Below are 144,179 nucleotides of genomic sequence, written 5' to 3'. Positions count from 1 at the left end.
GATCGAATCTCGGCCACGGCGGCCGCATTCGGATGGGCGCTAAATCCAAAAAAACATTCTTGTACTAAGATTTAGGTGCACGTTGAAGAACCTCAGGAGGTACATATGTCAGGAGCCGCTTAAGCCGAATTTATCCAGAAGATTAATAGGTATTGCAGAGGTACTCAACGGGAGTTACAGAGAGAAACGCGTATTAAAACGTAATCTGCGCATAGTGTCTGGGTCATACAATCACATGGAGTGTAGATATATGTTTCTGTTAAGAGGGTTATGTAAAACTATGAAGCCATTTGTACTCGGGCAATAAAACTAACATCTGTTCAACCTGTGCCGATAATGATGTCGGCTCAACGTCGCAGTTTGTGCAAAGCGTGAGCTGCAATGACGAAATTACTGAGGAACGTGCACCGATCTCGGAGAAATGCAAACTCAAGGCGCCAGAACACCTCAGCTTTCAAGAGTCAAGAAGTCGAGAAACTGACACGTGACGCACGCGCGGTACGTTTCAAAGATCTGGGCGGGTTTTCAGCTGTAAAAGTAGCCTTCCGATGACGGTTGATTTCCAAGAAAAAAAAATGGTCTAATGGCGAGAGCCCCAGGCTGCTGTGCCCGACGGTAGAGGTGCGATTGCGAAGACGACGCCGGATAAGAACAGATGTTACCTGCCTACCTACAGACATACCTTCCCATGACAATTTGGTTTTGGTCAGCCGCAACCAAATAATAGAAGGTTATATGAACGCTGTCCAACTCGTAGAAATTTTATGGACTCACCATCAAATTATGTTTGCTTCTTTCCGTGACGGGAAATGGCACTGCAAGTTCAAAACAACTCTTCCTAGATAGGTATCGGCGCCACTCTAGGTACAATGAATCCTGGTCTTTCTGTAAAATTTGATGCGTGATCCTTACATCAGGGCTTAGCCAAAGGCAATAGTTTAGCTTTTAGCAGCGAGCATTTGTTCTTCAATTAGCTTTACATTTTCGTAAGCAGTACGATACTTTGACAATACTGTGAAGCTGATGTACTGGAGAGTGCATGCCAGCGTTAAAATTAATGACGGCTTGCGACACATTGCATAATAGAGGTGACGAACTGAAGCACATATAAAACGCAGATTCCAGCCGAATATAACCTGTGCCACTTCATGTGACAAAGGTTAGCGAGATAATGTCAGACTTTGTTGATCGTTAAGTCATGGGCTCAAAATATTAGCGATCGTTTCATGCAGAGGAACTCATAAATTTTGAGTAAAATTTGAAGCAGCGCCAGGAAGACGATGACAACAATAAGAAACACACACAACTGGACAGCGCTTGCCATGTTGTGTGTGTTTTCGATTGTTGCCCTCATCTTCTGCGCGCTGCTTCAAGGTTCTCAAGATGAACCAACTCGTCCGAATCAAGTTGTTCAGGTATATTGCTCCACTTGGTCAGGCGTGCTAAAATGTCCTTTTACAATTTTCAACTTCTTCATTTATATATACAGGCAAATTTTCTTTCTCTGTCGGTGAAATAAAATGCTGGTGGTGTAGGCCTTCCTGCGCCTCTTCTTGGACCACATTTAGTACTTGTAACATATAGAAGAAACAGATACCAAAGTGCCGGCAAAATATATTAGGATTTTTTCACTTGAATGACGCGAAATGAGCAATGTGAAGAGTTTTGGTTTAGTTGGAGATTTCTGACTCAGTAACAACGGCATCAAAGAGATGAGGAGAAATGGCATGCCTGGCTTGAAAAGTACATCTCCTATCACACGTCGTCTTCATGCGTGTATGTTCTCTGTTCCATTCAATAATTATGGCTATTTTCCAGCATATCTTACGTGCAGCCTAAGCCAAGGACAAGCGCAGTCTCCCTTAATGCATGAATTGATACACTTCAACAGCCCCCAAAAAAGCATCACTACTAATGGAACAAATTATAAAGAGCCCTACTGCTGATTATGTTCCCTCCGACGTCGACACGAAACCTTTAACAGCACAGGGGGACTACCTGCTTCGCAGTTCTGACTAACGCCTCTCGCATAGTCACAAAGTGCCTTCCGGAGGATGTGCCATCCTACCTCTTTTACCTCGCCCACCTACTTGGATGCAAATAAGAATTTTTTACACCAGTTAAGTGAGCGTTAAAAATTTCTCACGGATAATCTTCCAACAATCATCGTGACTTGTACAGAAGCGTACATTCGTGAATAGCTGTATTGACGCAACAATTAGGCTGTCTGTTAAGCTGTCCATTAATTAAGCTGATGCAGTGCCACCCGACCTTCGGTCGGGTGGCACGGCGTGTTCAATTGGCCAGCACTGGTGCTTTCAGGAATTGTAGAACACGAGACTGATATACACGGAAACACTAAGGCATGAAGTGCTTAAGTGGTAGAAGAAATATTGTTGCTAAAGTGCACGCTTCAACATGGGGAAGCAATTCACGAGGACAAGTCCCTTTGTGGAAACATTTCCCTCTAGAATCCTTCAGGCACACAGGCATGTTGCTGTGTGCAATATACTGCGAGCTATGAAATTAAAATGAGAAACATGCCGCCAATGGAAACTGACCCTTGAAACATTTAAAACCCAAGCCCTCTCGAGTGAGGCTAGCTGAGCAGAACTCTGATAAATTATCAGACATTGTTTGGGATATTATCGGCCTTAGTGAGCTTAGAAAAAAACAAGGTGAGGCTTACACATTGCAAAATTACGGCCATGTCCTCTGCTATAGAGGTATCCCTGATAAGAAGCAATACGGGGTAGGATTGCTAATCCATAGCGGCATAGCGGGCAACATTAAAAAATTCTACAGCATTAACGAGAGGGTGGAATAGCAGTCGATTTAATCAAAGATGGAGGATACATAATGCTTGGAAAAGTGGTGGCTCTCTATACGAAGTGTCTATCGATTGCAAGGGTCCCAGAAAACTGAAAGAATGCAAATATTATACTAATCCACAAAAAGGGAGACGTTAAAGAACTAAAATTTATAGGCCCATTAGGTTACTGCCAGTATTATATAAAGTATTTACCCAAATAATCTCCCATAAGGATAACACAGGACTTTAGTAAACCAAGGGGGCAAGGGATACTCTACAATCGATTACATTCATGCCATTATTCAGGTTATCGAGAAATCCGCTGTGTACAGCAAGCCTCTCTATACGGCTTTCATAGATTACGAAATAGCATTTGATTCAGTAGAGATACCAGCACTCATAGAAGCATTGCGTTATCAAGGAATACAGACCGCTTACGTAAATAGCCTGGAAAATATCTACGGAGATTCAACAGCCACCTTAATTCTACTGAAAGAGAAGTACGAATATACCTATAAAGAAAGGTGTCAGACAAGGAGACGCAATTTCTCCAATGCTATTCACTGCGTGCTTGGAAGTTTTCAAGCTATTAAACAGGGAAGGTTTAGAAGTAAGGATCGACGGCGAATAGCTCAGCAACCTTCGGTTTGCCGATGATATTGTTCTATTCAGCAACACTACGGACGAGTTACAACAAATGATTGAGAACCATTACAGGCAGAGTGCAAGAGTGGGGTTGAAGATTATTATGTAGAAGACAAAGATAATGATAAATAACAGGGCAAGGGAACAAGAGTTCGAGATGGCAAGTCAGCCTCTAGAGCCTGTCAAGGAGTACGTTTAACTAGGTCAATTTCTCACAGGGAACCCTGACCGTGACAAGAAAATTCACACAAGAATAAAAATGGGTTGAATCACAATTGGCTGCCATTGCGAGCTCCTTACTGGGAGCTTACCATTATTAATGAAAAGGAAAGTATAGAATCTGTGCATTTTACCAGTGTTGACATATGGGGCAGAGACTTCCAGGCTGACAAAGAAGCTTGAGAACAAGTTAAGGACCACGTAAGAACGATTGGATGAAAAATGCTAGGCTTTACTTTAACAGACAGAAGTAGAGCGGTTTGGATCATAGAGGAAACGGGTATAGACGACATTCTCATAGGCATCAAGAGAAAAAAATTGCGCTGGGCAGGTCATGCAGTGTGCAGATTAGATAACAATAAGACCAACAGGGTGACAGAGTGGGTGCCAAGAGAAGGGAAGCGTAGCAGAGGACGGCAGAAGAATAGGTGATGCGACGAAATTCGGAAATTGGCAGGTGCCAGTTGGAAGCGGTTGGCGCAAGACAGGGACAATCGGTGATCGCAGCGAGAGACCTTCGTACTGCAGTGGACATGAATAGCCTGATGATGATGATAATAATGACAATGATGATGATGACGCCGAAAGTTGAAGCTATTACATCTCAACTATAATATTAGAACAACTAACGAATGTGAGGCTCGCAGAATCAAAGAGAATGTATATTCCAATAATGACTCGCTTATTAACTACACGCCTGAAGTACATATACGGAAGAATTTTTGAGAGATCTATTCGAAATATAACACATTTCAGAGCGTCCTGTAATACATAAATTGTTTGCACTTGGGTGCAGCGTAGAGAATCGTTGCATTGTCTTTATTGCTTAATTAAGTTTGTAGTTTTGACACGAGTTTCTGAATGCTTTCTTAAAGGCATATGACTTAGTTTCAAAATGCTTTGGCCACCTCGACAAGCTTAGTCGTTTCCATTAGCAGCAATTGTACGTGTTCACAACGTCTTCCGCACTTCGAAGTACATATACTGCTCTGACAATGGAGGTGGACAATGGAGGCATATAATGCATAATCAACGAATTCATGGCGACATCTGCATGATCAGACAAATCTATGTACTTCTAATCATTCCCGTGGTGGCTAAACGATTGCAGCGCCCGAGTACTCTCAAGCATATTGTAAGAAACCTTATGCTTTTTCATCTGTCTGTTTCGAGTCGCTCTGTTGCAACCATGAATAAACGCCAGTTCCGCCTGCCAAATGCTCAAAGACATCAGAGCTGCCCCTCCCCCTGAACATTCTGCAGGCATAGTTGCACCACGGTAAGCATTCCCTGTAGTCTACGAGTTGTTTTACGATGAAACCTTTCTTAATGTGGGCTTACCTGGCGTCGTATTTTAAACTTGCTGATGCTTCCATCATGCCAGCGCAGCTTGTGCTGCGGAGTCTGTGATCGGTGCTGCTGGTGGACCCCTGGTGCGGGTAAGTAGTGCTACGACTGCACAAGGCATCTGTATGGCATGAAAGTACATAACAGGCGTTTATTCGCAGCTGTTAAGGGCCAATTGATAAGAAAGGAACATTTCTTTTTCTATAGTTCAGGCAAGAAGCTTTTAGTGGTAGACGAACCCTATTTCAGTGCATGCGTACGTGGTGCTTTTTTCTGTGTGAAACTTTTTTGAATGCATGCAAGAACTTCGAGACGATCAGCAAGCTGACCACTCTAAAGATTGTGCAATGTTGGCTTCTTCAGAAGCTTATTACGCTCCACCTCAAACCGCGGACAGTACACGCTAATATTCCAAGCTAAAATGAACATGTGGGTTTCTTGAGCGCGCAACACTTGACAATATATTTGATGAATCATCCAGTATTAGGCGCAATAAATGTTTCACGAAGTCGCTTTTTGTTCATCTATCCCGAGCAGCAGACATTACCGGAGTAGACGAGGACAAAGAAAATGTGAGGGTACACGTTTCAGACTAGGTATTATGAATTCTTAGCAGCATGCCCTGAAATAACTGACATGCTATGATACATGGAGGGTCCATTGTGAAAGTAATGCGCGTGATATTACGACGCGACTATCTATAGCAGTGCGGCAAAGCCAGTTGTGAAATGGGGCGTGGATTCTGCCCTGCCAAAGAACATTTTCGGTATATGGGATATAGAAAGAGAATCTGCAAACGTGCGAGGTCTGCACCAAGCTTGTGCCGAATAAGATGGTGGAAGATCAGAAAGAACTTCGAGTTTTGATCTGTCAAAAATTGTTCCATCTCATTCAAAATTAGCCGGACTTTCTTAACTATGTCGTATCCGGAGACGAATCCTGTATGTTCGAGTACGACCCAGAATTGAAAAGGCAGAGCAGCGAGTAGCACTTAATCATCCCCCCCCCCCGACCCAAGAAAGCGCGTATGAGGAAGTCTCGCATCAAAACGATACTCACTGTCTTCTTTGCTGCCCGAGGAATCGTCCATTTGGTGTTTGTACCGCAGGGAGAAACTGAATTCAGCATTTCACCTGGAGGGGCTGAAGAGATTGAAACATCGCGTCGCGCGCGTGACGGCTGACATCAATGACACGGGCATGCTCCACCATGAAACTGCCCCCCGCCACACGTCCTTCATAGTTACCAACTTACTGGCCCGGAGCTACACCCACGTAGTCCCCCGTCCCCTTACACTCCCCACTTGGCTCTGTGGAACTTTTTTTGTTTCCTCGACTGAAGAGAAAGCTAAAAGGAAAGCATTTGGAGACCGTGGAAAACAACCAAAAGCATGTTGCAGCGTTCCTGAGAGACATTGCCGTCGAGGTCAATCAAGGTGCCTACGAGGCGTGGCCGATGGCGCCAGCCGATGACGTATTCGCATTTAAATAACGGGTTATCCGAATCCCATTTCATGACTCCTTCAGGTGATGTTTTTAAGGAAACACAGCATGTTTAAGGCCCATCATGGAAGGAAAATAATGCTGATTCTATAGTAGATGCAAGCTTGAAATAGGTACCAGAAAAGAAGCATGGTTGAAGTAATTATGATGCTGACTCACAACCATCATGGAACTCACAACCTTGCGCAATTTGCCGGACGTCCCGGTCCGGTCACGCAGCGTTGCGCAACCTTTCGAAGGAGACGGCGCAAAATCCGCGCCGCGTAACTCACGGACCGCTGGCCTTGAAAAGAGCACAGGCAAGCCTATCTCAGCCCTGAAAATCACAATCAAGTGTATGGTGCACTGTATTTGCCTTTTCAGCGCCGCTATTAGAAATGACAAATTAAACTTCAGCGTACAAGAAATTACAGTTTGAGTGACGTTGCGAGCAAGTAATAGTAAGAAATAGGAGTCAGAATAAGCACTCTAGCGAGCCACCCCACCCCAGCCTAGGTGACGACCTCAAGTCCTTGGACACGGGCGGCTTCCTCGGCCTGCCAAGCACAACACAGTTGATCGGTCAGGTGGCGGCTGAGAAGGGCCCCCTCTAATCACGCCTCCGGTTCGAGACTGACATGCATACCCCGTTCGTTGGGGACTCCTGCTGATTTTTTTAACTTCCTTAGACAGTAACTAGCCTACGTAGTGCGGTGCTGTACAAGGAGTTGCAGGCCGGAGACTGCATTGTCTCACGTTTTGACTGGTTGCCCGGATGATCTAGTTTTGCTCTCGCAACAATGCCCATCTGTTGTCATTTTGTTCTCGCCCCATTCACGTCCCATTCTCCTCTTGAATTCCAGGATAACGGCTCTGTAGTTAGGCTCAGATTCTCTTGAAGGTTGCCGACAACGTGAGCTACATGTATTTCATGCTCCAAATGGCTGTCATCCCCTACATCTCTGTATAGGCCATCGATAGGCCATTAGACATAAAAAGCCGGCAGAGCCAACACCCTGTGGGAATCGACGTTATGCGAAGCAGTGTGCGCCGAGCCTATCAAGGATATGCGTGTCATGACCTACATGACACGCATATAATGACAATCATGTCATGACCTATCATTTATGTTCTTCATATACTGCAATTGCACGGGCTGATCCCGCTGGTTGCAAAGATCCGCGCCTAAAACGAAACCTAATTATCAGATTTGCATTATTGTTTTGGTCTTTAATAGTTCAGTCTTAGAGGATTTAACAATAGAAGCATAGGCTTACGGTGTTTTTTTCGTGGTATTTCTTTGTGGGCTGTCATTCTCGAAGTTCCGGAGAACACCTTTGTAAAGAATGTAAGACAACGTTTGAGCATCTTTAGCGATTGGATGGTGGGGTAATATAACCTGCATATACCGCATATGATATAGCAAGGCGGCAAATACACAGGTACCTATATGATAAAATACATAATTTTTGCCGCAAGGTAACACGCACGAAGAAATAAGACACAGAGAAGAAAACACGGCTGGCATGCGTTTGTGTCTAGGTGGATCTATGTATTTTACTTTTCTGCGTGTTTTAACTTGCGGCAAAAAGACATGTATTTTGGCAAGCACCAACGATGCTGACAAGCAGTTCTGTTGCAACACAAAGGTGCCTATATATGAACGGGAATTTCGGCTCAAAGACAATGCCGACGTAAACAGCGGATTTTCTCCCACACGTGGCCCTAAGCTATCGCGTTAATATTTGAGACTATATTGTAGCACTGTTGCGAAGTACTAGTTAAGCACAGGAAGCGCAGCATTCTTCAATTCATCATGCAGCTGAACACTTAAATCAACAATAAGCAGCCCAAAGAAAGAAACGTTGCTTCTAATGGCAAATCTTTAGGAGCCTTGCTGCTGTTCTTTAGCGGCGTCAACAGGTTAGTAGACTGCGAATCCCTGCTACGCAGTAGTAACTAACACCCCTCGCATAGCCAGAAAATTTCTCCTGGGGCTTGTTGCATCGCGCCTCTTTTTGCTCCGTCGTCTACCTGACCGCACGAGTTAGTTTCGGACCCCTCCTAATTCTACGTCAGAGATTGCTCAGGGATAATCCTCGAACTGTCTTCAGCAGGAGCACAGGACGGTACGTGAGCGAGTAGCGTTACCGCCGCAGCGATTCACCCGTCAGAGTATCTCAACCACGAGCATAAGTTCATGACACAACAGTTACATTTCATGTATGTTAATCTATGCAGAATGTAGAGTGCAGATTGAAAGGTGCGGAACCGTGCAGCCGTGAGCCAGCGGCGATGCTCTATAAATGTGTCGTATACGATTGCAGACAGATTGCTCAGTCGCCTGCAAGGTGAGGCGTGGTATACCAGCGGCGGAAAATCGTCCCACACCTACCGTAGACTGTAGTTGTGCCACTAGCCTCGTAGTACTGCGTAGTCCATGGCTCAGCGCCGGTGGCGTCAGGAATTCTAAAATGCAAGAAAGATATGCACATGAACACTGCGACCTCCGGTGGTAAACAAAGGTAGCTGAACATTGTAGCTGAAGTCAACATTTCGACAAGGGGACGGAACTCACGAGGATTAGTCCCCTTTCAAAGAGAGACGTTTGCCTGCAGGATCCTTTAGGCGCACATACGTGTTGCTCGGAACAGGTACACGCGCGTGCAGCGTATGCATTCTTTACTGCCTGTTTCTCTTTCGAAATATCTGTTCTAAGCAGTAGGTGAACATTGTTCACTATTGCGTGGGTAATATGTTATTTGTATCCTATATTTATTGTTGTTATCTTTGTTCACATGGGTAATGCAACCTTATGGTGCGGCTCAACTCATGTGGTTTACATCGTACGTCTATCCCAAATATGCAGCTTGGCCGGTATCTAGACTGGATTATGTCCCTAATAAGTTAGAACTTCGTGGGAAAATTATTAAAATATAAATAAAATGAAGATGTAAACAATCAATGAAATCTTGGGAAAGTGAAGAACTGGCCACAACAGCCGCAGTAGCGTTTTAATAGAACCCCTCAAAGCAAAGTAACGAAGTTCTTTATTTCCTTCCGTATGAAATTAATTGAAAATTATTGCATTTGATTGGCACAGTTAGCTTCCAAGAATTGTGTAAATCTGAATTTTGGTTTTGGTTTTCAACTTGAAAAAATTCTGAAATCGCCAATCGTAAATAGACGGGTAAAATAGTTATTTCATCAAGGATTTCCAGAGTATCTACTTATAAAATAGATTATTTTAGAGCGCTGTGTAAAACATCAATTTCCGGAACTTTATATGTGACATTAGGCGCAGTTTGGATAATCGTGACATGTTTTTTATAGCTCAATTAGGTTATAACTTTCATACCTGAGTTTCTCAATTATTCTTAAGAAATCGAAAATGTAATCCCTTTTAATTCAATATTATGACATCTTTTTTTAAAACACCACAAGGTTTGCCAACGTTGTTGCGGTCGTTGCAGAGCAAGACTGTTTCTTCTCTCGTATTTACGACCTAGGTAGCATATCCCCAGCTAAAGCTTCCTGTTAAAGGCGGCGCCGTATTTTGAGAACAGCTGATACTTGGAGCTTCAGGCATCAGAGCTTCCATCCCTCGCACAAGTCCGTCAGTACAAGCATAACAGCCGTAGACCGCGTTTAGTGTCATGTCAATTAGTTTCTCTATAGAACTGAATTCCTGTAGAAGTTTGGTTCACCTAGCATCGGTTTCCGCAAGGCCCGATGCTTCCTCCGCGCCCGCGTGGCTTGTAATGGCCACTGCATCGCTGCCGCCACCACCGCCGCCGCTGCTGCTGCAGACAGGAAGTATATACAGGAAGCGTGTATACCCTGAAGTCAGAGGCGCTGTATCCACACTGTGTCACATACAATGCTAGGAAAGTGAGGGGAGCAATAAGTTTTCGTAGAGTCTCGATGCTAATAAATCACAACAGCACTGCATCCATCTGGAGTGCTTCTCTGAATGCAAGCAAGAAAACCCGGAAGGCACAACGTGACGCTACGAAAACGCAAGTACACGTAATGGGAGTTCATTGCTTTATTCCTTGGTTTCTGATGCCCAGAATAGAGAATGGATGATCTCACAATGCCTCATCTTGGTTTGCGTGCTTCTGGTGTTTGGATAAAGCATTATCTCCACGATAGGCTACTAGGCGTCCACCATCGCTTTGGCTTGTCTCACAACAAGATTGAACATGCAGGTATGCACCATTGGCTACATACTACTGTTCTGCTGTTATTGAAAAGTTTAACGATGGGAAAACCGCATGGTTCTATAGTAATTTATTGGACTCGTATTGACTGCTCATTCTCCGTTTTTCTCACTAAATGGGAAAGTTTTACGGAAGAGCAAAGGCTGTGGCTTAGGCAGACGCGAACTTAAAGTATGCTCTCCATCTTTTGCCTTCCAAACCCCTCGCACAAGATCCGCCTTATAACATACGTGTTTACCTCGAAAGGCAGGGACAAATTCGTGAAAGAGAGAATTGTCATCCGCCAGGCCAACAAATATTTGTCCTCATCCGACATTCTGTTATAAAAACCTTTTTATAAACTGCTAACCTTTCGTTCTCAGAAACGCGCATAGATTTTCCCTGTGCATCTATGGTATACGCAGGTGCAGGACCATTCTTCCTTCAAGAAATTCTGCTTAGCTTCGGACACCTGCTCATGTCGAGGAGCGATACAGGGTAGCCTCCCGTTTTTAAGGCCTTTTTTTATCTGCAGAATAAATTGTCGAAATACCACGCACTGCACGAACTCATGCAACCTGACCACCCGGCAGTGCTTAGAGTTGCGCGAAACCTTATGTGTTGGCGTAAATCGAGTAGTTGAGTGTTTGACAAAAGCGTCAAGACTACCACATTGAAGGCGATAGTACGATGGCAACCGCATGAATACTGCAGCTATTTGACACGAATTTCTACACGGGAGTTATTGCGTTCTGCTGAGTGGGCGTTACCGAAGGGATCGCATACTGTGGCCTAATCTCCGCCTAAATGTTAGGGTTATAAAATAATGCACAGTTGTCTTCGTCCTCGTCTGCTGTTTCTACATCCCATCCAAATATTACGACTACTTTTTGACCCTCTCTTGTAACAACTAGATGCGTTGCAGAGTTCAGCTCATCATGCAAGTGTGCACTCTAATAAACAGCTATGAAAACAAGCATTGCTACTAATGCAAGGCTTCAAGAGTGTTACCACTACTTGCATTCGTGTAGATAGTCAGATCAGTTCGTGTACAAAGGAAAAGGCGACAGGACAACGGCAAAAACTGTATTATAGCTTGAAGAATACCCAGAAAAACCTTGTCTTGATGGGATAGATGGAAGCTTGGACGGATAGTGGACTATACCCTCGGAGCCTGACTATTCGATGCGTATATTTACATACGTCTGTAGCTGAAGTTCCTAAGAATGCGTTTGCAGTTAGCAGTGCATGTTTAGCATCTAATAATAAACAGAGAATTGCTGTGATCGTCTGCACGTCTTCGACACATACCACACTGATTAAAATAGGCTGCCCAATGCGCATATGTGAGGATGGTGTTGCCGGCATCTGACAAGAAAGGAGTGCAGAATTACAAGCTCCAAAGGCAGTATCATTGAATAATGTACGACCAACAATCCCGCCACGTTGCGTTCAATAGAATGACGGCATTTTTTACAGAATACTAATAAGGCGTGGCTGGTTTTCCGTAAGGTAGACGGAGAGTCGTCTTAAAGGTCCCCTCACCACTTTTGGCTGTGGTAAGCACAGAAGCGCGGCTCGTAAATTAAGTGGTGTCTACCACATCTCCAACGTATACTCGGGTGCGTGGCAGGAAACAGTTGCAATTACCAACAGTAGGCCACGTGCCCTTCCTCCGGAAGGAGCCGCACTTTGGGAGAGCTGGTCATGGTCCCACGAACAAATGCATCTGCGCAATGCGAACTGCTTGCAACGATACCGACCACAGCACTGGAATTTTGTGGCTGTTCCAATGACGGAATGTGCACAAACAGATGTGCCCTACGACGAAAACGTATCTAAATAAAGAATGCAGGCGGGGCTCGTCACTTTGACATGACGTAGGGTCTTTGATCAGGTAGGGGAGAAGGCTAGCAAGGAACGCCGCTTGAGGACGGCATTCGAGGCAGAAGGGGAGAGTGTCTGTAGAAACTGACACTCGCCTGCGTATGGCACCGTAGCAAGACAGCTCGACGTCATCTATCCTCTCCCATAACGAATGCACTTTAAAAATTGTATTACCAAACACTACCTTGACGGCGCCTTGGCAATTCCCAGTGTACAAATGCAATTTGCATTGGCGCCTGACAAAAGGCCCTTTAATGGCAGGATACTCTGGCAAGCATTTAACGTGAAAAAATGAAACATGCAGTGGGCTTGCTACGCATTGCAAATCTTGTTACTCTGACTCGATTCCAACTCGAAATCCAAGACAAATTGAGAAGCGTCGATTGCCTTTACGAATGAATTCATCGCGTTGTAAATGAATTCGTCATCACGAACCGCCATCATGATCGATTCAAATGCTGCCTCCTCTGTGTGTTGTCAAGCATCGCGTTGGTGGTATCGATGGTTAAAGGCCATGCCGTACATACCATTGACGTCAGTGTCATCGGTCGGCCTGTGCAACGCCTTCCACGCGTCATTGATGTATCTGTCACAAATTCTAGGATCAGGCATAAGTATAGGCTGTCGACTTTGTGCTTCCAGGAAGAGCAGAAGACATCTGAAGAAGGTTTTTGGAAAACAGAATTTCGAACAAGAAAAGTGCTCTTTTGGTAATCAAAGTATTACTTGTAAAGAATCATTTTATCAAAATTATCATTTGCTGGCTGGCATAGGGAGGACGGCACACTATCAAATTGCGCAATTTTTAAAATACCGACATCAAGCAAGAAATATGTGACCGCAACAAATGATGCTAGAGCCAAGGTAAGGAAGTGCGAATTTGCAAGATTACGAGATAATTCTTTACTGCCATTCCCACCGAGGCGCCCATTTTAGACTACGTGCGTATAGCCCTACGACGTCATGCGAGTCAACTCGAAAGCGCTGGTCACACAGGTTGTGACAGGGTGGCCGCGCCTAGAGCGGCGTGCGTGAACAGCACGCGAGAGCTTGAAATTACGCTTTAGGTGAGGCAAGGTTAAGTTAGGGTTAGCTAGGCTACGTAGATTAGCTCTCGTACAGGGGCCTTGCCAGTCGGCCATATCGGTAGCCCAACCAAGTCCGCAACAGCTATGCTAGACTGCGACCACGCTTCATAAAATTTGCGGTCGGCAACGGTTCTCGCCAATTCACGATTACGTTCGCACGCGCTGACAACGCGGCTGTTCGCAGTTGCGGCATATTGACGTGGCCATCGTGGCGCCCAGGTGATACCTTCCGATTGATACAAACATGCCGTGAAAATAAACACAGCGTTCATTTGAAAACCTTATGGTGTTTTTCTTCAGTCGCTCCTTTCGTATTTCCCGAAGAAGACGTACCGAGAAAAATTGCAAAGGAAATGTGCTCACTTGGTCACACATTTTTTTTGCGTTTTGAGCAAATTGTACTATTTCTGCGCTGTTTCGTGAGCCTCCTGAAGTACGCTCACTCGAGCGCTAAAGGAAAGGCGACGTACTGTTCTTTTTATTTATATCCGTGTGTTTCATATTCCAGAACCCCGATCTAGCTATGGAAGCGTCTTGGAGGGTTCACGGAAATAAATTTAACCGCCTGGGTTTCTGTAATTGTCACGTAAACGAAATTATCAGTGCGTTCGTGCATTTCACAATCACTGGTGAAAGACCATCGCTCCTGGAACATTACCGGTGTTATTCAGCTAAGCAGCGCAACATCCCAGACAATGGGCTACTGCTACAATTGTGCGATGCGGTGATCAAACGCAATCTCAACATATACGCATACACTTTCTTAAAAACATTTGCCTCCTGTGGAGACATTGCGTTTTACCACGACCATAAGGAGCCGCTGCTACGCTGCCTGTAAGTTGTCCTCGAAAACGCCCAGTTCGACGTGGGAAAAAATGTATAGCTTTTAAAGTATGTATTCCTGGTAGTTTCGGTGGCTGACAATATCCAACGAGAACTTCACAAGCGGGAATACTCACGCAGTGTAATCGTCGAAAGTGCCTGAAGCACCCTCGCCGCCTTCATGGCTTGTACCCGGGGTTGCTTCGTCGATGAAGGCAAGCGCGCGAGGCCTCTGTCCACTGTTTCTTTGTTCCGTCATGCCTGATGCTGACGCTCTCGAGTACAAGCGTCTTTCTGAGACAGAACGCCGTTGAATGATAGCGCATGCGCAGTCTGTGACAAGGATTAAAGGGAACCACTAAAGCACTGGGTATGCTGGGTATTTGGGAAACTCGAATGAAATCCAAGTGCATCTGAAAAATACATCTGGTAAAGTGCATCTGGCAAATACAGACGATAGAGTGCTCCACTATGCCGACGCTGAAGAGCGAATATTCGAACACTAGAAGAGGTGCCCCAGTGACGCGTGCTGTACTGACTTCAAACAATCAAAACAAATTTAAGTAAAGCGCTCGCCCAGCCAAAAACCGTAGACACGAACATGTGTTTATTACGGTTCCTTTGTTTCAACGGAAGTGCTAAGGCTTGCCCGGGAGATAGTGGCAGTGGGGGCGCATTTACTGAATACATAAAATGAACAGAAGCAGACCCACCGTTTATACGAGAGCGAATTAGAGTCTTTTCCTGTATTTTTTTTGTCAAAATATGCCTGTAAATATGAAGTCAACATATCAATACCCACCAGTGGATTGTTTTTGCACCGGCCCATTATTAATATGGCGGCAGCTCCGCGGCACGGCGCTGTTGTCAGTTGTTGAAGGTGGCGGTTGTGCTTCACGCTTTCATGGCGTACAAGCAACAAAGCATGGTTCCTTTTCTGTGAAGCAAAGGAGGAACGCCTTCCTAAATACACAGTGAAATGAAGCCCACGTATGTGGTAAGGTGGCTCGCTTTGAGGAGTGTGAGGTGGTGGCGTTGCGAGTTCGCAAAAGGGCGTGAAGACCTGCATGATAAGGAGCATTCGGGGAGGCCGCGTGCGTCATTTCCTGACCACAGAGTCGTCCCAAATTTAGTGCGGCGATGAGACAAATGTTGGAACTGGTGTGGGGACTATATGGAAAAATATTGTAAGGTGCGTACAATGCTACGTATATTTGTAATTACCTGTAGGTACATTTTTTTTGGCAAAAAATAATAGTGTCCAGGACGTTCTGATTCCCCCTCATACATACATATTCAGTTCCGGAGCTTCTCCGAAACCGGGAGCGGCTTGTTACAGATCTTTGAAGGGTAGTTGCAGTTGAGGGCAGCATGATCGGGCGGTGGCGATGTTGCTGCGTCCTTTCCGTCATTTCTTTGGCAGTGCGCATGTTTTTCATCGGTTGTTATTTTTTTTTGTTGAGACTGCGAACAAGTGACCACCATTGACTGTTAAGTGCATTAAGTTCGTCGAACACTACTGGCCTGTGGACCAAAGCATCTTTCTTGTGGAAGGATGCCAACTGCCTTCGCGCCAGGTTCCTTCCTTCGGCTCAAATACCAAGCCAGAAAAGCATCACTTTTTCTTCGCTATCATCCTATCCGCAACTTCCCGGATAATTGGTTAGAGCAATGAGTAATAAGCTGTGACCGGGTGTGTTGTGGAGTATCTGTGCGCTGAAACTACGTGTGCATAGGCATTTCCTGTTTCCGTGAACGATGTCGGGCCTACTGCATTACTCTACAGCTATTGCTCGCCCAGATATACGGCTCGGCAACACATGTACAAATGTGCGACGTGTATTTTGTGCAAGATGACTTTGTGAAGACGTACAAGCATGTCCTTGGTGTTGCGATTGTTGAGCTGACTCTTAAAGTTCCGACAATAAAGCCTGTTGCAGTTTAGTGTCAAAATATTAGAGGTAGTTGCCGCAAAAGTGCAGTAGACGGCAATCACAAAAGAAAAGTGCTCCTAATTTTTCTGCTGTACAGCTCTTTAGCTCCAAGAAATTATTGAAGCGTACTGCACCCAACTCGTATGCGAGAGCTAGGGGGTTGAAATCACGATGCAACCGCAAACCCGCCGATATTTCTAAAGGGTATAGATGTTCCCTGGCGGGATTCTGGGCTGACTGCATGTGTCCGTCTGGAAGTTGTTTGTATTAGAAATCAGGCGCCTGTTTTCTCACCATATTCTGTAAGGGAAGAAGTCATTCTTGAAAGAGTTGACATTTTCCGGAGGTGTTGCGCAATTAGGAAACCTGTGATGTGCGGTCCGTGGGTTTCAAAGCGAAATTTCGTTTGTTTCTTAGAATTTTACACTGTGCTCCTGTCGCTGTCTTGGCAAGCGGCGTCGGGAGCTGGTTCAGAGCGCGCATGTATATGACAGGAGCATGTTGGAGAGTAAAGGCGACGAGAGAAACTTGTTTGCGTAGCACGAGTTGCGTAAGTGTCATAGCCTGATGGCTTCCTCCTGGTTTTAATGCACTGCGCGTTGTTGTGCTCCGATTATGGTTATGTACATGTGGTATAAAGGGCAACAAGGTTGCGAAAATATACAGCCAAAACTAGCCAATGTTTGTTTTTATGTATTTTTATGCAGTGTAGCACAGTTTTGCTGCCAGCAGTAGGACCATTTTCGCCAAGCAGATGGGGTTGTCAAGCGCCCAGGTAGTGCCTGAGGTGCCGGTGAAAGATCGCGGAATCACTAAACGCTTGAAAGATCCCCTCTAGACATCCACTCTCGATTGACAGTTTTCTTCCACAGGGGCAGATTGTTGACAATGGCGTTAGCCCTGGGGGTGTAGCTATCCAAGCAACGATTGACGTTAGACATCCAAGGCACGTATACGTGACGTCAGTGCTCTCTTTAAACACAGGCTCGCTGCTGCTCATTTCAGTGTTCTTTTAAGTTGTGCATTGAGCCTTCACGTAGTCCTACAGGACTGTTTCTTGCCAAAACCCCTCACCCCAATATATTTTCCACCCCACCGAGTTCGAGGAAAAATAGCGTAAGCATCCCGAGGCCGCTTGTAATCCTCATGTGGCTCAGACACCACAGACCTGTGTTGCCGTACTTTAATTAATAACATTTATCATTTAAGATAAATAACATTTTGCATCTTCTTCTATCGTCGGCGACCGATAGGGTTAACACTATCACTTTTGCGGATGGGTTAAGTGACCACCGGTTATTACAATTCACAGTTCATACACCTTCATGCTCACGTCAATTGAAAACTAAACAATTATCTGATTACAAAAGAGGAAAACTCAGCGCTATTAAGAATGGTTGTGAAAGCTTCACGCCGTTATTCTTAGCAACTTTTTCTGAGTGGACAGTGAATGAAAATTCGGGCTTCTACAAAGAAAAGGTAACAGAATTAGCACATGCGCATATACCAAATGTTTCATATCGCGTTAACTCATTGAAACCATGGTTCAATAAAACTCTTAGTACTCTGAAAAATAAGAGGCGTATTTACAGGATTGCCAAATGTGTGGACACGCATGTGTCTTGGTGCAAACATAAGTCTTGTGACGTAGCAGACTGTAATGCCCTGCGTCAAGCCGGGCTAAAGTATTTCTCTTGCGATCTACAATCACTGCTTCAGAGCAACCCAAACAATTTTTGGAAAGTGATCCCTCCCGTTAATGATTCCGACATTTCACAAGTACTTGATAGCCCTGGCTTGCCGATTGCACGAGAGCTTTCAGCATCTATCGTTAACAATTACTTCACCGCCGTATTTACAAAGGAAGATCCCTCGAAAATACAATCACCCATCGAACTTGATTATCTATACATGGCCCCCATCAATATAACAACCACTGGGGTTGCTGAGCTGATCAACAATCTCAAGATGTCAACTTCTTCCGGCATGGACGGTATAAACTCAAAAAATCTTAAAATATACAGCAATACCCTCTAGGAAAGTCCTTTCTTGCTTGTTGCAAGAGTCCCTCTCAACAGGGGAAGTTCCGTATGACTGGAAGGTTGGTAAAGTTATACCTTCCTTTATGTCTGGCGATAAAAGCGCTAATAACAATTACAGCCGAATATCACTAACGAACGTTCCTGGTAAGTTACTACAACACATATTCTTTTCAATCGTGGCAAATGACTTGGAAACTAACAAGTTCTTTAAACATCAGCCTGGTTTTAGAAAAGGAATATCACGTGAAACGGAACTATCCGAATTGACTAGGGATATCTTAACAAACATGGATAAGAGGACACATATTCCATTTTCATAGATTTCGCTAAGGCTTTCGATTGCGCTGCTCCTTGCCGTCTCACAGCTAAACTTCCATGATTAAATATTCATTCCCTAGCAGTATCTTGGATAACACGTTTCTTGTCATTCGTAAGCAATTCACCATCGTGGATAACTTTATTTCCAGTATAAGCGATGTAACATCTGGTGTACCACAAGGAAGCGTACTCGGACCATTACATTTTCTGATCCATAATAATCACTTGCCATCCGAAATAACGTCATCCATTCGCTTGTTCTCAGACGATTGTGTGATCTATCGTGAGATCTGCTCACCTTCTGATCACGTCGCTCTGCAACGAGATCTTGACTTGATCTTCTGACTTGACTTGGTGATCGTCTAGGCAAATCACTATAAACACTGATAAATGCAAACTAAGAACATTCACGCACAAAAAGACTTTTCCCGCTTTCGATTACTCACTAGATAAGAACCCCGTCACACGCACCAACTCATACAAGTACCTCGGCATTCTCCTTACACCTAACCTGTCATGGTCTGCGCCCATCGAAAAAATAAGTGCTACAGCCTCACGTACGGCCGGTTATCTTATACGTAACCTACGCGATGCTCCTGCCCTCACCAGACGAATCATCTATCAGACTTTCGCAAGGCCACAAATTGAATTCGCAGCCCCTATCTTGTCACCTCATCAAGCTTACCTAACCACGACTTTCGAATCAGTCCAAAACCGCGCCGCCTGCTTCATTGTCAAAGATTATCACCGTGACTCTAGCGTGACTAGCATTAAGTCATCTTAATCCCTCTCATCTTTTGAATCACGAAGAACCATAGCATTGGTTTATCTATTTCACTATATAGTCCATAGCACACGCCCATCCACTTTGCTGCTCAATCGTCCATCTCGTACGTCTCTGCGTCTGCACAATCATCTCAGTTTCCATCGTATCTTTGTCCGAAGCAATGCTTTCAATTCATCCGCGTTACCACGTGCTAATCAGCATTGGAATAACCTACCAAACGACATAGTTTGCATCCTGACCCTGGATCCTTCAGAGCACGCTTATGCATATTATTTCCATAGTTCATCACAAGTAAACCATACTGCGCACCTAAGTAAATACTTGTAGCGAAGTTGTATAGACATTTTTTGCTTGTTTTGTATTAATGTTTCTTTTGTATTGCTTTAACATTGTTAGAGTCTTGTTCTTTCATCTTCACCAGCTACTATTTGTATAATTTCTTGGTACTACTTTTTTTGCTACTTCACACAGTCTTTTTGTTTCATTTATCGCATTATTTATATTCTTAGATATTGGTTCTTTCATGTTTACTCGCTAACAATCTAAAATTTCTTTTTACTGCTTTTTTTTTTGCTAATTCTCTGTACCCTCCCCTCATGTAATACTCCTTCGGGAGCCTGTGAAGAAAACGAAAAACATAAATGAATAAATAAATAAATTACCGAACGTAAACGATAGATGGCCCCAACAAGCTCCCACCCCTCTCCTAAGGGACGTTGCTTCAGTATAACACTGCATCTACAACAACCACCGTGAAGTTGGTGACATGCGACCAGCTGGCACCACGTTAGAGCGCTCACCATTTCGCTCCAGAATGTGTTATGTAATTTGGGTTGTGGCTGACACAATTTTTTTTCTAGTACGACAGGCCCCACCGTCAATATACATCGTGATCCATGAGGTACTGCTGCGTTACTTGGAAACATCCTGTGCCAGGAGTGGCCGTTTCCCACGTGTCTGCGTCACCACATTTTCTACGAGACAATCAATCTCTCAATATCGTCAGAGGGACAATCTTGAAAGGAATCGCAAAATTTTGACGTCTAAACAATGCACGCAGGACCACGTTTCTGAATGGTATCTTGTGGTACCGTAGTTGGGAGGTCGCCCAGAGCCCGAGCCTGCTCGGCTAGTATAGCAAGGTGCCCTATTTTCATGTTTATTCATCGTAAGAAAGTAGAAACAACGAAGTACACCTGCAGTAAACGTTCTCCTTCTACTAAACTTCGTTGTTACTGGCTCAATACCGCCTTTTACCTCCTTGTCAAATGATGGGCCTTTCCAGGAAGAGGTTACCTTTCAGACAAAGCATGCGTTCTCTGAAGTATGTGAACGCAAGGTAAGTTTTCCTTTTTTTCATTATTGTGTGCCTCAAATAGGGCCTTTTATTTAGATAGATGTTCTGCCACTAAATTTTCTATATCCAAAATTTAAGCATAATCCTTCCGCACAGCTGTCAATCAAAAGTTGAAAGTTTCTGGCGCCGCGCACTTGCGTACGTGGCGATGCCAATAAAAGTTATCGTCGCGAAAGATTTGTTTTTTAGTGGTAGCAAAACTTCATCGGAAGCAGTCTACAATGCTGTGCCTGCTTGCGGTTAAAGATAAGTAGAGTAAAAGAAAATTATGCCCATCCAGTACACATGTTGGCACTGTGTAAGTACAGGTGTGTACAGGGTGAAGTTAAGACATCAATGACAGGTGTAAGGTTGACTTCTTTTTTCTTGGTTCATCCTTGTGCTTGTGGCGTAATGGAAACAGCACAGCACATGCGTGCGAAGCGACGTGAAGCAGGCACCTATTCGGTAACAAAGCAGCAGCCACAATCAACAACAAAGTCCGGAATGGTTCGCCTAAAAAGCTTCAGTTTAAGAACAAAATACAACAATTGCATAGGCTCACCTTGAAATGTCTTTCGATGTGGCTTAGGCTTCGTGAATGCCTACTTTGCCTGTGCTAGGAGTTATCCTACTAGTCCTGGACACGTGAGACGCCTTTGTCATGTTTTTGTGTTTATTCATGTCCTACGCACCGGATGAAGAACACGTGCCAAGCCGTGGACACTGACTCAAGGTTGCTATCCTTGGGAGTGATGACGCCATAGACGTAAGTTATGTTTCACACTCAGCACCAGTGAATTGAGGTTATGCATAAAATGATGAAACAAGGAAACAATCTTTGACACGCTGCGCGGCGAATACCCAAAGGATCAAATCTGGCTAGTTCGGCTGGCCGACGCCGCCGCCAAGACTCAAGGTCCGGCCGCCAGCTGAGGAAGGGAGACGCCCGTGGGGCTAGCCTCCCGGCCAAAAGCCAGGACATTGAATGAAGTTTTCTCTCTGTCTATCAGCGTGATTCAATTGTAAAGGGGACGAATGGTTTAATAAAGGCCTTAGTTATTTAATGCACAAGTAAGCCACTTGAAAACACGGCGAAATGAACGTGCTGGAGGCAGCACACGTTGTCTTCGAAGATTAGAGAAGCTGTAATAGATCTTAACGAAAAGATAGAGATGGTTCAATTTTCGGCATAGAGCTACACACATGCTCGAACTGTTCACCAAGAGTATATTTGTGGTCAACGCTCCCTCCTAGGTCACTCACCAGTGTCTACGGATGAGTTTCCCGTCATTGTAAGCTTATTAGCGCATACCACACTTGCATCTCTTGTGCGCAGGACCTTATGTCAGAGGGAAACAGCCCCAGTTTTTTCTCCAGCGTGCCCTTGCGTCGGCCTTGCCTTTGACTTACCTTCTTCAATTCGATAAAATTTTACGCGTTTGGGTATCGACGAAGTGTGCCCCATGCTTTGATTTGCTTTTCTCGCCTCTTCGCAATCCTCATTTCCTAACTCTTGCATGTATTTTATGGCGTCAATAATAAAAGTGGTAAATTATGCTATTGCATTGTCTACGCTAAGTTCGTTTATCTAATAATGAATTAGACATGTTGATTTCTTCAAATACGAACAACTGGCCGAAGCTAGCATCAGTATAGGAATATGCCGAGGACAGGCGTGTTGCTTCATTAAAGTAGACGCTCCTGTGAAGTGGTCATTGCCTAAAAAGATCACATAACATTCATTTCCAAACAGGGAAGAAGCCCAGACGGGCCAATCGCTAAATCAAAAGAACAATATCAATTGTGTGATACATTACAATAGGTGGTCTCCTCTTTATTCACCACTCACCGGAGGTTACAAGTACTTTTTCCAAGGGCTTACCCATGGCAACGCACCGAGAGTCTCGCTACAAATTGTTGAGCATTCCACACCAGTATTCAACTGACCAGCCATATGATGGAATTTTTATTAGTACGCCATTAGATTGAACGTGAAGAGAAATAATTGTAACCAACCTATCAGTTAGAATTTCTTGTACAGACACTGTCTCGAGGGCCGTTTTAAGTTGTGGATTATAAATGACAATCTCGTCTGCACAGTTATTGCCATACCAGGAAATAAGGAAATGCCGTCGTCACAGTAACTTCAGATGGCCGATCAGCGGAAGTTTGATTGGTCAGAGTTTAAATGCCTCTCCTTTACTCAAAAATACCTCAGGATTTATTCAAGGAATAGTTCAGAAAAGTCATCAAGGTTTTAATTAGCCCTGTCGCATTGCAATGCATTATACGGAACGCCACATTTGTACTACTAAAAGTGTTCCACGTACCTGGGTAGAATTCATGTTTATGTTCCGGGCCCTTTGTCTTGACCAATAATTCTTTGTTTTTTTTTGTTTTTGAGTGATCAAGTGAACTATGCCAGTTATTCTGCGCCAACGGTTCGAAAGTTGCTTCTCTTGTCTTCAGGGAGGCGCCGAGCGCCCGCGCTTGCAGGCTGTTCGTGCATGTTTTGGCGTCGCGTGGTGCTGGGTGGCGATGTAGCCCGACGGTCCCGGAGTCGCCCAGCTCTGTCGTAGTGAGTGCGGATTTAACTATTGCCGCAGATGGCTAGCTGCGCTGTGGCCGGGCTGATAAAGTTGGCCTGTGCGTCCTTCCCCCCTGCCCTCCACCCCCGCTTACGATTCCTATCAGCAAAAGCTGTGTAGTGAAAAACTGAGCACCTTTTATGGGCTTACTCAAGCGAGGTATCTTTTTTGACATTTAGAATGACGACCTTTTTCCTTTCTTTTATTTTCATCTTGAACGTGATCCTGGCTATGCTGCGTGGTCATCATTACAGATCAGTTCTTGCAATGGGGTGTGTCTGCACACTGGCCCGAGGGGTGGCTTTGGGAACCACGTTTTGCACAGGTGAGCTGGCCGCTGCAGCAATATTTATCCGTGCGATCTTTTTATGCATCAGTGTGGTATGCTGGTGATCGGAATATCTCCAAGTTTCACAAGAGTAATTAGCATCTCCTACTATTGTTTGTCACGAAACAGGAGCACAAGATCTCCGGTGACCATTTTTAACACGTTTCTGCCCGCACCTAGGGTGTAAGTCAAAGAATTGCCAGCAACAAAAGGAGAAAGTATTCTTGCTTGGTTTTGAGTTTTATAGCAGTTTGCGGCATAGAAACGGCGGAAATTCTTTCAGTCTAGTGAAAGAGTTGGTAAGCCTCAATCGGTGCGTGAAGTTATTGGGAGAGATACGGTAGTCACGAAAAGGGTGGGGTTCTCACAGCCTTGTATTTTGTTTAGATTGCAATGAATATGAGACGTTGCAGGACTTAACATGTAAGAATGCATACGTGAGCTGTACAAAGAAATAGGAAGGTAGGTGTTGTGAGTAAAAGGAAGCACATCAGAAAAAAAAACGCACTTGATGAAGGGGAGAGCAAAATGCGAAAACCGAATTTTCCCGCATGGGTCACTCGAGGTCTACGCAAAATCCAAAACAATAACGTGCGGGGCCTTGACTGAAGGGCCTTAAAAGGCCCTGGCACTTCCCTAATTGTCTTAAGTCTTCTAACTATCCTAATCATCTTTCCTTCGAACACGGTTAAGCAGCGCGCGATGAGGAAACGAAAGGTCCTACCCCCATCTGCTGGATGTTTTGTTGTCAGGGCACACCGAACACCTGCCGACAAATGAGCAGCTGGGGAGCGAACTGCAGGGAAACTGCAGGGTCTTGTAAACACAACGGAATGGACATTGAATTGTAATAGGAATACTCTTTGTAGTTCTTAAATACTATCGAGATGTGACGACTGCATGGCCTTTGGCTCTTGATATTTCCAGCTTTGTAAGACATCTTCAGGCATTGTTCCCGTTCGCGGTCGCTCTATATGATTCGCTGAAGAAAATATATGCATAGCATTTTTTTTACACTGCGAGGTATTTCGAGGTACAACTAAATCGCGCGTTTGCAGTTAGGCGATTTGCACAGTCTGAGCGCGAGCTTGCTTCATTTATATTTAGCGCTCGATTTGGCCTCTAGATCGGTAGAACTTGAACACTGGAGCTTTGGTGGGCTATGATGTTAAACTTGAAAACACGAACTATGGCCGGTGGAGTGAAAAGTAATGCAGAAGCCTTGTTTTATTACATCACGTACAGTTTAAATTCAACCGGTGCAGGCGAGTAGAGCTATCTGGAAGCGATGGTTATTTATTAAGCTTACATAGGCTAAAGAATCGAAACTACTCGTGCGTCTTAAACTCGTTAACGAAGAGTATTTAGGCAAAGGTCCAGAAATTTGCCCTCAGAAGTACGACGTTTGGCACTGAAGCAGACCATAATGCCCGAGCTAAAACATGTTTGCTTCTTGTAGAGCCCCTTCTACGTGAGGAGGACTAACATAATTTGAAATGCTTCATAGGCGTACTGTTCACGTTATCTCTGACAAATACATGGGAGGGGGGTTTACTCCTCGTCGGACGTATGTCAAAAATCAATAACACATATCGAATACATGTGGAATAATATGAAATACCATAGAGTTTTCACTCACAATCGATAAAATCTGCCGCCGAGGAAGTTTCTTTTTAAATCCTATCATGCAAATATACAAGACAATCATGGCCGCTCGATGCAAAAGCACCTTGATTTTTCATCGAGCGGCCGTGGTACAACGCTCATTGCAATGTTAGTCAATGTAACATAAAACGCCTGTATTTCTTTCTCTTTATTTCTTGGCCATGAGATCCTTGTACGGTAACTGATGAAGTTTGCATGCGTGAAGTTTCGCAATTGTTCCGGTGGAGTTTCGTGGAGTTTCGGAGTTTCGCCGTTTAGGGCAGAAATGAAAAAAAAAACGGACAGAATAGGAGAATGCACAAGTGCCTAGTTTGTGCGTTCTCTCCGGGCTGTTTTTTTTTTCTTTAAATTTCTGTCTTATATGCGCCAGATGAACATTATTCGCAATATTGCTGTTACTATGCAATTTATTTGTGTACCTGCATGTAATGCTGTTAGTTTTGTTAACGTTATTCATGCAATGTTATGGTGTGCTAAAGCTCATGTGGTGTAACGTTGTACCTTTTTTTTTTTCTAATCATGCCCGCATGGCCCGTATCCAGACCAGATTACGTACATAATTTCTACGTTGTAAAATTTATTACATAAATAAATACATATATAAATACAGGAGTAGGGAATAACTGGCCACACAAGCGGCAGCAGCGTTTTCAGAGAATCGGTCAAGGTTGTCGAAAAGAGTTCTTTATTGATTTCCACATGATTTCAAACATATTTGATGGCATTTGATTGAAACATTTAACTTCTAGCAACTGCATCATCCACAATTTCGATCTAGGTTGCCAACTTTGAGAAATTTTGAAGTCGCTAAGTTACAAGAAAAAAAAAGAAAAAAAAGTTTATAATGTAAACAACAGCAAAAAAATATAGAGCGCAGTTATATTAGCTGCATCTCTTAGAGAATCCTAAGTGAACAACTTTCTTTGTATCTATTTCAAATATGCGTGATGATTGCGTTTAGCGGCATTTCCAAAGGATCTGCTCATAAAATAGTGTATTCAGAGCTCTGCATATTACATCAATTTTGTGCCCTTTAGATGTAATATTGGCGGCAGGAGCTATCAGATATTGCTTGGGATATCAATGGCCTTAGCGACATTAGAAAAAATTGGTGAGGCATATACAGGGCTGACTAACGGCCATGTCCTCTGCTGTCCTCCAGGATAAGAAGCAATACGGGTAGGTTTCCTAATCCATATGGGCATAGCGGGCAACATTGACGAATTCTATAGCATTAATGAGAGAGTAGCAGGACTCTTAGTCAAACTCTTAGTAAGAGGTGTAGATTAAAAGTAATACAAGCCTACACCTCGAAACAGTCCCGATGATGATAAACTAGATCAGTTTTATGAAAATGCTGAATTTACGATGAGAAAATGGCAAACTCGGTATACTGTAGTATTTGGCGACTTCAATGCAAAAGTGGGGAAAAAGCAGGCTGGTGAACAAGCACTTGGAAAGTACGTTGTCCATTCTAGGAACGCTAGAGGAGAGATGCTGGTACAATTCTCATAAAGGAACAAACTGAGAATAATGAACACCTTTTCCAGGAAGCGTAGCAACAGAATGTGGACCTAGAAAAGCACTAATGGTGAAACAAAAAGTGAAATTGATTTCATACTTTGTGCCGACCCAGCATAGTGCGGGATGGGGAAGTGGTAGGTAGGGTAAAGTGCAGTGATAATAGGCTAGTGAGGGCAGGAATTCACGTCAACTTGAAGAGAGAAAGGGCAAAATTGGTCAAGAAGAAACAGGTCAGCCCACAGGCAGTAAAGGTAAAAGCAAACAATTTCCGGCTGGTGCTTGTAAACAAATATGCAGCATTAGAACGGAGAGATGAAGGTGACGTACAACCGTAACTAGGCTGGCTTCATAGGCAGCAATTGAAGGGAGAGGCAAGGCACCAAGGCAACCAGTACGCAAAATCTCCCAAGTAACAAATGACCTAATAAAATGTTCATAATAAAGAATGAAAATGTCCAACTCAAGAGATAAGCTAGAATTTGCGGAATTATCAAAACTAATCAACAAAGCGAAAATAAGTTATATTCGATATTGCAACGAGAAAGACTGAAGAAGCCGTAAAGAATGGGCGCAGCTTAAAATCACTGGGAAGCAAACTTCGCACAGGACGAACCAAGATGTACGCACTGAATGATAAGCATGGTAATATCATCAGCAATTTCGAAGGTATAGCAAAAGCAGCAAAAGCAGTGGAAGAACTCTATAATGACCTGTACAACACCCAGATGGCTCAAGATAACTCCATGCGAAACACTAATGAAGAGCACACTGAAACGCATTCTATAGCAAGCGATGAAGTCAGAAGCACCTTGCAAATCATGAAACGGGTAAGATCGGTAGGAAAAGATCAAGTAACAGTCAATTTAATTTAAGATGGAGGAGACATAATGCTTTGAAAATTGGAGGCTCTCTATACGAAGTATTTATCGACTGCAAGGGTCCCAGAAAACTGGAAGAATGCGAACAATATGCTTATCCACAAAAAAGGAGACGTTAACAAATTGAAAAATATATAGATCCATTTACTCACTTCCAGTATTTTATAAAATATTCACCAAGGTATTCTCTAATAGAATAAGGGCTTCAAGAAGGGATACTCTACAATCTCCATCTCATTAATCCATCTCCATCCATCTCATTAATCAAGTAATCGAGAACTCTGAAGATTTCATTCAGCCTCTCTATATGGCTTCCATAGATGACGAAAAGGCTATTTGATTAAATAGAGATACCAGTACAAACCCTGACGTAAATACCTTGCAAAATATCTACAGAGGTTCTACAGCTACTTTAATTCTACACAAGCACGAATATACCTCTAAAGAAAGTGGTCGGACAAGGAGACACAATCTCTCCAATGCTATTCACTGCGTGCTTGGAAGAAGTATTCAAACGATTACACTGGGAAGGCTTATGAGTAAGGATGGACGCCGAATACCTCAGCAACCTTCGGTTTGTCGATGACATAATTCTATTGAGCAACAATGCGGACGAGTTACCACAAATGGCTGAGGACCTTAACAAAGAGTGCAAGAGTGGGGTTGAAGATTATTATTGTTACGTACGAAGGCGCCGACGAAAAGCTATATACAAGAATATTTACAAGGCAATACGCAGCGCTTGGCCAAGAGGCAACAGCCCGCGCTAGCCTGTAATCATCGCCGTCGTCTACACCCTGCTCGCCTCTTTGTGACCGCAAATACTAAATAAATTAAATGATGCTGTTTTACGTGCCAAAATCACTTTCTGATTATCAGGCACGCCGTAGTGGAGGACTCCGGAAATTTCAACCACCTGGTGTACTTTAACGTGCACCTAAATCTAAGTACACGGGTGTTTTCGCATTTCGCCCCCATCGAAATTCGGCCGCCGTGGCCAGGATTCGATCCCGCGACTTCGTGTTCAGCAGCCTAACACCATAGCCACTGAGCAACCATGGCGGGTCTCGCAAATACCGTCCCGTAGCACTACCCCCGGCGGCAAAAGCGCCGTCCCGGAGCGACTTAACGCCGGGCTCGGAAGCACTGTAGTAGGCCTTGAGCCTACTGACGTGCACAACATGGTATCAATCGTCACTTACAGCGCATACATAGAAGGGGGACAGAAAAGGATGACGTAGACAGCGCTTGTCTACGTCGTCCTTTTTTGTCCCCCGTCTATGTATGCGCTGTAAGTGACGATTGATACCATGGAATACTAACTAGCCCGTACTCAAACCTTGCTTCAGTGCGCAACATACCTAGATACCAGAGTACAGGACGAGATTGAACGCACAGGAGCAATTTCGTAGGTCACAGGCGCCACCTGGCGAAGCAGCGGTAGGGCCCTCTATGTCGCGAAAGCAGCTTCTCTGAAAGTCCGTCGCGACGAGAGGGCGACCACAGGAGCACGAGCGCACCAGGCGAAAACTGTATGTCATGGTGGCGGGTGTTGTACTGACGCTGCTGAGTGGTTTGCGAGACCGTCAGTCGAGTACGGGCAAGCTGGCGTGCATGGCCCGCGAGGGCGATGGCGTCGCGCGCAAACTCGCTTGTTGAGATCGCAGCAGGAGGAAGTGCCGTGTCTAGGGGCAAGGTCGGTTCGCGACCGTACAAAGGATAAAACGTACAAAATCCAGCGGTGTCGTGCCTGGAAGAACTGTACGCAAATGGGACGTAAGGAAGGGCAATGTCTAGTTTTCCGACAGGGAGCGGCGTCCGAAGGGAGTCGGAGCAGCGGGACTGGGGGGAGCGAGATTGTAGTCGTTGGCGCAAAGGGGAACGAGAATAGGGGCGGTTCGGCGAAGGAGAATTTGTGGCGGCGTTATCGGAGCGGGCAGCATAATTACGAGAAGGGCCACCTGGAGGGCGAGAGTAGGTAGTATAAGTAGACTGGTTCGGGGAACTGCAGCGACTGCGACAGTGCAGGGAAATGTGCCCGATTCGATGGCAGTGAAAACATATGGGCTTCTCATCTGCAGTGCGCCATACAGACGGGTTGCGGAAACGTGGTGGGTAAGAAGATGCGGGACGGAGCGGAGTCGAAGAAGCCGGGTGGGTATCAGGGCGATGGGGCGAGCAGATGGTGCGAAGACCCATGTTTGCGAACTCCTGGCGGACAACTGCCTGGATCAGGGAAACCGTGACTGCAGGTGCATTGGAGGGGCTGGAGTCGAAGGCAGCCACATAGGTGGCCTCGATCTCACGCCGGACGATTCTGGTAACATTGCCAGTGTTGTAGGGACGAGGAGCGTCGGCACAGGAAGATGTCGCTAGGGTGTTAGGCAGACGGGCAAACTGCTGGTCTATACGTCTGCTTTTAGGGAGTTATAGGCGACGGCACTCTTTTATAACTGCATCCATCGTCGCCACGTCGATAAAATCGAGTAAGTTGAAGGCATCATCGGCAATGCCTTTGAGGGGTTGGGAGACGTTGTAGGACTCAGTCATGTGTGCGTTAACATTGCGACACAGAGCCAAGACGTCCTGAATGCACGTGACCAAGGGCTCTCTTGACATCTGCACACGGCCGGAAAGCGCCTTCTGCGTGGCAAGTTGGTAACCGTAGGGGTTGCCGAACAAGTCTCGGTGCTTTTGCTTAAGCGAATCCCAACTTGTGAGCTCATCTTTGCGCGTCCGAAACCAAACTCGAGGTGCGCCACCGAGGTAAAAGACTACGTTGGCGAGCATGATCGCCAACGCAATAGCCGTTGTCCCACCGGTTATTGCGGCTGGCGTGTTTCTACAGGCAGATCCAATACTCGACGTCTTCCCCATCTTTGCCCGAGAATACGCCAGGATCACGGGAGCGGGGAGAGTGATGTAGGTCGTCGAAGTAGCAGCAGGTGTCGGAGATGGCGGAGTTGGCGTCGGCGGGAGCCATGAAGGAAGGCTCGACGTACCGTCCACTGCGAAGCTGCGTGACGAGGTACAGGGAACGTACACCTCCACCCGATATGTTACGTAGGAAGACGCTGACGATAAGCTATATACAAGTATACTTACAAGGCAATGGGCCGCACTTGGCCAAGAGGCAACAGCCCACGCTAGCCTCTAATCGTCGTCGTCGTCTTCACCCTGCTCGCCTCTTTGTCATCGCAAATGCTGTTCCGTAGCCATGTGCACAAGACAAAGATAATGATGAATAACCGGGCAAGGGAACAAGATTTCAGGATCGCCAGTCAGCCGAGTGACTCTTTGAAGGAGTACGTTTGCCTACGCCAATTATTCGCATGGGGCACGGATAAATGAAAGGAAATATATAGAATAACATTGCGTTGAAGCGTATTCGGCAGACATTGTCAGATTCTGACTGGAAGCTTACCATTATCACCAAAAATAAAGGTGTACCGTCAACGCATTATACCGGTGCTGACATATGGGGCAGAAACTTGGAGACTGACAAAGAAGCTCGAAAAGAAGTTAAGGACCGCGCAAAGAACGATGAAACGAAGAATTTTAGCGTAACGTTAAAAGACAGCAAGATATCGGTGTCGATTATAGAGCAAACGGGGATAGCCGATATTTAAATTGACATTAAGGGAAAGAAATGGAGCTGGGCAGGTCATGTAATGCGTAGGTTAGATAACTCTTGCACCATTGGAGTTACACATTGGGTGCCAGGTGATGTAGCACTGATGAAGCACTGTAGAGGACGGCGGAAGACTAGGTGGTGCGACGAAATTAGGAAATACGCACGCGCTAGCTGGAATTGGTTAAAGCAGGACAAGGGTTATTGAAGATCGCAGGTAGTCGCAAGGATTTCGTTCTGCATTGGACATAAAATAGGCTGATGATGATCATAATTAGCTGCACTTTAAAGAATCGTGGCGTTCGCTTTACTGCAAAATTGTTTCTGAATTTTTGTAGGCACGTCATAAATGGAAAAGGCGATTTCTTACAATATTATTGCACTTCTTTTGTCAAATAGCAGAAACTTCAATATTGGTGCAGTCTGCTGCCGAGCAATTTAATTTCTCATTTTCAATGTACTTATGTTCTGAACTAAACCTTCCTGTTTGCATCACCACATTTTGTTAGACCTAGAGACGACACTTGGGATTTCAGAGAACAACACTTCCATCTGTCGGACAAGATGGTATGTGCAAGTATAATTGAACCATAGACAGCGTTCCGTGTCGTTTCCGTGAGTTCCTCCATCGAAAGGAATTCATACAAACGCATGGCTTACCAAGCGTCGTTCCCAAAAGTGTCCAATGGTTCCTTCGTGAACGCGTAGCTTGTACAGACCACTGCGTTGCCCACACCACCGGTGCTGCTGTAGACCGGAAGTGTGAGACCAGTGCCTCCGGTTTCTGTGTTGTGTACGTACTCATTTGGCAAACTTGCAAGAGTGCTGAGCATGACAAGCATGTTAGCACCACCTCCACCATACCGCGTGTTTAGAATAACGATTCATATTGTGCGCGTTTCACACATCACAGTTCTCCTCCGTAGGAAAAGTTCGACAGTGGAGGCATAGTTGCACCACAGGCAGCATTACGCATCGTATGTGATTTGCTTTAGGCAAGGAAATTTTTCGAAACGTTGGCTAATCTAGCAGTGTTTTCCGGAATGGTCGATGCTGTCTCAATGCCAGCGCGCCTTGTACTGGGCTGTGCGTGATTGATGCTGCTGCTGGACGCCAAAGGTGGGGAACTGGCGATTCCGCTTTCAGTGACGTGAGTATGGCCTGGGAGAGTAACAGAGGTTTTAGCTCATCACTGTGCAAGTGTCATTGAACGTGCGTCAGCATTGCGCGATGAAAAAAAAAACACGAAGATTTAGTTGAGGTTTAGTGATAGGCTAACCTGACTTCAGTGCTTCCTTATGCGGTGCTCTTTCTGGCAATATGGCTTCAATACATATGACGAAAGAGATGTGCATGATCGAAATTATGCAACGTTGGATTTCCCCCAATATATTTGCTGTATTTAGTACACCAGAATAGAACACGAGTGTTCCATGCCGAAGATGAGATAAGGCACTTTTACCGCGATAGCACTGCGGGCCTCATGTCGCAGATGATCCAGTGTCTGCATCCGGCACCGGCATTGATCGTCTTGTGGACAAAAAATCATTCCGAATCAAGCAGGCCTTCGGTGTAGAGCAAATTTGTTACAGAACTAAATGAATTTAAGGAAAATACGCCAGAACCATAGTAAAGTACGACTTACACAAGACCTACAGACATGATAGCGTCAGATTCTTATCTGAATATACGAGGAAACATTCTTTTACGCGGGAACTGAAGCACAAACCAATTTTCCAGCGTTTCTACCACTCTTGTACCACGGGCAGTGGCGCACCCATTTTCGTGCAAAACCATCCAGATGGCGCTTGCCTCCGTGCATATGCGGCCTACGCAAGAAGCCGCGTTTCAACCAGAAAGCTCGCTTTCGTGCATAGCGTTTGCGGCCAGCGTTTCCCGGTAAACATTACGGTTACATAGGATGCAGTTACCGGGAAGCGCGAGAAGCAACCAGGGATCGTTGAATGGTATCGCGTTCCACTCTTAAATCGAAGCTAAAGCGTCCTGCAAATTTCGTTGTGTCTGTAATCAGAGTCGCGACTTTGCTCTACATTCCCAGCAATAAGCATATTTCAGGCTTTACTAATGTGCCGATGGAAAATATGCAAAATACCGTGAGTTAGCTTTTGCACAAACCTAACTTGCCGTAACCCTAAAGGCCACGTTCTCCTCATAGTAAAGCTCATTAGTAGCGCAGAAAACTAAAGTTTAGCTGGGGAAATGCTGTATAAATACTATCTTAGCTAGGCATTCCAATGAAAATAACAGAATTATCATAGAAGCAGCAGCGATTGCCGATGGCGACTCGGTTAGTAAGCCATCAATCGCACTAACAGCCAAAGAACTGGTTTTCCTGAGGTCGCACATGCGCTCTCGTTCATCTTAGGTAACAAATTCTGAATGCCTCATGTCGGGTTGCTGCTTGTAGAGGGCGCTTTTGTCTTGGTGTTTAGGGTATATACGTTTGTTTCTGAAAATAAAAATCTGTTGGAAGTCAGCGCTTGTCTACGTCGTCCTTTTTTGTCCTCCGTCTATGTATGCGCTGTAAGTGACGATTGATACCATGCAAGTCAAGTTTAGTTTACTTTAGTGTAGAACTTTGGTTTTTGTTCACTTAAAACTGTTCTGATTAGGGCTTTAAAGTTGGCTCAATGTTTTCGGTTTTAAAATTTCCGTAACGTCATCAACTCGTGGAGGAGAATCCCAATGATAATTTGCGAGTAGGCTCACCTGAAAATTTTCACTAGCTGTTCTATAAATTAAGGTGAAGCTCAAAAGAAGAGGCTGCGTGAACTTCTTGCATGCTTTGATTGAAAGCAGAGCTGTAATAAAAAGAGATGGCCTTTCCACGCTGGATTGGATTCGCAATAGCCGTGGTGGTATTCGGATTTTCTCGGGAATTTCAATCAATTACGAATCATGGATCCATGCCACGACGAATTTATCTTATAAATAATTAAAATTACGAGGAACATGGCTTACACTGATTAATAGTGAACCAACAGTTGCCTCTTAGTGAAGACTCAATTTGAACACTTGAGAAGAGAAGGACTCGATCAGTTCAAGTTAAGCATATGTGACAAAAATGCGTTGCGAGTTTGCTTCACATATAACACGTATGACGCGCTCCTGCGAAGTCCCGCCTTTGAGCACGAAATCCTGGCCGTCCAGCGTGCCCGCGATCGGGCCGGCAGACTAGATTTGTCAGTCATGTCTGGGGATTAGCCGGATGCGCGTTTTATCGCGCTTTGCTGGACCCAAAAAAAGTTTATTCACTCACTCACTCACGTAGGACACATGCAGCTGCCTTTCCTAAAAATTAATTTGTGTTACAGGGGCATGAACAAGGCGCAATGGCAGACATAAGCCTCAGATAAAAAAAACGTATATGAAGGAACGTGCACCTGCACTTGTACACCTCAAATCAAACTTGCGACTTCATTACCGTGGCAGCAAAAAAAGTTGTCGAAGGTTTACTCTTTAAAACCTGCTTTAGAAGTTAAATATACTTAGAAGTCTCACGTCAGCTACAATAGGAAGAGACATCATGAAGGTGCCATCCGAGCGGTGAGCATGCGTTCACGCCAAATATTTTTCCTTTCCTGATTATACTGGTATCTATGTATTTTCCACATCCGGATGGAAAATAAATATTTTTGGGAGGTATATATATTTGCTGCCAATAAAGTGTTATGCGACCTATGCCTATTGAGGTGAATGACTGAAGTATGCGAGTCGAACATCTTTCAATGCGGGCGTTTGCCAGGAACTCTTTATAAAAGGACGGAGTTTTAACAGGCTCGCGCCGGGCGATTTTGTAGCTGGAAGTTGTACTGAATTCTAAAGTAGGATAGGTGCGAAAACACTGGAAAGTTTAGAATAAAAAAAGGATGTGTTTTCTGTAGAATAGATAATAAAGGGAAAGAAATTGTCAACGGCGCGTATGTAGCACGAAGTTCCAATAAAAACCCATGCGGGTTTCCCCTATGGGTTTCCTTTGTAACTTCGTGCTATATCAGGATGGATTATATCTTTTCCCTTTTGTGAAAATTCCACTTTGTGGTTCCGCAGAACCGATCTGCCATATTCTGTGTTGCTGTGCTTCGAATTTTTGTTTTATTGGACCTCGTCGAGCTGTCTGCTAGCCTCCTGGTTAACTCAGGTAGTAGAGCGGTTGCCACGTAAAAGCATTGGTCCCGAGTTCGAATCCCGAACCAGGAGGAATGTTTTCTCAACTGCAAAGCATTCTTTCTGAGAATCCCACATGTGTTTCCTTTGTAGCTACGTGTCACATTCGGCTTGACAACTTTTCGCTTTAATGGTCCTTCCTCGTCTTAACGGGATTCCAAAGAACTGATTTGCCAAAATAGTTGATATTCGGGTTTGGTTTTTTTTAAATAGTTTCCAAACATTTTAAGAAGTCAACTGTGCGCACTCCAGCATTAAATTGCTGCAAAAGTTGCGGTTACATGGACTCAGATGAGTGCTGGATCTTCTCTCAGACGGGATCAGCAATTAAGGTTATTTGAGACTGCGTCGCAGACGATATCTAACGGAGTTCTACGCGTACAATGGTTCTTATGATCTCCGAGAGCTCGTTGGAGCCTTGTTGCGGGATTTTCCACTTAGGCTAAGGCAATAGGCGTCTATGTTGCCGAGTGCGCATTTCTAACATCTTATCCAGGCGCATGGGTTCCGGGAGAAATTTCGCGACGGCCTTCGCCGGCTTCGGATTTAAATCCGACGTAAAGCTCTTGCTTCAAAACATGCATGAGGAAACACGTTTTCTTCTCAGGCATGTCCCGGTCAACCTTGGTGAAAAGACAGCTCATCGTTTCCGTAAACATCGCGATATTCTCTTTCGTTGGCTGCACACGGGTTTCAGTGAGAACTTCGGCCCGCTCCTTGCACACGGCACCGAGGAATGTTTGCAGGAAGATACTGCAAAACTGCTTCCGCCTGCTTAGCTGGACTCGATTTTCGAACCATGTCCTGGTGGTGTGTTCAAATAAGAAATAGTCATGCCATAGCTTATCTTCACAGTTTCAATTGTTAAACCTGGTGGTTGCTGCGTAAGTTTCTAGCCAGCTTTCTGCATCTTCAAATAATGATCCGTGGAAGATCGGTGGGTCGCTTGGTTTTTGCAGAATCGGCGTTGCCGGCCACATGGGGGCTTTCAATGCGACTGCTCACTGCGCCATGTTATTCCTAGTCGTGTCGGGCACACGTTCGTACTCTATCGGTAGCCGGATGTTTCAGATAACTCACTGGCCCATGGCAACATATACACTGTTTTCAGGGCTTTCAGGGTGTATCCTGTAATGAATAAGCTCCTCTACGGGATGTCGCGTTGTAGTGACGGCGAACAACACGATAACAAGAAGCATGGGGCACAAATCAGTCTTTATTGGGCGAACGTGATCCCACAAAAGAAATTACAGTCGGGCAGAAAGATAGTTCCGGGCGCATGCGTCGATCAATCAAGAAGTGATTTGCGGCTAACGAACGTCGCATGATTCATCGAAGATTCCAGCGTAACCATTTCTGTCTGCATGCATTCCAGAATGCACAACTGTATTCGCGTTGCGCGTGGAATTTGATTACACAAGTTTCGACTATATCGCAGAAAAAATACATAATCGGCAAGAATGAACGAATGTTCTTATACACGCTGGCGCCTCATGCGCTGAGCGGTAACTTAACATTTGTCAGCTGCTGAAACGCATTCACAGGAAAAGGATATCGAAGTATGCGTGCCAATCTGCCTAAAAACTGGATCACATTTATTTTTCTTTCCTTGCTCGCACAGAAGCGTTTGTCACATCTGGCTGAAAATATTCTGAAGCTGTAATTACATAATAGTGCAAGTCATAACAGACTGCTTCCAAGTGGATAAAAGACTGCCCTTTAAATCTATAAGCCCCTCCACCGCAATCAAACAACTAAAAAATTGCGTATTGGGAGAACATAGGATATAGTGACGCTCAATATCATTTAAACCTAATGAAGTCTCACTACTGTCATCAGCTTAGTTTATGGTACATAACAGATTTTCGGTGTTAATACACTGAAGAAGTTTGCACCGTTTGGGGTTTGTCCTCAAACAATAATCGTCATAAGCCTTGCTTTTGCATGGTTTTTGGAAACTCAGCGCTCGCTACTTTATTGTAGATAATGCTGTTTCAAGCTGATAACGTGCACGCCGTTCGTGTCTAGGAAGTACCGGGCTCACAGCGTTAAAACAACGAAATGCGGGCAAGACAGATGACGATTATTGTTCCGGGAGAAAATGCAACCCAAACGGTGTAAACTTTTTTAGAGTTTACAAGAGCCAAAGAGAACCTAAAGAGTAAATTTATTCAACCTATTTTAAGGAAATAAATTTTCCCATGCGTACAATGTGTCTATATATTGTCGTAAAAGCTGTCTCTCGAAGGCAACAGGGCGTAAGGACCTTAATTAATGGTAGAGATTACTTGTAAGTTGACAAGAAAACAGTGCCTCTTTATTAAATTCTTTTCAATCAGACATGTTCCCTTCTATCCCCAATGGAAGATCATTAGGCATAGGGTCCATTAGGGCTTGTTTACATGCTCACTCTGAAAACGCCTGCATAAAATTTCTCTAACGAAACGGGGAGTCAAGGACCTTGTGCAGGCATTTTGACCTACTTTCACAAAACAAACTTGCACCCCATGAGGGTTTGTCTTGAAATAAATTTTCTAAAGCTGCGTTCACGAGCAATCACATGTAGTTGTGCAAACTGTAAGTGCTGGCCAGGATCTGCAATATGATTGGATATTGAAGCACTCCAAATACTTCTTTCGACGACGTCTTCTGTCGTAATTTCGAGAAACCCCAGGGCATCGTCCAAATCATGCATTTTACGAAGTCGTTTTGAATGTCAAGCCTAGCCGGCCTCTACACACGATGTGTTTAGTTTGTTGCTAACTAATGTGAAAGAATGTCAGCTTGGTTTCTCGGCAAGGCTTCATTCTTGCGTTATGCAAAAGCGGCGGCAGCCGATTTACTTGCGCACTAGTCAGCATGTTACGGCTGCCCACAGCTATGCTTCCAGAGGTGCGTAATCAGTTGAACCGGGTCTTCAAATAATGCTCCACATAAGTCGCACATATGATTCCGACGCAGATGTTCGTCGAGGGCTTCTTTCTCGGCGAAATCAAATCCACAGTGAGTACACTCATGCGGCATTTCATACCCGTGAAAAATTTGGTGATGACGAACCAGATCTGAGCTGTCCACAAAGGATAGATGACATATTGTGCAATCGAAATCTCCGCCCCCACAATACCACTTGAGATGACGTTGGAGAGAACTTTTGCATTCGAAGGGTTTAGTACATTTATGGCATACATGGGGTTTCTCGGTCGCATGAGTTTGCTGGGGTGCGCGGAGATGTGATACCTGTGTGAATGATTTACCACAGGTTTCGCAAGTGTAGGGTTTGTCGCCTGTATGTGTGTGTTTATGGTCGTCCATATGTTTACACGACTGGAACGATTTATTACAACTATGGCATTGGTAGGGACTGTGGTGTTCATGGGTGCGGTCATGTGCGGCTAGGGGATGAGCCAGGTGGAACGATGTACCAGAGGTTTCGCATTTGTGGTTTCCGTCGGTGCTTTTCTTGGAATGTTTTATGAACATCGAATTACTCACAGAGGTTAGATCACATGATTTGCAAATTTGGTTTGTGTCGCCCGTGTGTTCGTTGGCGTGCCCGTGTAAAGCATCCCGACTGCTGCAAACAATGGAACATGCAGCGGAGAACTCTTGCTGCTCCCCAGCATCGCCTCCAGTAGCATTCCTGCAAGTAGACGGACAAAGCAGCTCAACACAGCCGACTCTTGTAATGGGACGACGTAGACACATTTTGGCCAATTGAGAGGCTGGCAAACTAAATCCCTCGTTTACGGCAAGGCGACTTGTTCAATCTGAGGGCTAAGTTGCTACATTTATATTTACCCTCCGATTCCGCCTCTAGACCGGCAGAACTCGAACAATGTTGGTTTTGGTCGTCTAAGGCGTTAAACTCAAAACACAAACTATGGTCGGTGGAGTGGCAAGTTATGCAGAAGTCTTGTTTTATTTATCACATCGTCTGTAGCCTAAATGTAACCGGTGGAGGCGAGTATGGCTATTTGAAGACGGTGGTTAGTTATTAAACTCACATGTTCTAAAGGTAAAAGAATACTCGTGCAATTCCGTCACGCTAACAAGGAGTGTTCAGGCAAGGGCCCAGAAATGTGCGCTCGGTAGTGGGACATTTGGTATTAAAACAGGCTGTATTGCCTGAGCTTAAAGAGGTCTGCGTTTTATAGGACTCCATGCACATGAGGAAGAGTGATATATTTTAAATGCTTCAAAGGCGTACTATACAATTAACGTTAGATCTGACAAATACAGCCGGACGGAGCCCTCGTCAGACATCGCATGCAATCACTCAATCCCTACATACAGAATAATATGAAATAATTCAGGATTTTTACGCAGAATCGTTAAAATGTGCTGCCGAGGAAGTTTTTTTTAAAATCCTATGGTAGCAATACAGTACAACGCTCATGGAAAAGTTCGACAATTTAACACAAACAGCCATATTTCTCTTTCATTTTATCCCTTGTCCATGAGATTTTTTGCGTTATTTGGTGAACTTTACATGCGTGGAGTTTCGGCATTGTTGGCATAACATCGTTCCTACAGTTTAGGGGAGGAATGAAAAAAAGATTATACGGACAGAATAGGACACACACACACGTGTGTGGTCTATGTGTTCTCTCCTGCCTTTTTTTCTTAATGTTCTGCCCTATGAACTAGATGAACATTGTTAGCCGTGTTGTTGTTAATGTGCAATTTAGTTGTTTATCTATACTTATTCTAGTCATTGTTGACACGACTCATGCTATGTTATGGTGTGCTTCAACTCATGTGGTATAAGCTTTTACGCTTTTCCTAGTCGTGCCCATTTGGCACGTATCTAGACGAAATCATGTACATAGTAAAATTTGACAATGCATTAATTTATTTAGCAAATAAATAAATAAATTATAAATTATAGGCATAGGGAATACCTGGCCACATAAGCCGCAGCAGCGTTTTCAGAGAACTGGTCTAGGCGGAACAAAAGGACTATTTATTGACCTCCGTATGAATTCAAATATACTGGATTGCATTTGCTTGAAACAGATAAGTTCCAGCAACTGCATCAATCACAATTTTCATATCGCTTGGAAACTTTGAAAAATATTAAAATCGCTAACCTACGAGAAAAAGGAAACTAGTTCACTAATTTACCTACACAAAAAATATACCGCAGTTATGTTAGCTGCATGTCTTAGAAAATCTTAAGTGAACATCTTCTTTCGTATCCATTTCCAGCTTGCATAAAGTTTGCGTTTGCCAAGATTTCCAAAGGATCTGTTCATAAACTACTATACTTCAGAGCGCTGTGTAATACATAAATTTTCAGTTCTTTAGATGTGTTTTTAGACGCAGTTTAGAGAATGGCGGTTTTGTCTTTCATGCTGAATTGCTTCTGAATTTTTTATATGTACGACAAATCGCATCTTTTTTTCACATACCAGAAACTAATGTTGGTGCAGTGCGTTTCTGAGGAAACTGATTTCTCATTTTCAATGAACTTAGCTCCTGAGCTAATGCTTCCTGTTTGCCCCTTATAGTCGGAACTGCAGATCAGATTTGGCATTTGAGGCAACAACAGCTCCCTCTGTCGCAGAAGTTGATCAGTGAAAATACAATTCAGCCACAGACAGCGTTCCGTCTCATTTCAGTGAGTTGCTCCAAGGAAAGGAATTCATACAAAAGTTTAGCTCACCAAGTGTCGTTTTCAAGCATGTCCGATGGTTGTTCCATTGGCGCGTAGCTTGTACTGGCCGCTGTATTGTCCACACCACCGCTGCTGCTGCTGTATGCCTGAAGCGTGAAACCAGCGCTCCCGGTTTCTGTGTTGTGTGTATGCCCTGAAACTGAGGTGCCGATTTCCCATTGTGCGACAACGAGGCTAGAGCATTCTGTGATAGGAACGCACAGGAAGCAAGCAGAAACCCTGGCAGCACAGCGGCCGTCTGAATTGAGTTTATAAATTCAAGGAACAAAAGTGGGAAGCCACAACGTGATGTTACAAAAAGGACGCGCATGTGTTTCGGAAGTTGTTCATTGCTTTATTCCTTCGTCTTTTCTGTCGAGACCGGAGCTTCGTTGACCTTGCAATAGCTGATTTTGGTTCTCACGCTTGTTGTCGCGCTTTGATAATGGTTGTGCTCTCCGATAAGCTCATTCTGCTCTCATAGGACAAAATCTGACGTGGTAATACACGTACGGAACAATGACTGCATGCTAATTTGCTGCTGTTATTCAAGAATAAAATGGATTAAACTTTCAATCTTTTACCTTTAATATCGCTAGAACAAAATCGGGCTTATGTAAACACCAGTTAACCTTGAAAAGCGATGAATCTGGAATCGTATGTTATGATGGAACCTGGACATCTTGGCAAATTGTATGGGTGATCCTCATATCAGCGCTGAGACAAAGATAATACTTTAACTTGAAATTGGGAGCTTTCGTTCTTCGATTGTGTTTACAGTAGCCATGCACAGGTCATTAAAGTTGCAGATTCCAGCTGGCTTGGCTTTCAGAGGCTAAAGGCGTTTGCACTCGGGCCATGCGGATGGAGCTTGCACTCGATTCTTACGTTATCGCAGTATATTGGGTGAGGCAAAGAATTATTACCAATAAAATGATTTAACTGAAGGAAGGAAGGTTTGGATCAACCGAATAGCGACAAGGCTTATGAAAGGCATTTAATCAACCACGCCTCCGCCAACGGCGATTCTGTTTAGCATTGGTGGCACGTTAAAGGAACAGTGATACACATAATTCGAAGTCGAGTTATGGTGTGGGATCGATTCACGTGGGCACACACACATCGTCTACAAATTATAAATGGCGATCATAGCTTAGAACATATTCAAAGTCAATTTAAAAATACGCTTCAGCGCAGACAACCGCAACGCTGACGGCAGCACAAGAAATGAGCTAAAATTTTGATTCCGAGCCTAAATAACGCGGAGTAAAGTGACCTCGAAAGTGTGCATGTCAAAACGTTGCACGCATTTGTAAATTATTGGCGTAGCCACCGTTACAATCGTCTCTGCGAAGCGGCTCGCCTGGCTAACGTGTTTTCTCAACGCAACGAAAGGCGTTGGGAAACTAATTGTATCGTCACTTAACAGCGACATAAATGTGCAGACGTTGATTGTGTTGACGAACACAAGTGCTTTATGACGAGCTGCGGACGGATTGCAAGGGCCGTCGGCCTCGGATCCGACGACAAGCGAGCTAGGCCTACACAGTTTTCTAGTGATCGCCAGCTCGCCTCACTTGCTCGTTCAATACCGCTGGCGTCGACGAGCGGCAGCAGCGAAAAAAAAAACAAGCTCGAAAATGTTTGTGTCAGTGCTTCTTTAAGGGCACCCTGGCGATCAGAATAAATCCGGTGTCCAAAACTACGGTGTTCCTCATTCGTGCTTTTTACACGTAAAACCCCAGAATTCATTCCTTAATGCTGTGTAAATGTGCCGTGTGCGATAGCAAATGTTAGTTCCCTCCCTAACCTTGAATGGAACCCGTGGTATACTAACGGCCGATAACCTTCCCGCACCTACCGGAGACGGTCTGTGTGCCATCAGCCGGTTGGTAATGGGTGTTCCATTGGCCAACATCGGTGGCCACAGGAATTCTGCAACATGAGACAGATATTCGCATCAACACTGAGGCAGCAGTGGTTGGAGAAAGATTCCATCTGAAGACAATGTTTCCAATAGGTGACACAACACACCAGGACAAGTTCCCTTGTTGAAACACTTGCCTCCAAATTACTTCAGGCATACGGGCACATCACACTGAAAATATATACTGCGATCGATGCTATCGGAATGAAAGAGTCCTTGTGCCAATATAGACGCAGTCTTCGCGGAAGGGAGAAGCAGTTACATCTATAGCATGATATTAAAACAATAACCAAAGTAAGGTTAGTAGTATTTAAACAGCGTGTATTCTAATAAAGGCTCACGTATTAACGGAACACGTTGTGCCACGTGCCCAATCACACGCATAACACGTAAGCTTAAGACCTCTAACATGCCCGGTCAAAAAGATGGCTTGATAGGGAGGGCACGCGAAGGAGACTACAGGTGTTTGTCCAAAGGCGAACGTTCCCTATTGCCGTTACCTTTTAAGAGGTCTTTCAGCTGCACAGGTCAAGAGAGTGGGAAGCCATGTCGTACCATTGCGTTAGGCGTCCCTGCTCCACGTCTCTTGGTGCCCCCCCCCCCCTACGCGTAGAAGTTCACGTGACTTCCAAAAGTCCGCCTGGACGGCACATGCGCAGTGAAACTTATGATAGAACAGTGGTTGCGACGACGCGCGAATGCCTCAAGATTTCCTACCAATCTTCCTGCCAATATCACCTAGAGGCAAATTTGGCGCCACCACCTGTTCTTGTTTCCTAATAGGCTTTATGCCGCCATGGTAATGCCGGAATATGGGTATCCGAGTCGTCGTGTCCAAAGTGGCATGGCTAGAAAAATAGTCGTGATTTCTTGGAAGCAGAATACGTAATATGAAATATTCATAAAGCGTTTTTATTCACCGTCGCAACATTTTTCAATAGTGTTTACTCCCCTACAGTCGATAAGGATATGCTAGCAAAATGTTGCCATGCTTACGCAAATCTTGTCTGTTCTCTAACTTAAGTGGCTCGCAGGCAATTTATGCATTTCATATTTTAAATGCAAGCACATGCGTTCACAACTGAAAATAAAAAAAATATCGGGTAACAATAAAGAAAGAACAGTTCATTACGTACACATCTAGCAGAAAAAAATAGGCATCATTAAAGACGGAACGGTGCTGGCCATGCGCGTTTTCGAGGTCTCCTGTCTCTGAGAAAACGATGCCGAACCTTGGTCTCCACATCCCGCCTTCCCATGCTTGGAACACAAAGGCGCAGCTGAAGTTTTTCTTCTACGTGATGAACTAGAAACTGATGTAGCTCCTGTATTTACAAGCTATTGAGAGAACGTTAGGTCTTAAGCCCATATAGCGATTTGTATCCCGGTAAGATAGTTCATTTACACAACACATGCATAGGGGAGAACTTGCCTATGCAGGGGCTCTTAAGGCTATACATATTGCGTGGATGTTTGACCCAGGGGAGTCACTGTATGATTTATATCGGGAAGTCGTGTCGAGGCAGCCTCCTTTGCTGAAGGTGCATGGAAGGTGCATTTGGTTTCCACGAAGCGAAAGCTACAAATGTGCGAATATGTACAGTCATGGCATACAGTTGCCGTCGTAGTAGTACGCAACGACGCCGCCAGCGCGAGCTCTCAGCACCAGGTAACGTTCATCAGTGCTTAAATCACTGAAGTCGAGCACAGCATCGAGAGCCAAGGTGTCGTTGTCAGGGTCGTCCATTGCAACGAGCGTCGTAGTCGGCGTCATAAAATGAAGAACCAGCTTATCGTCGCACGCTTTCCCTTCCGCTAGCCACCATAGTTCCGCTTTCGCGCTGGTGTCGGCTCTGCCTTTGCTGTTTCTGGCCGCGCGTTCGCGTTTTGCGCAGAAAAGCCCTAGCACCGTCTGCGGGCGCCATTTTACTCACCGACGGTGCAACGTCACTATGAGACCATGACCTCACCACTCCTCGATCGGAGGGCGGGAGAAGTGAACCGCGCTAAAGGTGCGCGGACGCTTCAGAACGCATTTTCTCTTAAAATGAGTCTCGTCTTCGCATGAAAGAAGCGTTTCGAGATTTCTGGGATGGTATTTCAACAGTCCACGCTGATATAATATTAACCTTTAGTGTCCCTTTAATGGCGGACTCATGCACACCCATCCAGCTAAATCGGAAACAGAAGCCTCATTTGTGAACGCGTCTCAACCCACCTGTCAAAGCTTCTTCTACCGCTCTTGGGGAAGCTTATTTAAAGGGATAGCAAGTATACGGAAACTCCAGGCCCAGTTGTGCCGTCGGTGTCGCCATCGCAGTGATGTTTGTATAACTTCCAACGGGTATACTGCGGTCTCCGCTTCCACAACGCTGTATGAGCGAGTGTAAGCGCGCGTTGACTTAACTGATCACGCACATCTCTGAACTCAGATCACTGGCCTTAATGCGAGTATAATGGAGGCGTAAGCCTTTGAGGAATTCAGGTGTAGGGGACTCCTGTACAATTTTATGATATCGCGTGTATATCAGCCGGACTGTATGAACGCCGTAGGATGACATGAATCAGTGGAACAATCGAGAACACGCGCGCGCATGCACAAAGCATAGCCCGGAACAACTGTGCTCGATCAGGCTTTCCTGCTTGACAGATTCTTCCAATATCGCCTTATACTGCTTTATGTTTTCGTGCGTTTTCATTTTCATGGTGAAGTCTTGCATTGATAATTGCTTAAAGCCACGTCTTCTTGTGAAGTTCTTTAACACAGTAGAAGTCGATACAAGCATATTGACGTAGCTTCGATTTATTTGTTGCCCCCTCAGTGAAAAGAAAGCAGGAAAGGCGAATTCGGGCCAAAGTGGGCGGCCTGAACTGGTAGGGCTGCTGGCCCTCCTTTACACAAGCACTGCAACTTGCCGTATTATCGGTACAAGACTAGCTTGTGCAGTTCGCCTAGTGGTTGACGTATCATAGCTAAGTATCGATCAAGGTGAGAACACCCCCTCAATAACATGCGGAAGTATGGCTGGCTAAATTTAAGAGAACATGTACTTCGATATCATCGACGATAGGGAGGGCTCAATTACCCGAAAAAAGAAATGGTAGGATTACGCAGTACTTTCCTTGACATTTTACATATTTCATGTTTTCTTACTCAGACATCTGCGGCTAAGCAACTGCATAAATTTCGGCTACTTAACAACTTTCTTCTTATGGCCTTTGAAAGGTTTGGTGTAGGTAAAAATAATAATAATTCAAAAACTGAATTCTGGTGTTTCAATGCAGAAAAACACGCGATCTCATTAGGTTGTAGGCTGTGGTGTGGGAGAACGGACTAATTTCGATTGCTTTGCTTACTACCAGCGTACCTACGCTACATTTCCTCGGTAGACTTAGGCGTCTTCTGTTTCATTTTGAGAGCTTTCTTTTAAATGACCGTCTTGCTCCTCACTATGTTCATATATTTCACAAGGGGTTGAGCAACCAAGGTAACCATCCTGAAAGCGTGCCTTCACGTGTCACAGGAGTGCCACTTGCTGCCAGTTTTTTTTTCTCTCTCCATGTCTTGTCGCGCTCTTGCTATTATTACGTATAGCATGGGAAGCTCCGCCTGTCGGACGCTCAAAACTGTGGATGCAGTGCCTGTTTCAGGCATCTGAGCTAGCCCTTCCCGGGAGAAATTAGTGAGTACAGGCGTGATTGTTCCCCGAGAAGCCATGCCTGTATTCTCTCGAGTTTCTTTGGAATTGAAGTTTTCTAAGTGTGGGCTCACCTGGCGCCGCCTTCTGTTATGGCTGTTGTTTGCTGCATGCCTGTGCGGCTTGTGCTGGGCCTTGCATGATCATGGCTGCTGCTGAACCCCTGGTGCAGGTAACTAGTGCTACTATTGGCAGTGACACCTGTAGGGTACAAAAGTACAGCGAAAGTATTCTTCCCCGCTTTGCAAGGGCAATTCATAGGAAATGAATACTTAATTGTTATAGATGGTGCGAGGCAAGAAGTTTTAGTCATGGGGGAACCCTACAGTGCTACCAGATTCGATGCTTTACCTATTTACAACAGAAGTCTTGAGTCGACGCAACAACTTCGTGCTCAGGGATGGGGATACCGAGGACGACCTTAATTCTTCTGAAAATTATTACGCTCTATCTCATATCGCGCACACAGTAGGATAGCTTTCGATGCAAAACAGGACATGTCGCTTTATTGTGCATGCAACCCTTGAACCACTATATTTGCCGGATTATCTAGTCATAGACGCACTAGATACGTCGTGGAGTTCTTTCCTTAAGCTAAACTATTTCGAGCACTACACCTAGCGCGTTACAGAGGAGAACAAAAAAAATGTAAGAGGGCACAATTCTACCGAGGGATTATAATTTTCTGTTTGAAGCCTGATGAGAGATTCTTGACCCCCTAAGACACATACATATGTCAGCCAAAACATACTCGCCTTTCAGAAACTGGTTATTCGTACCCCATTTGGCCACTCCAGCGGCTGAAGTTCCAAAGCTCATGCGGTAAGCAATGCATATTTAGTAATTCATTAAGATATCGAAAATGGTTCTCCTCGCCAATCTCCCTGTTTATGCCATCAACAGACTATAGGACAACTTTCAAAACGATTGGTCAATGGGATTATTTAGGATCTGTGTTGCAGACAGAAGATTAGCTTGGAAAGAAATATGGAAGTCAATTCACGGGCAGATGCCATTAAATGGTGCAACGGAAAGCGTCAAATTGCTTTAAAGGTTGGGGATGGGCGGATAGCGCTGCAAGGATTGTAGCTAGTAGCGCATGTTCCCGAAGTGCGCAGAAATTGCATGACATTGAAAAAAAAGGAAAACAGGAGAAAATAAAAAGCGGGAATACGGCAAAACCCTTGTCAGGATGCGAGGAGGTTCCCTACAAAACAATGAAGGGCACACCGTATTGCTGAATACATCTTTATATACAATCTGATTTGGAGAAAGCCGGCTAAGAATGATAATCACATTATTAGAGTCAATACCATAGTGTCTACACCTTCGTACGTCACAAAAGCGTTAAACGTGAATTCCCAACCAGATCACTAAAGATTTGAGTTGCATTATGTTTCACTTCCAACGAACGACAGTGCGATTGATTAGGCGCAATTTATTGAGTTCATTTTTAAGGTCCAGCATACTCACTTTTGCTAGTCAAGCTATTAAACTGTCAACATGCATCCGTCAGTGTTATGAAAGAGGTTGCACAGACACCGGCACAACGAAATATGCTTGATATAGCCATAGAAGGCTAATAAGCTTACAGAATAGAGCATTCAGGTTGGAAGGCCATTGTATCAGCAAGGTGTAGACTTTCTTGTTAACACAGCGGTACCATTTTCAGGTGTTGAAACACTTATTGGAAATCGTTGTGTACTGAGATTATTAATCTATCCATGCGATATCAAGCTTCAGAAGCATATGGGGGGGATACTTGGTAAAGATTTATGCTAACAGAGCGAAAGAACTAGCAAATAATTCTGTCTCATTGAGTTACGTTTTCATTAAATTTGTAATGTTTACGTTGCAGTTGCTTTTTTGTGTATAAAATCACAGATTTTCAGTATAAATTTACTCGGGCTGCCCCGAATTGTAAACTGTAACTTGCATGCAATGAAATATGTCGGCTGCTGATAACATGCTACACGTGAACAATTCTCACGCTGTGCCGAAAACCTGACAGCACCGTTACAACACTCCGGTATAGACATCTTAAACGCCGCCCTGGTTGCAAATCACACGCTGCGATGGTATCATAATATTTTCTCTTCTAAGTTTGATCGGCTCAAAGAAAAAAGTACCTAGTAGTAGCGCGATGGACTCACTGAGATTGTGCTTGCTAAAGAAAATTTTCGACCAATTGGCACGCACTGGTTCCAGTTGCGAGTGAATTGATCATGGCATGGAACGTACAGTCTCGCATTCTGACGTGAGCATCAAGGAGCGCGCATTCGCGATTCAGTCATATAAGCACAAGTTCGTTAAAAAACTTGAACTGCATGAACGAGAACAAAGAGGGTTAACCGAGGGGCCCGATTTTTATTAGTCATATCATAAGAAGCCAACAAACACTGACACCAAGGACAACATAGGGGGAATTACTTGTGTTTAATAAATGAAATAAAGAAATGATAAAGTAATGGAAATTAAAGTGGATGAAAAAACAACTTGCCGCAGGTGGGAACCGAACCCACAACCTTCGCATTTCGCGTGCGATGCTCTACCAATTGAGCTACCGCGGCGTCGTTTTCCCATCCACTTTCTTGGGTATTTATGTGTCCTAGTAAAACCCTGGGAGTGTTAGCCAGCGCCACCATTACACAGCGTTCATTACATAACGAGGGTCTCGAATCCGGCAACATTGATGCCTTCAGGTAGCATATGTGGGTTCATTGACCAGTTGCCTTCCACCATAAAAGATCACGTTCTCTTGACGCCTGCGGCAAAAAAGACGTTCCACGTCCGCCGCCAAGGTCTGTGAGTGGTGGCGCTGGCTAACACTCCCAGGGTTCTACTAGGACGCATAAATACCCAAGAAAGTGGATGGGAAAACGACGCCGCGGTAGCTCAATTGGTAGAGCATCGCACGCGAAATGCGATGGTTGTGGGTTCGGTTCCCACCTGCGGCAAGTTGTTTTTTCATCCACTTTAATTTCCATTACTTCATCGTTTCTTTATTTCATTTATTAAACACAAGTAATTCCCCCTATGTTGTCCTTGGTGTCAGTGTTTGTTGGCTTCTTATGATTTGAACTGCATGATGTCGTATGAGTTTGCATGTATTCCCATCAACACAGATTGAGCGAGAGCAAGGACAGGAAAGGCAGGGAGGTCAACCAGGCGAGCACCCGGTTTGCTAATCCACAGTGGGGGTGAGGGAAAGGCGACGCATATTTCTTTCAAAGGATATTGATGAAGTGGCTCATGCGGATACAGTGTTGGCGCCGCTGGTAACTTGTCCCTTTATACTCAAAAAGTGCACTTTTGCAATGCAACATGTTGGAGCTATCTTCCATGTTTGTTCTAAAGGCGTGTGACCATGGCCTACGTACCGTCGACGTTGTAAGTCCCGTCGGTTATTGGCCTCTGCTGTGTTTTCCAATGGTAATGCCAGGCGTCGTCAGGATTGCTGCAATGAATAAAGGTGTTGGTATTACACACTGACAGCGTTGGCGAAAAAGTTGAAATTATATTTTTATAAAACAAAGTTCAACAAAGGCAAAGTACTGTTTAGTAAACGGGCAACTTGACATGTTTCGCACTTACTAAAGGCACACTGCGCTGGTTCGAATAGCACGAAGGGCACACGGGCCAACATATGGTGCAGAACACTCATCCACCATATTCTAAACGGCACCTACCTTGACTTGCACGAATATTGTCAGCTTAATGGTTAGATTACTTAACATGGGTATCATGCCTCAGTGTGTACTTTCCTATATAACAGGCGAGCACTACTTGCCACAGTGACAGAATCCTAACAATCCCAGAATAAAATATTTTGCTCCATGGAACACTTTTTTATGCAATAATACGACAGACTGGGTCATGAAGAAGACACTGTGCGGATGGTTTCTGAAATGCTCATGCAAAGCAGCGCTCATGTTAGAAAAAATTCCCTCTGTACCCGCACGTTGTTGTTCGGCATCACCGTGGAGAATGTTGTATTTTCGCGCTGATTACAGTCATGAATCGTGCATCCCGGAGCTGTGCGAAATACAACCCATTTTAGGCAGTATTTGAAATGATGGGCTTAAACAACTTGCTCTTAATGCAAAACTAGATTTTGTCACAAAGCCAAGTGTCAATTTAAACAGCTAAGAACGAGAGGATGAATTCCAATGAATTGCGGATCAACGAAGATGGAGTTCCTAAATATTTCTTTGCGAACTGTGCTGAGTTTGCTTCTGCTATGCCAGTCGCCGCTGTTTATGTGAGAATTTGTTGACGGATCAAGTTTATTGTGAGAATAGCATAAAAAATAATGACAGTCACTTTAGCATACGCCATAAATGGTGGAGGTTAATGTCGGCGCGCTCAAGAGAGAGCCATCGAATTACTCGACATTTCCGTTCCAATGCATTGTTGTTTCTTATTCTTTTTCCCAATAAAGGTCGTGGGTTCGAGCGCCATAATTAGGCTACCGTAACTAACTGTGCTTTAGCCATATTCGCCCTAGTATGCTATCAAAGGTCCTGTGTTCGAGTGCCTAAATTCACTAAAATAATTGTCTTTTTGGCATGGTTAGTAGAGTCGATGTGGCAGCTTTGTGAAATACGAAGACGACGAACCAGGCAGTTTGGGATACGAGCACTCCGATTTTCTGTGCGATGACAACGCGACCTTGAAACAGATATCTAAGGCTTTACACCTTTAAAATACCCGATGACCGATGCCCTGCACAGCATTAACGTAGCTGAAACACGGCGTACTACTGCAATTGTTCACAAAAGTTAAAGGGTACAGCAGCATATGGAGATTTTCAACTTCCTTATCAGTGTAGTTTAAAATGGCCCAAGTTTGCTTTTTTAAAAATGATTCAGAGCCCCGTAATCTAACTTTCAGTGGTAGAAGAACCCTTAATAACAATACCAGAAGTGGTTTCATTGGCCAAACTATTCCAAGCGGGAAAATTGTCAGCTTGCCCAACAGTCTGTTTTCTCTTTAAAATACATTGGTCGCCCTTAGGCAACACGGCAACGTACAAGCAATCGTCTCAGCAATCGTCTCAAACCAATCTGTGGCTTTCCATCCACCGGGCTTATGTTTAAGTTACCGGACTTTAATATATCTGTTATCTTCGTAGCAAGTTCGTTAACAATGACACACACGCGTATAATTTACCGCTCCCGCATAGCACGCGAAAGAACCGACAAGGGCATAATCCATTGCATCATACACTTCGTGCACTAAAAGTCAAATACGTTGATGTTTAAACACACAGGGGATGAAATGTGCCGACAAGGGATGTTTCTACTTCTTCAATCTCATTCTTTAAATATACATTTCAACACTGATTGCAATCTGCTTTACTGTAACATAGATAACCTGTATATTTCTTTATTTCTTTTTTGCTTTGGTGGCACATACTTGCATTTCTTCATTAAAATAATAAACATTTCTAGCTATTACATCTACCCTCTCTATCATACATTTGTTTATGAACAGTAGGAACAGTTGGGTGAGTTTATGAGTAACATTAGCATACACCTGCCCTTGAGAGGCCGACTGCCGTCCCGTTGTTTTTCGCTGTGCACCCTTGGCGCTGCTTTCGAATAAGGTTTGTGCAGTCACATTTATTCTGCTACTTTTGTTGGCGTGACTCACCGAAATATTTGCGACGATTCAGCCCCCGTGATGTTACTTCATGTATATTTCTTAACTCTACTGGCTTATGTGGTATCTATATGGCAATGTGTACTTAATAAGTAAGCGGAAGTAAATAAACCACATGAAGTAAATACATACAATAAATAAATATTTATCATTTCTGTGAAGAAAAATAAATACCTCAATAAATATGCAAATGAACATTTACCCTGAATTATCGTCACGATGAATGAAGACCTTAATGCGGCCAAAAGCACTGGTTACTTGTCTGGGCTAGAACAACATATAGAAACCTAAACTCTTCATTTATCTTACAAAAAATTGCACCGAAAATTATGAAACTTTCTAATGCCTAATTTGAGCACAGCTCTATACGTGTTTTCATTTGGCGATATATTGGCTGGCGCGACCATCTGTCTCGTGAGGCACGTTGCAAACGGAGCCAAGTGAGGCACGACTGCCTCGCTAAATGGCAGATCGCGAGAGGCAGCGAGTCGGTGACGCGAGGACGCGATTCACAGCAGCCGCCGCAGTCATCCCTTCAGTGTCATAATCCCATTGTCGTCCTGCCATCACAGTAACCTCGTTGATGTATCGACGTCACTTTTTGTTCGTTATTGGGCCGCAGTTATGCAGTCGCCATCGTGTCGGGATTATGCCGTCGTTGGCATGCCATCGTTGTCATTGCGTCGTCGTCAAAGAGACGCTATCATGCATTCGTTGCCATTACGGTATAGTCATGCCGCCTTGGCGGAGCGCTCGTCGTTATTATCCGTATTTCATAAAGTCATCTTACCGTCGTCACGTCGTCCTTGTTATACTATCATCATGACTTAAGAATGCACCTGTCATTGGCGTAATGCCATCGCCATTGCACGGGTTTATCCCTACATCAATATCATTCCTTAATATTAAAACTAAGTTATGAGGTCTTACGTGCCAAAACCACGACTTCATTATGAGCTACGCCGTAGTGGTGGACTCCGGAAGCTTTGACCCACCTCGGGTTCTTTAACGTGCACGTAAATATAAGTAATATAAGTACACGGGTAAGTACACGGACGATTTCGTAGGTCACGTCACTGAGGTGGCGTGTAAACTTGTAGGTGCCAAAATACCGGCGGATCAGCTTTTCCGAGAGTCCACGGTGACGTGCGGGCGTCCGGACCCATACGCCGGCACCGGTATTGTAATGGGCGTCGAGTCGACCCCGATTCTATCGCAGGGTTTCGGTATGCTGTTGGCTCCGATACGATGGCGAGCAAGCTGGCGTGCCTCGTCGGCTCTTTGTACGATCTCTTCCACGTGTTCGCTGGTCGGGTTATTATCAGCCAGAGGTAGCATGGCGTCAAGTGTTTACGTGACCTGGCGCACTTATACAAGTTCGAACGACGTAACCTGTGTAGTCTCCTGTACAGCAGTGTTATCAGCGAAAGTCACATATGATAAAATCTCATTCCACGTCTTGTACTCTAAGTCATTGTACATGGAGGCCATATCAGGCAGCGTTCTGTTCAGACGTTGTGTTAATCCATTGGTTTGAGGGTGATACGCGGTGCTCTTGGGGTGAGAGCTATGCGTAAGCTGGAGAACGTCCTGCATAAGTTCCGCTGTAAATGCTGTACCGCGGTCGGTAATGAGAACAGACGGTGCACCATGTCGTAGGACGTTGTGGCGTACAAAGAACTTGGAATACCAAGAACAAAGAACTTCATACAAATTTTCTTGCGGAATAGCTTCGGTTTTGGCGTACCTGTTGGATGCCAGCGCGCCGCCCAAAATGACCTCGCTTCGCGTGTCCAGACGTACACTTAATCCTACCTCGCGTACATTCAGGACGTGCTCGCTCTGTGCCGCAAATTGGATCCGAAGATGTCCGAACCTGATAAAGTTGCACATGTCATTAAGGGCATAGCAGACGATGCCTTCCACCTCCTTGTGTTAAAGAATTCTTGCACTGTACAAGCCATTATTACTGAATGCCGGCGATTTGAAGAAGCCAAGAGTCGCCGCATTGCCCACCCATTTCCCCGCCTTCCCAACACGGTTGCTACGTCCACCTGCGAAGACCTCCGCAGTCCGCCCACGCCCAATCACTCTAATGACTTTCTACATATCATCCGACGTGAAATAGAAGCCACATCTCCTGTCACGACCCCAACCCATAGCCCCGACAATTGCCAGGTGACCGTCTCCTTGATCCAGTCCGTCGTGCGCCAAGAATTGGCCAAAGTTGGCTTGACCAACGTCTGCTCAGTTAATCGGCCTGACTACACTTCGTCCAGCACTGTCATACGCACCCGCAGCCTGAATGCCCCAACGCAGTACCGCAACCCGTCCGAATGGCGTACTCCAGACGACAGGCTTATATGCTTTAGTTGTGGCCGTATCGTCCATATTTCACGTCACTGCCGGTCTTCGTGGAATTCGACCCCCTGGCTCTACCTTCCATGCCACGACCCTCATGCTGCTCCTCGGTTCTCCCCGCAAACTCAGCCAGTAAATTCTGGCGACATTTCTCTTCCTGCCCACTCTAGCCACTCTCCTTCACCACGTCGCCACTTGTCCCGATCGCCCCCATCTCGTCGATCACCGTCCCCTAGCTCCTTCCGGCGCACCCTTCCGGACAACTAACGGGTGCAGCCGGACGCAAAAATCCTCTTCTGACTTTGCCCACACCTCGGAACCTCATTAAGGTGAACGTAGATCGTGTACCTGTTACGGCGCTGATTGACACTGGAGTGCACGTATATGTGATGAATGCACAGCTTGGGAATCGTCTCGAGAAAGTCCTCACTCTTGCCGCGTCGCCTGTGGTCCAAGTCACCGAGGGTGGAACACCAGCCGTTATTGGCATGTGTCCGGCTCGCATGAGTGTAGCCGGACATCATACTTCTGTTTTATTGTATGTTCTAGAGCACTCGGCCCTCACGACTTCATCCTGGGCCTTGACTTTCTGTCCACACATTCAGCTTTGATAGACTGTTCTTCTGGTGTTGTGCAACTCGCTCTACCTGCTGCTATTGACCCTCCCGATAGTGTTGCGATACGGCTATGTTCCACAGAGCATATTCACTTCCCTCACCAGGCCCTTACCTACATGGGTGCCTCCCCCATTCCATCGGTACTAGACGGTGACTACATCGTATCCCCTAATGCGGATGTCCTGCTCTCGCATAACGTCGCTTTTCCTCTCACCGTCATTATTGTTTCGGAAAATACGTCCTGCCTTCCGCTTGTGAACTTTGGACTTTGTACACAAGTACTCCCGCGCGGAATATTCCTGGCGCAAATAACGCCAGCCAGAGACTACCAGATTTCAGCTTTAACTTGTGACAGCTCCTCGTGTTGAACTCTTCCTTCACCCCCTTTCCCTTCAGACTTGAATGCCCTAACAAAAATGACTGCTCCCGACCTTCCGCCCCAGCGGGCTCAAGAGCTACGTTGCCTCCTTGCCTCCTACTGGGACATATTCGACCTTGGAGAGCGCTCTCTAAGAGAAAAAAACATCGAATAAACGCCGGTGATGCAAGCCCGATCCATCGACGACCCTATCGCGTCTCGCCTACTGAGCGACATATCATCCAACATGAAGTTGACGAGATACTTTCTCGAATCATCATCGAATCTTCTTGCAGCCCATGGGCATCCCCTGTTATACTAGTTAAAAAGAAGGACAACAGCTGGCGATTTTGCGTCGATTATTGATAGCTCAACAAGGTAACAAAGAAAGACGTCTTTCGGCTACCACGCATTGACGATGCCCTGGATTACTTGCATGGAGCACTATACTTTTCGTCTATTGACCTTCGCTCCGGCTATTGGCAAATTGCCGTCGATGAGATCGATGGCGAGAAGACAGTTTTTATTACTCCCGATGGCCTGCATCAGTCCAAAGTCATGCCTTTCAGTTTATTAAGGCCTCGGCCACATTTGAACGAATGATAGACGCATTCCTACACGGTTTCAAGTGTTCCACCTGCCTCTGTTACCTGGATGACATGATCCTTCTTCCTCCGACTTTTGCGACACACCTCGAACGCCTATCGAATTTCCTATCTGCTTTCCCTCTGGCGGCGCTACAACTAAATCTGTCCAAGTGCCACTTCGATTGTCGCGAAATTTCTGTGCTCGGGCATGTCATCGATTCTTCCGGTATACGCCCTCATCACGATAAAACACGGGCAGTGAAAGACTTTCCCGTGCCAACATGTGCCAGGGATGTTCGCAGCTTAATTGCTCCTACTTCCGTCGGTTTATCAGAAATTTCGCGAACGTTGCGCGCCCTCCCAATCAGCTCCTCAAGAAAGATGCTGAATGCATTTGGAGGCCTGAGCAAGCTGGTGCCTTCACCGAGCTGATTGGGCTGCTTACGTCCCCGCCCGTTCTCACTCACTTTGATGCGTCAGCTCCAACAGAAGTCCGGACCGATGCCAGTGGCCACGGGATTGGAGCTATCTTGGCACAGAAACAACAAGGGAGAGAACGTGTTATTGCCTACGCCAGCCGCCTTCTTTCCTCTGCTGAGCGCTATTATTCTTTCACCGAACGCGAGTGTCTGGCTCTCGTTTGGGCAGTGGGTAAATTCCGTCCCTATTTGTACGGCCTCCAATTCAGTCATCACTGATCACCAAGCTCTGTGTTGGCTTTCGTCCCTCAAAGATCCTTGAGGCCGCCTTGGCCGCTGGGTTCTGTGCCTTCAAGAATACAACTATTCATTTGTATACAAGTACCGGCCGGTTACATCAAGATGCGGACTGCTTGTAGCGCCATCCTGTTGACCTTCCTGACGTTTCTGTGGCCGGCATACCTGTCACGGCTCTCTCTCTTGCTGATTTTAGGGATATTGGAGCCGAACAACGTCGGGACGCCTCCTTGCAACACCTTATTCAACGGTTGACTTCAACGCCGCCCGATCCTTCCCTTTCCATGTTGGAACTTGAACATGGTATATTGTACCGCTTTGACATGCGCCCGGACGACACTGACAGACTCTTCGTTGTGCTTGGGCATCTGTGTCAGACCGTTCTCGCCCAGCTTCATGATGTACCGACTGCAGGTCACCTTGGCATGTCACGGACTTATGACCGCGTTCGTCGGCGATTCTTTTGACCTGGTCTATACAACTGATTTGTGGACTGATCATTTATGAATGCTTTGAATGATGTTTTAGCGACATCGTTCTTATTGCATAGGTAACTCCGACATATGTGCGCTGATAATAGAGTGGCCACTGATCCGAGTATGCATAGAGATTTTTGGACAGGGCTCGTACGAAAGGCACCAAGTGCTAGGCGAATACCTAAGTGATACGATCGAGTAGCTTAAGTGCTGTCTTTGAAGCTGACTGGTAAACAATTCATCCATAGTCTATGCGTGCCAACACAAGGCTTTTAAAGAGAGATAGGAGAAAGTTCCAATCTGTTCCCCACGACTGGTGAGATAAAATCATGAAAAGCTTGATAATTTTAAGCCACTTCAGCTTCAACTGTTTATATGCTCCATGAAGGTTAGCTTAGCATCGAAGATTACACCCAATTTTTTTGTTATTTTCTAATTACCAGGCTTCTCCCATTCATTGTAATCAAGGGTTAGGACATATCCGTATTCGTCGGGAAAACTGCACACAGGTAGTCTTTTCTGCGCTGAATCTGAACCCGTTTTCGTCTGCCCCTTTCGCGAGCCGAATAACACTAAACGGTATCTGGCGTTCACATGTGGACAGACTGCAAGATTTAAAACTGACTTGGATATCGTCCACATAGACGGAATAATACACCATGGATGGTACAACAAGAACAAGATTATCGGTTGCAGACCTCGCTCTTCGGAAGCCAGATTGGCGAGGGTCCAATATACCATTATATTATAAAAAGAACACAAGGCGACGGTTAATCATTTTTAAAATACCTTAAGTGAGCAGTTAGTGAGTGCAATCGGTCTGTAACTGTTAACTAAGGAAGGTTCTGTGCTGTGTTTGAGTATTGGTAGGACTATTGCCTCTTTCCAAGATCAAAGTATATGACCAGTTGCAAAAATCTTATTGTACAGACCTAAGCTGCAGTTTATGTTCTCATAAGGCAGATTGTTGATTATTTCATAAGTTATTGTGTCAGAACCTGGAGCCGAGCTGCCACAAGAGCCTAGGGCAAGCTTGAGTTCATGGAATGTTAGTGGTTTGTTGTGTCCTTCTGATGACAACTTGCTGGGACGCAGAGGAATATTTTCAGCTATTCTTTTATGGTGTAAGAACTTTTCGGTATAATTTACAAAGTTTGATACCCTCTGAAAGTGCTCACCAAGAATGTTTGCTTGATCTTCTCTTGTATCACCAGAGCCAGGAATGAGAGGAAAAGGATTTGAACGTTGTCCTTTTAGTTTACGTACCCTATTAAATACTTTGCTAACATCCGTGTATGAGTTTATGGAGGATACGTAGCGTGTCCAGCTTTCTCTTTTAGATATTCGGCGGATACGGCGGGCATTTGCTTTGCACCGCTTAAATTATATTAGATTTTCTGTTGTCGGGCAGCGTCAAAATCTACTCCATGCTTTTTTCTGGCGTTTCTTGGCTGTTTCACAGTATTTGTGCCACCATGGTTTTCGATTGACTTTATCTGTGCAGGACTGAGGTATGCAGTTTGTAGCAGAACAGAGGAGATGTTCAGTGATGCAGGTGGTCAGTTCCTCTACACCTAGCTGGTCCGCATTTTCCAGGGACAATTTACATAGGTTTCTATGAAGTTTCCACCTTTTGGGCTAAGCTGGTCCATCGTGTCACTTTGCAGTTTCTAGGAGCGTTGGGACGTGATCGCTCCAATATGGATTACGAATTACTCTCCATTACAGGTATGGAAGAAGTGATGCTGACCCTATGGCTAGGTCTTTAGACGAATACGTGTTGTGTGTAGGACTAAGAAGTTGGCTCTGTCATTAAAATAGATAGGCTCCTGATGAAAGAAGGAACATTTCAATTGCCCGTCCTCTCGCATCAGATCTTGAGTCACCCCAGAATGTGCTGTGAGCATTGAAGTCTCCGATTACTATATAGGCTTTGAGAAGCTGGTCAATCAGCTTTTCAAATTCTGTGTAAAACCGTTCATCAGGTGATATATATATATATATATATATATATATATATATATATATATATGAAGCAAATAGTTATAATTTGGGTGAACAATATAGCCCGAAAAGCTATTGCTTCAAATGAACTCTGACGTAATGCATGCTGGCAGGCTGCTGACTTTTGGGCTATAATTGCCACACCACCTGAAGAATTACCATTATTTCTACCTTTACAGAAAATTATGTACTGTCTTAAGAAGTTCTTGTGTGTAGACTTTAAAGATGTTTCTTGAAAGAGCGTAGGTTAGCGCGTGTTCGTATTTCATAACTGAGGTTTTTTAGCGCACGAAACGGGACGAGAGACAATGGCAAGACGTGGACATAGCGCTAACTTCCAACAATTGTTTTATTCCACGAAGCGGTACACATATATATAGGTAACAGACACCACCGTACGCATGCTCAGATGCACTGATTTCTAATCAAATGAGACAGCAACGAGACATGTGTAATGGAAAGTAAAGATGATTTCGATGATGAAAAAACGACCATACATAGCCAAAAAATTTTTTTTGTAAGTGCAAGATTAAAATGTCATCTCCATCAGACCACACTGTGTGACGTTTAAAAAATCGAATTCTTTTTTTTGAAAGATCGATTAAAGGCGCGCTAACACAAGCGCTCCCCAAACTAGCGATCTTCTCCGTTTCAGTAATCTCAAACAACACGCAAACAACACGTGAGATTATTGAAGCGGCGAACGTCGTTGGTTTGGGGAACGCTTGCGTTAGCGCGCCTTCAATCGATCTTTCAAAATAAGAATTCGATTTTTTAAACGGGACAGAGGGTGGCCTGATGGAGATGACATTTTAATCTTGCACTTACAGAAAATTTTTTTTGGCTATGCATGGTCGTTTTCTCATCATCGAAATCATCTTAACTTTCCATTACACATGTCTCGTTGCTGTCTCATTTGATTAGAAATCAGTAGATATGCGCATGCGTACGGGGGTATCTGTTACCTATATATATGTGTACCGCTTCGTGGAATAAAACAATTATCGGAAGTTAGCGCTCTGTCCACGTCTTGTCATTGTCTCTCGTCCCTTTTCGTGCGCTAAAAACCTGTTATGTTTCTTGAACACAAAACAGTCGTGGCTCATATTCCTCTAGCAGATCTTTGACATCATCTAGATTTCGAAATAGGCCCCTGGCATTCCACTGAATTATTTGTGTAGTCATATTGAGGAAGATTTTTGTTTTCTGTGTTCAAGAGCACGTGTTAAAGATAGATATGTATAAAATGACGGTAACCATTTAGGTTACCAGACCCTTTCTTTGAGCAGTTACAGGTATTTATCTCTTCTAGCGCGCTCTTGAGAGCACTGATCTTTCGGCGTCGATGACGCCGGGGATTTTTGATCGACCTCCATAATCATCTCGGAGGCGCTGGAGGATCGTGAACTAGGCGCTGAGACTTGCGTCCCAGGCCGTGGAGTTCAGTTTAGCTTTGGAACCTGCGGAACCGAAGTCCGCAGGCCCACCTTCGAGGATAATGGAGCAGCGCTTGCTGCTGCCACCAGGGGGGCAGGCGGAGTGATTACCGGGCTACTATCAGTGAACGCGGTAGAACCCCGAGGCATTTGTGACGCTGCCCCCCGTCACGCCACCTCGGAAAAGCTTGTGGGATCTAAGTACGAAAGACGTTTCCTTGCTTCATGAAATGTTATATTTTCTTTGACTTTTAGCGCAATGATTTCTGTTTCTTTCTTGGATTTAAGGCACGTCCTAGAGTAAGCTGGATGGCTTGCATCACAGTTCACGCAGTGTGGAGATAAGTCACGAGTGTCCGGTGAATGATCGTTCGAGCTGCGTTTCGCGCGTATGCCTTCCTCGGCATGTCTGAGATCCATGTCCATACCGCTGGCACTTGAAGCACCAACGAGAATTTGGGAATGACGGCCTAACACGTACTTTGATATAGCCTGCATCCAATGTACTAGGCAGCACACTAGTGCCAAAGGTTAATACAATGTGCTTTGTTGCAAGTTGTTCATTCTTCCTGCGGATTAGGATTCTTGATAACTTTATCACATTTTGGTCCCGGAAACCTTCAAGCAGCTCTTCGTTACAGAGGTCCAAGAAGTCGTCTTCAGAAATCACTCCACGGCTCGTGTTCATGGTTCCCTGTACCGACACAGTGACGGCTACATCGCCAATGCATTTCGAATCATTATATTTAAAATTGTTTGAGTTTTTTTCCTTCAATTCAAGGAGCAGGTCTCCATTGGACATCTTTGTGGCTTTGTCCTATAGTGTTTGCGAGGCATTTCGCCACCAAGAAAGGGGAGAACTTACGCACGCTCTTGTTGCCTTCACTGTGGATTGCTAATTACATAGGGAAGTGTTCTTGGTTGTACTTCAAAAAGAATTGAAATGTTGCATCGGTGCGCCCTCTTTTTATAGGGCGATCAAGGGAAAGTGGTTTACTTGAAGCCATATAGGGGTCTTGAGTTCGGCCGCAGCACGAACCGCCCACCACCGAGCCCAACATGGGGACGGAGCAAGTTCTACGAGTAAGGCAAGCCCTCGCCAGTTCTATGGGGCTACTATAACCCATTCTGGAGTACCCAACTTTGGCCATCCACACAAGGTTAACCTTAGCTGCCAGGAAAGTCGGAAGTAAATAAAAGCGAGGAGATGACAGGAAAGATTGAAAGCAAGAGAGAAATATGCAGAATGGAGAGGGAGACGGGAAAAGGCAACTACCGATTTCTCCGGGTTGGTCAGCCCGGGGGTGCCCTCTACGTAAAGCCGAGGCGAAAGAGGTGTGTTGCCTACGCCGAGGGGCCGTAACGGTCTGAAACACCCGGCATCGGTTCAGTCCCCAGGATCCCCTTTTCATCGGACACCGCTAAGATGCACACGGTTAGACGTCGGAGGGTCAAACCCTCGTGTGCTCGGGTACGTGGTGTCGCAACACACTAAACGCCTGCTTACACAGACGCCCCTGCGGGGTGGCATTTCTTTTTAAGGTATTTCAGGACTGTGTGACTATCAGTGATACAGAGCAGAGAACTCAGCTAGGTCGGCGATATCCACTGTAGACTCTTTTCTTATACTTTCCCTCCCCTCTTCCATTCGTCCAGTGCAGGTTATACAACTTGACAAAATGTTGGGTGACCTTCCTGTCTATCAATTTTCAATTTTCTCTGAGTCTCTCAGGTGTGTAGGGAAGGCTAACTTCGCGCCTAAAATGATGCCTTAAAATTTTGTGCTCTTTTTTTTACTGGTGAGTATTGTACGTGCACATCAATATGGGGATCTGGCAACACGTCTCTCTTTTGAAAAAAAAAAGGAGGGAGGACCTTTTCAAGAAATGTAATTGAAGTATATAATGCTGTGCCTTTGTCGACGCTTTCTTCAAGCCAATTTGAACTTCGATTTCGCAGATTGCAAGGATGCTTCATGTAAAATCAATTTGCTCGTCATCAACACAAGCGGAATAAAACATACGTTGTGGAGTAAATATTCGTACCAAAATGATTTTTACGATAAAAATGATATAAATAAGTGCTCGAGGCTCTTCTAACCCAGTGTCCAGAATAATGGCAGGGACAGAGCCTGCCATTAGCCATTGACAGGGCATTGTCACCTCTGTAAATAACTTTATACTACGTTAAGCATGTTGCCTCAAATACCCATTTCGAGAGATGTCGCAAACTTCCGTGGGACCACGTGGGGTGTCAAGCGTTTTGGACATCAAGGAACCCTGACAGAAAGAACTGTTTTTAAACTAAAGTTTCACGGATGTAAGCGTGAATCCACACGAGGAGGTCAGCTAAATGATTATTGATGATGGTCAAGCAATATGTTTCATTCAAAAAAGTAATTTCCCATGTTTGATCGTATTTTGAAATAGCTTACACAACCAGCTTCTTAACGCCATAGGCCGGTCACTTGCAATAGAAGATTTATCCTTACACTGCTTAAAGATGGACACATAAATAGCTTCTTTCCATGCTAAGGAAATGTATATTGTTGCCCACATGGTGCTCAAAAGGGGCCACAGAGCAATGTTTGTACCAGGGTGAAGGTGTTTCTTTATGTCGTACATAGGCTGATCAATTCTCGGAACAGATTTCTCACAAGTTCTTTTGGGACGTTCCACTCCAGGTAGGGCAGGAATGTACATGATACTATAATTATGTCTATCGAGGAAAATGGTTTATCTGAAGCGAAATAATTTTGGCTCGTTAATAATAAAGAGGTGTCCACAGGAGAAAAAATTACAACCAGAATTACAGCGAGAATCTCCCCAAAGGGGACTATGAGCAATTTCATCGCGCAAGACTGTATCGATTTGAGGAAGTTCATCATAAGCCTCTGAAACTCTTCCTTGAAGTTGATGGTTGGGAGAGATGCAAATGGATGTGATTGTCAGCATCTTATCGAACAGCCGTGCTCCAACAGCAACTGATTCAAAAGTTATTACGAGTTGCAATTGATGGCAGGGAACCGCTTTGTCTACTATTATAGCCACACCACCCGACGAGGTGAGACCATCATCGCAGTCTTTTGGTAAGAATGACATATTGTCTAAGAGAGTGTGTGTCGTTGTTAAGTGTGTCTCTTCAACACACAACAGTTAGAAATTGCTGAATTATGGGGTTTTACGTTCCAAAACCATGATTTGTTTATGAGACAGGTCGCAGTTGGGGACTCCGGCATCATTGGACTACCAGGGGCTCTTATCGTGCCCCTGAATGAAAGTACTCATGTATTTTCGCAGTTCGCCCCCATCGAAATGCGGCCGCCATGCTCGGAGATTATTCCCGTGACCTCGCACTTAGCTGCAGAACACTTTAGCCACTATGCAGCCACGGCGGCTCACATCACTTTAGGACTAAATTTTAAATAAGTTCTTGGACATAAAGATTGCGTAGAAGTCCCCTTACATTGATCTGCAATATTTGTCTGTACATATTACAGAAGACGTCTGTACTGCGCGTGAAATGTAAGATAACTTAGCTTACAAAGTCTTTTTCGTTCCATATGACGCATAGTTATTGTCTGTTACACGACCGCAAGTGAAACGTTGGCACCGTTCGGCAAGGAATCGTGTCCAGCGCCGTTCTTGCAAGCAGCGGTTTGGCAACGCCTCGCCTTTAGTGACAGTTTAAATGCAACGAACCTAGAAGTTGATGAGCTCATCTTGGATGGCGAAGCAACGCTGGCTGCACCCGCCGAAGGGGCTGATGGCCCAACATTGTCTACACCCTTCCTATGGGAATTTGCTGCAGCGCTGTCAGTTTACACGCCGCGTCAGCATGCCCTACGGTATGGAGAAATGGGAAGCAGTTTCGCACGTCCTTGAAGCGTCCTCACGCGTCCTTCAAACGACTCCACTTCGGCTGTGATACGTCTCCACTTCGGCTGTGAAACGTCTCCACTTCGGCTGTGAAACGTCTCCACTGCGTCTGTGAAACGTCTCCACTGCGTCTGTGAAACGTCTACACTGCGTCTGTTAAACATCTACACTGCGTCTGTTAAACGTCTACACTGCGTCTGTTAAATGTGTATCCACTGCGTCTGTGAAACGTGTATCCACTGCGTCTGTGAAACGTGTATCCACTGCGTCTGTGAAACGTGTATCCACTGCGTCTGTGAAACGTGTATCCACTGCGTCTGTGAAACGTGTATCCACTGCGTCTGTGAAACGTGTATCCACTGCGTCTGTGAAACGTGTATCCACTGCGTCTGTGAAACGTGTATCCACTGCGTCTGTGAAACGTGTATCCACTGCGTCTGTGAAACGTGTATCCACTGCGTCTGTAAAACGTGTATCCACTGCATCTGTGAAACGTGTATCCACTGCGTCTATGAAACGTGTATCCACGCTTCTTTGAAACGTCTCCACGAGTCCTTCAAGCGTCTTCAGGAGTCTTTAAAATGTTATCAGGCCTCCTTGAAGCGTCATCAGGCGTCCTTAAAGCAGATGTTTTCTTTTGCTTTTCTCTTCCTACTACGACCTATTTTTCTATTTATTATGCGGGATGAGATCTGGCGTGAGCGGTGCGGTCGCTGTAGCAGTTTCCTAAATGGCTAGGTTGCTTTATGTCAAGAAATACTTCGCATGTTGGCTCACCTCGCGATGTCTTTCGTAGTAGACGACACTTTCTCGATGCCAGCGCTGCTCGTACTGGGTCTGGCGTGATCGGTCCTGTCGGTGGTTACTGGAGTCGCGAAATTGGTGCTTCCGATTTCACTGGCATCTGTATGACCCGAAAAAAACAGCAGAGGTGTTCACTCGCCGTTGTGCAAAGGTCATTCAAAAAGCAAGAAAATTTCGCGCTGAGAACGGTTGCATGCAAAACGTTTGAGTTGATCTTTAGTGGTAGGGAAAGGCGGCGGCTGCCGTATGCAGACCTTTTTCTTTCAGATTTCAGTGCAAGCAAGAGACTTGTACGCACGAAAGGGCCAAGCTCGATCAAATTTACAGAACGTTCATTTTTTTCTAAAAATAAATACGCTGTAATTGTGACTGCACAATAGAACACGACCGTGTCCTAGGCAAAATACGACAGATCACTATTTTTTAGTGCGCTACAAAGGTCAAATCTCATTTCTAATTTCCAGCAATAAGTGTGTTCCATGCTTCATTAAGGTCGCAATAAAAGGCATAATAAACTTAATAAGCAGACTTTGGCACTCACAAACTTGCCTTTACCAAGAGGGACGCGTTCTCGTTATGGTAAAGCTGCTTAGTTAGTAACGCGCAAAAGGAAACTTCAGCACGGAGGCTTCTGTCTAAGTACTTTGTAGCAGGGATATTGTTTTTCTGGGCCCAGAGGGCGATCCAAGCCAGAGGGTTCCTGGAATAAGGGACCCTCCCACCTCGACTGACAAGTCACTGCATCAAATGAAGGTTTCATTCTGCCACACTTGCACTAACTTTCAGGCAGGCTATCGAATGTGAAAGAAAATGATGCAATCTTGTGACTGCCGTAAACGAACATCATGATCAGGCTGTGAACGTTCTTCTAAAGAGTATTGATTTAGCCAAAAGTTATAAAAACAATATCAAGCTTGCAACTCTGTAATTGAGCAGTAAAAACGATACCATAATTCTGAAAATAGCGTTTAATAATACTCGTAAATCGACCAAGACAATACGCAGCGGTCTGAAATTTACCAGAATGTTGTAGCTACCACTTTTGAAAAGCGCTTTGAAACATTTGTCATTTCTGTAAATTGTAAATTTCTAAATCAAACTTGGCCGCTTTAGATATTCTAAACAAAGCGGACCACAGTACTGCGATATTTGATTTAGGATTAGCGTTACTCAATTGCAGACGTTGTGCTTAAAATATTTAGAAACATGCCAATTTCCGAGAATTTTGGCATACCATCCAGGCCCTAAATATGTAATCTCCTGACTACAGTCACTAGAACATTCTCAAATGCAACAAACATCGTTCACGTCAGTCTCAGAGCTGTTCCTCAAAGCATTTCTGCATTTTTCATATCAAGTAGGAAAATCTGGAATGCCCCAGACACGAGGTTCCCATTCAAAAGAAAATTGCTTCGAAAGGTTGGATCGTGCAGCGAAAGGATGGCTGCCTAATGATGTTACCACCCCACATGTTGACACATACATTAGTATTGTACTCCGATAGCCACTAGCTTGTATAGGACAACGGGTTGTGTTCAAAAGTGCACCTGCTGGTTCTGCATATCGCCTATTCATTAGTAGCTGTGGACGGTCTGACCTAGTAGTGGACAAAGGAATAGGTGACAGAACAAGTGTAAAAACTTCATTGAAGCTTGACCGCCCATGAACACCTTGACTTGATGTGACAGATGCATGTTTCCACCGATAGTGCACTATTCTTTAAGAGCCTGGCTATCCTTTGCATATATTTTACCTACGTCCGTAGCTGCAGTTCCTAAGAATGCATTTACGGTTAGCTGTGCATGTTTAACAACTAATTTTAAACAAAAAGTAGCTGTGATAATCTGCTCGCCTTCGATACCTCTAACACTGCCTAAAATAAGCCGCCCATTGCGCATATATGAGGGTGGTGTTTCCGGCATCCGATAGGACCAGAAGGACCTGCAGAATTACAAGTTGATAAGGCTGTATCGTTGAACAATATAACAGCAATGATCGCGCCACGTTGCGTTAATTATAATGACCGCAATCGTTACAAAAAACTAAGGCCTTGCTGGTTTTCCGTAAGGTAGACAGAGAGCCGCCTTAAATTCCCCTCGCCAATTTTGGCTGTCGTAAACACACAAGAGCGGCTGGCAAATTAAGTAGTGGCTACCGCGTCTCCAACGTCTAGGAGGCTGCGTGGCAGGAAAAAGACGCAATTTTCAACAGTAGGCCACGTGCCCTTCCACTGGAGGGAGCCCCGATTTGAGAGAGCTAGTCAAGGCCCCACGAAGAAATGAATTTGTGCAATGCCAACTGCTTGCGACGGCACCGACCAGTGCAAGGGAATTTCGTTGATCATCCAATGGTAAAATGCGCACAATCAGATGTGCCATACGATAAAAATTTATCGAAATAAATAACAGTGCAGGGGCTCGTCACGTTAACATGATGTAGGGCCTGTGCTCCTGTAGAGAGAAGGCAAGAAAGAAACGCCGCTTGACGACGTCATTCGAGGCAGAGGGGGAGAGTGTCTGTAAGCAGTAACACATGCCTGCTGATACCACAATAACAAGACAGCTCGATGTCACCTGTCCTCTTCCACAGCGAATGAACTCGAAAAAATTGTATTACCGAAACGCTCCCTTGATGGCGCCTTGGCAATTTCCAGTGTGTAAATTAAATTTGCAATCGCGTCCGGCAAGACATCCTTTGATGACAGGATCCTCCAGCCAGCATTTAACGTGAAGAATAAAACATTCGGTTGGCTTGCTACCCATTGCAAAGCTCGTTACTCTGACCCAATTCCAACACGAAATCCATAACAAATCGAGAAGCGTTGATTGCCTTTGAGAATGAGTTCATCGCGTTGAAAGGCAATTCATTCAAAACTTGAGGCACGCAGAATATGAGTAGTGTTGTATCTGTTAGCACTCAATTCATCTGCATACATTTCACGCTGACTGCACAAGCAGCAACCGACATGGTGACGCTAGTAAGGTGCCGGTATGGCCAATAAATGCAACGCCGTTATGATCGATGGACAGGCTTCCTCCTCTGTGGGTTGTTAAACATCTTTGCATCATACATCATACATCAAACATCATACATCTTAAGTATCGATGGTGAAACGCCATGCCATACATACCATTGACCTCAGTGGCATCGGTCTGGCGGTTCGACGCCTTCAACTCGTCATTGATGTACTCGCCAATATACCTGGAATGAGACATACATAGTGGCCTTTGACTTAGCTCCAAATTACGGCAGAATATATCCGAAGAATGTTTTCGGTAAACAGAATTTGGAACAAGGAAACTCCTGCTTCGTTAATGAAGGTTGTACCCGTGATGTATGATTTTGTCAAAATGATCACTTCCTGATCGGCCCAGGGCGAACGGCATGATCCTAAATTACGCAATTTCCCAAATGTTGACATTAACCATGAAATATAAGTAAGCAACGGATGATGCTAGAACCAAGTTAAGAAGGTGGGTAAGCTGCAAGATTCCGAAATTATTACGGACTGCCATCCCTCCGAGATGTTCATTTTAGACTACGCGCGTATGGCTCTACGACGTCATGCTAGTCAACACATGGCGACACAACGGCCGCGCCATGAGCGTTGTGCGTTCACAGCGCGCGAGAGCTTAAAATTATGCTTTAGGTAACGCAACGGTATGTTGGGTTTGGCTACGTTATAGTAGGTCTCGCACAGGGGCCTTGCCAGTCGGCCGAATTGGTCGCCCAGCCACGTCCGGAACAGCTCTGCTAGACTGTGACTATGCATGTTAAGATTTGTGGTCGGTAACTGTCTTCGCCATTTAACAATTACGTTCGCACGCTCTGCCAACGCGGCCATTCGCAGTTGCGCCAAACTGACGCGGCGGTCGCGGCGTCCTGGTAGTACTTTCCGATTTACCCGAACATGCCGTATAAATGAATACAGTCTTCACTTCAAAGAAAAAGGGCGTTTCTCTTCAAGCGTGCCTTTTGTACTTCGTGGAAAACAAGTAACAGCAAAATTTTCACAAGAAGTGAGCCCACTTGGTCACATCTATTGCGTTTTGAGCAAATTGTACTACTTGTGCGATATTTGGTGAGGCTCCTGCACTATGCTAACTCGACCGCCAAAGGAAGTGCGACGTACTGTTCTATTCATTTATGCCCTTGTGTTTCACGTATCAAAATATCGATCTCGCGATGATGGCCTCTTGGACGGATCGCGGCATTAAATTTCACCACCTGGGTTTCTGATTGCAGCCACGCTGCCTGTAAGTTGTTCTCGAAAACGCCCACTTCAATGTGGAAACAAAAGTATAGCTGTTAAAGTCTGTATTCCAGGTTGTTTCAGCGACTAACAATATCCAACGAGAATTTCACGAACGGGAATACTCACGTAAGGTAATCGTCGGAAGCACCTAAGGCACCCTCACCGCCTTCACGGCTTGCACGTGGGGTTGCTTCATCGATGAAGGTTAATGCGTAAGGCGTGTGTCCACCGTTCCTTTGTTCAGTCATGCCTGATGTTGACGCCCTGGAGTACTAGCGTTTTCTGAGACAGAACGTTGTTGAACGATCCCGCATGCGCAGTTTGTGCCAAGGATGAAATAGAACCAATAAACGGTCGGGCATTTGGCCAACTCGAATGAAGGCGCAAAGCCCATCTGGCAAAAAGAAACGATAGAGGGCGCCACTATGTTGACGCTAAAGTGCTAATATTCGAACACTAAAAGAGGCGCCGCAGTGACCCGTGCTGTACTGACACCAAATCGTCAAAGGAAATATAAGTAAAGTCCTCGCCTAGCGAAAAACCGTGGACACGAACATGTGTTTATTATTGTTTTTTTTTTCAGGAGTAGTGGTCAGGCTACTCGGGAGCTATTGGCAGTCGTGACGCATTTAGTGAATACACAGAATGAACAAAAGGCGACGCAACGTTTATACGAGGGCGAATCAGAAAGTCTTTTCCCGTATATATTTAGGCCGAATTAGGCCTGTACATACGAAGTCAACATGTCCATTCCCAGCGGCGGACCTTTTTGGACCGGCCCAGACTTATCTTCCGGTAGCTCCGGGGCACGGCGCTGCTGTCGGTTGGTGAAGTTAGATGGATGTGCTTCTCACGTCCACGTAGTACGACGAACAAAGTATGATTCCTTTTTTATGGAGCAAAGCGTGAACGCCCATCGAAATCCACAGGGAAATGCAGCGCAGATATGTGGGTAGGTGTCTCGCTTTGAGAAGTGTGAGGTGGTGGTGTGAGTTCAGTGCGGTAGAAGGCAATCACAAAGGAGAGGGCTGTTAATTTCTCTGCTGTACAGCTCTTTACCTACACCAAATGATTCCGGCGTACTGCATCCAACTCGTTTGTGAGGGTTAGGGGGTTGAAATGCCGATGCGGCCGGAAACCAGCCGATTTTTCTAATGGGTAAAGATGTCCTCTGGCCTGATTCAGGGCTACGTGCGTGTGTGCGTCTGGAAGTGGAGCTTTATAAAAATCCATGGGTGTGCTTTCTATGCGCCTCTTGCACCACCAAGGATTACATTCTGTAAAGGCAAAAGTTATTCTTGAACAAGTTAGTTGACCTTGGCGCAGCTATTGGCGCAGCTATTGCGCAATTAGGACATCCGTCATGTGCGATACTCGGCTTTCAAAGCGAATTTCGTTTTTTTTTCTTAGACTTTTACACTGTGCTAATGTCGCTGTTTTGCACGCTGTGCCGGGAGGTGGTTCAGAGCGTGCATATGGATGGCAGCTAGGAGCGTGGTACAGAGTAGAGGTGACGCGAGAAACTCGCTTGCGTTGCACGAGTTGCCCAAGTGTTATAGCTTGATGGCTTCCTCCTGGTTTTAATACACTGCGCGTTTTTGTGCTCCAATTACGTATATGTCCGTGCAGTATAAAGCAGCAACAGGGTTGCGAAAATAAACAGGTAAAGCTAGCCAATGTTTCTTTCTGTGCCATTTCTCTTCTTCCAGTGTAGCACGGTTTTCCTGTGAGCTGCAGGACCGTTTTCGACAAACGCCCAGATAGTGCCCGAGGTGCCGGTGAAACATCGCGGAATCACTTAACGCTTGAAAGATACCCTCTACACATCCGCTCTCAACTGAACGTTGTCTTTCGCATGGGCAGAAGGTGGACAATGGCGTTGGGCCTCGATGTGTAGCTATCCAAGCAACGATAGACGTTAACCATCCAAGGCACGTTTAAGTGACGTCAGTTCTCTCCATCAGAACAGGCTCGCTCCTGCTCGCTTCCGTGCGTTTCTAGTTGTGCATAGAGCCTTAACGTAATGCTACAGTGCTGTTTCTTGGCAAAATGCCTTACACCAAAAATCTTTTCCACCCAACCGAGTTCGAGGAACAAAAGCGTAAGCATTCCAAGGCCGCTTGCAGTCATCACGCGGCTCAGACACATCAGACCCATCTTGCCGCCCTGGAACGAAAATTAATTACTGAGTGTAAACGATAGGTGCCCTGAACAAGCAAGCGTTGTTACTGCGGTAAATTGAAGTATTTCACCTACAACAACCACCGTGTATTTCCAGCTGCGCATGTGACCAGCTGCCACCACGTTAGAGCGGTCACCGTTTTTGGTCCAGGAAGTAATATGGGCTGTGGCTGCCAGAATTTTGTTCTTCTAGTACGGCAGACCCTGCCGTCAGTTTGCATCGTCATCCCCGAGGCATTGCTGCGTGAATTGCAAAACTCCTACGCAAGCAATCGTCGTTATCCATGTGTTTGCGTCGCCACATTATTCTACTAGACAATCATAATCTCTCCATGTGATCAAAGGGGCAAACCTGAACGGAATGGCAAAGTCTTGATGTCTGAACCGTGCAGACAGGACTACATTTCTCAACGGTATCTTGCGGTACAAGTTTGTTGCTTGACAGACGCAGCTGCCGTAGGAAAGAAAATATGAAAATACGTGCATGCCTATCGCGGACAAGAGAACGAATTTATTGCGGCAACTAGAGCTGATAGAGCGTCGAAGTTGACTACACGCGGGGAATCCTGCACGTCATCCTCAAGAAGTAAATCTACAGTTACATTTAGGGAGCATTGTTCAATGAGGCCGTTTTGCGGTAGGAACCATACGATTGCCTCAGTGAATGCCCTCTTTGGTGAGCCAGCTTTCGGGGTTCGCCCAGAGCACGAGCACAAAATACACCTCTAGTAAACGTTGTCCTTCCACTAAATTCCGTTGTTACTGGCTCAATAACGCCTCTCAACACTGTGTCCAATGATGGGCCTACCCAGGAAGAGCTGTCCTTTCAGACAAAGCATTCTTTCTCTGAAGTATTTAAGCGCAGGTTAAGTTTTTCTTTTTCTTTCATTCTTGTGTGCCTGAAATAGGGGCCTTTGTTTAGATTCATCTTCTGCCACTAAGTTTACTTTATTGAAAATTTAAGCCTAATCGTTCCGCACACCTGTAACTTAATAGTTGAAAGTATTTGGAACCGCGCCCGCGCGTACGCGGCGATGCCCACAAAAGTTATCTTCGCTAAAGATTTGTTTTTTGGGTGGTAGCAAATCTTGGTCCGAAGCAGTCTACAATGTTGAGCCTACTCGTGGTTGAAAATAAGTAAAGGAAAAGAAAATTATGTCCTTTAAATACACTTGTTGGATGTTGGCATTGTGTAAGGACAGGTGTGCAGAGGGTGAAGTATAAGACACCAACGACTGGTGTAAGGCTGACTTCTTTTTTTCTCGGTTCATCCTTGTGCTTGTGGCGTAATGGAAACAGCACAGCGCATGCGTGCGAAGCGACGTGAAGCACGCACCTGTTCTGTAACACAGCAGCAGCCAAAATCAACAACAAAGTCCGGGATGGTTCGCCGAAAATGCTTCAGTCTAAAAACAAAAAGACCACAATTGCATTGGCTCATCCTGAACTATCTTTTGATGTGGTTTAGGCTTCGTGAATGCCTACTTGGCCTGTGCTTGGAGTTGTGCGACTTCTGGAAACGTGAGACGCGTTTGTCATGTTTCTGTCTTTATCCATGTCCTACGCTACGAATGAAGAACACGTGCCAAGCCGTGGACACTGAAGCCATGTTGCTATCCTTGCGAGTGATGACGCCATAGTCGTAAATTATGTCTCACACTCAGCACCAGGGAAGTGAGCTTATACATAAAATAATGAAATACGTAAAAAACTCCGACATGCTGTTCGGCGAATGCCCGAAGGATCAAATTTGGCTATTTCGGCGGGCCAAGGATGCTGCGAAGACTCAAGGTCCGGCCGCCAGCTGCGGAAGGGAGGCTCCGGTCGGGCTAGCATCCCGGCCACCCGTCTCCCTTGACTTAAGCCAGGGCTTTAAAAAACGCGTTATCTCACTCTATCACCGTGATTTAGTTGCAGGGCGCACGTACAATTGAATACAAACTTACAGGTTGAAGAATGCACAAGTAAGCCAGTTGAAAACGCGGCCAAATGAACGTGCCATAGGCAACAGAAGTGTTCGATGATTTGAGAAGCTGCAATAGCTCTTAAGGAAAAGTTAAATGGTTGAATTTTCGGCATAGAGGTACACACATGCTCGAAGTGTTCACCAAGGGTATATGCGTGATCTTCTACGCTCCTGCCTCAGTAATTCATCAGGGTCTACGAGTGAGTTTACTGCCCTTATGAGCTTGTTAGCCCATGCAAGACTTGCATTTCTTGTGCGCAGGACCTTATTCAAGAAACAAACTGCCCTAGTTTGTGCTCCACCTCGCGCTTGCGTCGGCCTACCCTTTGATTTACCTCCTTTAATCCGATAAAATTTTACGTGCTTGGGTATAGACAAAGTGTCCACATGCTTTAATTTGCTTTTCTCGTGTCTCTTCTCAGTCCTCATTTCGTTAGTCTTGCATGTATTCTATGGCGTCAGTAATAAAAGTGCTAAAGTATGTTAATGCGTCGTCTATGCAAAGTCTGCTTATCTAATAACGAATCAGACATATAGATTTTTTTAAATACGAGCAATTGGCCAAACATAGCTTCAACATAGCAATATGCCTAGGGCAGGCGTGTTGCTGCATGCAAGTAGACGCTATTATGAAGTAGTCATTGCCAAAAAAAATTGTGTAACATTCCTTTCCAAGTATGCAAGATAACCAGATGGGCCAAGCGCTGAATCAACAGAACACTATTATTTATGTGATACATTACAATAGGTGGCCTCCCCTTTATTAACCACACACCGGAGGTTACCTGAACTTGTTTCATGGGCTTAACTTTGGCATCGAAGCGAGAGTCTCACTAAAAATTGTTGAAGATTCACCATCAGCATTCACTCACCGGCCATAAAATTTCACTTTTATAAATATGCCATTAGATTGAACGTTAAGAGAATGAATTGTAACAATGTATACGTCAGAATGACTTGTACAGACACCGACTCGAGGGGCGTTTTAAGTTCTGGATTATAAGTGACAATCTCGTCCGCGCAGTAATTACATTTACCAGCAAATGAGGCAATGCCGTCGACGCAGTATCTTCAGCTGGCTGATCAGCGGAAGTTTGATTGTTCAGAGAGTTTAAATGCCTCTCCTGGACTCAAAAATAAATTAGGATTATGTTCGAGGAATAGTTTAGCAAGGTCGTCAAAGTTTTAATTAGCCCTGTCGCTTTGCAATACATTATCCGCAAAGCCCTAATAGTACTAATAAAGAGAACGTCTTCTACGTGCCAGGGAATAATTCAAGTTTGGGTTCCCTACCCTTTGTCATGACCGATAATTCTTTGTTTTTAATTTTTGGGCGATCAAGTGAACTGTGGAGGTTATTCTGCGCCAACGGCTCGAAAGTTGTGTCCCTTGTCTTCTGGGAGGCGCTGAGTGCTCGTCCTTGCAGGCTGTTCGTGTGTGTTTCTGGCGTCGCCTGGTGATGGGAGGCGATGTATTCCGACGGTCCCGGAGTCGCCCAGCTCTGCCGCAGATGGTTAGCTGCGCAGAGGCCGGGCAGGTGAAGTTGACCTGTGCCGCACTCCACCCTCCCCACGCCCCCTCTGCTTGCGATTCCTATCAGCAAAGGCTGTGTAGTGAAAAATTGAGCACCTTTCATGGGCTTACTCAAGCGAGGTATTCTCTGTCACATTGAGGGTGACGAACTTTTTCCTTCTTTTTCAGTTCGCACGTGATCACGGTTATGCCGCGTGGTCACCATCGCTGATCAGGTCTTGCAATGGGTGTGTCAGCACACGGGTCCGAGGGGTGGCTTTGGACACCATGTTTTGCTCAGGGGCGCAGGCCACAGCCGCAATATTTATCCGCGCGCGCTTTTTATGCATCAGTGTGCTATGCTGGTGATCGGAATACCTCCAAGTTTCTCAAGAATGGTTAGCATCTCGAACTCTTATTTGTCACGAAAGAAGAGCAGGGGATCTCCAGTGACCATTTTTAGCAGCTTATTGTCCCAGCTTAGGGTGTAAGTCACAGAATTCCCAGCAACCAAAGGAGAAAGTATTCTAGCTTGGTTTTTAATTTTATCGCAGTTTGCTGCATAGAAACGGCGGAAAGTCTTTCGGTCGTGTGAAAGAGTTGGTAAGCTTACATCGGTGCGTCAAGTTATTTGGAGAGTTACGATAGTGGAGACGATGGGGTTGTCATAGCCATTTATATTGTTTAGACTGCAAAGACTATGAGACGTAGCAGGACTCAACATATAAGAATACATACTTGAGCCGTACAAACAAATAGGAAGGTAGGAGTTGTTATGAGTAAAAAGCACATCAGAAAAAAAAACGCATACGAAGAAGCGCAGAGGAAAATGCGAATGCCAAATTTTCTCGGTTGGATAAATCGGGGTGTACGCAGAATCCAACGCACAAACGTGCACGGCGTACTCCGAAGAACCTTAAAAGGCCCTGACACTGTCCTAAACGTCCTAACTGTCCTAATCATTTTTCCTTCGGACACGGCTACGCCCCCCATGATGAGGGAACGAAGGATCCGACCCCCATCTGCGACGCCCAACTGCATGAAAACTGTTGCGTCGTGTAAACACAGCGGAATGGAGATTGAAATATAATGCGATAAAATTATTTTTTTAGTTCTTGAATACTATCCGGGTACGACGACTGCGTGGCTTTTCAGTATTCATAATTCCAGCTTTCCAAGATCTCAGGCAATGCGCGCTGCACCTCGCGGTTGCTTTACCTGATTCGCCGACAAACGAACATGCATATTTTCAGGCTGTTCTTTTTACACTTATATGTATCTCGTGAACATGCGCAATCGCCGTTGTTTTAGTTTTTGTGAACTGACGGTTTGCTACTCGCCCTTTTGTCTTATATCGCACAACTGGGATGCACCTGTCTAGGAACGCCTACTATCCAGAGAGGCCCAGTTGACAAGAAATGGTCATTTTACTTTCTTTCTTAATGTGTTGGTTGGAAAAAAATTGTTCTGGACATCAACGCCTCTAAATAGCAACGTTGCGATTCACATACCCAAGCAAAACCACGTTTCGTGCGTTAATGTTTGATTGAACATACATGCCACATCTCCGTGCGTAGTGCAGAAAACTGTACAAAGTCTACATACGTAACCGCCTCCTTTTTTTTTTCTTGCCTCCCCCCCCCCCTCATATTGTCTCTTCTCTCAACGCGGTAAAGTATTCGGCTATCGGTGCCAAATGAGACATGAACAGCGGAGTGCATTTCCGAAGTAACTCAAAGTTTAGTGTGCATAAACTGCGAGTCTTCAGCATTGACGGCTACATCTGGTTTGACCTCACGAGGCAATGATGGTCGCCTTATATTGCGGTGTTTTCTGTTCTGTTTCGTTCCTCTTTTATTTCAAAGGGAGAAAAGAAAAATAAAAGAAAACAGATGCCAAAATATCGCCGTATAGGGCGATCACCGTCGCATAGTCCAGTAAAGCCGGATGCGCGAGCCTGGCAGTGGTGATAACTGTCCAACGGCACCCACATTACCTTCAGTTATACTTCGGTCACGGGATCCGCTGATCGTGTTTAGTTTGATACAGATAGTACATCGGCAAGTAATGCGCGTCAACACAGATACAGTCCCCATGGATAAGAGGTTTTTACAATGAAGCTGTTACCGAGTTGGCTGGTTTTCTCTTGACGTTCGGAGCTTCGCCGAGCTGGGGAAGAGATTGCTGAGAGAGAGTGAATGCAGTGTATAAAAATTTTCTTCGAACAGCAAAGCGATGTGGCGAGGGTGCGTGGAGTCTAGCGAGGGAGAAGGAGCAGCGTGATCGGGGACAGAGGTCGCATGACGTCATGGGTCTCAGATATAAAGAAAGAAAAAAAAAAGACAAAGCCTTCGTTTGGTGGGACGCTTCGTCGTGGTCCCTCACGTGTTGCAGAATGAAGCGTCTTTCCTTTCTTTAGATCACTATTATCAGCGCTTTGGCCGATATCTAAAAGCTACCAGGCACACGGCGTCGGAGCTAGCATGCACCAGAGCTAAGGGGCGGTGGTGCAGCGTCTGGAAGACGACGCGCACCATATGTCGTCTCTGCAAATCGCTTCTGTTGCGGCGGGCACCTTAACTGGCGGGCCGTCCCAAACAATATCTCCCACAGAGGAAGATGGCATCAATTTTCTGTAGCCTTAACTTCCCACAGCTTCGCTCGTCTGTGATGTTTGCGATAGCAGAGCCACGCACAATTTTCTTTTACTGTCGACGGAAGTTTCACTAAGACGCGGATTATTCTTCGACATTTTCACGTTTCAGTGACGGTCAAAAACACAGTAGCAAGAACCACGAGTCAGGAAAACGACTCTTTATTGATCGAAAATATAACCACAAAACAAGATGCACTCGAGCTGAATGATAGCAGCGAAAACTGCCTAAACCGTCGGAAAAGTCACCTGCGGCTCAAAGCAGTCGGTCAATTATATATGCTTGGTCGAAAATTGCCTTGTAGTCGCATGGGCCCAAGTGCCTGACTGCATGTGGAACACTATACTCGTCACGTATGCAGTCTGATTACCCAAGCTTCCATTGCAACATAGACAGCAGACAAAATCGGTGAGGATAACCCAGAAGGTTCTGATACATGCAAGCGCGTCATGTGCGGATCGATAACTTAAAACTTTAGGCGGTGAAACGCGGTCGCCGGAAAAAGATAAAAGCACACGGTGTCAATTCACCCATCTGAAAAAGTATCGCTCCAGAGCTACGCGCATCATACGAGAGCAAAGACCAAAATACCACATAGTAAAAGAAATTAAGAAACTGAAATCATGGTTGGTTAGCTACGGTAAAACCACTTACTGGCACATAGGTTGGAGTGCTTACAGGCATGTTACGGGCTTACGGGCCGTGCGCACATTCCCTGTATTTTTGTGTCGAGTCCGAAATAACCTAGCTTTTCACTCAGTGCACGTCGGCCTATAAGGGTGCAAACTCAATCATGGTCGCCTCCCTTGTATGCGACGAAGCGTCATGGAAGATTGTAGCGTTGTTTGACCGTCCTTCGCTGGTGCTTGATGCGCAGGCGGGTGAGTTGTGATCCTGCGACACAAGGGTGATTCTGCGATGCAAGGGTGTCTAGCACCTCTTGTGTTCGACGATCGGCGCGATCATTAGAAAAGCGTACAGAACAGCACTGGGTCTCCCCCAATACACAAGAAACGAAAAGTTACTACAACTCGGGGTACATAATACGCTGAAGGAAATCGCGGACGCACAGAGGATAGCGCAATTCGAAAGACTCTGCGGGACCAAGGCAGGCAGAGAAATCATGGAAAAGATCGGCATAAACTACCACGGAATGAACGGCCCCAAGACGCAGATTCATCGTGACGTCCCAGCCGCAATCATTACGGAAACTATCCCGAAGAACATGCACCCCGTGCACAATGTCGAGAGAAGAAAATGCCGCACGAAAACGATTATCAAAAACCACGGCGCACGGGAGGGGGTGTTCTTCATATATGCCGGGCGGTACCCCCGAAACCGGGACGACAATGGTGGTGTCGGCGCTGACAAAGGTAACTCCCTCTTCGCAATGGTGGTCGTATGCACAAAAAGAAAGACCGTGGCTGCAGGCTCCGTAAGGAGCCGCAGTCACGTCAGAGGCAGCGGAAGAATTGGCAATCGCATTGGCTGTAATCAACGGTCGGCAACAATACAGAACAATAATGAGCGACTCCAAGATGACTATTAGGAATTTCACAAAGGACTGGGTCTCCACCGAGGCGGCCAAAATCCTGAACCGCAGAGCAGAAGACTTTAAGAACGGCAAAATTACACCCAAATACCTCAAATGGATCCCGGCACATATGGGAGAAGTTACTATGAACGCCCCTCCCAACCTCAGCGAGAAGGCCCACCGAGTCGCGCGAAACCTAATCCACCGCGACACGGACAGTTACAGCCCAACACCCCGCAACCCCCGGGGAAGGGGGAAGGACTGCGGCGGAGGCGATAGAGAAGACGGAGGAGGCGAGGACGACGAAGAAGCGATAAAAGAAGACAGGGACAGACTGGTCACGTACTACAACATACACACTACACGAAACAAAGATAAGCATACCCACAACTCCGCAAACAACTCGACAGGTCACAAGAAACAGATTGGAGAAGATTGCAATTGGTGGAAATATTGGTAGTTGTTTCGCGCCATGACGTAGCCGCGAAGCCTACGTGGCTTGTGAGTGGCGTTCTATCCCTTCTATTGCACGCCTGACCCGTGGGTGCACCGATTCTTATTCAGGCATGTCATACGATGCGAATAAAGTGCAGATTTCAGGTCCCGGTCCCTGCGGATCATTCAGAGTTCTTTCCAGCGATGGCGTCACTGCCGCAAAATTTCTTTCACACTCGCTACAGACAGCGCTGATCTAAAAAAAAAAAGAATGCCGTGCTACCTGCATCGCCAGTTAGAAAAAATTCTGTTGCACGAACTTTCATGAAATATGGAATTAAAAGACTGCTGCGTGAATTCCGAGAATTGTCCAGTAACGCATAACCATTCTTTGGCTCTAATTTTAGTTCGCTTTTGTTTACTTGGTTTTCGTATCTTATGCGTGTCTACCTACCTATCGTTTTCCGATGTCTCAAAATGCTTGCGCATTGTTGCTTGCTCGTTGTGTAGAAAAATGTCTCAAAATGCTTGCTCGTTGTGTAGAAATAAATTTCTCCAAGTAAATGGGGGTAAGAAGAAGAAGCCGACCAGTGCGTATGTGGAATGTTCGGCTCCCGCTTCTGTGCTCGTTTTCGGACTGATTTCTGTAATTCCTAGCAACGAAATTTGCACTATTCGACGCAGTTTCTTCTAAGGAACACGTCGATGTCCGATTTTTTTCCCGTCAGTGAACTCTTTTCCATTTCCGAGGCTTTTTAGTTCGGACCACGTCGCGGCTCAGCTCAGCGAGCAGGCCCAGGCCTCGCTCGTACGTGTGCGCGGCCGTATGCCCGCTATGGAGACCGTTGTGGAGGGAGAGGACATCTCCCAAGAAGAAGCGAATCGCCCAGGCTGGACGACGGCCATGGGCAGAAAAAAGAAGGCCACACCGGGACCGACCGTTCCAGACCGAGGCAACGAGGGACGAGCAGAGACGAAGGGCGGCCGCCGCACGGCCGGCCCGCAGAGCGCGGTCAAGCGTCTCGTCGCCGCATCGAGGCTCCCCCGGCTACCGAGGGACCACATTCGCATCATAGTGAGGCCGAGAGACGGCCTCGACGTAAAAAAAGTGAGTCAGATTCGCCTGGCGCAACCGCTAGCAATGGCGGCCTCACTCCCGCCGAACGAGACCGAGGAAGACATCGTTTGTCCGAACGGTACCCAGAACATTCTCGTCGTGTCCACGCCAACCGAGAAGAACGCGAACGCATATGCCGGAGTTCAAAAGCTTCACCTAAGAGAAGGTGCATACAATGTGGCCGCATACATTGCGGCGCCGGACAACACGTGCAAGGGGGTCATCAGAGGAGTGGACCCCGAAATCAACGTGGCCCAGCTTCAGGCCATGATCGTGAACCAAAGAAATTCAATGGCCTTGGAAGCTAAGCGGATCAAAAACACCTCGACGGTAGTAGTGCTCTTCAACGGCATGAAAGTGCCGAACTACGTCATGTGTGGCGTAAGCCTAATACGCTGCACGCTCTACAGGCGGCAGAACGACGTGTGCTACGGGTGCGGTGACTTGGGTCACAGAGTCGACGTGTGTCCTAATCCTGACAAGAAGAGGTGCCGCGGCTGCAGAGCCAATGACCCGGCTGCGGACCACCAGTGCTCGCCCAAGTGCGCCCTCTGCGGGGGCCAACCCCCGACGGCGGACAGCAAGTGCAAGTATCGATACCAAATCCCTTACGTCGTGCGGCGCAGGAGGCGCCGACGCAGAAATGCGAAGAAATCGCAGCTGCAAAGCCATCCGCAACAGCTGGAGAGTAGATCACGTGATTCCAGCGTGTCACTCTCCCCCAGAGGAGGAGGTTCGACATTGCCGACACTACAACAGCGCAGCCGATCGAGAGGCCGTTCTCGCTCCAGGGGGCGCTCCCGCTCCCAAGTGCGCATTCAAGAAGGGCCGACCTGGGCGGACCGGGCCAAGCCGAAACCGCAATCACAATCAAAGGTAACGCAGGTAACATTGCCAAAGCATAACAAGGAAGACTCTAGATTAGCTCAGCTAGCGGAAGAAAACGCGCGCCTCAAGGCGGAGATTCAGCAAATGAGGGCGGATTTCGAATCGTTTCGGAAACACGGTTCCACTCCTCAGCTAGTCGAACAACAGCAGCAGCAGGTGCCGCAAAGTACACCGACCCCGCAAGGGAAGCAGTCGGTTCGCTCGGTCAAACGCAGGGCCGCTCCCCTGACGGAGGAGGGAAACCCGGCGGAACCCGAGTCCAGTAGCATCCTATTGGGAATTAAGCAGTCGATTAGCTCTTTGCAGCTAATGGTCCAGAAACTAGCGGAAAGCATGGTAGCGCTCGCGGCAAGAGTGACGCGTATCGAAGGACACGTGGCGCCTGCGGGTGCTAACAAATCCAAGGCATCAATCATGGCGACCAACTCAACTAGAGAGCTGGTAGTGTGGCAGTGGAATTGCGCTAGCTTCAAAAAGCGCAAGGCTCCGCTGCTACAGTTCGTTGCCTCACAGGCGGACAAACCGCACGTCATAATCTTACAAGAAACTTTGGGTAGCGAGGCGTCCCTGCCCGGCTACCGGGTCGCCTCGTCGAAATTCGAACAGGGTAAGCGCGGAGTGGCGACCCTTGTCGCGAACAAATGCTCTTTCCAGGAACGAGATTTGAAATTAGGCAACGCGAAAGCGGAGGTAACCGTGATCGAACTCATACCGAACAGTTGGCTGAAAAACAGCGTATTCGTAGTGAACGTGTACAGCCCGGCCTCTGACCACAGACAGTCGTTCACATCGATAATAACGAAGGCGGCCTCAATGGCCAGGGGGGCCCCACTGATAGTGGCAGGAGATTTTAACGCGCCCCATGGAGCTTGGGGTTACGCAAGGCCAGTGCCTAAGGGAGAGCGGCTATTGGTGGCAGTCACTACGTGCTCGCTAGAGCTGGTTACGGACCCCCGCTATCCAACTCGACTAGGCACGTCGGTGGCGCGGGACACGACGCCCGACCTGACCTTCGTCAAGAACGTGCGAGGGGCAGAGTGGCGCAACCTGCGCGAGAACCTCGGCAGCGACCACTACATACTGGCGGTCACGATCCCCATCAGGGCGGCACCACCGAGAGAATTTAAGGTCACCGACTGGGACGCCTTCCGCAAAATAAGGAAGGAAGACACAAACGAATACGCTGATCTAGACAGTCTTTTTAGAAGGCTCAAAGAGGACGTTAACACCGCGACGGGGGTTGTCCAAACTGAACTAAACGTGGAAAGGATGGACGCGAGATTGGCACACCTATTAGAGGCAAATAATTCCATCACGGCCAGGTGGAAAACGCAAAGACTGAATCGCAGACTACGAAAGAAAGTAGCGGCACTAAACCAGGAAATCGAAGCGCACTCGATCGAGCTTTCCAAGAAACAGTGGAACGAGGTGTGCGCGTCGGTAGACGGACAAATGAGAACCGGGCGCAAATGGAACCTCCTAAAGCAACTGTTAGACGAAAGGCAATCCAAAGGCAATCAGAGATTGGCAATCGATAGGATTTTACAAAAGCAAAAGGAGCAGGGCAAAACGGAAAGCGAGTTCCTAAAGGAGCTGGCGGAGACGTATCTCCCACTGGGCCCGTCAGGCGACGGCGACTATCCACAATACGCCGGGGCAGAGGTCGAAGAACTTGACGCGCTCTTCACGGAATCGGAAATTTGGGATGCCTTACAAGGCCTCAACGGACGCTCCGCTACGGGCCCGGACGGGGTCTCGAACAAACTGTTGAGGAACCTAGACGGAAAGTCGGTCGAGAAGCTCACCGAAGAAATAAACAGAATGTGGGAAACGGGAGAAGTACCAGAGGTCTCGAAAGAGGCCTCGGTCATACTTATACCGAAATCCGGTAAACCACTTGCGGCGGAGAACATGCGGCCAATATCGCTCACCTCGTGCGTAGGCAAGACGGCCGAACATGCCATACATAACCGAGTATCCCGGTACATAGAGAGAGAGGGCCTCTTCCCACATAACATGGTGGGCTTCAGACCGGGCCTCTCCACACAGGACGTAATGTTACTACTCAAGAAGCATATAATTGACGGCATGACCAGAGACACCAGGGGCATACTGGCCCTGGACCTAACGAAAGCGTTCGACACGGTCAAACACAGATTTCTAATGGAAACGATCTCGATGATGGGGCTCGGCCGGAAATTCCACTCTTACATAGGCTCCTTCTTCAGAGACAGGAAAGCCACGATCAAAATAGGACAGAACACTTCCGATTGGTACACGCTGGGCGCGAGGGGCACCCTGCAAGGGGCGGTGCTCTCCCCACTATTATTCAATCTGGCAATGAAAGGGCTCTCTGACCGGCTGACGAGAGTGGCCAACGTCAATCACGCCCTGTACGCAGACGACAGTACGGTGTGGTGCCCGGGAGGGTCCGACGCAGAAGTCGAGCAGGCTCTTCAAGAGGCGCTGGACACAACGGAAGAGTACCTGAAGGAAACGGGACTCCGTCTGTCACCCAGCAAAGCGGAACTGTTGCTGTACAGGCCCTCAAAACAAGGCATGAGGAATTTGACGCTGATGGATCAAATACCGATCAAATTACATACGAATGCCGGCCAGCCGATTCCCAGAGTGGACACTATAAGAATCCTGGGGCTGCTAATTGAGGCGAAAGGTGGTAACACACAAACTGTCATGAAACTCACGTCCAAAACGGAGAACATGCTCCGGCTGATCCTCAGGGTGACGAACCGCAGAGGAGGGCTCATCGAGAGCAATCTCATTAGACTTTACCACGCTTTCCTCATGAGTCACGTAAATTACGTAGCCTCGGCGCTAAAATGGACCAAGAGAGACGTGGTCAAAATAGAGACACTGATGCGCAAGAGCGTCAAAAGGGTGCTAGGTCTTCCGATCACTACAAGCACGGAGCAGCTCGATCGGTTAGGGGTCCACAATTCACTATCAGAAATCATCGAAGCGCAGACCAAGGCACAGCTCGTGCGGCTGTCGACCACCAGGGCCGGCAGGCGCATCCAAGAAGAAGCAGGGATAAATGCCGAGGCAGAGTGCAACGCACACAAGATTGCGCTCAGCGCGGCGGTAAGGGGCACTTTCAAGGTAGAACCGCTTCCGAGAAACGTCCACCCGCAATTCAACGAGGGGCGCCGAAAGGCGAGGGCCCGAGCACTGCTGAAATCGACCGCGAACTGCCCGGGCCTGGCGGCATTTGTAGACGCGGCCCAGTATGGGCGCAGCGACCGGTACGCGGCCGTCTCCGTACGCTGGGATGGCACGATAATTAACGCAGCATCGGTCAAGGGGGTAACGTCCGAAGTGGCCGAACAGGTAGCAATAGCCATGGCAATGAGAGACCCCGAACGTCCTTACGTCTACACAGATTCGCGATCGGCGGCAAGAGCATTCGCCTCGGGCTCGATATCCCGGGTAGCGGCGGCCGTCCTCGGCAGCGAGGGAGCCGCGGGTCAGCACATCGTCAAATGGTTTCCGGCCCACATGGGGGCCGACGTGCACCCCGAATTTCCCAACGCCAACGAGCTGGCGCACGGACGCGCGCGAGGACTCACGCACCGCGGCGATCATGGCGAGCGGGGTGGCGGGGAGGGAGGGGAGCACCGAGACCCGCTGCTCACCTTTAACGAAATAACAACACACTATCAGCTGTCGAGGAGGACCTTCCCACTCCCCCACGCTAAGCTCACTAGACCACAGTCATCGATATTCAGAATGCTTCAGACAGGGTCGTTCCCCTCGAGAGGCAGACTGAGCCGTTATTCACCAGAAGTAGAGCCGCAATGTCCGGATTGTGGCGAATCTTACTGCTCGCTAGCGCACATGCTCTGGCAATGCTCCGCGTTAAGCGGCACCGTGTTCACTAAAGAAGAAGACTGGGTGGACGCCCTGCAAAGCGACGACCACCAGACCGAGCTCCGGGCCGTCCAGAGGGCTCACGAAAGGGCGGAGGCTCACGGGCATCCCGTCCCAACGTGGGTGCGGCCCGCGACCCCTTCCGCCCACTAAAGCAAGAGTGGGTGGGGAGGGGTTCCTTAGGACACATTAAAGTTGTTTCCTCCTCCTCCAAGTAAATGGAGAATGGCGTGATTTGGGAATTCTCTCTAGCCTGACACTCTGCAGAGATGAATAGAAGTTAGGGGTTCATGAAGTGTACTCCAACGTGAAGACTACGATTCAGTCCACCTAGCGTATCGAATGACCTCCGAGTCAGCTGCCATGGTGATCCAATGGTCAGAGCCCTGTTGCAGAGCACGACTTCGTGGTTGAGATTAGCCACTGCGGAGGGTACATTCGGAAGTGGAATAGAAAAATGTGCTCGTGCGCTTAAAGTGAATATCAATGTTGAATAGTACAAAGAGGACGAGGAAAGAGAAAAGCAGAAGACAGGGAGGTTAAACCGAAAAAACGGCCGGTTGGCTACTCTACACCGGCGGAAAGCAGAATACAAAGATCACAGAGAGAAAGAAGGAAATTGCGGTGATTTCGCTGACGCGTGTGATGTTACAGAAATGTCATTATTAGTCACAGACGGTCGCACAAGGCTGTCGTCCTTAAGAAGCACAAAAGGGCCTTCACCGCTTTATGGGCCGAAGGCAATGTGGGCGGTGTTCCAGCAGCACCTGCAGAAAAAGCAGCTGATTCTCCAGTTTTTGGAAAGCTTTGGCAAGTTGTTGTCTCGCTGGGGCATATCGTGCACAATGTTGTCAGAATTAGTCGGAAGCTCTCGGCGCTACGGCAACTATCCTAGCCGTGCTGTCACTTCGGGCTGTTAGACCCAATAAGTAAATCATTCAATCAATCAACCAATCAATCTATCAGTCGATCAATCAATGAATTCTTACTGACACGATTATTTAGTCATGACTTAGAACGACTTAGGTCGCGAACTATTTACGGCCAGCAAGGGTTGATTTCACCTTCTAACACACTTTGATGTCTTTATCCTATCTTTCCGAAACAATTTTGTGAGTTGTTTGTTTAGTTCGTCAGTCACTCAATGAATTATACAGCGAAGGCCTTGCTCAGCTCCTGGGCAGTGATTTTTGTCCGGAGCATTCTATACGAAGAGTTAAAAAAATTATGTTATCAAACAAATCAATCAAAAAGTCACTCAATCGATCAGATCAAATCAGCGAAACAAGCAATGAGCCTGGCATCTCATTTCCTTCTTATCAACTGTACGTTAGGAGATATTTGCGCATCTTATAGTCAATATCTATAAATGAATAGTAAAAGCTAAATAATTTGCTTTCCTCACATCTCGACTTTATTACTCTACAAACATATCTGTCCCTTGTTGCGAGAGGGGAATTGAACCGGCCTCTAAAGCCACTTACGCTTCGCCTCGCACCAAAGTTTCCTAGGAATTACCATGAGTTTCCCTTAACCATGACGCAAGCAGCCTACGTCGAGTAACGCAGGACAAAGTCAAGTTAAACACCTTTGTAGTTTGTGACAGATTTTGGGGAGAAGTACAGCAGAAGTGGTGCTCATGTCACAATTCATACTAAGGGGACCTGCACTGACGATGACCACACAAACTTCTGAAATTGAGAGACGAGCCAACGTGCGAATACATAGGAGCTAAAAAATGCATATTTTTTATTTCTCTAGCGAATAAAAAAGAACATTAGTCAGTTTTGGCAAGAAAATATATTAGTATCTCAATGGTAGTGTACCGGAAAAATCTTGCTCTTTCTGCTTGAACCATTCGAAATATGGACAGCGATGGTCTTGATTTGAAGGCGCCACATAACACATGTGTAGTACCTGTAACTTGCACATTTACGGAAGAAACGGCGTATTAATCTATTTGTAGATTTTAGCAATCGTGTTCCTTTTGCGAGAGTCACAGAATAGACATAATTACTTCTGTTAGGATACTATTTACCAAATATTATTACCAGATAACTAAAGAATCTATTGATTTAAATATCAGTGAGTGTACACACATTCACATGTTTCCTCAAGCTTTCCATTTGTTCATGAAGTGTCGGAAAGAATAATGCACTGCGGCCTGGCACTTTTCCTTCATAAGAAACGAACTACAAGCCAGGTTGTATTTCCGTGTTAAAAGACGGCCATAGCACAGATAGCTGACGTCCTGTTCATCTATGGATAGCTTTGTGACACCTAAGAATAACTGAATGCCTTGTTTCTGTAAGTGAATGTGACAGGTAAAACTACCAGCATCTGCAACGTTAAATTTCGATGTACGTTGCCAGGAACATAGCAAACTCTGTCACGGCGTCAATGGAGCCAGAATGCCATTAAAAACTGCAGTCTTGCTATGTTACGAAACATTCGTGGATGGATTGGAATCTTTACATCAGTTTCTCTAATCTCTCTAAGGGTGCTAGGCATATGCATACGGCGATCAGATTTTACCTATGCAAGATATCCGCAGATCATGTCTTTATTCTGTCACGTTCTATTTTACCCTAGCCAGGGCCCAGCCTTTCCTCTCATGGGTTCAGCGGTCAAATCCATTACGACGTCCTGCGTTATTGTTAAAAAAATTATGGGGTTTTACGTGCCAAAACCACTTTCTGATTATGAGGCACGTCGTAGTGGAGGACTCCGGAAATTTCTACTACCTGGGGTCCTTTAACGTGCTACTCTTCTTGTTTATGTCTGCAAAATATATTTTCTTATTCACTACGAAGCTTGAGACGACAATACCGCAATAACGCGCACCCGCCGTGGTTACTCAGTGGCTATGGTGTTGGGCTGCTGAGTACGAGGTCGCGGGTTTGTATGCCGGCCACGGCGGCCGCATTTCAGGGGCGGAATACGGACTCACAATCGTGTACTTTGATTTAGGTGCACGTTAAAGGACCCCAGGTAGTAGAAATTTCCGGAGTCCTCCACTACGACGTGCCTCATAATCAGAAAGTGGTTTTGGCACGTAAAACCCCAAAATTTTTTTACCAATAACGCAGGACGTCGTAATGGATTTTACCGCTGAACGCATGAGAGGAAAGGCTGGGCTAAAAAAGTGGCAACCGTAAGGACCACGCAATTTTCTACGACATTTGTTTTCTAAGGCTAACGTATTCAAAATATTATTCAAGAACATCCATATACAGGCCGTACGTACTTGCGCAAAGCTTTTAAAAATTTCGGCAATTTTTCGGAAAGATCGGATGGTTGCACGTTTCCGGTTGACATTCATCGCAGGGCAGTTTGGGGCCTCTCGCTTGCATTCCTCTCCACTGGCTACGAACAATTGGTCTAATGGACGGTTTAGCTCTTGCCTTCAGGGGATAGCCTGGGCTGTTCTAGGAAGGCGAGCACAAATGAGAGGATGGATGCTTGAAATGGACAGCTGAACTTTACTCTCGTGCTACAGTTGGGTAATCTAGTTGTCTGGCACACCTATGGATGAAGGGAAGCTATAGGTGTAGTCCAGCAATGGTGGGCCATCTCAAGACTACCATGGCAGTCATTCCTGATTTCCTCACTTGCCGCCTCACCGGCCTACCGATTTCCGGCTCCCCTTATGCTTCGTCCGAGTTTCCAGCGCACGAGAATGCGCACACGTCTATGAACCCGCAGGTGTCGGCAGGCTCGTTTTATCCGGTGCGCTGTGGTAGTCTTGTAGGATCTGGAATTCTGCCGCCTGTAGGCCTGTTGACTCTCAGTGCAGGTGTCAACCGTGTCTTCTATGTGCAAATCACGAAGTAAACTCCCTTCTTCGAAGCTTGTACTTCAAGCTCGCCTGCTGTCAAATGAGCATAGCCGCTCTGCGTCAAGACGTGTGCGTCCTCTTTTTGTTTGTAATAAGGCATAGCGCAATACATTTTGAAGAAAGCTTCCTGGTATAGTAAAACAGCTTTGGTTAATATCATTTTTCGTTGGTGATTCTTTTTCCCCGTGTTATGCTCTTTGTTGTCAATGTGCCCTGTCCTCGACTTTCGTGTTCGTGGGCATCGGTCTGGGTTTCGTGACCCTTATTACATCCCAGTCCGGAAGGAAGTAGTCTAGTTCTTGCAGGTGAAGGTTCGTGCAATGCGCTCTAGCTAGCAGTCGCTCACCATTCCGCTAGATAGTCACCCTCGATTCAGTTACGGCGCGTCATATGGTGTGTTTCCGGACGCCTGAATTATATGGCGCCGTTCTACTGAGGGAGGCGTAGATTGCAGGTCTCGAGTGAATTACATCCCTTCGTCTGCGCATGTGTGCTTTCGCAGAGTAACAGGATGGCGGCATCTTTGCATTTGCCGATTCCAATGCACGGGCTCCAGGAGGAGTTTTTCCTCGGGAGTCGAATAAATTCACTGTAGCGCAAAACGTTTCCAAGTTCCTTGTGTCATAGACGCCGTGGTAGCTTTGTGGCTAAGCCGTTTCACTTCTGAGATCATGAGATCAAAATCACCCATCCCATCACGGCAACTGCTACCAAATGTCGATAATAGCAAAGTGTAAAAAAGAAAAGAAACACTCTGGTATCTATTTGGTTGCATGTTAAACAACCTTTAATTGTTAAAGTTACACCATAATTTCCTATTATAGCGTGCCTAACAATCAAATTGGGGTGACTGCACGTAAAGCTCATAATTGCTACCGTGATGCGCTAGCGAAGTTTCAAGTTCAAGTTCATGTCCAAGTTCAAGTTTATTCACATTTCTTGCGTACCTGACAAAACCGTCCGTGACGTTATTACACTCGGTGATCCAGTACATTTCAGCACATTTCGTGCTGAAAAAAAGCCACAGATTTATATGAAGTTTAGTGATAGGGTAACCTGACTCCAATTCATCCGTATGCGGTGCTCTTTTTGGAAATATGGCTTCAATACCCGACGATAGAGAAGTGCGTGACACAATTTATGCAATGCAGAATTTCCTCGAGATATATATATATATATATATATATATATATATATACCAGAATAGAACACAACATTGTTCCATGCTGAAGAAGAGAGTACGCATTTTTAACGCGATAGCTCTACGCGCATCGTGTCGCAGAAAAACCGGTGTCTCTGTCAGGGGCAGGCGTTGACCGTGTTGTGAGCAAAAGATTATTCCGAATCATGCATACCGAACCACGCAGGCCTTCCGTGTAGCTCCAATGCGTTACTCAAATAAATGAATTGAAGTAAAATGTGTCAGAAACATAGTAAAGTGCGACTTAACACAACCTACAGACATGATAGCATCAGATTGTAATTTGAATTTGCGAGAAAACCTCCTTTACACGGCAACTCAAACAGAAACCCATTTCCCAGTGTTTCTACCACTCATAGAGCGGCGTGCCCATTTCTGTGCAAAAGCATCCAGGTGGCGCTCGCCACCGAGAATCCGCGGCCCACGCAATAAGCGGCGTTTCTACCAGAAAGCTCGCTTTCGTGCATAGCGCTTGCCGCCAGCGTTTCCAGGTAAATATTACTCTTACATAAGCTGCAGTTACCGGGAAGCGCCAAAAGCAGTCAGGTATATTTGAATGGTGTCGCGTTGCACTCTTAAAGGCGAAGCTAAAGCGTCCTGCGAATTTTGTTGTGTCTGTAATCGGAGTCACATCTTGGCTTTACATTTCCAACAATAAGCATATTTCAGGCTTTATTAAGTGCCGATGAAAAATATGGAAAATTCCGTAAGTTACGTTTTGCACAAAGTTAACTGACCTTAACAATAAACGCCGCGCTCTCGCTATAGTAAAGCTGCTTAGTAGCGCAGAAAACTAAAGTTTAGCTCGGGATGTTCTGTCTACATACATGAGAAATATGCGGTAACAATTGCTCTAAATTTGCTGAGGTCTGTTGCACTTAGAAAAAAGATTAAATGGAGTCTAGAAGAGTTCACTCTTGGGCTAGTAGGTCGGGCGCTTGTCCTTGTCCGTCTTGTGTCCGTGTTTTTCTTCGCGCTAAGCTACTACTTTAAATGGAGTGACTGAAGCAAACGGAGTTTTGTTTTGGCTGTAAATGTTTTTTATAAAAAAATTTCACTATGGAGGAATTTCTAAAATATGAACAATATCAAACATTCAAATTTAATCGAGCAATAAAAAGGATAACACAGTTTTGGAAACAGCTAATAATATATTTAAAGTAGTCCAAACGATATAATAATTTAATTTTTTAATACTTAGGGTTTTACGCGCCAAAACCACTTTCTGATTATGAGGCACGCCGTAGTGGAGGATTCCGGAAATTTTGACCACCTGCGGTTCTTTAACGTGCACCTAAATCTAAGCACACGGGTGTTTTCGCATTTCGCCCTCATCGAAATGCGGCCGCCGTGGCCGGGGTTCGATCCCGCGACCTCGTGCTCAGCAGCCCAACACCATAGCGACTGAGCAACCACGGCGGGTAAACTATATAATAGGGGCGCTCTGAAATATGATACTATGTTGTGGGTAGGAGTTTTTCGAAACGCTAGTAAACATGAAAAATTTTTGTAAGTTGGTAATTCATGAACCAATATTGGCCGCCTCAGGGGCTCTAGCACATGCTGTATTGCGGAGCTGTGATATCCTTTTTTTTTGTTTTGTTTTGGCGGGGGGCAGAGCTACAAATGTGTAAACTATGTCCTTGTCAGTTGTGTCGTCCAAGTATGGCTGTCACGCTATATGGTTTTCACGCACCAACTTTTCTATCAGCTATCCTGTTAATTCGCATTGGGGCTGTTTATACGGAAGCCCACACGGTGACACGCGTAAATTTTGTCCTCTTCTGCAGTAAATGCACCGTTGTCGTGGCCTATTTAAATGTTCTTTCCTTTGAGGGTTGTTAAGCGTTTTCGCAAGTGGCATCGATGGCCGAAGGCCATGCCGTACGCACCCGTAACGTCCTTGGAATAGCTGAGGCTGTTGAACGCGTTCCACAGGTCTTGGAAGAAGTCGTCACAAATCCTAGAATTGGACATATGTATTGGTATCGGTCTCCTTGGTTCCAGCTATCGTGGGAAATTTCTGATGAAGCTTTTCTAAAAGCACAATTTGGAACAAGCAAACTGCTATTTTGTTAATGAACGTGATACGTGCAATGTTTTATTTTACCCAAATGCTCACATGCCGGCTGGCACAAGGGTTACCCTGTGTAATGTGTGGAGTGGGGAACGACCATTGACCGTAGCGCAAACGCCTCCTTGACTTGCACAAACATGCAAGTAAAATTTAGTTTACTTTAGTGTTGAACTTAAGCTTTTGTTCCCTTACGGCGTTTCTTATTAGTCCTTTGTAGTTGGGTATATGTGTTCGGTTTTCAAACTGTCGTGGCGTAGAGTCGTGGAGGAGATTCTCAATGACAATTTCTGAATAGACGCAACGGCAATATTTTTATCTAATTGTTCTATAACATAGGGAGAGGCTCAAAAGAAGAGGCTGCGTGAACTTCTCGCATGCTTTGTTTCAAAGCAGAGCTGTATTAAAAAGAGAGGCTCCTTCCACGCCGGGTTGAATTAGCAATCGCTGTGGTGGTATTAGGATTTTCACGGGAATTTAAATGAACGACGAATCATGGATCCATGCATGAGGAACATATTGTAAAAATAATTAAAATTACGAGCAACATGGCTTCCACAGAATAATAGTGAACCGACAGTTGCCTCTTAGGGAAGACCCATTTTGAACACTCGAGAAGAGAAGGACTCATCAGTTCAAGTTAAGCATATGTGGCAAAAATGTCTTGTTGCGAGTATGCTTCACGTATAACACGTATGACGGGCTCCTGCGAAGTCCCGTCTTTGAGGACCAAATCCTGGCTTTCCAGCGCGCCCGCGAACCGGCCGGCAGACTAGATTTGTCAGCCCTTTCGTTGGATTAGCCGGGTGCGCGTTTAATGGCGTTTTGCTGGACCCAATAAAACTTTAATCCCTCACTCACTCAGGTATGACACGTGCAGCTGGCTTTCCAAAAAAATTATTTGAGTTACAGGGGCATAAACAAGGCGCAATTGCAGACATAAGCCTCAGAAAAGAAACGTAAATGAAGGTGCGGGCATCTGCAGTTGTATACCGCAAATCATTCCAACTTGCGACTTATTTACGATGGCAGCAAAAACAAGTTGTTTAATTTACTCTTTAAAACCTGCTTTAGAATTTAAATACACTTGTAGGTTTCACTTCAGCTAAAGAAGAAAGAAACATCGTGAAGGTGACAGGCGTGCGATGAGCAGCACAGGCTAACGGTGCGCGAGTGTTTTTGTGTTATGCGGTTAGACAAGCTCCCGTGTAGGTGGCGCATCAGTCTGCCGAAGCAGTCATTCAGCACGAGATGGCATTTCAGGAATTGCCCGACGCTTGTGCGCAGGCGCGAGTAAATGCGGGTGCGAGAGAGAAAAATCTGGGGCCTTCCGCTCCTTGAATATCTGACTTTGCCTAAGTAGTTCGGAGGAGTAGTTTCTTTCTCGGTTTGTATGCGTTTGTCCCTGTAGTGGCGGCATTGCGAAATGAGGTCGCGCGCTGGCCGTACCCATGCACGGGTTTGTTTATGCTCCAACTCCAGCTGCGGGCGCGGTAAATCAGGTGAAGCAGTGGGCACTGACAGGCCGTATGGCAATGGCCGCTTCTAAACTTCTAAAGGTATAGCCGAGCGCAATTTGGAGGTTACCGCGCGAGCGTCAACCAGCCTAGCACTCCCGGCACCTGGCGGCCGGTTTTGGGACAAGAAAAATCATGATTTCGCACTCTTCTCTCCCTCGTTCGCTGTTCCATACAACAACCATCACCCCCGCGACAAACTCACCGCCCTTTCTCTCTATTCTAAGCTTTCCATTTGTTGCGATAAAGTGGGAACTTGGTTACCTCGTATCTTCGCGGGCGATAACAAAATTGGTGGGAAAGATCTGGTAAAGGCAGTGCTTGGCAATTCTTGATTTTAACGACTTTGAAGTTGGAAAAAATATATCAACGCAACATCGCCTCGTCATATCGCCTTTGTTCACGAATAAATTTCCGCAAAACATTTTTTCATAAGGGTATATAACGGCTGCAGTGATCAATGCGATCCAAGACCACTTGTCGCAAGAAAAATACCACGACGACTTACGGCAGAGCAGCGCCAAGAAATTGTTTCATTGGGAAAGTTTATGTCCCAGCGAGAGATATCCCGGCAGGTGAACCATCCTCAGAAGACAGTAAACCGCATTCTTCGAGCGTTTCACCGGGAGAACGGCTTGGAAGATGCCCCGCATCAAGGTCGGCCTAGAGGAACAACTGAGGAGGAAGGCGCTCTGATAATAGCTGCCGCCGTCAACAATCCACGCCTGACAGCGAAGAAAATCAAAGAAGAACTTGGCCTTCGCCTAAGTCTTTCGTCCATCCGAAAGAGACTTAACGCTGCTGGTCTTAAAAGCCGCGTGGCTGCGAGAAAGCCACTGTGGAACAGCGAACATCGCAGGAAGCGTCTGGAATTTGCGCATCGGCACGAAACATGGAGCGCTGAGGACTGGCAACACGGCATGTTTAGTGACAAATCGACATTCACTACCTGCTGGCAACGGCGACTCCGTGTTTGGAGAGTCGATGGCTGCCGGTGAGATTTACTTTTCTTGCATGTAATTTCACACCTAACTTTCTGCAGCCCCCTGCTATGCTTTCCTTCTCTTAAGACCCAGCGCGTTACCCATCCCTTAATGACCATTGGTTGACTTGCCTTCTCATTACCTGCCTTGCTCATGCCCAATTCTTCTTGATTTCGACTGAAATGTCCTTACCTCGTGTTTGTTGCAGAATAAGGGAGATTTTGGAAAGTTGATATGGTGTCGTTTTTGAATTTACCAGAGTGAAAGACAGGGACATGAAGTTTATTGAAGTAACCGCACAAGCATGCACCAAGCGTGGCTTTAGGACTGGCATACCATAGCGGAGTTTCAGTCGAAGTGCGAGTATGTGTAAACCTGGCCACGGCGGCCGCATTTCGATGGGGGCGAAATGCGAAAACACCCGTGTGCTTAGATTTAGGTGCACGTTAAAGAACCCCAGGTGGTCAAAATTTCCGGAGTCCTCCACTACGGCGTGCCTCATAATGAGAAAGTGGTTTTGGCACGTAAAACCCTAAATATTATTATTATGTGTAAACCTAAAATGTGCGGTCTCTAGCTGGAAAATCTGCACGTGGCTCTGAAATTCTTCACCTCAGTATATCACGAGCTGGAAATACCTTAGCAGCTTTCGCTCAGTTTCTCATTATATAGTGGCAACTGCCCTGTGAGTGTTTTGGTTACTAAATTCGATGCACCAATTTTATTGCAGCTATGACGATGAAAACGTCCGCGATGTCGCAACAAGCGGGCGTGTCTCGGTGAACGTCTGGGGTGCAATAACCTACGCCAGTCTGGGTCCGCTCTTCCGCATCCCAGGGAGGCTCACCGCCGAAGTCTACAACGAGATCATCAACACTGTTCTGCTTCCTTTCGCCGTGAATGGACCTTTCCCTGACGGGTGTTTTTATTTTCAACAGGACGGCTGCCCTGTTCACACTGCATCATCAGTGCAGGAAAATCTGAACAAGTCTGGAATTGCGCAGTTCCTCTGGCCGACAAAGAGCCCCGACCTGAACATAATTGAAAGTATTTGGGGTTTAATGAAGGCACGGTTGGCTCGCTCCACCTTGACGAACACTTACGCAGACACTCTGTGTGCAGCCGTTGAGAGGGAGTGGAATGTCCTCCGACAGCACCCAGAACTTGCAGAATCTATGTTCGCTTCGCTCCCGAAAAGGATAAAGGACGTGAAAGAAAGAGTGGGCGCCGCGTTGAAGTATTAGGACCGAGGTCAAAGGGTTAAGCCTGGAATAATGCATAAGAAGAATTAGTCTTTTTTGGAAGCCAATAAAGAATGATTGAAATGAATTTGCGCCTAATGAACATTAATGGTTAAGCATCGATGACACGGCCATTTTCAGAGGTAGTTCGTTGCTTAGCCCTCTCTCTATACGATGCCACTGACGTCGAAAATGAAATAATTGTTTACACAACCATCACTGAAATTCGCAGCACCATTTAGAGACCATATCAGCCTGAACAGATATCGAAACTGCTAGCGTTTGTCAAATTCAAACGCCTTAGTGACTGTCGTTCCTCATTTGTCTCATATTTGGGACCCGCTGCTCCGGCTTGGCGGCAGCACACATTCTAATCCCGACCGCATTGTCTGATCTCGGCCTCAGGGACCAGCTTGCACATGTGGATCCTTTCATCGGCGATGATTTCCCTCTGCTTCGCACGTGTGTAACTACAGAGCTTTGAGGGGAACATCATAATTAGATCTATTGTACTTATTTATGCATAAAATCTATCCATATTTAGGGCAGGTATTCAAATTATTATACTGCCTCCTACGCGCGCGCGCGCAGGCATGCGCACGCGCACACACACACACACACACACACACGAAGAATTTCAGGACTTTATAGAACTCTTCAATGTATTAGGAGGCATTCGCGAAAAGCAAAATAATTGCGCTGTCGTTGATTCCGAACTTCCGAAGACGTGTTACACCAACTGCAAGAAAAGTTGAAATTTAGAATATCAACCGCAAGGTTTATTCCCACGATGCCGTTTGTCGTTTTTAACAAACGGGAGCGCTCATCCTGTGGTCACTCCTTGCAACAGTGATAATAAGATTGGTCGTGCTGTAGTCATAAACACAAGAAAATCGTGATGCGCCGGGACAATCAGACAGCTCTCGACGACCGCACATAAAACATTCTTTTTTAAAATGTTTAGGACATACCGGGTTACAATATTTCGTCATAGTACAATTGGCGGCGCGAAAGCTGGGAAAAATAATAGAGATATCGTGGATATTAACCAGACTGGCGTTTTTACTTTCCGCATCCTTCGTTGTTTTCCTTGGTTGGAGCCTTCGAAAATAAAATAAAAAAACAGTGGAGGGAGGCCGCCCATAACGGAAGCATCGCGGGCTTAAGCTAATGTTCTTGGTCACCCGTTCTTCCTGGCTCAGCAGCAATGACGTTACATAGGCTAGGTACAGCTTCGTCACGTCCAATTTCAGATAAAACCGAAGAATACGTCGTGTGCACCACGATCACTGCCTGTTCGCAGAACCAAAAAAAAAAAAAAACTGATAGCCCAGCAGGGAGTGACGGCTGCTGAAGAAACAGCAAAAAGAGCGAGGGAAGCAAGCCTGATACCTCCCTCGCCTCGGCAGAGAATTCTGGGCCATGGCGATGTTCGCGTTCCCGGTCCCAGTCCCGGTCGACGCTCGCGCGATAACCTTTAAATCGCGCTCGACTGTACATGGGACGTACGCGCATAGCAGAATCTAAAGGTACTATCAGCCAAAAAAGTAAACGGACCACGGCACAGGTGGCCGGAGCGGCTGCGGGGCCACACCGGGGCGCTGCTATCTCGCTCCGCGCGCTGACGGCGAGAGTGCCCCGACTGACGCCAGACTTCGCCCTCACTCTCGCGCGGGGCCTTCTCACGCTTGATAAATTTCTAAGGCACCGTTCGGTTGCTCTGCTGCTGACGGTCGCGACGAAGGGGACTGTGCATCGCCGGTAGTTTAGCACATGGCGCTGTCGAACAGTAGCGGACGGTCGCGGGGCATAAAACCGCACCACTGAGAAGGAACGAAGACTCGTTCTTAACGTTGTTTTGCTTATATTCACCGTACATCTCATATTAGTGCATTTCGCTGGCGTCCACCGCTGCTCCATTTTAGACAACACAAAGCAAGGAGCCGCAACGGCGATTACGGTGAAGGCCGCTCCATGCGCGCTCTTTCACGCCGGCGCGATAACTTACAGGCGCCAAGCTTTGCTGCCGGTGCGGATTTTCTGCCGATATTACTTTTCCACTATTGTCTCCAGCAGTGGGTGTAATAAGTATAGCAACGACGCCTCACAAAACTGCTTTAATTCGATACTACAATACGCAGCCCGTTATGAAACTTACTTTACAAGAATACCGTCAGAAAGAGACGATTGGAAAGGCGAATCGGAAAAAACTAGTCGCTCGTGAAAGCTTATTCACGGAAGCAGATAAAAGCAGATCAGCTTTGGCATGCCGTGAAGGAAGAGTGGAAAGCCCTACGCGGACGTCTGGAGCTAGTGGCCGCGCTCTATCATCATCATCATCATCATCAGCCTAGTTACGCCCACTGCAGGGCAAAGGCCTCTCCCATATTTCTCCAACAACCCCGGTCATGTACTAATTGTGGCCATGCGCGCTCTATGACTCGATGCAAAGACGAGTAGGCCGAGTCATCGCGGTCGACGGCGAATTTTCATCCCATTGAGGACCTCTTAAACGCATGGAACCCCATTTTTTATCTTCTTCCGTGAATAAACTTTCACGAGCGAGTTGTTTTTCCGATTAGTCTTTCCAATCATCTCTTTCTGACGGTACTTTTGTAAAGAACGTTTCATAACGGACTGTGTATTGTAGTAGCGAATTGAAGCAGTGTGGACAGGTGCACTGTTATAGTTAATAAACCCACTGCTGGAGACAATGCCGGAAAAGTAATCTCGACAGGGAACCCGCGCCGGCAGTAAAGCTTGGCACCTGCAAACGCGCGTCACCGTAGCCGCCGTTGCGGCTCTTTGCGCTGTGTTGCCTAAAAGCGAGCAGCGGTGGACGCCAGCGAAATGCACTAATATGAGATTTATGGTGAATATAAGCAAAACAACGTTAAGAACGAGTCTTCGTTCCTTCTCAGTGGCGCGGTTTGATGCCCCGCGGCCGTCCATTACTGTTCGACAGCGCCATGTGCTAAACTACCGGTGATGCAGTCCCCTTCGTCGCGACCGTCAGCAGCAGAGCAACCGAACGGTGCACTAGAAATTTATCAAGCGTGACAAGGCCCCGCGCGAGAGTGAGGGCGAAGTCTGGCGTCACTCGGGGCACTCTCGCCGTCAGCGCGCGGAGCAAGATAGCAGCGCCCCGGTGTGGCCCCGCAGCCGCTCCGGCCACCTGTGCCGTGGTCCGTTTACTTTTTTGGCCGATAGTACATTAGCCGTGCCTGATTTGCTTAGGTTTCGGTAGCTCCCCGCGTCCACGTGACGGACGTTTATTTAGCTGAAAGGGTACCATTAGAACAATAGGCCTTTGAAATATCGCGGCGAACAGCATTCGAAAAGCCTCACACGAACCAAATGATGCTTCATCGCCGGGTTTTCTGTAACAGGCACGTTAACCCGTGTGTGTTTTTGCATTTCACCATCAGCGATAATAGGCCGTTGCTCCAGGAACATCAGGGGTGACCTCGAACTCGGCAGGGCAATGCCGTAGCCACTGGGGTGTGCGATGTGGTGGTGTGGTGACCAAACACAAGCCACAAACATGTTCTTCAATACAAGCATTTGCTCCCCGCAGTGACATTACTTTGGTCCTTAACGATAAACAGCTGCAGCTGTGCTTTCTGTGAAAATATTTTCGCATCATGATGCATCGACGCGCAAAAAAAAGCTAAGAATGTCGCCCACGTAGTACGCAGTCTGAAGTTGTCTGTCATAAGCCTGCTTTGAAGTAAGAACAAATCTTTAGCTATCAATGCCTGTGCCGTGGGTCATACCTACGGGGGACAATATTCATCGAGAGTTGTTACAAGCGTCAAGACTCACGTAGTGCAACAGTCGGAAGTGCATGAAGCGCCCTCGAAGAATTCCTGGCTTGTGCTCGGAGTTGCTTCGTCGCCAAAGGTAAAGGCAGGAGGCGTGTTTTCAGTGTTATACCCCTGTCACACGGGAAGATTTAATGCCATTCGAATCGAATGGCATTCGCATGTAATCCCACTAATGGGAATCTACACGGGAAAATTTAATGTCATTCGAATGGAATGACATTTGCCATCGAATGAGTTAGGGGAACTCATTCGCATTCGATTTCGAACCGAATGTGTACTCTTGACACCAGATAGACAGCAGCGACATGCAACGCGAAAAAATAATGCGTGCGTCAGCAAAGTCAGAAAATATTTTTTAGGCTTATAAAAAGTAATAATTATTTTTGCAGTGATGATATTTTCACCACGGGTTGTGCTCAAGCGCTATTACTCTTTGCATCAGGAGTCTGTTGCGGCGGTCGGCCATTTTGGATGTGTTGATCGAAGTGCTTTTAGTTGTGAATAATTAGCGAAAAAAATGTTTTCGTTCATTTTAAAAGTACTCGCAAAAGTTCTTAAACGCGTTTAATAGGCACAAAATTTCTTTGAATTTCAAAAATTTTGTTCCAAATCGTCATTGGTATCATTTGCTAATGCCGTTATATTTTACTGTGTAGCACCGCAAGAGACCGTATGGCATTCGATGCATCGAATGCCATTCGATTCGAATGCCATTAGATCTTCCCGTGTGGCAGGGGTATTACTTTCTTCAGTCATGGCTGTTTCGGAGCCTTCGGAGCACTAGCGTCTGTTTCGTGACAGAAGCACGCAGAATCCTAGCGCATGTGCAATCAGTGCCGATGAGGAAAGGGAACAAATGAAACCTCTGGCTCTTTGGAAATTAGAAGGCAGCCATATAGCTGTGATAAAAAGAAACGATAGAGTGGCGCCACTACCTCGACGATAAAATACTCATATTTTAACGGTAGAAGAGGCATTCTAATAAGTCGCGCTGCCTTGCCACCAAATGATCATAACCATTTAACCCCCTCTCCCAGTTAAAAACCGTTGACATGAAATTTTTTTTTTAAGGGGCAAGCCTTATATTTCTTATGGGTCGAAAATTTGACCGTCCGGCGCTATGGCATCAAAATTAAAGCGCGTGAGCCAGTATTTCTTTATCAATAAAAAAAAGAGAAAAGAGTTCGATCACCTTTGATCGCGATGAACGGACACCCTTCCATATAAGCAGTGCGGCCACAAAAGTGTGTGCTTGCGGTGTCCCCGGTTTTGTTTATGCCTGGCGAGCAACGTACACGCACATGTCTTCTGACATTTTGAGGAGTATCAGTGCGTCTGCGTCAACTGGAAACGCATCTGTCGTTGATATTTAGGGCTGTCTGTTTGCCTAATTTGCCTTTCCGTGTCCCTCTATTTCTGTGCTAAAAGAATATGTAAAAACCCGTGCAGCTACCTTCGTCGATTAAAGCGATAACAAATTCAGCTAACCAGCGTATGTCTCCTAATGGTATTGATATACTTGCCACGGACGTTTTAGCGTGCCTTTAACCACGCAGAAACAGTGGCGATGTCTAGGCGTCTGAAAAAGAGCAAAAGCTAAAACGAGTTAAGAGAAAGCAAGTAATAATATTGTTACGTAGGAAGACACCGACGAAAAGCTAATTACAAGTATATTTACAAGGCAATACGGCGCAGTTGGCCAAGAGGCAACAGCCCGTGCTAGCTTCCAATCGTCGTCGTCGTCTTCTTACCGCTCGACTCTTCGTCATTGGAAATACTAACCCGTAGCACTACCCCCGGCGGCAAAAGCGCCGTCCCGGAGCTACTAAAGGCCCGAGCCTGAAGCAGTGTAGTAGGTCTTGAGCCTACTAACGTGCACGACATCACTAGATGCCAGAGTAGATGACGAGGTTGAGCTGACAGGAGCAATTTCGTACGTCACAAGCGTCACCTGGCGCAGCACGCGGTAGGGCCCTGTGTATCGGGAAGGGAGCTTTTCTGAAAGTGCGACGTGACGAGAGGGCGGCCACAGGAGCACGAGTGCACCAGGCGAAAACTGTACGTCACGGTGGCGGGCGTTGTACTGACGCTGCTGCGTGGTTTGCGAGTCCGTCAATCGAGCACGGGAAGCTGGCGTGCATGGTCGGCGAGGGCGATGGCGTCGCACGCATACTCGGTTGTTGAGGTCGCAGCAGGATGAAGTACCGTGTCAAGGGGCAAGGTCGGTTCGCGACCGTAGAGTAGATAAAATGGAGAAAATGCGGCGGTGTCGTGCCGGGAAGAATTATAAGCAAATGTGACGTAAGGAAGGGCAACGTCCCAGTCGTGGTGGTCGTTCGAAACGTACTTAGACAGCATGTCGGTAAGAGTACGGTTTAACCGCTCTGTCAGGCCATTGGTTTGAGGATGGTATGAGGTAGTTAGCTTGTGTTGAATAGAGCAGGAACGCTCAATGTAGGCGATAGCTTTCGAGAGGAAGTTACGACCACGGTCAGTAAGCAGCAGTCGCAGGGCGCCATGCACTAAGATAATGTCACGCAAGAGAAATTCCGCGACGTCAGTGGCGCAACTGGTAGGGAGAGCCCGCGTGATAGCGTATCAGGTGGCGTAATCAGTTGCGGCGGCTACCCATTTGTTCCCAGAGGATGACGTGGGAAAGGGACCGAGGAGGTCTAATCTAACACGAAAGAACGGTTCCACAGGGACGGTGATCGGCTGGAGATGACCGGAAGGTAGCACCTGAGGTGTTTTCCGACGCTGGCAGGGATCACAGGCAGCAACATAGCGTCGGACGGAGCGCGCGAGACCAGGCCAATAGAAGCGGCGGCGGACGCGGTCGTACGTGCGGGTTAACCCAAGATGTCCTGCAGTGGGTGCGTCATGCATCTCAAAGAGCACAGTCTGTCGTAGATGTTTTGGCAAGACAAGAAGAAGATCAGGGCCATCAGGGAGGATGTTCCTTCGGTACAGAATGCCGCCCTGGAGGACATATCGGTGAACGGATGCTTCGGTAGGTGCAGAGCGCAGACGCTCGATGAGTACTCGCAGCGATAGGTCTCGGTACTGCTCATCGGCGATGTTAGCGAAGGCAGACACAGAGAACATGCCATCGGCGGAACTACTGTCGGTGTCGTCAGGCTCGTCTACCGGGTAGCGAGACAGGCAGTCAGCGTCGTTGTGTAGTCGGCCAGATTTGTAGGTGACAGAGAACGAATATTCTTGGAGGCGTAAGGCCCAGCGACCAAGTCTTCCTGCAGGGTCTTTCAATGAGCATAACCAGCAAAGCGCGTGATGGTCTGTGATAACGGAAAAGGGTCGGCCATATAAGTATGCGCGGAACTCCGCAACCGCCCAAACTAGGGCCAGACACTCACGTTCAGTGATGGAACAGTTGCGCTCCGCGGGCGAAAGGAGCCTGCAGGCGTAAGCGATAACACGGTCGTGGTCACGCTGGCGTTGTGCCAGTACTGCGCCAATTCCGTGACCGCTGGCATCAGTACGGACTTCGGTAGGCGCAGAAGGATCGAAATGGGCCAGAACGGGAGGCGTTGTGAGAAGGTCGATTGGAAGCGAGAATGCAGAGGCCTCGTTATCGCCCCACTGGAAAGGAGCGTCTTTTTTGAAAAGCTCGGTTAGTGGTCGTGCTATGGCGCGAAATTTTCCTCGAAACGGCGGAAGTACGAGCAAAGGCCGATGAAGCTGCGCACATCCTTGACACACTTTGGAACAGGGAAGTGCGTAACAGCATGGGTCTTGCCTGGGTCCGGTTGCACTCCATTCGCGTCAACCAGATGTCCAAGGACGGTAATCTGGCGACGGCCGAATTGGCACTTCGATGCATTGTGTTGGAGACCGGCTCGCCGAAGAACGTTCAGGACTGCTGAGAGGCGCTCGAGGTGCGTAGCGAATGTTGGGGAGAATACTATACCATCGTCCAAGTAGCACAGGCACGTGGACCATTTGAAACCGTGAAGAGGGGAGTCCACCATGCGTTCAAAAGTGGCAGGAGCGTTACATAGACCGAACGGCATCACTTTGAATTGATAAAGACCGTCGGGTGTTACAAAGGCAGTCTTCTCGCGGTCGAGATCATCCACGGCAATCTGCCAATAGCCGGAACGAAGGTCAATAGAGGAGAAATAGCGAGCACCGTCGAGGCAGTCAAGGGCGTCCTCAATCCGAGGTGGGGCATACACGTCCTTTTTGGTAACCCTGTTAAGGTGCCGATAATCCACGAAAAAGCGCCATGAGCCATCCTTCTTTTTTACCAGCACAACAGGTGACGCGCATGGACTACATGACGGTTCAATAATCTTCTTGGCAAGCATTTTGCGAACTTCGGTGAGAATAACTTGACGCTCAGCCGGTGATACGCGATACGGGCAGAGATGAATAGGAGGGGAATCGCCGGTATTAATGCGATGTTTAACAGCAGTAGTTTGGGCCAAAGGACGATCGTTAAAGTCAAAAATATCGTTGTAGGGAAACAGAACGCGGTAGAGTTCACGAGCGTGCTCGGATGGCATGTCGGGCGCAATCATTTTTTTTAGTCAGCGATGGTACAATTTGCCGGCTGCGATGGTAGAAGAGTATCGGATGAAGTGTCGTCTACTGCAATGGATGCTACTGAGTGATCCTCGAATGAGCAAAGCTGGGCCAGAGACATCCCGCGTGGCAGCACTTGTGTCGTCAAGCCAAAGTTGACCACTGGCAGGCAGACGCAATTCGCCGTTATAGATAAAACTGTATGAGATACTGTGATCCCGTGTGTAAGGAGGACGTCTTGCATAGGAGCCGCGATGTAGTGACCGTCGGGGACTGGTGGGGATGACACTAGATCAACGTAGGTCAGTGCCGAAGGTGGGAAGCGAACGAAGTCGACGGAACTGAGGCGGGTAGGGTGTTGTTCAGCGGGATCCAGAACAGGCACGTCGAGGCGGAGAGTACTCGCGGAGCAATCGATGAGAGCAGAATGTGCGGAGAGGAAGTCTAAGCAGAGGACGATGTCGTGGGGACAGTGAGCGATGACTGTGAATAGTACGGTAGGGGAGCGATCGGCGAAGGAGACGCGGGTGGCACAGATACCAATTACAGGGGCTGTTCCGCCATCGGCGACACGGACAACAGGCGTCGCGGCGGGCGTGATTATTTTCCTCAGCCGCTTACGCAGGTCAGCGCTCATTACCGACCAATGCGCCCCAGTGTCTATGAGAGCAGATACAGGAACACCTTCGACTTGCACGTCAAGAAGGTTCAGATGAGTGGGCAACGTCAGGAGAGGATTTGGCGGCGTAGGGAGCAGTGCAGCGTCACCTCGAGGCGCTGCATCGTCTAGTTTTCCGGCTGGGAGTGGCGTCCGAAGAGAGTCGGCGAATAGGAGCGACGGGGCTGGGGGGAGCGAGATTGTCGTCGTTGGGGTGAAGGCGAACGAGAATAGGGGCGGTTCGGCGCAGGAGAATCAGTGGCGGCATTATCTGAGCGGGCAGCATAGGGACGAGAAAGGCCACCTGGGGGGCGAGAGTAGGCAGTATATGTAGTCTGGTTGAGGGAACTCGAGCGACTGCGACAGTGCCTAGAAATGTGCCCAATTCGATGGCAGTGAAAACAAATTGACTTGTCATCTGCAGTGCGCCATTCAGAGGGGTTGCGGAAACGTGGTGGGTAAGAAGGTGCGGGACGGGGTGGAATCGAAGAAGCCGGGTCGGTATCAGGGCGATGGGTCGAGCAGATGGTGTGAATACCCATGTTGGCGAACTCCTGGTGGACAACTGCCGGGATCAGGGAAACAGTGACTGCAGGTGCATTGGAGGGGCTGGAGTCGAAGGCAGCGGGATGGGCGGCCTCGATATCACGCCGGAGAATCCTGACAACATCGCCAGTGTTGTAGGGACGAGGAGCGTCGGCACATGAAGATGTCGCTGGGGTGTTGGGCAGACGGGTAAACTGTTGGTCCATACGTCGGCTTTTAGCGAGTTCCAGGCGGCGCCACTCCTTTATAACTGCATCCACCGTCCCCACGTTGTTAAATACGAGCAAGTTGAAGGCGTCATCGGCAATGCCTTTGAGGTTGTAGGAGACCTTGTCAGACTCAGTCATGTGTGCGTCAACTTTTCGGCACAGAGCCAAGACGTCCTGAACGTACGTGACGTAGGGCTCCGTTGACGTCTGCACACGAACGGAAAGCGCCTTCTGCGCCGCAAGTTGGTGACCGTAGGGGTTGCCGAACAAGTCTCGAAGCTTTTGCTTAAGCGGATCCCAACTGGTCAGCTCACCTTCGTGCGTCCGATACCAAACTCGAGGTGTGCCACCGAGCATGATAGTAGGGTCCCACCGGTTATTGCGGCCGACGTGTTCGTACAGGCTGATCCAGTCCTCGACGTCTTCCCCATCTTTTGCCGAGAATACGCCCGGATCACGGGGAGCTGGGAGAGTGATGTAGGTCGTCGAAGTGGCAGCAGGTGTCGGAGCGGGCGGAGTCGAGTTGTCGTCGCCGGGAGCCATGAAGGAAGGCTCGACGTACCGTCCACTGCGAAGCTCCGTGACGAGGTACAGGGAACGTCCACCTCCACCAGATATGTTACGTAGGAAGACACCGACGAAAAGCTATTTACAAGTATATTTAAAAGGCAATACGGCGCAGTTGGCCAAGAGGCAACAGCCCGCGCTAGCTTCCAATCGTCGTCGTCCTCTTCTTACTGCTCGGCTCTTCGTCATTGGAAATACTAACCTGTAGCAATATAAGGTAACAGAGGATTCGAAAGACAGTGTTCAAGTAATTTAATGAACCTCTTGCGAGCGCGCAGGCTTTCGCTTTCATCCTCTTTACCCTACGCTAAAGACACGGTAATGTTTTACTTTTTCTTCTCTAAGTGAAGTGATACGAACTCCAGGGGAAGTTCGGTGCACGTGAAATAATTCGGGAGTATATATAGCGTAAACAATTTCATTTCCAGAACTCTACCTTTCGAACGGACGCAGTCTGTCCCCGGTCTGTGAGGGGGCGCTGTGGTCGAGGGTAGGACGGTCGTGCATTCTCGATGTTGGTGTTAAGGAGCTCTTGTGCCACCCTCCTTGTGCGGCCAGCTGGCGCAGTTGACATTGTTAACACGTAAACAAGTGGTCCCTATCGACAGCTTGAGTGCATTCAGACCATCGAGTTACTAACTATGGCCTCTAGACTAAGCACCTTTTCTTCGTTTTTTTTTTAAATATTTGAAGTTGCTTCGCGCCAGGCTGCAGCAGAGAAGGCTACCTGGCTTACGATTGGTGTTCTATCGCTGCTACTGGACGCGTGACACGTGGATGCACCGATTCTTTGTTCAGGCATTTCATAACATGCGAATGGAGAGCAAATGCCAGGTTCGGTGCCCTGCGGCACATTTGCAGTTATTTCAAGTGAACGCTTCACTGTCTAAACATTTATTTTTTTACACTCGCTACAGCGAGCGCTGATCTTGTAAAAAAATAGAATGCCGTGCTATCTGAATCGCCAGTCCGAAAAAATTCTGTTGCACGAACGTTCACGAAATATGCAATTAAAGGACTGCTGCAGACATTCAGAGAATAATCCAGTAACGCGTAACCGTTTTTTGGCTGCAGTCTTAGTTCGCTTTGTTTGCTTGGTTTTCGTAACTTATGCGTGTCTACCTACCCATCGACTTTCCTATGCCTAAAAATGCTTGCACATTAGTAGAGAATTCTCAGAATTTTGGTAGCATTTGGTGTTGCTTATCATGTCTATTTTGCATAGTCTACATCGTGCTGCATACTGAAACTCGGATTGGAACCGGTTCATCAAGCCACGTTTCGGAAATAGCCAATACATCTACTCACTTCAGAAATGTGTCGTGTTCAATGTCTGTAGAGTGAGCACTAAAAGATTGGATGTTGGAGGAAATTAGCGACAACCCACCTTTTTCTTTGGCCTCAGCTACGCACTGTGCAAGGTCTGAAGTCTCACTTTGTTCAAGCTTTGCATTTCTGAAACGAGAATTCTGTCATTGCGCTTCCCTTCGTGTGATGATATGTGAAGACGTCATTTGCATTTGTTAGATACAGGATTTATGAGATGGTTGCTATTGAAGGGACTGCAAGCTCAAGCCCTAAGGGCGTGTATCGGTCTTCCGAAGTGTGCATCTACAGCGGCAACGATTTTCACAGCGCGAGATCACCCAATATCAACGTACTTGGCAACCGACGCTCTCAGGGTGCATATTCGGCATGTTGCCCGACTACCGACTACTTTCTCACCATCTCGCCTCTTTACCTGAAGAAAGTCCACACACAACTTTCAGTCGTACAATTATTGCCACTCGTACCTCGTTGCCATTGAACTACATGCCTGCAGGAAGGCCGTCCTCACCATCATGGTGCAGGCACAAACCCGAAATACGACTCACCATCCTGGGAATCACGAAGAAAGCTAACATGCCGTCGTTTGCTCTGAACAGTGGCGCACACGAACATGAGGTGCATAGTGGCCGCGTACACGTTTACATCGATGGCTCAGTCACACCTGCAAGTTCAGCTGCCGCTGTGGTGATACCAACAAGATCCGTCAAAATACAACTAAAAACGTCACATGTATCATCAACGAAAGCTGCTGAACCGGTGGCCGTGCGTGCGGCTCTTTATTTCATTCAGGAGTAACCACCCCATACATGGTCAACCTTCTGCGATTCCAAGGCAGCCCTGCACACTGTACACTCAGCACTGCGCCATGGATCACATAAGGTGCTCGTCGCAGAGATCAGAGAAGTACACTATCGCGTAGTTGACTAGGTACAGGATATAATATATCAGTGGTAGCCTAGTTGCTGTGGCATACATGGCAAAGATTGAGCAGACGATGCTGCCCGATTTACCCATGACAGCGTCAACTGGATTGCCATTACTCTTTCGGGAGCCGACGCAGCAAAAAAAAAAAAACTTTCCGCAATTGCGCGTGACCTAACATTACCTCTCATTGCCTAACTCTACACTGTACTGTCAGCACTGGCTGCGCCATGGATCACATAAGCAGCTCGTCGCAGAGTTCAGAGAAGTACACTGTCGCGTAGTTGACTAGGTACAGGATATAATATATCACCGGTTGCCTAGTCACTGTGGCATACATGGCAAAGATCGAGCAGACGATGCTGCCCGATTTACCTATGACAGCGTCAACTGGATTGCCATTACTCTTTCGGGAGCCGACGCAGCGAAAAAAAAAACTTTCAGTACTTGCGCTTGACCTAACATTACCTCAGTGGAATTCATCAGAGTTTACAAGTGCACGCCTTCATACCCTGCATCCTCACTTACAGCTCCCTACTCCGCCCAACCTTCCACGACCTAACTGCACCCTTCTAGCCCGTCTGTGGCTTCGAGTCGCATGTTCAAATGCGTACTCATTCTTATTGGAATGGCCAAGTGCCCTCTTTGTGACTTCTGCGGGTGCAATGAAACAATCGCGCACCTTCTTTGTGAGTGCCCTCGATTCAATCCGCAAATAGCAGTCCTCTGAGCCACCCTAGAAAAACTGGACAAGCGCCCAATAACAGAGAACATCCTTGGACAGTGGCCAACGCGAACATCAGCGCGATCCACTATGAAAGCGCTGCTGCAGTAATTAGAAGACAAAGGACTTTCTGACAAATTGTGACTGCACAATGTGTGACGTAGGATTCATCGATGACACTGCGTAACACTAGGAACGCCTTCGCAGACTGCGTGACAGTGCCCACACACAGAAATGGTTCGTGCGTACGTTTGTGTGTGTGTGCGTGCGTGTGTGCGTGTGTGTGTGTGTGCGCGTGCTTGCGTGTGTGTGCGTGCGTGTGTGTGCGTGCGTCTGTACGTGTGTGTGTGGCGTGTGTGTACGTGTGTGTGTGTACGTGTGTGTACGTGTGTGTGTGGCGTGTGTGTACGTGTATGTGTGTGTTGCGTGTGTGTGTGTATGTGTGTGTGTTGCGTGTGTGTGCCCGTGTGTATGTGTTGCGTGCGTGTGTGTGTGGCGCGTGTGTGTATGTGTGTGTGTGTGTGACGCGTGTGTGTTGCGTGTTGTGTGTGTGTGTTACGTGTGTGTGTGGGTGTGCGTGTTGCGTGTGGGTGTGTGTGTCGGTGTGTGTGTACGTGTGTGTACGTGTACGTACGTGTATGTGTGTGGCGTGTGTGTGTACGTGTGTGTACGTGTACGTACGTGTATGTGTGTGGCGTGTGTGTGTGTACGTGTGTGTGTTGCATGTGTGTGTACGTGTGTGTGTGTACGTGTGTGTTGCGTGTGCGTGTTGCGTGTGTGTGTGTGCGTGCGTGTTGCGTGTGTGTGTGTGTGTGCGTGTTGCGTGTGTGTGTGCGTGTTGCGTGTGCGTGTGTGCCTGTTGCGTGCGTGTTGCGTGTGTGTGTGTGTGCGTGTTGCGTGTGTGTGCGTGTTGCATGTGTGTGCGTGTTGCGTGTGTGTGTGTGCGTGTTGCGTGTGTGTGTGCGTGTTGCGTGTGTGTGTTGCGTGTGTGTGTGCGTGCGTTGTTTGCGTGTTGCGTGTGTGTGTGCGTTGTTTGCGTGTTGCGTGTGTGTGTGCGTGTTGCGTGTGTGTGTGTGTGTGTGTGTGTGCGTACGCGTATGTACGTGTACGTGTGCGTTGCGCGTGTGTGTATGTTGCGTGTGTGTGTGTGTTGTGTTGCGTGTGTGTGTGTGTTGTGTTGAATTTTTCGCTTCCTTTTCTTTTATCTCACCTATCGCATCCCTTTGCCCCTACCCCATATCAGGTTATCCAGCCGGAGGTAATCTCTCGTTAACCTGCCTGCCTTTCCTTTGTCTCTCTCTCTTTCTCTCGTTGTAGGTGACAGGGGGTTTTCAATGCGACTGCTTACATGACAATGATCTTCTTACTCTTCTCGGGCACGCGTCCGTACTTCTTAGGCAGTCGTAGCCTGCGGCTTGGTAGCAAGACCATGGCGACGTTTACACTCTTTCCACAAATTGCAGAGTGTATCTGGTAACAGCGAAGCTCCTCTACAATATGTCGCGTTGCAGTGACTGAGCAACACATAAAGAAGAACCCTGTGCCACGAAACACTCTTTATTGGGTGAACGTGAACCCATCAAACAAGTTGCACTCGGAGAGAAAGATAGTTCTGAGCACATGCGTCGATCATCTAAGTATTTTACGGCAAAAGAACGTCGCATATTCCTACATAATTAATCGAAGATTCCAGTGTAATCGTTGGTGTTTGGATGCCTTCCAGAATGCATAATAGTATTCGCGTTGCGCGTGCAAGTTGATTACACAATGTTCGACTACTACGTATAAAAAATACATAATCGACGAGAAACCCCGAGAATGTTCTGATGCATACAGGCGCGTCATGCATTGAGTAGTAATTTAAAAATTATTAGCCGGTTAAATGCCTTCACAAGAACAACATATGCAAATATGCGTATGAATATGCCTAAAAACTGCATCTCTCTTTTCCTGGCATTGCTCGCGCAGATGCGTTTGTGAAATTCCACTGAAAAGGTTCTGCAGATGTAACTGCATAACAGTGTGAGTCATAACAGACGGCTTCCAAGTGGATAAAAGACTGCCCTTTAAAACGTTAAGCCACCACAATGAAACAACTAAAATTTTCGTAGTGGGAGAACACATCATACAGTGAAGCTCCACGTTTATTTAATCTAGTAGTCTCACTACTGTCATTAACTTAGTTTACGGTATAAAGCAATGATTTTCCGTACGAATACAAGAGCCAACGAGAGAATCAAGACACTCAATGAAAGCAATACATTTTCTCATGCGCATAATGTGTGTGGGATGTCGTGTCTGCCGAAGGACGAATCCCAGCATGAAAACGTAACGCTTCTTTATTCGACTAACGACGGCAGCGGACGGGCACACCAACGCTACGTTCGTCCCAGTAGCGGAAGGTAGAAGGCGGCCTTTCTCAGCCAGGCAGCCTGTTTTTATAGCCACCGTCGGTGACGCATACCTCGGGTGACGTGGCAGTGGCGCTATGTTTTATCGACCATGCAGTCCAGCGTGCAGCTGTGTTATGCTGGGCCAGATGATAAGACGGAGGGTGCGCAGAAATATGCGCGGAGTATGTCGCCACATCACCCCCCCCCCCCCCCCGCGGAGTGGAGAGCCCTCAGGGCTTGAAAAAATCTGGGCAGCGAACGCGACGTCCCCTGCGTGTAGTGACAGAAGCAGGCTGTGATGTCGGCGGTCGTGGATGGACGCCTGTGGGTGTACTGGTATTCCCTGGTTCGGCGGAATCGGTGTAGGCCGGCTTCAGCCGGTCGATAAAGACGTGGACGGCGTTCCCTTTAATGCGCAGGGTGAATGTTTTGTCGTCGCGACGGAGAACTGGGTAGGGTCCGCTGTAAAGTGGCTGTAAAGGCCGGCGGACGGTGTCGTCGCGGAGAAAAGTGTGCGAGCACGTTGTCAGAGCCTTGAAGACGAAGGGGGTGGTCTTACAGTGGTGAGCTGCAGGTGACGGGCGGAGGGCAGCGATGGTGCGTCGGAGCCGGGCGATGAAATCGGTGGGATCTGACGTCGCGGTGGTGGATGGTGGTGTAGCGAGAAATTCGCCTGGGAGGCGGAGGGGTTCCCCGTAGACGAGCTCTGCGGGTGTAGCCTGAATGTCGGGCGTAAAGGTGGCGCGAAGAGCTAGGGTGACGGCTGGGATGGCTTCAGGCCAGGTTGAGAACGGGTGGCATATGATGGCTGCTTTGAACTGTCGGTGGAAACGTTCGATCATCCCGTTGGCGCATGGGTGGTAGCTGGTGGTCCGCGAGCGTTCGAACCCGATGATCAGCCCGAGCAGCCGGAAAAGGTGCGATTCGAACTGTCGTCCTTGGTCGGTGGTGACGCGGCGAGGGGGCCCGAAGCGGGCAAACCAGCCGGCGAAGAAGGCCGAGGCGACGTCTTCCGCAGTGATTCCCTCGAGGGGCCATGCCTCAGGCCATCGAGTGTACCGATCGATGGCAGGGTGGCAGTAGCGATAGCGTCCAGCTGGAGGGAAGGGCCCTATGAAATCAAGGTGGACGTGTTGAAAGCGACCAGAGGTCTGGGGGAATGCGCCGAGTGGTGAAGTGACATACCTGGTGACTTTAGCGCGCTGGCATTAAATGCAGGAGCGCGCCCAGCTGCGGCAATCCCGCTGCATGGAGGGCCAGACATAGCGGTCAGCCACGAGGCGTGCAGAGGCGCGTATGCCGGGATGGCTGAGATTATGTAGCTGGTTAAAGAGGCCACGGCGATGGAAAAGGGGCACGTAAGGCCTGCTTCGTGCTGTTGACGTGTCGCAGTAGATAGTCTTGGTCGATTCAGCTATGGGGACTTGCTGTAGCTGTAGCGAGGAGCCGCCCTTAAGAAGCTCTTGCAGTTCAGCGTCCGTAGTCTGAGCCTCGGGGAGGACATCAGCTGTTATCAGCGAAGGGCTAATAGCTGCCACAAGTGAAAGCGCGTCGGCGACCACGTTGTCCTTCCCGCTGACATGTTGGATGTCGGTGGTAAACAGGGCGATGAACGAGAGCTGGTTCTGCTGAACCGGTGGGAGTTTGTCACGGCGCTGAAAGAAGGCGTAGGTCAGAGGTTTATGGTCGGTGTAGATAGTGCAGTGTTGTGCTTCGAGAATGTGGCGAAAGTGCTGAACTGCTTCGTATATCTCCAGAAGTTCTCTGTAGTAAGCTGGTGAACTCGACGGCGCGGAGGTCGTTTTGCGAGCTGAGAGTTTCTTGGAGAAGAACGCCAAGGGATGCCAGGTGTTGTCTACGTGCTGCATAAGGGCGGCGCCTACGGCGATGCTAGAGGCGTCTGTGAAGAGCCCCAAGGGAGCGTCTGGCACAGGATGGGAGCGAAGTGTGGCGGTGCAAAGAGCAGCTTTGCATTTTTCGAAAAGTTCTGTTAAAGCCGGTGTCCACGTGACAGGTTGGTTTCCTCGTAGACCAGCCAAGGCATCACGGAGGGGAGCCTGGTACTCGGCTGCGTGTGGCAAGAAATGCCTGTAAAAGTTCAGCATGCCGAGGAAACGGCAAAGGTCTTTAGCGGTGGTTGGTTGAGGGTAATTTTGCATGTCTGAGATGCGTTGAGGTAAGGGTCGAGTTCCCTCTGATGAAACTTCATGGCCGAGGAATTTGACGACTGAAGCGCCGAGCGTGCTCTTTGGGACATTGACGAGAAGGCCGTGTTCATCGAGGCGTTGGAAAAGCAGACGAAGGTGCCTGTGGTGTTCGTCGGCGTTGCGGGAAAATACCAATATGTCGTCAAGATAGACGAAGCAGAAGTCGAGGCCGCGGATGACTTCGTCGATGAAGCGTTGAAAGGTTTGTCCAGCGTTCCTCAGGCCAAAGCTCATGAAGGGAAACTCGAACAAGCCGAAAGGAGTAATAATTGCAGTTTTCGGGACGTCGTCCGGATTGACGGGTATCTGCATGTAGGCCTTGACCAAGTCTAGCACGGAAAAAACGTGGCAGCCAGAAATGCGATGGGCGAAGTCCTGTATGTGGTGAACGGGGTACCTGTCCGGAATTATGCGGGCGTTGAGGGCGCGGTAGTCCTCACAGGGCCGCCAGCCTTCGGTCTTCTTAGGGACGTGGTGAAGTGGCGAGGCCCATGGGCCGTTGGAGGGGCGGGCGATTCCCTCCTGGAGCATGGCTTCGAACCCTGCTTTGGCTATGCGCATGCGGTCCGGGGCAAGGCGACGGGCGCGACGTAAAACCGGGGGCCCTGGAGTGGTCCGGATGTAGTGCAAGGTGGTGTGCTGCACGTCGCGTGGCAACCCGCTGGGGCGCGTCAAACCGGGAAATTCGGCGAGGATGGCGTGGCACGGTGAATTATGTTCAACGCTGAGTACTTTGATGCTTGGCTGATGGGTAGTCGTTCGCTGTCCTGGCGCAGAATGTCCCATTGTAGCGTCGATGAGACGGTCGTGGCGGCAGTCCGGAAGGAGGTTGTAGTGCGCCAAAAAGTCTGAGCCGATGATTCGCTCTGTGACATCGGCGATGACAAAATTCCAATGAAGGTCACGGCGTAGGTTTTTAAGCTGGACGTGCAGGCGGAGCGAGCCGTAAGTTTTGATAGTGGACCGGTTTGCCGCACTGGTCTCGAAAGACGTAGACGGTAGGGAACTTGAAGGTGGGCTCGCGGGTAGCAGCAAATGTCGGAACCGCTGTCGAAAAGGAACCGCTGCTTTGTAATTTGGTCGGTGAAGAGAATGCGACGGCCTCCAGTTTGGCAGCTCGCAGCCGTGGCTACGAGCTGCCGTTGGCGTTTCCCCGATTTCCGGCGTTTCTAGTGTAGATATTGTCTGTGTCCTGGCTCAGTAAAGTTGTTTCTCTCTCTCTCTCTCTCTGGAAGGCAACAGGGCGTAAGAACATTAATTAATGGCAGAGATTTCTTTTTAGTTGACTAAAATAGTGCTCTTCTTTTTTAAAAATGACTTCCGATGAGAGATGTTGCCTTCCATCCGGACTGCAAAATCATTTAGCTGAGGGCCCATTAGAGGCTGTTTTCTAGAACACTCAAAATTCCAGGAAAAAAAAAAGAGTCTCCAACGAAACGGGGAGTGAAGTACCTTGTGCGAGCATTTCGACCCTGTACTTACAAAAAACAGAAACTTGCAGCCCATGAACTTTTGCCTTGAAATAATTTTGCTAAAGCTGCGTTCACGAACAACACATGCAGTTATGCAAATGGTAAGCACTGGCCGAGATCTGCAGTATACTTCAACAGTAAAGTACACCTAATAATACTGGTAACGACGCTTTGTCCCGAAATTTCTAAAAAAACCAGATGGCATCGTTCACATCATCAATTTACTAGGCCCTGTTAAATTTCATAAGATGCCAGTCTCTGCACACGTTGCGTTTACTTAATTGCGCCCTGTGAAAGTGTGTCAGCGTTGTTCCCCTGCACGGTTTCCCCTCACGTTCTTACAAAACAGCCGCCGGCGAGATACTTGCGCACAAGTCACAATATTACCGCTGCACGCAACCATGCGTCAAGAGGTGTGCAACCAGTTGAGCCTCGTCTCCAAATGCAGCTCCACATAATTGCACGTAGTATTCTGGCACAGGTGTCCGTGGAGGGTTTCTTTCTCTGTGAAACGAAATCCACACTGCGTGCACTGATATAGCATTTTATCCTCGTGCATACTTTGGCGGTGACATATTTCGCAAACGAAAGCTTTATCGCTACTATGACAGTAGGGATTGAAGGGTTTCCTACATATTTGACAGACATGGAGTTGTTCGTCTTTGTGAATGTGCGTTTACGGACTTATGCCAACCACGTGAATGATTTACTACATGTTATACAAATGTAAGGTTTCTCGCGTGTATGCGTGCGCATATGGTTATATAGGTGGGCAGACTGCCGGAACGATTTTTCACATATTACGCATTTGTAGGGTTTCTCGCCGGTATGTGTGCGGAAATGTACAGCTAGATCACCAGTCTGGCCGAGCAATTTGCCACAGGTTTAGCATTGGTGTTTCTTGCCTGTTGTAATCCGGCCGTGTTTTACGAACATCGAATTCTTCGCAGACGTGAGATCGCATGCTTTGCAAATGTGGGCTGTATCTCCGGTGTGTTGGTTGCCATGCCCAGGTAAGATATGCCTTCTGCTCCAAACATTGCCATAGACTCAAGTAAAACTTTTGCTTGGGCTAGTTGGTTCATGCTTGAAGTAGTAAAGGCAAGGTGCAGAAGACCATGACTCAAGAAGAAGAACACAAGCGACAGGACCGACTTCTGTAGTCCTGGTCTTTTGCGCCTTGCCTTTACTACTTCAATTGCCATAGACACTTGGCAACTGTTGCTCTTCTCTTCCTCCGGTTCCAGTAGCTTTCCTGCAAGTGGACGTACAATGGGGCTCAATATTGGCGACTGTCGTTACAGGACGACAGAAAGGCATTTTTGTCAATTGAGATTTCGATAAATTAAATCGCGCATTTATAGCAAGGCTATTTTCACAATCTGAGCGCGAACTTGCAGGCAAAGGTCCGGAATTGTGCCCTCGGAAGTGAGACGTTTGGCATTTACACGGACCGTATTGCCTCAGCTCAAACATGTTTGCTTTTTATAGGAGCGCTTGTATGTGAAGAGGAGTAACATAATTGGAAATGCTTCAAAGACGTGCTATATTACTCACGTTATCTCTAACAAATACAGGGGGAGAAGGAGGGGGGCTGACTCCTCGTCGAACATATGTCTGACCACATCTCAGATCCATATCGAATAATACGAAATATTTTAATGTTTTCATGCAAATGGATAAAATCTGCTGCCCAAATGCTTTGTTTTGAAGATCCTATTGTGCAAATATACAGTACAATGTTCTTTGCAATGTTCATTGTAACATAAAACACGTGTACCTCTCTCTTGATTCCTTGGCCATGAAATTTTTGCGAGCTAATTTCATGAAGTTTGCGTGCATGGAGTTTCGGCATTGTAGACGCGTCATCGCTCCTAGCGTTTAAGACATAAATGCAAAAAAATACGGACAGAATAGGACACATGTACAAGTGCCTCGTGTATGTGTTCTCTCCTGTATGTTTTTTGAAATTACTGCCCTAAATGCACTGGATGAACATTGCTTGCTGTAATGCTGTTAATATGCTGTTTATTCGTTTACCTGTATTTATCCTAGTCATTGTTCGCGTGACTCATGGAATACTATGGTGTGCTTCAACCCTTGTGATGTAACGCACGATTTTTCATATCGCGCCTGCTTGGCCCGTATCTAGACCAGATTACATACTTAATTTTTATATTGTAAGAATTTATTAGGTAAGTAAATAAATAAATAATTATGGGAATAGGGAAAACCGGCCACAGCAGCGGCAGCAGCGTTTTCAGAGAACCGGTCTAGGCTGAAGAAAGGAGTTCGTTATTGACTTACGTTTTAATTAAAACCTAATTGATGGTATTGGAGTGAAAGAGTTAATTTCCGCCAACTGCATCAATCACCATCTTGATCTAGGTTGTCTGCTATGAAAAATTTTGGCATCACTAAGTTATGCTATATATATATATATATATATATATATATATATATATATATATATATATATATATATATATATATATATAACGCAGTTATACTGGCTTCATCTCTTAGAGAACCCTAAGTGGACAACTTCCTTTGTATCCATTTCCAGTTTGCGTGCAATTTGGGTTGCAGACGATTTTTGATAGGCACGGCGCAAATGGAAATGCAGTTTCTTTCAATATAATTGATTTTTTTCAAATGCCAGAAACTTAAATACATGTGCAGTGTCTTCTTGAGCAATATGATTTCTCATTTTCAATGAGCTTCGCTCCTGAGCTATAGCTTCCTGTTTGTGTCAGCGCCATAATGTTTGAACTGCAGGTGACATTTAGCATTTCACGCATCAACGCTTACATCAGTTGCACAAGTACGTCATCTTCAAGTATAGTTGAGCCATAGACAGCGCTCCGTGTCGCCTCTGTGAGTTGCTCCATCAAAACGAATTCATAGAAAAGTTCGGCTCACTCTGCGCCGCTTTCGAAAATGTCCGATGGTTCCTCCACGCGCGCATAGCTTGTACTGGCCACTGCGTTGTCCACGCCACCACTGCTGCTGTAGACCGGAAGTGTGAAACCAGTGCTCCCGGTTTCTCTGTTGTGTGTATGCCCAGAAAGCAGAGGTGCCGATTTCCCATTGTGTGACAACAAGGCTGGAGAATTTCGTGATTGGAATGCGCAGGAAGCACTGCGACAGTCTGAAGTTATTTTCTAAATTCAAACAACAAAATTGGAAAGCCACTACATGATGCTACGAAAAAGACACGCATGTGTTTAGGGAGTTGGTCATTGCTGTATTCGTTCGTATCTGCTGTATAGCCCGGAGCTTCATTGACCTTGCAATGGCTGATTTTTGTTCTCTCGCTTCTTGTCGTGCTTTGATAACGGTTGTGTTCTGTGATAAGAGACTCAGCGCCAGACGCCGGCCCTGCATGTCACACAAGAAAATGTGAGATGCAAATGTATGTACGCAACAATCACTGCATACTAATTTGCTCTCTAATTGAAAAATAAAGCAACGTGAAGTAAACTTTCTATCGCTTACCTTTAAAATTGCTATAACAGAATCGGGCTTACGAAAAAAAAAACAGTCAACCTTGAAAATCGGTGAATGATACAAGAAAGAGAAAATTGTCATTCGTTATGATTACGCCTGGACATTTTGGCAAATTTTATGGGTGATGCTCATATCAGCGCTGAGACAAAGGCGGTACTTTTAACTTGAAATTGCGTGCTTTCGTTCTTGGAATATGTTTACATTTACGCATACATTTCCAATGTCATTAGGGTGCGAGCGGATTCCAGCTGGCTTGGCTTTCAGAGGGTAAGGGCGGTTGGACTCGGGACTTGTGGGTAGAGCATGCATTCCATTCTTGGGTTGTCACAGTATATTGGATGAAGCAAATAATGCTCAGCAATAAAATGGCTCAATAGAAGCAAGAAAAGTTTGGACAAACCGATTACCGTAAAGCTGCACGAAAAAGATTTCCTCAACCGCACCCCAGTCCCCAGCAATGCTGTTTACCGTCGGTGGCACGTAATTAGTCCCCTGGCTGCCAAAATATATCCGGAGTCCCGCGCTATGGCGTGCCTCATAATAAAATGGTGTTTTTACATGTGGAACCTCAGAGTTCCTTCATTCGTGCTGTCTAAATGTGTCATGTGGGTTAGCAAACGTTAGCTACCTCAATCAACTTGATGGTGAGGCATACTATAATGACTACCGGAAACCTTCCCGCACCTACCGCAGTCAGCGGACATTCCATTAGCCGGGTGGTACTGCGTGTTCCATTGGTCAACACCGGTGGTCTCTAGAATTCTGCCACACAAGACAGATATTCGCATGAAAGATGTGGCAACAGTTGTTAGTCAGAGATTGTAGCTGAAGCCAAAGTTTCGACTAGGGGACACAACAGATCAGGACAAGTTCACTTCTGGCAATTTTTGCCTCCAAAATCTTGCAGGCACACAGGTACATCGCATTGAAACAGTATACTGCGAGCTATGATATCGGAATGAAAGAGGCCTTGTGCCAATACAGACGCAGTCTTCCCGGAAGGGCGAAGCTATTACATGTATAGCATGATATTAGAATAACAAAAGTAAGGCTAGAGAAAAGACGGGGAATGCGGGAGATGGAACTTAAGCACAAGTAATTTCCCCTATGTTGTCCTTGGTGTCAGTGTTTGTTGGCTTCTCATGATATGACTAATAAAAATCAGGCCCTTGGTTAATCCCCTCTCGTTTATTACATAACGAGGGTCTCGAATCCGGCAACATTGATGCCTTCAGGTGGCATATGTGGGCTTATTGAGCAGTTGCCTTCACCCAAAAACATCACGTTCTCGTGACGCCTGCGGCAACAAGGACGTTCCACGTCCGCCGCCAAGGTCTGTGAGTGGTGCCGCTGGCTAACACTCTCAGGGTTCTACTAGAACACATAAATACCCAAGAAAGTGGATGGGGAAACAGTGCCGCGGTAGCTCAATTGGTAGAGCATCGCACGCGAAATGCGAAGGTTGTGGGTTCGGTTCCCACCTGCGGCAAGTTGTTTATTCATCATCCACTTTAATTTTCATTAATTTATCGTTTCTCCATTCCGTTTTATTAGGCACAAGTAATTTCCCCTATGTTGTCCTTGGTGTCAGTGTTTGTTGGCTTCTCATGATATGACAAATTTAGAGATAGTGAGATTTACATGGAAGCCATGTTCTTTTAAGCTCGAAAGCGGACCTAATTTGGTATACCTATTACGTAATTGTAATGCTCAAGCATCGAAACCAAGCGCGCAGGATGCGCAGTATAGGCCCGCTTTGCATCATACCAGACGGAAATGCCAGGTTGCGAAGCGCGCAACGAACTTCGAAACTGAACCTCGCGGCGAGTCGTGACAGGTGCTGATACGGCAAGTTTTCTCTAGCAAGCATCTGACGCGACACGCTATCCTTCGAACTTCGTCGGGAACTCGTCACGAGGTGCTTCCGTCTAGTAGTAGTAGTAGTAGTAGTAGTAGAAAACATTTATTCACAAAAGTGGAAAGAAATACGGAGAAAAGAAAGAAATGTACAATGAGTGGAGTCTTCATTTCAAAACTCCATTGGCCTTGGCTGCTGCTCTCGCCTGGATTACCAGTCCGCGCTCGGTCTCTAGGTCTGAGCTGGACAGGGTGGCCTCCCACTGCACCTCCGGCTGTTGTGTTTGTACGTCTGACGGTTTGGGGCCCGTACACCCCCACGTGACGTGGTAGCCAGTGGGCTGTTCGTTAGCAGAGGCGGGCGCGCGGCTTCAATACTGCGCAATTAGGCGCGTTTCTTCAGGATTTTAAAAGGAGAATGTGCATGTAATAAAAACGAGATTGCGTCCATGTCATGTCATATAAACAACGGCCCCCAACGTTGCAATAAAAAGCTAATCAGCAATACCATTTTTAAATTCTGAATCTCATCTCATTTGCGGCAAAGCTGGCAAAGCATGTTTGTCTCTCCTTGAAACTCTTGCACAATTTCTCCGCAACCCTTTTGAAAGAACGCCACGTCCGTTGATTTGTGGCATTTCATAAAAACAAGATATGTATATTCTGTAAAAGAAAATTGTATTTTGACCGCAGAAAGCTTACCGCGTAAACTACAGTACCGTTTTTCAAAGCCTTGAGCGAGTTTGCTGTGACAGATAGTTCAATAAGTTAATTACTAAATGACTAATCACTATGCCAATTTAAGTTGAACTCAAATAACATTTCGTAATCTTTCTCTATAAATGTAGTCTCTATGACCACAAACGAGGTGAACAAGTCGTAATTTTCCTTCACGTGGAATTGCACTGCTCACTGGCACATGCCTCTCTCCTTCCACAGAAAGGTAAATACGCCTATGAGAAGCACGGTGTAACGCTCGCAGATGCAAATATAAATACATCTCACTTGATGACCATGGGCACTCACTGTCACAATGCTGGCGTTATGAAAAGCGCTGGCAGCGAGCAGCGAGCGATTCGTGCTGCCTCTGGCTTCAACGCGAGTGCACCTTTCACGGCCATATAAATGAAAGCAGTCTTGAAAGTACTGGGAACCTCAATCGCACCATTGAAGTTCGAAGTGTCGCAAACCAAGAAGCCGGAATTAATGCCTACATCAAGCTTTGGATGCCAACTGCAGACTTACACCGGTTGAGAAACTTACCAGCCTGAACCGAGTATACATTGCATAGCGTGTATAGCAACTATACATTGCATTGCATTGCATACATATGCATAGCGGGGATCAGCAGCTGCAGAACCATTGTAGCCAAAAATCCGTGTAGAGCTGTTGGAGAGCAAACGCTCGCATTATCAGGCCTTCCAGCGGCTTTCTGTAAACTCGAGCGATCTTGGTCGGGACTCCATGTGACGTATTCCCGGCTTTCAAATATCCTTGGGGTTGGGAGGGACGCTACCACGAGTGATTATATCAGAACTAATTGCTACATATTTGTTATTTCTCTACCTAATAAGAAATACGAGTATTACGTTTCGGTAATAAAGTATATCTGCAATGATTTGTTTCCGAAAAATGTCGTTATTTCCCCTTGAACCATAGGCAATATGGACAGAAGGCGGCCTTGATTCAAAGACGCCAAATAACACCAGTGTTATGTTCCAACTTTACTCACTTACGACCGAAACAATAAATTAAAAAAAAGTTTGCGGATTTCGGCTTCCGTGTTTTTTTTTTTTTTGCTGAAGGAAAGAATAAACCTCATTAGCTATTCTTAGGGTATTATTGCGAAGAATTGTCATTAGAAAGCCCAAGAATTTATTATGCTAATACCATTTCATCGGCCGTACAAACAATAAATTACTTTCCCGTAGTGTATCATTTGCGAAATGTCAGAAGCCGTGCTATATGAAAGTTCCCATTGTTTATCCCCCCATGTGCGAGATTTGTTTCGTAATTCACTTTTTTACGGCAAAGGGACTGTTTCCATGCCACCGGTGGATATTCATCGTCAGTTTACAGAGGTGTATGGCGACAAGTGTATGTCCATTGAACGCGTCCGAAACTGGCGCGGGGAGTTTAGTGCCGGGTTGGTAGCAAGCCCACTATGAAGAAAGTAGTGGAAGACCGTCAGTTTCGGAGGCGGTTATCGAGATGGTCCAACGCGGAGTGCTTCAAAACAGGAGGATCACCAACAGTGAATTTGTTGCTCAGATTCCTGGGAGTTCTTACGGTACAGTGGAAAGAGCTTTGACTGAAAAACTGGGGTATTACAAAGTGTTGTGCTCGATGGGTACTGCGGCATCAGACCACAAGGAGAAATGCCTTCGCTGTGCTCGCCAGTTTCTTCAAAAGTGTCAAGACGATGAGGAAGGGTTGTTCGACTCCGTTGTTAAGGGAGAAGAAACGTGGTTGCTTCATTTGACTCCCGACACGAAACAAAAATCCAAACCCTGGCGTCACCCAGAGCCACCAGTTGCGAAGAAGTTCAAACTCTTTCAGCTGTATGGGGAGACTGCTGATCGATTTAATGAAAAGTAGGACAACCATAAACTCAGACAGTTGTTGTGTAACACTAAGAAAACTCAGGCGAGCTACATGATTTTGGCTTCTAGCGCGAAGTGAAACACGGACACAGAACGGAGCAGACAGGACGAGCGCTAACTCTCAACTAAATTTTTATTAAAACGAAGAACATATATATAGGAGATTGCAAAAACCGTAGCAAAGGAACATGACAAGGTAAAAAGCATCAGTTTAACATATCAGGGGGGGGGGGGCTATAGAAGTCAAAGAACAAATATTACTACAAATTAGTACACGTATTGCGAAGGTACTGAAATTCGCAATATAACAGAGACAACGAAGCATGACTGACGCAAGTGTCTCGTAATCTTTTTAAGTGGAATGCCTTGATAATTTCCCGCGTGGTTTGGCATCTGTGTCTAGAAAGAATTTCCGTGTCTTCAAAGAAAGGTTTGCAACCACGCTCGAAACAATGTGCCGCTAAATGTGATGCATTGGGGTTGTTTAGTGAATGTTTGTGTTCTTTTAGTCTAATGTTAATGCACCTGCCACTCTGTCCAATGTAAGCTTTCCCACACTCGAGTGGAATCTGATAAACTATGCCCGTGTTGCAAGGCACTAAAGGGGACACATGTTTAACTCCGCAATCATCTTTTCTTTTTTTGCCTTCCTGTTCAAGTCTCCTATTTATCAAAGGGCAAATGTTAGACAACTTGCGTGGGGCCGAGAAAACGGTACTGACTTCATACCTATTGGCCACATTCCTTAAACCATGGGATAATCTATATATGTAGGGTACTACAGCAAACTTTGTTTCTTTTTTCTGTTTTTTTTTGTTTATTACCGGGGATTTTTACCCATTTTACAAGATTTTCGCAGGTTAGTGATAATAGATGCACTGGATAGCTAGCTTTTCCAAGCCTTTCTATCTGTTGTGAAAAACTTTGTTGCATATTGTGCGGACATGACTTAGTAATGGCAGACCTAAGAGTTGAATAAGCTATCCCCTGTTTAACAAGTTTAGAATGGCAAGAAGAACCTTCTAGCAGTGGCTTCTTGGCCCTAGGCGAATAATGCCAACAGACATGCTCATCCTGGAACGTTAAGCACAGGTCTAGAAACTGTAATTTGTTGTCCTGGATAATCTCTAGCGTGAAACCTAGGCCCCCACCACATTCCCTAAGAACTTTTAAGATATCTGTAGCTTTCTTGGTGTAGTTATCGCGAGAACTAAATACCAGATAGTCGTCTACGTATCTAAACGCTTGCACCGCCAATTCCTTAAGATTGTTTTGTAGTTTTCTATTAACGCGACTTAGATAAATGTCACTCAAAACTGGCGCAACTTTAGAACCAATACAAACTCCCGATTTTTGTACATACATAGAACTACCCCATTTTACAACGGTATTCCCTAAGTAAAACAACAAAAGTTCTAAAAAAGATTCCACGGGCATCCCACAGTCCTGAGTAAACCGGAACTCATCATTGTTGAGCGTCAGTGCTTCTATAACACTACACAGTAGGTCCGATTGCGGAAGCGAATAAAAAAGGTCTTTAACATCAACACTGATCGCTGAGCATTTACCTGGGTTATTTTCTGTTAGGAAGGCTACAATTTCTTCCGAATGTCTTATCAGGAAGGGGTCATTAAGACGAACTGAAGACAATACATTAGGAAAGAAAGTTGAGACTGTGTACTGCCACGTTCCTTTTTCAGAAATAATGGCTCGAAAAGGAACTTCCGGCTTATGTGTCTTAGCACTAAAAAATATGTCCAGGTGCAGCCCCTTGGTATGTTTAACTCCCGAAGCGAGGCGCTCCAGACCAAATTTCTCAAGCAAATCAATTGCAGTTTTTTTCACTTTCTTTAAATTGGTAATTTTTGGACCAAAATTTTTGTCAATAGCGGTTTTAGCTTTTTGTGCGTACAATTCTTGAGGAACAACAGCAAAGAAACCTTCTTTGTCCGCCGTAACCAACCTAAGCTCATGCTTGACGAAAAAACGCGACACACCAGTTAGGTTGTCTGACTTACTGGACTGAGGTACAGTCCTCGCGATCACATCAACGCACTCGGTCACACACCTTGGTCGAAAGTCTTCAGTGACCCAACGAGAAATGGATCTAGACACGCTGACCTTTTCCGGAGGTGACAGTTCAGGTTCACAGGCAAACTTTGGTCCCTTGCGCAGAGTGCATTCGATGTTAGCTGGGAGTTGTTGACCGCGGAGCACAAGCACTTTTCTTTGGTCCCGCGTAGTCTTATCCTTCTTCGGTAACGAAAGACGAGCATGGGCCCATAGGAATTCCGTGGCCTGCTCTGCGATCCTAATCCATTCCCGAAAACATCGTCGTTGGCCTTCCGCAGATGGGGCTTTGCCGCACAAAACCAGTAGCCTGTCCCTGAAGAAACGGACCTGCCGCCAGAGTTCCGAGTTCAGGATCCGGGCCATCCTTCGGGAGAGTCCTGTTGAAGGTTTCATGCTTCCAAAGGTTGCTTGATTATCCGGAGGACAAATGCCGGTTCTGCTGTACCATGCCACAGTTCTGGCTTTGCAAACTGTTACTGCAATCAAAGAAGCAACATTCTAGTGAAGCCAATGTTGCTTCTTTGATTGCACTAACAGTTCGCAAAGCCAGAACTGTGGCATGGTACAGCAGAACCGGCATTTGTCCTCCGGATATTCAAGCAATCTTTGGAAGCATAAAACCTTCAACAGGACACTCCCGAAGGATGGCCCGGATCCTGAACTCGGAACTCTGGCGGCAGGTCCGTATCTTCAGGGACAGGCTACTGGTTTTGTGCGCCAAAGCCCCATCTGCGGAAGGCCAACGACGATGTTTTCGGGAATGGATTAGGATCGCAGAGCAGGCCACGGAATTCCTATGGGCCCATGCTCGTCTTTCGTTACCGAAGAAGGATAAGACTACGCGGGACCAAGGAAAAGTGCTTGTGCTCGGCGGTCAACAACTCCCAGCTAACATCGAAAGCACTCTGCGCAAGGGACCAAAGTTTGCCTGTGAACCTGAACTGTCACCTCCGGAAAAGGTCAGCGTGTCTAGATCCATTTCTCGTTGGGTCACTGAAGACTTTCGACCAAGGTGTGTGACCGAGTGCGTTGATGTGATCGCGAGGACTGTACCTCAGTCCAGTAAGTCAAACAACCTAACTGGTGTGTCGCGTTTTTTCGTCAAGCATGAGCTTAGGTTGGTTACTGCGCACAAAGAACGTTTCTTTGTTGTTGTTCCTCAAGAATTGTACGCACAAAACGCTAAAACTGCTATCGACAAAAATTTTGTTCCAAAAATTACCAATTTAAAGAAAGCGAAAAAAACTGCAATTGATTTGCTTGCGAAATTTGGTCTGGAGCGCCTCGCGTCGGGAGTTAAACATACCAAGGGGCTGCACCTCGACATATGTTTTTTGTGTTAAGACACATAAGCCGGAAGTTCCTTTTCGAGCCATTATTTCTGAAAAAGGAACGTGGCAGTACATAGTCTCAACGTTTTTGCATAATGTATTGTCTTCAGTTCGTCTTAATTACCACTTCCTGATAAGACATTCGGAAGAAATTGTATCCTTCCTAACAGAAAATAATCCAGGTAAATGCTCAGCGATCAGTGTAGATGTTAAAGACTTTTTTTATTCGCTTCTGCAATCGGAACTACTGTGTAGTGTTATAGAAGCACTGACGCTCAACAATGATGAGTTCCGGTTTACTCAGGACTGTGGGATGCCCGTGGAATCTTTTTTAGAACTTTTGTTGTTTTACTTAGGGAATACCGTTGTAAAATGGGGTAGTTCTATGTATGTACAAAAATCGGGAGTTTGTATTGGTTCTAAAGTTGCGCCAGTTTTGAGTGACATTTATCAAAGTCGCGTTAATAGAAAACTACAAAACAATCTTAAGGAATTGGCGGTGCATGTGTTTAGATACGTAGACGACTATCTGGTATTTTGTTCTCGCGATAACTACACCAAGAAAGCTACAGATATTTTAAATGTTTTTAGGGAATGTGGTGGAGGCCTAGGTTTCACGCTAGAGATTATCCAGGACAACGAATTACAGTTTCTAGATCTGTGCTTAACGTTCCAGGATGAGCATGTCTGTTGGCATTATTCGCCTAGGGCCAAGAAGCCACTGCTAGAATATTCTTCTTGCTTTTCTAAACTTGTTAAACAGGGGATAGCTTATTCAACTCTTAGGTCTGCCATTACTAAGTCATGTCCGCACAATATGCAACAAAGTTTTTCACAACAGATAGAAAGGCTTGGAAAAGCTAGCTATCCAGTGCATCTATCATCACTAGCCTGCAAAAAACTTGTAAAATGGGTAAAAAGCCCCGGTAAGAAACAAGAAAAACAGAAAAAAGAAACAAAGTTTGCTGTAGTACCCTACATACATAGTTTATCCCATGGTTTAAGGAATGTGGCCAATAGGTATGACGTCAGTACCGTTTTCTCGGCCCCACGCAAGTTGTCTAACATGTGCCCTTTGATAAATAGGAGACTTGAACAGGAAGGTAAAAAAAGAAAAGATGATTGCGGAGTTAAACATGTGTCCCCTTTAGTGCCTTGCAACACGGGTATAGTTTATCAAGTTCCACTCGAGTGTGGGGAAGCTTACATTGGACAGAGTGGCAGGTGCATTAACATTAGACTAAAAGAACACAAACATTCACTAAACAACCCCAATGCATCACATTTAGCGGCACATTGTTTCGAGTGTGGTTGCAAACCTTTCTTTGAAGACACGAAAATTCTTTCTAGACACAGATGCCAAACCACGCGGGAAATTATCGAGGCATTCCACATAAAAAGATTAGGAGACACTTGCGTCAGTCCTGCTTTGTTGTCTCTGTTAGATTGCGAATTACCTTCGCAATACGTGTACTAATCTGTAGTAATTTTTGTTCTTTGACTTCTATACGCCCCCCCCCCTGATATGTTAAACTAATGCTTTTTACCTTGTCAAGTTCTTTTGCTACGGTGTTTGCAATCGCCTATATATATGTTCTTCGTTTTAATAAAAATTTAGTTGAGAGTTAGCGCTCGTCCTTTCTGCTCCTTTCTGTGTCCGTATTTCACTTCGCGCTAGAAGCCAAAATCATGTTGCCGTACCAACTCGCCCAACTGTCTATCCTCAGGCGAGCTATCCAGAAACACCGGCGAGGACGACTGGCAGCCACTGTAACGCTTCTTCATGACAATGCCCGACCTCATGCCTCCCGTCCAATCCAGGAACTTTTCACAAACGTTGGGTGGACTGTCATGCCCCATGCACTGTACAGTCCAGACCTCGCGCCTAGTGATTATCACTTGTTCCCCAAATTAAAGGGACGTTAGAGTGGCCAACGGTTCCGGAGCGACGATGAAGTCAAAAGAGCGGAGAAACGCTGCCTTGTTTTTACGCCTTCATCAAAAATGCGTAGAAAAAGATGGTGATTATATAGAACAATACATCAAAGATTCATCTATCCAGTGATGTGAATTTCTATGAGAATAAGTAATGTTGTCTATGTGAAAAAGTGACGGGAACCATATTTTCGAGCAAGCTTCGTATTATATTACTTTGAATCCCGCGGGTGTACAGACTTGAATATGATTGCGCAAGCTCTGCTTTCGTCCACGAAGTTTTCGGGAAAATAATGCGTTCTGCACCCTAACGCTTTCTTCTGCAAAAACAATAAAGTTAATGTAACGCCGGGTTCGGTCTTCAGAGGCAGTCGTTGCACGGATAGTTGAAATCGTTTTCATTTATGGATATGTCTGCAACACCCCTCAGTATTTGAAAGGTTTGCTTTTGTGAGCCCTCAAGTTAAAAGGGTAGAAGTGGCATAAGCCTCGGTTTCTACCTTCCCCTGTTGTTCAATAAATTTCTATACGTGTTTTTTTCGTGAAACGAATGTGCTGCCGTGGTCAAATGAAAAGAGAATTGGCACCCGGAGGGGCCGCGTCCCGGAGTTTACATGTAACCATCAACCCAACATCATCCAATACATTGACCCCAGCACTCTCCCTCTACTATGGCTGGCTGGGCGGGGGGCTTTGGTTCGGCCCAATGGTCCTTCCCCGACAAGGGGGTAGTTGTGGAGAAGCACAACTGAGTTACTGCACTCAACACACAAACAGCAATGTCGGTCTTACAGGACACAAGCCCGTCTCACCCTCGGACTGCCTTGACGCCAAAGAGGTTAAGGCATACAACCATGCAGACCACAAAAGCCATCCGCGGAGCAGCGCGGTCACACGAGGCTGCGCCACGAGCGGTTCCGGCTCAGGGTTCCACTGAGCCAGACAAAACCTCGTAGATTGACTGCCTCACCCAACCGAGTCGAGCTACCTTAGGGGCATGGATCATCCCGAACAAGTACTGTGGGTGTCAATAAAGTCACATTGTAAAGAACACTGCGCCAATGCAATGTCACAAGGCCTCCGTGGATATTCTGTGATCTTTGCATAAGTTTATTTTCATTTTTCTAAGGAAACTCGACACGTGCAAACAGCTGTCAAATAGTACTGATGTGAAATGTCCGCAGCTCACCTTTTTATTCTAACATGTTATTTTTTCCATTTAACAATGCTAGTGTCCCTTGTTCTTTTGCAAAATAGATTTCCTTATTTACTACGTAGTTTGATGAAGCATCAAGGTAGGACGTCGTAATGGATTTTACTGCGACACACGGTCTAGAAACAGTTGAACGGAATAATGGAAGCCAAAACAGCGCTGCCATGCTTCAACGATAGTAATTTCTAAAGGTAAACATATTCAAAATATTTATCAAAAACATTCATACAAGCAACGCGTGCGTGTGGAGAACGTGTAAAAAATTTCGTCGATTTTCGGAATGGAAAAATGGCCATTTATAAATTTGTCATGTAATGCTTAAGATTCAACCATTTCCTCATTCATTGCTTGATTGAAACATTTGTTAGAAAGGACGGCCTATGGCCTAAAAGGGCGCTTACAGATATGCGAAAGGAAGGATGCCTGCATGCTTTAGAGGTCGGGTGTGCTTGTGCCCGAGGCTGGCGACGGCTGGACAGGAGCAGACACAATGTCTGGGATTGTCGTTTATCGCAGCGCAGCCCGGCAATCCCACAGGACGAATGCGGATGAAGTCTCCATTAAGCACTACCAGATGGCGGACGAACGTGTTTCTCTGGGGCTCTGTGGTGGCGATGAAAACATAGGTGTTTTTGCACATGCTTTCACCTTGCTGCTGTTATTCATTTGCTGGTTTTTAGGTTTTAAATAGTAATTGGTTAGTTTTCTATTTTTCGTACTAGAGGTTGTGTTTCGTGTATATTCGGCTTAGCTGCATAGTCACAGCGTTCTTTCGCCCCACGTGTTTTAACACGTGCAATCGTGTGAACCGTTAGGTCTTTATTGTCTTTAAATAGTAGCCTGGAAGTGGCAAGACTATTATATGTTAGTGGTTAGTGTGTGCGTGTGTGCGTGCGTGTCTTGCTGTCGGGAATATAGCTTTGTTAGGACAGTGAGAGCGTTGCAGCGTGTTTGAACACGTGCGAACACGTACGATATTTTAGCCGTGTGCGATATTTATTGCTTCTAAAACATTGGTGATAACTATTTTGCAGCATTTTGTTCGCATTGGCCTTTCCTAGAAGGCATGTGTTCTGAAACCTTCGGTGTTTGCCTTAGAGAAAGCTTAGTGCAACGCATGGCAATAAAGACGCTAAAACGTGCAGTCGGCGGGGAGTGCATCGAGGCAGACGAGGCGAAGGATTAGAATACAGAGGCAAACCAACTCAAACGTCAGACACTGTGATGTCGATGCTTGGCTAAACAAAATGTAGGATTTCAAGGATGAGCTTGCGAAAGAGGTTGAAGAGTGCAAAAATGAGCTAAATATTGAGCGTGATGTGCGGAAGACTTCAAGTAGTCGATGAAAAGCTGAACAAGGCCACCATCGCTAACGAGTATGATCATGACAATGGAAGTAGTCTGCCGACGTGACAGGGCAAAGCACGTGGCATTACGTGCAACGTGAGAAGGGGGTAGCTGGAAAGAGCTGCACTTACCTTGAGGAGGTCTAAAATGAAAAGTAGGAGCGCAGGGGTCAGTGTTCTTTGTCAAGTCCGGATCATGGGGAAAATGACAAAGGAAAGCAGGCAGAGGCCTCGGCAGTAGCAGACAGTAAAAGCGTGATTTTAATAAAACTAAATAGCAGGTATAGAACAGAGGTAGTACAAGCCTATGCTGAAACCTCCAGTCAGGATGATGACGAAATGGAATAGTTTTATGCCGAAGTCGAGTTAGCGATAAGGATAGTGCAAACTCATTATACTGTAGTCATGGACGACTTCAAAGCAAAAGTAGCGGAAAAGTAGGCTGCTGAACAAACAATTGATAACTACGGCGTCGATTTTAGGAACACTAGAGAAGAGATGGTAGAATTCGGGGAAAGGAATAAGCTCTGAATAATGAACCGCTTCAGGAAGCGTAGCAACAGAACGTGGAGCTACAAAAGCTCTAATGGTGAAACAAGAAATCAAATAGATCTTGTACTTTCTTCCGATCCTAGCATAGTAGAGGATGTAGAAGTGTTGGGTAGGGTAAAGTGCAGTGATCATTGGTTAGTGAGGTTTAGGATTCACCTGAATATGAAGAGAGAAATAGCAAGATTGGTCAAGAAGAAACAGGCCAACCTGGAAACTGTAAGGGTAAAAACGAACGAATTCAAGCTGGTAGTGGCAAACAAATATGCAGACTTAGAATACAGACATGCAGATGACATGGAAGTAATGAATTGAACCGAAATTAGGCTTGCTTCAGAAACAGCATTTGAAATGGGAGGCAAGGCACCAAGGCAACTAGTAGGTAAGCTCTTGGAAGTAATGAAGGGCCTAATAAAGAAACGACAAAGAAGGGAAACGTCCAGCTCAAGCAGTCAGAGAAAATTTGCAGAACAGTGAAATCTGATCAACAAATAGAAGGTAGGAGTTATTAGAAGTTATAAGGTGCGAAACACAGGAAACACTGAAAAATGGCCGCAGCATGAAATCAGTGAAAAGAAAACTTGGCATAGGCTCAGCCAAGAAAGGTGCACTGAAAGATAAGCAGAGTAATATCATCAGCAATTCCGAAGACATAGTAAAACCAGCGCAAGAGGTTGATACGGACCTGTACGGCACCCAGAGCAGCCACAATACCTCCTTTGAATGTAGCAATGAATATGTTACAGGGCTCCTTTTATAACCAGCCATGAAGTTAGAAGGATCCGGCAAAACATAAAACAGCAAAAACAGTGGGATAAGACAGAATAACACTAGATTTAATCAAAGATGGAGGTGACAACATGCTTGAAAAGCTTGCGGTCCTTTATACCAAATGTCTCATGACTTCAAGGGTTCCAGAGAACTGGAAGAAGGCCAACAATAAACTAATCTACAAAAAGGGAGGCGTTAAAGAATTGCAATATATTGGGCTCACTAGCTCACCTACAGTACTCTAATAAATATTCTACAATATAATCTTAAATAGAGCAGGCTGGCTTCAGGAAGGCATACACTGCTATAGATCCCTTCCATGTCATCATTCATGTAATTGACAAACCTGCAGACTAAGATCAACTTATCGATATGGCTTTCAAAGATTTTGAAAAGGCATTTAATTTAATTGAGGTACCAACAGGCATAGAAGATTTACGGAATCAAGGAGTACAGGAGGCTTACGTAAATTTATTGGATATTATCTATATAGATTCCACTACCTTGATTGCTCACAAAAACAGTAGAAAGATATGTATAAAGAAAGGGGTAAGGGGTTAGACAGGGAGACACAATAGCTTCGATGCTATTCTCTGCATGCCTGGAAGAAATATTCAAGGTATTAAACTTGGAAGACTAAGGAGTGAGGTTCAACTGCAAATATGTCAGCTAATTTTCGTTTACAGAAGACATAGTCCTGGTCAGCAACACTGGGGACGACGTACAAGAAATTATTGAGGGCCTTAGGAGAGAGAGAGTGTATGATTACGACTTAATATTAGTAAGCATGCAACAAAGATAATGATCAATAGCTTGGCAAGTCAACAATTTATAAGGGATCGCCAGTCAGCCTCTAGAGTCTGTAAAGGAGCACGCTTACCTAGCTCGATTACTCAAAAGGAACCGTAATCATGAGAAGGAAACTTAGAGAACAATAGAATGGGCTAAACAACATATGGCAAACATTGTTAGATCCTGACTGGAAGCTTACCAGCATCATTGCGAAGAAACGTGCACAAAAATGCCTTCTACCGGCGCTAACATATAGGGCAGAAACTTGTAGGTCGACAAACCAGCTCGAAAACAAGTAACGCGCAAAGGGTGATGGAACGAAGAATGTTAGGTGTAACGTTACTTGACAGGAAGAAAGCGGTGTGGATCAGAGAGCAAACGGGAATAGCCTATATTCAAATTGACATTAAGAGAAAAAAATGAAGCATGCAGGCGATGTTGTGCGAAGGTTGGACAAGCGAAGGAGTTTTATGACTAAAGAATTTGGGACAAAATAAGGGAAGCGCAGTCGAGCACGACATAAGACTTGGCCGGGTGATGAAAATAGGAATTTCGCAGGCGCAAGTTGGAACTGGAGGGAAGTAAGGAGGCAAGAGAGCGTAATTGGAGATCTCAGCCTTTCGACCTGCAATGGACATAAAAATAGCCTGACGATGACTTATAATGTGCAGGCAAATTGTAGGGTTGTGACGTAATGAAAATATTTGAAGTGTACGTCTGCAAGCCTTCGGGATTATTTTAGGTGTGTTCTGCGAACAATGTAGAATTTAGCCCCTCAATCTTCAGAAAACTGCGACAATACGTGCAATACAGTCGGTGCTGTGCAACTGAATTTCGCTGCGTGTATAGGAACTACAGCACTTAAGGTGCTTAGAAAATACTTTATAACGTTTTACTGCCGTTATCTGTAATCTTTCCCGGCGTCATGTCACTAAAATACCATGGTATGACGACGATCTCAGATTAGCCAGAAATGGTAGCATTGTCATGAGTATTGTGTGGGGAAAGGTTATTGTTTCCGGCCTAATTAGGATGGTTTCAAATCACTACAGACGCCTTGAATTTTCTGTGCATTTATGGCTTCCATGAGGAAATCACGTTATGTCCTCGTTCAGCTAAATGAATCGCCTGGTTCACATTTTTTTAATATAGCGGACGGTAAGGGCACGGGTTATGTGCACACTGAAATGGAAGCGTGTGCAGTGGCAGGGCAACGTAGCCAGTTTGGTGCGCGTATACACATGACCAAAGAAAGGAGGTTGATCCAATTATTGCTTCCGCTCTAAACTCATATATTGCGACAGAATTACTCACCCGATGTCATTTCATTATTGTATGCCTGTTATTTGACTCACTAACACTCACACCTACAAGGGGGAACTCAACAAGGAACCATCATAAAAGTGGTCGATTGACAGGATGTGTGCGGTCGTAAAAAATAAACTTTTGAAGTAATGAAGAATTTTAAAAAGCTTTGATAGACGCTTTGTATGTAAGCGATAACAATGAATTCTGCATATTATCGTAAGCAATATTTTGAATGAAAAGATGAGATGTGACTATTATTTACGTCGTAGCCAAATTTATGTATATATGACATGGTAGATCACCTTGTAACGATCAAATTACCGCCGCGGAAATATACGGGTACTCTGAGACTTCTGGTGTCGAATTGAGCGACATTGATTAGCTTTAATTTAAAGTAGTACTATTATTCAACATTTTCCTTTAACTTTATTGCTCCGCGAGATTGAGCGCATACCTTGGCCGCGCGCTGTGTTTTGGAAGTAATGTGTGGCAGGTGCATACAGTAGGCGAGCAGAGATGGCTGGTCCCATTGCGCGCTCTATCTTCTGACGCGCCAAGTCTTGCAGATTGCGTAATTCCAAGCGTCGGAGAGGCGTTGAAACGAGAGGCACCTACAATGTTCGTTTCCTAATATCGGCGTTCTTCACAATGCCTGCGTTGTTCACGTTTGCGTTTCCGGGCGTGATACTGTGCTTCTTAATTCAATAGGTGATAGATGGTGTAGGGCCCTTTAAAACTATCACCTTTGCCTTTTGTCATTCTGTATTACCTTGCGACCTCAATGAAGTGCATCGACTTATGCAAGAAACTGTGACTTCATTTTTACAAATGCTGCTATTTAAGCATGCACCCTGAACTCGCACGCACATTCCCTCTCTTTTCGGCTCAATATGTATCGGTGGCATTAATATTTTTTCAGGAGAGGGCTATAAATTCTCCAGCCCCTCATTGCGAAACACCTTAATAACAGTGTAATGCATTATTTGCTGCACAGCCTGTAATTGAGTTCGACAATCTTACGTTGAATCTCTCAATTAACACAATAAGCCCTTACTGTCAAGCACTGTTCTCTGAGGGCCACGTTCAGTTGTCCAACAAATTTGTGTAATTGCACATAATTGCATAAAGAATGAGAATAGGGATAATACGTGGGCCGAGTTTCCTGTGCAAGCGAAACAAGAGCTACGTAGCTTAAATGTTCACATTGCAACCAAGAGAAGATGAGCCCCATTTTCGCGACATCCACAGCTGGACTGCCGTAAAAGTTTGTCAAGATACTGGGAAGATACCTCACACTTTACTGGCACTCGATTTTCGCACCATAACCTCTTCCTACCGAAACCAAGGACTAATTACGGCAAATTTACAGCGAACTCTTTGGAAAACATCAATGTGCAATTCACTACCGCCCTCCATTAAATCATCTCCTTCCATTCATTTATTTAATGTTGAATTCCAATGGCGGAGTCGGAGCAGCCGACGGATTCCGCGAGCGAGCACTCGACTCTGGCGCAGAGCAACGCCTTCAGATCCGCGAATGGAACACAACCTGCGCCGCCGGAGCAAGGCGGAAGCGGAAGTTCTATTACCGAGTTACCCAGGATACCTTGCGTGTTGTCATTTCCTTACGCTGTTTGCTCCCAGCACCGCCACACCGGTCACTTGTCTGTTCAGCGCCGTTCACCTGTTGTTTTTTTAAAAGTGCGGAATGGATGTCTCGCCAAGCGTGCAGCAGCTTTTGCTTCCTCGCGAGTCGTGACCGGTGGCGCCTCCCAGCAGACAAACGTGGTAAAGGAAATACGTCACGCAGAGTTCCGGTCCACTCCGCCGATTTTGGCGGAGCAGCTTTTTCTGCTCCACGGAGTGACTCCCGCTCTGAATCCCTTCAGACTCTCTCATTGGAACACCTTAATCCCGCCCTCACTCTGTCATTGGAACAAACTTGCTCCGAAACGAGCAGAAAAACTTGCTCCGACTCCGCTATTGGAATTCAACATAAGAGGAAACTTCGTCACCACTTGTTGGGAAAGTGATTGTGTTGTTTATTTTTTACGCTTCTGTATGTGGTATGCCTTTTGTGTTTATACTTTATTGTTATTACTATGACTTGACTTTGTTTTTTTGGACTTTCTGTTCCAAAGGACTGCTACGGCTGTTGTTAATCGTAATAACTGTACCTTTTCTGTGTATTTATCCCCAGTCTTCGACTATGGGACCTCCTCGAGTTAATTTTTTTTAAACAAAAAGAAAGTGGCTGAAGAATGCCGTAAAAGGAGTTCGAGAACTTCGTCACTCAGTATTTGCTACGAATGAAACTTGCGCTCTTTTATTTCCTCAAAAATACTAACATTACTGGTTTTCTGCAAAGAATACTTTCCTTCTCCCCTCCGTTCGTACAAACTGCGGCGAATATAAATGCTGTCTTCTCTGGTAACCAATCTTGGAATTCTTTGCCACGCTAACTTAAATTATCATCATCAGTAGATATGTTTCTACACTTCGAGAATAAACGTCTGCTAGTCCAGGTTTATGAATAATATCAGTATAAATAATATTTCTGGCATTCCTGTTTACTTATAGTGCGTGTTGATTACTTTTCAGTTTTTCTCGTTTTTCCTTACTCTGCATTTGTAAATCCTGTAAACTGCATTGTACTTGTTTCTACAGTTCATGTAAGCATCAATTTTGCTTTCATTTATTTCGTCACCGCTTTGTACAGGGATTATTGAATCCATTAGTCAAAACAATTTCGTAAAGACTGCGCTGTTTTTTTATTCGCATATCTTTTCCAGCTTACTCTAATGTTGTATTACATAAATATATAGAATGCTTTCATTTCATTTGCTTGCTTTTACTTTTGTGCTATTGTGTTCCGCCTAGCTTTTTCCTTTAAAATTTATAGCTCATGAAATCCTTGTATATCAGGCTGCACTCTATAACTGATATGTATAGTATTACGCGGTCCATCTGACAGTTTCATAACTACTGGATCACCGAGTGTAATAACGTCACGGACGATGTTGTCAGGCATGCAAAAAAATGTGAATAAACTTGAACTTGGACATGAACTTGAACTTGAAACTTCGCTAGCGCATCACGGTAGAAATTATGAGCTTTATGTGCAGTCACCGCGATTTGATTGTTAGGCACGCTATAATAGGAAATTATAGTGTAACTTTAACAATTAAAGATTGTTAACGTGCATCCAAATAGATACGAGAGTGTTTTTTTACACTTTGCTATTATCGACATTTCGTAGCAGTTGCCCTGATTGAATGGGTGATTTTGATCTCAGAAGTGCAACCGCTTAGCCACCAAGCTACCACGGCGTCTATGACACAAGGAAGGTTGAAACGTTTAGCCCTACAGTGAATTTAATCGACTCCAGAGGAAAAAGCTCCTCCTGGCGCCCATGCATTGAAATCGACAAATGCAAAGATGCCGCCATACTATTACTCTGCGCAAGCATACATGCGCAGACGAAGGGATGTAATTCAGTCGAGACCCGCAATCAACGCCTCCCTCAGTAGAACGGCGCCATCTAATTCAGGCGTCCGGAAGCACACCATATAACGCGCCGTAACTGAATCGAGGGTGACTACCTAGCGGAATGGTGAGCGACTGCTAGCTAGAGCGCATGGCATGAACCTTCACCTGCAAGAGCTAGACTACTTCCGTCCGCCCTGGGATGTAATAAGGGTCACGAAACCCAGACCGATCCCCACGAACACGAAAATCGGGGACAGGGCACATTGACAACTAAAAGCATTACACAGCAAAAAGAATCACCAATGAAAAATAATATAAACCAAAGCTGTTTTACTATACGAGGAAGCTTTCTTCAAAATGTGGTGCGCAATACTTTATTACAAACAAATAGAGCAAGCTCAACTCTTGACGCAGAGCGGCTATGCTCATTTGACAGCCAGCGAGCTTGAACAACAAGCTTCGAAGAAGGAAGTTTACTTCGTGATGGGCACATAGAAGACACGGTTTACAACTGCACTGCGAGTCAACAGGCCTACAGGCGGCTGAACTCCAGATCCTACACGACTACCACAGCGCACCGAATAAAACGAGCCTGTCGACACCTGCGGGATCATAGACGTGTGCGCATTCTCGTGCACTGGAAACTTGGACGCCGTATAAGGGGAGCCGGAAATTGGTAGGCCTGTGAGGCGGCAAGCGAGGAAATCAGGGATGACTGCCATGGTAGTATTGAAGTAGGCCCATCATTGCTGGACTACACCTATAGCTTCCCTTCATCCACAGCTGTGCCAGACAACCAGATTACCGAACTGTAGCACGAGAGTAAAGTTCAGCAGTCCATTTCTAGCATCCATCATCACATTTGCGCTCGCCTTCCTAAAACAGCCCAGGCTATCCCGTGAAGGCAAGAGCTAAACCGTCCATTAGACCAATTGTTCTTAGCCAGTAGAGAGGAATGCAAGCGAGAGGCCCCAAACTGCCCTGCGATGAACGTCAACCTGAAACATCCAACCTCGTCCTGTCCCGCCACAGCAAGCTTCACCGACTAGCACACTGTACCTCTAAGGGTGGCGTTGTACGTCGAGTAGGTCGCACCGGTAGGAGACGCCACTAAAAGAATTAATGCTTTGCTGTTCTTTGCAAAGGAGGCAGGCATCCTTCCTTTCACCCGATTCCTCACCCGCATCTTTCTAGCTGCAGGCAATCCTTTCTAAGAAGCTTTCGATCACTCAATCAATCAATTTTAAATAGTACATCAGAAATGTTTAAATGGCCATCTGATCTTTCCAAAATATCGCCTAAATTTTTTTAAAAACCTTTCCGCAAGTACGTACTGCCTGTATACTTGAATATTATTTTGAATACGTTAGCCTTAGAAAACAAGTGTCATAGAAAATGGCGCCGTCTTTATGGTTGCCCCTTTTTTAGCCCAGCCTTTCCTCTCATGCGTTCAACAGTAATATCCACTACGACGTCCTGCGTTATTGTTAAAAAAATTGAGGGGTTTTACGTGCCAAAACCACTTTCTGATTAGGAGGCACGCCGTAGTGGAGGACTCCGGAAATTTCGACCACCTGGGTCCTTTAACGTGCACCTAAATCTAAGTACACAATTGTGAGTCTGCATTCCGCCCCGGAAATGCGGCCGCCGTGGCCGGGATATGAACCCGCAACTTCGTGCTCCGCAGCCCAATACCATAGCCACTGAGTAACCACGGCGCGTGTGCGTTATTGCGTCATTGTCGTCTCAAGCTTCGTAGTGGATAGGGGAATATATTTTGCAGACATAAACAAGAAGAGTAGCCCTTTTCTGGGATAAAATAGAACGTGGCAGAATAAAGACATGAGCTGCGGATATTTTGTATAGGTGACATCTGATCGCCGTATGCATATGCCTAGTACCCTTACAGCGATTAAGCAAAACTAATGTAACCATCCCAATACATCCACGAAGGTTTTGTAACATAGCGAGACTGCAGTTTTCAATGGCATTCTGGCCATAGAGAAAGAGAACGACTAAGAGCGGACACTCCGAGAAATCTGGCCTCAGGAACTACGTCACGGCTACGTAACGAACAAGTGCTCTCACCAAACGCCAGAGGACGCAGGCGCAAAAAAAGAAAATGTTGTAATGAATTCTGCTCAATCGTTTTACAAAATAATAATCATACGGCCAAATTTGGCGTGTTTCTTACGCACAAAAACAGAATTTATCCAAGACACCTACCGTGCTTTTTGTTCTTCATCTGTACTGCCATCAACACCAATCACTATTCGCCCATCGAGAAAAAAATCAACGATTCGTGTACCAGCGGCGTGCCAGCGGGAAGGTTTCTTGAACGTCGGCTGCGGCGGTGTTTTCATGTGTGAGACAGGTGAGTCACGTTTTCAAGCAAATCTTGGAGTAACTGGCTTGTGAGGGCGATGAGGTTCGCTAAAAAAACGAGTTTGCGGCTCTATATATATGAAGTGGCTAGACACGAACAATGCGGAAAGCATGCCCCCTCAAGAAACGCGTAGCGAGAGGGCTGTGCCCTGTACTTTCTTGCTACCCCCGCCGAGAACGGAATAATCTTTGTCGGTTGCGTTCCGTGAAAATCATACCAACGCGAAGCTGCCATTAACTTGCACCGGTTCACGGCTGTGCACTGCAGTGAGACTCAGCTTGTCAGACGCCATCGAGACGCTGCGTCTCGGTTTGCGAGGGTAAACTGTTCTTGCCCAGCGCTGTTTGCGATAACCACGGTATCGGCGTTCCATTGAAATATTTCGTGTTGGCGGACTAAAAACGATCTGCTGGCCAACGCTTAAGGTCAATATCATGAATTGCACATTTCAGGAAAATTCCGTTTTCCAAAAAGTTGAATTCCTAACCCGCGTTTAAATTATCGCATGACGTTTGACGGTCTTTTCTTTGGCCCGTTCTAGAGGCTGACGAACGCTGGAAAGAACATAAAAGACGCCACGCCTATTCAGACTGAAAACAGCGTTCCGGGGACGGGCGCTACCTAAATAAAGAAAAGCAGGACGTTAAGCACGCTGTAGCCAAGCTTTGCTTGCTCGTTTCCCTTATAGAGTAAGGGCTCCTGAATATTTTAATGATATGGCTTGCAAACAATGGCATGTGACATAAACAGCGAGCATAGCTGATTGCGTTTGGTACTTCAAGGAGGTGTGTATCTACGGCGCACGGACGGACGCTGGTGGATACGCTGGTGCGGATTATTTATCCAGAAAAGTAATGGTGGGGAAAAGCCACCAATGACTACTGCATGTACTTATTGCGGCGGCCGTGTTGGGAAGTACTGCGCATTCTAGTAATTTCGGTTCCTTATCATTTTTTCGTGGCGGAAGACATGGCACAACGTATTGTCGCGTAGGCGTGGCGTGGCGTGGCGCGCATTTGAACAAAGGCCTCGTATTTGGACGTTTCGAATGTATCTTTATCACGCTTATGTGAAATGCTATTTTGCCTACCAATTTAGTCCTTATACTGAGTACGTACAGGGGTGTCCAAAAGTTCACAGGCTGCGATGCCATGGGATTACATAGGATGGTGGCCTGGGAACTTTTGAACACCCCTGTACGGGGTCTTAACATTTATCCTTGTATGTCCGAGTTACATGGGTCAGAGGTCAGAATGTGTCGGTGGTTTTATATTGTGCATCGGTTCACTATTCATTCAAAGCGGTTTCCTGGTACAGCTATGATGTGTACATATGTTTTTGGTAATTAACGAAGCGTGCACTTATTGACATTTTCAGACCGTGCTGATGCCATGCCGTCCGGCGGTCCAAGCTACGGCAGCTACTGCTGTGTGTCGTGGTGCTTTGACAACGGCAGAACCCAGAAGAAGCCTATCTTGCCTTGGAATAAAAACATTGCGCAAACTCTGTCTCTTTGATACATATGAGCGCTTGTACAAAACACAGAAGACAAGCGCGATGGATAAAGCCGTAGTGAATTATGATTACCTCTATGTCCATCTCTTACAACTTAATCGAAATAAAAATTGCGTCACGACCTCAATTCGCACCAAATATTGAACTAGACAAAATAGTGAATCGCTAAATCACAGCGACAAATAAAATCTTTGCCATTTGGGTGAAGAAAAGTGGTCTGAAATGACAAGCTTCCGCTACAGCCCAACGTCGGTTACGAGGGGTAATCCAAATTTCGCGCCAGCGAAACCGAAACAGGAAGTGCAGGCCAGTTGCTCTCATCAACCGCCAGGCGCGCTAGGGTCGATTGGGCCACTGGGGGTGTATGGGAGTGTCCACTCTTAACTTTTTTTTTCTTTCTCTATGTTCTGGCTCCATTGACGCCATGATTACTGCTCTCATTTTACTGGCAACGTACACCGAAATTTAACGTTGCAGATGCTGCTAGTTGTAACTGTCACATTTGCTTACAAAAACAAGGCATTCAATTATTCATAGGTGTCGCAAACCTATCCATGCATGAACAGGACGTCAGCTATCTCTGCTATGGCTGTCTTTTAACAGCGAAATACAACCCGGCTTGTAGTTCGTTTCTTATGAAAGAAAGCGCCAGGGCGCACAGCATTATTCTTTCCGACACTTAGTGAACAGAAGGAAAGCTTGCTAAAACCTTTGAATGTGTGTACACTCACTGATATTTAGATCAATAGATTCTTGAGTTATCTGGTAACAATATTTGGTAAATAGAAGTAATGATGTCTATTCTTTGACTCTCGCAAAAGGATCACGATTGCTCAGATCTATAAATAGATCAATACGCCATTTTTTCCGTAAATGTGCAAGTTACACGTACTACAAATGTGTTATGTGGCG

The sequence above is a fragment of the Dermacentor variabilis genome, chromosome 10 (genome assembly GCF_050947875.1).
Source record: "Dermacentor variabilis isolate Ectoservices chromosome 10, ASM5094787v1, whole genome shotgun sequence".
Lineage (NCBI taxonomy): Eukaryota > Metazoa > Arthropoda > Arachnida > Ixodida > Ixodidae > Dermacentor > Dermacentor variabilis.
The sequence above is the reverse complement of the archived record's forward strand: the minus strand, read 5'-3'. Positions refer to the sequence as shown.